Below are 144,179 nucleotides of genomic sequence, written 5' to 3' on the forward strand. Positions count from 1 at the left end.
CCTGCTCCTGAAGGCCCTTGCACCACGCTCTCCCTCAGAGCCCGTATAAAGCTTTCGGACGACCCACCGTCCTTCTTTTACTTGCACCAGTTTTTCTTCTAACTGTGTTACGTCTGTACTGCAATGTTGCAAACGCACTTGAATTTCACGTAAGAAATCTATGTATTTATTCAGCAGCACAGGTCATCAAATGTTGTTGATGGGAAACAGCTCCACGTCGACTGCCGTGCCATCTGGCGGTCGCTTTGTGCTTCTGATCTTGCTACTGACGTCCAGTCTCCATGGTACCTTACAGTCAATGAGAAGCAAGTATCACGGTAACGCTTTCATGCGATTCACTCGGTGGTGTGTCGCCAGTGGTGTTCTGGACACGAACGAACATGGCCTAGTGTGCGGGTCGGCGATAGGTGTCTGGTTCTTGGTGAGACATGCTGGTTCTGATTACCCGTACGACACTTCATCAGATATCTTCTCACCTATTCCTCTTTCTCGGCTCAAGATATTTCACACGTACGGAGATCAACTCCATGACGTGGATATGTGGACACGCAGTTTATTAGTTGTTCGCAGACGGCGAAAAAAATTCCTTGATTTTTGTCACATCCCTAATGAACGCCATTGTACAGTTGTCCATAATCCCAAACACAGACAATTTTTCTCCAAATTTCTTTGTAGCGTCTTCCTTAGCTCGGGTGTCCTGCCATGAGGAATTGATCCCTGCAGCTTCCACTACTAGAACTAGTATATCCTCTTGTTGTCAGAATATTCTTCTCCGAAAAACTATGCGTCCGTAGATGATTACTACACGATTGTTTCTTATCAAATTAGAGGATAGAAGGGCGTTACGTTAATTATTAAATTACAACCAGATCTCGCAATAAGTAACACACATATATGATGTTTTGAGGGGTTGAAATCCTTTTAAATTCCCTTTTAAATCCTCATATTCTTATATTTCATTCTCGTATTACTTCTTATATTAATTATTATATTTATTCGTATGTTTACTCTTCTGGTTCAAATGGTTCAAATGATCTGAGCACTGGGACGTAACATCTGAGGTCATCAGTCCCTTAGAACTTTGAACTACTTAAACCTAACTAACCTAAGGACATCACAAACATCCATGCCCGAGCCAGGATTCGAAAACGCGACCGTAGAGGTCACGCGGTTCCAGACTGAAGCGCCTAGAACCGCTCCGCCACAACGGCAGACTACTTTTCTGCAAGATTTTTTACATTCCCTTCTGTGATACTGAACATTCGAAACACTGATATTCAGAACACCATGAGCATCACGCGAAGGCAGGTTTCCCAATATGTTGGTGGAGATTTGGCGTGTTGGCAGTTATTTCGCGGCAAACCATGCATAACGAATTAATCTACCGAAAACTGGGGCTTCCAGTTGATTTTGAATCGAGATACACTACATGAATTTCACCGAAAACAATTACAAATTATTTTCTCGTTCTTTTTTTAAATTTTTCTTTATTCATCTGACATACGATTAGTAGACGGAAAAGCATGACGTTATGTCACTAACCTATACACTGGAAAACATCAGTCTAGTAATTTTTTAGGAACAAGGACATATACATGAAAAACAAAAATAATAGTAATAATCAGGCATCGAACATGGGGATCAAAATTAAAAAATGACGACGCTAACTACTGTGCCACTATTTCGTCTGGAGACAACGTCCCTCGAAAATACCTCGAAAACTTGGACAGTTTTTTCTTTTGTTTTTTTTTCAGAAACGGTCATGTATCTACGGGTAAGCCGAGTCATGTGTTCGCTTTTTGACCCCTCTTCCACTGAGCGAAGTTTTTGGGAAATCGGGTTATGGCACTAGCGGTGTTCTCCTCGTTAGTGAAGCTAAAATTTATGATAATTTATGAAAAAATACTTTCTAAAATGTTTTAGTCTCGATGTTATAATCAGTAACTAGTAGTTCTGAATGAACAGCAAAAAATTTTTTTAGAAACATTTTAAATTGTTAATTATTGGCACACTTAAAATTTCTATTATTAATTACGCAATACTGCACCAGTTACTATGTTTATTTCTGGAATCATTTATGAAATAATAATCGAAACTAATAATGTAACAGAAAGTGTTAGAAGTTCATTTGTTGACAAAAATTCTAAACCATTTGGAATATGATTATTTCGGAAGTGTGGGAGTCGTAAGCATGCTTCTGGCTTAATCAGAGGTATTTTTGTATTTTGTGCGAACAATGTAATTACGGCTTTGTTAATGTGAAAAATCAAAAGGTTGTATGATTTACTAAAATGTGAAGAAACAAATTTACGTAAATACGAAATTTTCGCAACAACAACCTTCAAATTTATTTAGATGAGTCCAACAGTGACGGCCTAAAAGCTGACATTTTTAGCTTCAAGAAGCAAACCCCTTGACAAGAAGGACTGGAGCCAACTCTATATGAGAAGCTAAGTAAACGAGAAAGTTTACTGTAACCTTCACTCCTCTCAAAGCTTCATAAATGTCTGATGTGGACAATATTTGGGATTAGGAAGATGGAGGGAGATCACACTTCCCATATTCATTCTTGTTATAAATTTGTATGGCTTTTGACAGTGTGTGCTACTGCCGCTTAATCTCTGTCGTGTGGATATACAATACCTGAAAACGCATAAATCTGTCATAAATGGGACATGCGCCCATGGTAAATCACAGGATCTGTATAGTACAGTTGTTTGTTGAATTCCGTGTAACTGCGGCTAGGGTCACATTGCATTACAGGACGCGCTGTCAAACAAATGTGCTTTAAACGCATTTGACAGCATATGAATGAAAACGGAGAAAAATCAACGACAGATCAATATGCTACGACTGAATTTTTTTATTAATCCCTTTGAAAACTCCCCCCTTTACGGGCAACCACCCCAAATCAGCATCACGTGTATATTGCAGTTAACCAAGGGCCGCTGTTTCGAGCTTAACCCAATGCATGGTTAATGACATCCAGTGGTGTACTCATCTGCGTGTCTAAGTACATTTGTGATCTATGTTCCTAACAGTTATTGTGTAAATACTTTCCAAGGCCTCTCCTGACATCCTGCTCCTCTCTGTCCCGGGCTATTAGTGTTACGATGGTCAACAACACGTCTACACATCATCTCACCATCTTTCTTCTCGTCTTGCGCTTCTCGTTTGTTTCTTTTAGAGGTACTTCATCTATTGTTAATTTTGCGACATATAATAGTGTATCTGGATGTGATATTTGACTTAACTGAACTAACGACAAGAAGAGGCAGCGAAATACGAATTTTACTGCTTGCCTCAATTTGCATCTAAGTCTACAATATATTCAAGACTAATCTACATTTCATGGTTAAGTGCTTGTTAGAGGGTTCATAGAACAACTTTCATTTTACTTCTAGACCTTCTCACTGCATAATCGGGTGTGGGAGAAGTGAACACTTCAATCTTTCCGTGCGAGTCCTGATTTCTCTTCCTTGTTACGATAGTTGTTTCACCCCACGTAGATGGGAGTCAACAATATATTTTCACATTCGAGGGGACAAGTTCGTCATTAACTTTTGTGGAAATATCTCACCGCAACGGAGAAAACCTTTGTTGTAACGAATGGCTAGTCAACTCTCTTATAATATCCGTGACACTGAGTCCCCCTTTTCGCCCAATTCAAAATGAGCTCTCCTTCTTTGAACTTATTCGATGTGCTCCTTAAGTCTCATCTAGTAAGAGGATAAACAATTGTATTAGAGAGAGCATCTTCCGTATATTTGTTCATCGTCGAAGTATATTGCCAAAAAATTCTCCCAAATTTCGCCATCCCCGCAACATTTTCTTGTCTGTAGTCTCCCCATAAGGCAATGTATGCACAGCAAACTGTTCAGTTTTAGGCCATTACCTTCGCAAATAGGTCTTTTCGTGTGGCGTTCCATTCTTCCACCATAGCGGCTGATAACTGCATGATGGTCGTTCGTGCAATACGTCTCACCAACGCATCTCAAGGAGGCAATCTAGTCCGTTCAACATATGTCCTCTTTTTCTGAGAGCGTTGTTCGTTGCAGTCACGCTTTGTCGTCCTTGAGTATGTGCTCACGGACGAATGCACCCCTCAAAAGACGCTCGTGTTGAAGAAGTACAGAGCCAGAATGACGCTGACTTTCATATGAGCACACTGTAGAGCATGCATTACTGTCCGTGGGGATGACACATTCTATTAAGAACATTGCCCCGCCGTTTGTAGTGTCCGCGGAAACTACTTGAATTGTGATGGCTTTGGTGTAATTACTGTCTTTCAATAACAGAGTCATTTATAATCGTATCACTTCATATTTTTTAAGCTACTTGTGTACTGTACTGCAGCAGTTAGTTCTATGTATGGTCCTAGTTTCACCTTTCATCGAGGAATGTTACATACCAGTGACGCAACATGCGAAAATTACTTTCGTCCTTACGTTTTGAACAGCGCGGTCTTATAAAATTTGTGCTTCATGCAAATAAGACAGAGAAAGACAGAGATACAGAGAGGGAGGGAGGACGGGAGAGAGGGATGGAGAGGGAGATAGAGAGAGAGAGCGAGAGAGAGAGACAGTAATGGAATTTAATGAAACATTAGCGGAGCTGACATGCGTCATCTCTCTTAGCAGCCAACAGGGTATATTTTAAGACACCTGCAGTGCACACGCTAAGAGACGTCTCTTTTAGTCTCTCTGTATGAGACTCCCTCCCCCCTCCCTCTCCCTCTCTGTCTCTCTCTCTCTCTCTCTCTCTCTCTCTCTCTCTCTCTCTCTCTCTCTCTCTCTCTCACACACACACACACACACACACACACACACACACACACACACACACACGCAGGCCCAAAGGTGTCTCTCTCGAGGTCATGCAGAAAGTGGTTGCATATGTGTAATGAGCTTGGCATTTGAAAACAGACAGACAGAGAAAGAGATGAAATAGACGAGTGTTTGTGTGTTTTCTGCTAACCCTAAAGCTAATGCATCTACAGCGTTTTTCTAGATGAGACATCTCTACACAGTTTTATATTGCTGCACAAATTTATTTTTTTGCATGTATATTGTGTGTGTGTGTGTGTGTGTGTGTGTGTGTGTGTGTGTGTGTAACCAATTCAGAGGCAAAAAGTTCTTTGAACATAGTGTTAAATCAAGTGTAGCTTATGTATTTTTTCCACATAGAAATATGCTGTGTCATTGAATATGATGACTTCCCGTGTAATTCAGACACAAATATCCTTTAACATGACGTTATTCTTAACAATTATAGTGTACAGTACGTAACTTTTCCGAAATACCCGATATCTTTGAACTTGGCGCCATTTTGAAGCACTGCATTCTAATTTTAACACCCGATAAAGTACTAGGCTCTCATTAGCTGTTCCTTTTAATACGCATTAAAATACAGCGCTGCTATTGAGTGGTGAGGGGGAGAGAAGGGGGAAAGGGGGAGGGAAGGGGAGCGGAGGGCTTAGCTTGTCACGTCGTTATGATGACGTCATCGATTACGAGGCATGTAAAGCCACCATCTTTGATTGTAACGTCATGGTCCATGTGCGTAGGCAACCCGCAGTTAAGCAATCAAAACTAAACGATAGGCATGGGACCCTATACTCACATTCTTAAAATCCTTATAGTCTCTTTGTAACATGTGTATTGGAATCCAGCTGCCGTTGCTGCAGTTCGAACTTTGCCTGGTCCACTATCTGTGTCGCAACCACCAGTAGGTCTGAAACGAACTGTTCCACACGGTCGAGCAACCAACTCTTAGCTTACGGGGTGTGGGGAATTACAGAGTGATCGTCGGATGTCAATAACACACTTCGAGAAGGTAGTCTTTCTATTATACAATACACTTCTTCTGTCTGACGTCTTAACCTAGAGCGGTTATACTGCTCCCATTGGCGAATAGTCCGACTTGTCTGTTATTTTTGTCTTTGGCTGCATTTTTCTTCTATGTTGCCAATAGTACATAACACGATAAATATGTAAATTTAAAAACTGTGGCTATATTTACAGAACTGTGTTTTCGTCACGATCAGGAGCAATCAAGACACAATAATATTCACAGAGTTTCAGCATATACTAGTACAATATCTGCATTTACTGGGCTTAGAATGAGCGCGACATCGGTTTCACGCACCGCAGCAGAAGCGGGTGTTGTTACCGACGAGAGGACAAGGCACTGTGAGGACTACGGAGGTGGTTGTGAAGCTAGCAAGGGAGTTCCCCAGGTGGGAAGCCAAGTAAACGCAGGCCATTGTATCCAAAAGGCTGCCGCCAAAGCCATGGCCCTCCCAGGACACAGAGGAATGGGGCGCAAGCAGCTCGGCCCTCTTCAGCAGCAAGTGGAAAGCAACAGATGCTTTTATTGACGCATCAGGTAATACAGAATATGTAACTGTTTACAAAACTGTAACCGAATAATCGGATCTGAAAATGTAAATTTTTTACTGATAACTGTTTGTCACTGTGAAAGTCTTCAGAGTTTCATCAGTCCGGAACCGCGCTAGTGCTACGGTCGCGGGTTCGAATCGTGCCTCGAGCATGGATTTGTGTGATGTCGTTAGGTTTAAGTAGTTCTACGTCTAGCGGACTGATTACCTCAGATGTTAAGTCCAATAGTGGTTAGAGGCATTTGAACCATTTTTCTTCAGAGTTTCGACTATATCAGTATATCTCAGCACAAAAACGGAGTTTAAGGGTCTTTGCACTACAGTAGTTGTTTGGTTGGTTGATTACGAGGGAGGGAACAAAAAAGCGATGTCATTGCTTCCATTGGATTAGGGAAGAAAATGAAAGTACTTCGGCGGTGCCTTTTCAAAGGAATCATCCCGGCATTTGCCTGAAGCGATGTAGTGAAACCATGGAAAAACTAAATAAGGAAGGCCGGACGCAGGTTGGAACCGTCGTCCGACAGTAAAGTAAAAACAACAAATTAAAATTTAGCTCTGGAGATATTTGTTGTGGGCAGGCTCTAGTGAAGAGTACTGTTTCAGACTGAGTGAGGTGGCTCAACTGTTAGCACACGGGACTCGAATTCGGAAGGAAGACTGTTCAAACCCACGTCGGATCATTATGATTTAGGTTTTCCGTGATTTCCCTAGATCGCTTCAGGCAAACGCCGGGATGGTTCCTTTGAAAGGTCACTTCCGATTTCCTTCCCATCCTTCCCTAATCGGATCGGAATGATGACCTCGCTCTTTGGTCCCATCCACGAAATCAACCCCCACCAGTTTCAAACAAGTTTGTGACTAATTAAGTAAAATAGAAAACGATTACATCTTCCGTAAGTACAGAAAAATAACTTCCTTCCACTTCATTTTCCTCTTGGAAATGTGTGGAACAAGATACTTCGAATACGAAGATTATTTTTTGTATTCAAATTCCCATGAACACGCTGTAAATAGCAGTCAAATACGCACCGGCAGTGTAAAGAGCAGTTTCTAAATTTACAGTTACTTTTCCTCTTTATCGTGTGAGAAGTGGCGCTATAAGATGGCTTCCAATGTCATTAAAGAATGACTATGAAATATGTATTGTACGTTCAAGGTCTGTAATGGGAAATGCTAATCTACTTACATCTTCCCGAGCTCAAATTGTTCGTTATAATAAATGATACTGAGACTGTGTCGACTACAGCCCATATAAAATACACGAATTGAATTCACAGTTGTGAATATGGACAGCCATCAGCTGTATAAGACATTTACAACAATGAAAATTTTTGCCGGAAAAACATTTGAACAATTACTTCACGCTTATTGCGAGCGGTCGCCTTGCCATTAGGCAATCCGAGGAGCACCACTCACAGCCACACTCAAAGTTCCATACGTCATCAATCGTATGTCTACAACCCGTACTCGTAGAACCATTATCTATATTCCCGTACAGGTGTGACATTTTACTTGACAGTCGCTTCACAACATATGGAAGTATGGGTGTGGCCGCGAATCATGCTCGGATAGCCTAATGGTCGGCGACTGCTGGCGGTAAGCGGGGAAACCGGACGTGAGTCCCGGTCTGGCACGAATTTTCACTGTCGTTCACTCTGTTACACAGCTCATGGTTTTCTGTAATCGCAGTACGCATTCGTTTCGTATATTTCATTACTGCTTTATCGCCACACTGCATTGTAATGTGAAATAACACAGACACTGCAATATCGTATTTATCCGCCGACAGCGGAAAAGCGATTTTGAAGTAAAATGTCTCACCTGTAGGAGCATATACATCATGGATGTTCGAGTACAGGTTGTCGACATATGATTGACGACATATGCAAGTTTGGGTGTGGCCGTGAGTCTAGCTCCGATAGCTCAATGATAAGGTGACCGCTCATGATAGGCGGAAAATCTGGGTTCAAGTCCCGGTCCGTCACAAATCTTCATTGTGGTCATTCCTTTATATAGCTAACGGTAGTTCATATTCGCCATTGCGGATGGGCATTAACTACACCATTAAGTGATTATACACCTGCAAGTTTGTTAACTAATAGTTGCGACTTATGCCCTATTAAACTGGCTTGTCTAATAGTGTTATCAGGTAATCCCAGGATGAATGAATGACTAGCTAACGACCAAAAGACGTTGAAGACTTTCTTCGTCGTGTACCTACTTCCCGTTACGTACCGTACATCAAAAGCGGAAACTGACACAAGTGGAAATATGCAATAATTTATAGCCTGTTAGAAAAAGTGAAATGCCATACAAAAGGCGACGAGGAAACGAACTGAAATTTCAAAGTTTGAGAGGGTATGTGATATTTCAATGATTATGAAACTGCGTCAAGTAACTTGAAATTCTGGCTGCTGGCTCTGTAACAGGGGTGACGTCCGAGATGGTCTCACACATGTTCCACCATGGACAGATCTGAGGGCGTTGTTGGACACAGGAGTACCTCAGCATTACCCAGGTATTTCATACAGACACGTAACATTTGTGGACAAACATTGTCATTTCCAAACATGCCACCACAGTACCGTGGTATTAGTGGTAGCACACTAGGATGTAGGACGTCAAAGTTCTCTGAATTGTTGTCAGCCATAACCTGAAGTCGTCCCCAATGGCTCCCTACACCATGACGTCAGCTGTGACACCACTGTGCCTCTGTATAACATTGGAAGAATACAAATTCCCCAAGGCAGCCAACATACTCGCCGATGATGGTTATCTGGGTTAGTGCAACCACGCAATTCATCGCTCAATACAATGTAACACCATTATCAGCAGTCCACTCCAAACGCAGCTGTTTGTTTTAGGAAATTAACACTTCATTAGAGCAATATATTAATTTGCAACCAGTTTTTGTCACTGATAGTCATCTGACACCTGAATCAAAACTAGAAAACAGAAATAACAACAAAACCTTTGTGCGCAAAACGTTATAAAGAAACGAAATACAAAAATGTTACGAAATGTCGAGTACCGCATGTCACATGTCATGCTGCACGATAAAATCGTATTAACTCTCAGTTTCGTGAGTAATAATACAGAAAAACAATACTTTTAACATATCAACAGCCTCCCTCATTAGCACACAACAGGAAAGTGGCCATATGTAGTCAGGACGTAGCATGCGAAGCCAAAGCCCTTTTAATCTTAAAGATAATAATAAGAAACTGACTAGTCGATATACACTCCTGGAAATTGAAATAAGAACACCGTGAATTCATTGTCCCAGGAAGGGGAAACTTTATTGACACATTCCTGGGGTCAGATACATCACATGATCACACTGACAGAACCACAGGCACATAGACACAGGCAACAGAGCATGCACAATGTCGGCACTAGAACAGTGTATATCCACCTTTCGCAGCAATGCAGGCTGCTAGTCTCCCATGGAAACGATCGTAGAGATGCTGGATGTAGTCTTGTGGAACGGCTTGCAATGCCATTTCCACCTGGCGCCTCAGTTGGACCAGCGTTCGTGCTGGACGTGCAGACAGCGTGAGACGACGCTTCATCCAGTCCCAAACATGCTCAATGGGGGACAGATCCGGAGATCTTGCTGGCCAGGGTAGTTGACTTACACCTTCTAGAGCACGTTGGGTGGCACGGGATACATGCGGACGTGCATTGTCCTGTTGGAACAGCAAGTTCCCTTGCCGGTCTACGAATGGTAGAACGATGAGTTCGATGACGGTTTGGATGTACCGTGCACTATTCAGTGTCCCCTCGACGATCACCAAAGGTGTACGGCCAGTGTAGGAGATCGCTCCCCACACCATGATGCCGGGTGTTGGCCTTGTGTGCCTCGGTCGTATGCAGTCCTGATTGTGGCGCTCACCTGCACGGCGCCAAACACGCATACGACCATCATTGGCACCAAGGCAGAAGCGACTCTCATCGCTGAAGACGACACGTCTCCATTCGTCCCTCCATTCACCCCTGTCGCGACACCACTGGAGGCGGGCTGCACGATGTTGGGGCGTGAGCGGAAGACGGCCTAACGGTGTGCGGGACCGTAGCCCAGCTTCATGGAGACGGTTGCGAATGGTCCTCGCCGATACCCCAGGAGCAACAGTGTCCCTAATTTGCTGGGAAGTGGCGGTGCGGTCCCCTACGGCACTGCGTAGGATCCTACGGTCTTGGCGTGCATCCGTGCGTCGCTGCGGTCCGGTCCCAGGTCGACGGGCACGTGCACCTTCCGCCGACCACTGGCAACAACATCGATGTACTGTGGAGACCTCACGCCCCACGTGTTGAGCAATTCGGCGGTACGTCCACCCGGCCTCCCGCATGCCCACTATATGCCCTCGCTCAAAGTCCGTCAACTGCACATACGGTTCACGTCCACGCTGTCGCGGCATGCTATCAGTGTTAAAGACTGCAATGGAGCTCCGTATGCCACGGCAAACTGGATGACACTGACGGCGGCGGTGCACAAATGCTGCGCGGCTAGCGCCATTCGACGGCCAACACCGCGGTTCCTGGTGTGTCCGCTGTGCCGTGCGTGTGATCATTGCTTGTACAGCCCTCTCGCAGTGTCCGGAGCAAGTATGGTGGGTCTGACACACCGGTGTCAATGTGTTCATTTTTCCATTTCCAGGAGTGTATTCTGGCATAATTGTAACTCACGATGGGTTCAAAGGTCCCAAATAGTGTCTTGCCACATATCTCCTGGTTTTTACCAACAATGTGCCGTAGATGATGAATATCTCAGTGCTCTGTAATCTCCTTTTGCCAAAGACAGGTGAGAAGGTGAAATAGGCATGAAAATTTAGAGATCATCTTGGTCGGTCTCTGATGACATTTCCAGGAGTGTAAATTGTGACATACAAAGATAGTTTTAAGATAAAACTAGCCGTCATTACAACACCTAACAGTACAGTCACAAGCAAACTACGTAGAAAAATCACAAGCATCAATCATCAAAAACAGCAAGTTTATCCCTCTTCCCCCCCCCCCCCAAGTGATTATTAATTAGTATACAGCAATAACGTAGATAAAGTAACCTATGAGAAAAATTTCTGATACAAAATTTAAGCAAGACTGCCTAGGTACATTGTATAATTCAACGTATGTCGCTACCCAACAGACCGGGACACAGGAAAAAATAATGATGGTTACATCAACATGGAGATATGAAGACTAGGGTTAGACAGTACAAGGTACACAGTGTTACAACTTAGTAACTTAATAAAAGGTGCCTCAGTCGTAGTATGCAAGAGATTGGTCAGTAAAATCATTATTTCATGTCCATATGTATGGCTAAAATAATATACCACTCAAATCTAACTTATAATCTAACAGGAGTTACATGCAGTACATTTCCTCAGAGGGAAATGGCTCTACGATTTATTGGAATAGATTTATATCGGATTCTGCGGTGGATAGTTATTTAAGATTTTTAGTTGGTTCTAGTGTCTGAAAACTGTCTTTATATTTTTGATTCTGTATTGTTTAGTTATTCATTTATTGGTTACAAACTTCATCCCATTCAATACAATGTTTATTTGCCTGCACCTGATGAACCTGACTCTTTCTTAGTTTTCAGTAACATTTGCAACCTCATTAGTTATTTGTATGATGTTCCATATTGATCACACAAATTAGGGTATTGTCTATAGATCCCTCCCACGAAATGTAGTCCACGTAACTCCTGTGTGACTGCTAGTTAGATGTGTGTGGTACATTATTTTAGCAACACAAATGGACATAAAATAACTAATTTATTGACAGAACTTCAGGATACTATCACTAAGGTACCCTTTAGTAAGTTATTGACTTGTAACACTGTGTACCTTGTACTGTCTGACTCTGGTTTTCTGATTTCCACGTTGATGTAGCTTCTCAGTAATATACTGGGAGTCTCAATCGCAACTACTTGTTCCAGTGGAACGTGTCATTTGCTGAATTATACATTGTACTTAGGATTTAGAACTCTCGTTTTAATTTTGTTTCAATGATATTTGTCATAGGTTACTTCATTTACATTATTGTTGTGTAATGCTTACTAAACAGATAAGAAAAATCTAAATGTTTTTCATAAGCAAAGCATATGATTTTTCTAAATTGTTTACTTATGCCACTATTTTAGGTGTTTTAGTGACGGCTGGTTTTATCTTAAAATTATCTCTGTATGTCATGCTCTACAGGGTGGACCATTGATCGTGACCAGGCCAAATATCTCCCGAAATAAGCTTCAAACGAAAAAACTACAATGAACGAGACTTGTCTAGCTTGAAGGGTGGTTGGCCCACTAGATGGCGCTGCCATAGGTCAAACGGATATCAACAGCGTTTTTTTTAAATAGGAACCTCCAGTTTTCATTACATATTCGTGTAGTACGTAAAGAAATATGAACATTTTAGTTGGATCACTTTTTTCGCTATGTGATAGATGGCGCTGTAATAGTCACAAACATATGGCTTACAATTTTAGAGGAACAGTTGGTAACAGGTAGGTTTTTTTTAAAAATTAGAATACAGAACGTAAGGACGTTTGAACATTTTATTTCGGTTGTTCCAATGTGATACATGTACCTTTGTGAACTTATAAATTCTGCTGTTAAAGAGTGATTACCTGTAAATACCACATTAATGCAATAAATGCTCAAATTAATGTCTGTCAACCTCAATGCATTTGGCAACACGTGTAACGACATTCCTCTCAACAGAGAGTAGTTCGCCTTCCTTAATGTTCGCACACGCATTGACAATGCGCTGACGCATACATCTTGCTCACCAGATGGTAGAGTTTTGTCATGACTGGCTCTCCCACGGCCGTCAGCATTTCTAATGGACTGTTGTCTACTCCCGGGGCCTTGTTTCGACTCAGGTCTTTCAGTGCTCTGTCAAACTCTTCACGCAGTATTGTATCTCCCATTTCATCTTCATCTGCATCCTCTTCCATTTCCAGCACATCGCCCTTGTATGAACCTTCTATATACTCCTTCCACCTTTCCGCCTCCCCTTCTTTGCTTAGAACTGGGTTTCCATCTGAGCTCTTGATATTCATACAAGTGGCTCTCTTTTCTCCAAAGGTCTCTTTAATTTTCCTGTAGGCAGTATCTATCTTACCCCTAGTGAGATAAGCCTCTACATCCTTACATTTGTCCACTAGCCATCCCTGCTTAGCCATTTTGCACTTCCTGTCGATCTCATTTTTGAGACGTTTGTATTCCTTTTTGCCTGCTTCATTTACTGCATTTTTATATTTTCTCCTTTCATCAATTAAATTCAATATTTCTTCTGTTACCCCCGGATTTCTATTAGCCCTCGTCTTTTTACCTACTTTATCTTCTGCTGCCTTCACTACTTCATCCCTCAGAGCTACCCATTCTTCTTCTACTGTATTTCTTTCCTCCATTCCTGTCAATTTTTCCCTTATGCTCTCCCTGATACTCCCTACAACCTCTGGTTCTTTCAGTTTATCCAGGTCCCATCTCCTTAAATTAGCACCTTTATGTAGTTTCTTCAGTTTTAATGTACAGTTCATAACCAATAGATTGTGATCAGAGTCCACATCTGCAACTGGAAATGTCTTACAATTTAAAACCTGATTCCTAAATCTCTGTCTTACCATTATATAATCTATCTGATACCTTTTAGTATCTCCAGGATTCTTCCATTTATACAACCTTCTTTTATGATTCTTGAACCAAGTATTAGCTATGATTAAGTTATGCTCTGTGCAAAATTCTACCAGACGGCTTCCTCTTTCATTTCTTCCCCCCAAATCCATATTCACCTACTATGTTTCCTTCTCTCCCTTTTCCTACTGACGAATTCCAGTCACCCATGACTATTAAATTTTCGTCTCCCTTCAACTACCTGAATAATATCTTTTATCTCATCATAGATTTCCTCAATTTCTTCATCATCTGCAGAGCTAGTTGGCATATAAACTTGTACTACTGTAGTAGGCTTGGGCTTTGTGTCTATCTTGGCCACAATAATGCATTCACTATATTGTTTGTAGTAGCTTACCCGCACTCCTATTTTTTATTCATTATTAAACCTACTCCTACATTACCCTTATTTGATTTTGTATTTATAACCCAGTATTCACCTGACCAAAAGTCTTGTTCCTCCTACCACCGAACTTCACTAATTCCCACTATATCTAACTTTAACCTATCCATTTCCCTTTTTAAATTTTCTAACCTACCTGCCCGATTAAGGGATCTGACATTCCACGCTCCGATCCGTAGAACGCCAGTTTTCTTTCTCCTGATAACGACGTCCTCTTGGGTAGTCGCCGCCCGGAGATCCGAATGGGGGACTATTTTACCTCCGGAATATTTTACCAAAGAGGACGACATCGTCATTTAATCATACAGTAAAGCTGCATGCCCTCGGAAAAGATTACGGCTGTAGTTTCCCATTGCTTTCAGCCGTTCGCAGTACCAGCACAGCAAGGCCGTTTTGGTTAATGTTACAAGGCCAGATCAGTCAATCATCCAGACTGTTGCCCCTGCAACTACTGAAAAGGCTGCTGCCCCTCTTCAGGAACCACACGTTTGTCTGGCCTCTCAACAGATACCCCTCCGTTGTGGTTGAACCTACGGTACGGCTATCTGTATCGCTGAGGCACGCAAGCCTCCCCACCAACGGCAAGGTCCATGGTTCATGGGAGGAAGTATACTTCTATGTACATCTCTTTTGAGATGATTGCAGACAGAAAAATTCAGAGAACTGAAATCAGGTGAACTTGGAGTGCATTCAGTTTTCCCTTGCTTGCTTAATTCCAACTTGCTATATGAGCTCACGGTATTTATAGAGCTGCTTCGCTTTTCTCCAAAAGTTTCTATAACTTTTTTACACGTAGTATCGGTCTTCTGCATAGTCGCACAAATTCCTATAGCATTGCATTTTTCCTACAGCCATTCCGTTTCACCAGTTTTCACTTTCAGTTAATATGATATTTAGACGCCAACTTTTCTATTGTTGCATGTTTTTATATTTTATTCTTTCCTCGATTATCTTTGGTATTTCGTGTGTTATCCAAGGATTACTGCTGGTACTAATAGTTTTGTCTGTCTGATGCTTTACTGCCGTAACTATTTCATCTCTCAGAAGGACTCATTCGACTTATATTGTATTCATTTGCTGTTTCAGTTAACCATTACCTAATGTTCCCTCTCTATCCCCCAAGCACGAACGCTTATTTAATTTTATCCAGATCCTGTCCTCTTAATATCCTACTTTTCTGCAGTTTTTCACTTTCAATTTTCAATTCGTAAACAATAAATTATGATGAGGATACAAATCTGCTTCTGAGTCGTTTCTAACGTTTAAAACCTGGTCTAGAAATACCTGTTTTTCTATTATGTAATATTTCTGAACCCTTGCCACGTCTTCAGATCTGTTCTACGTGCACCACCTGCTTTCATGGCTCTTGCTCCAAGCGTTATCAACGATTACATTATGCTCGGAGTAATATTCCACCCAGTGACGCCCCCTTTCATTCCTTTGCCCCAGTCCATTTTGTCCGACTATTTTTCATATCTTCCTTTATCTACAGTCTAATCCATTTGCCTAGCACAGTAAATATTCGTTTTCCTTAACGATTTCAATAATTTCTTTTAACTCCTCATACATTCTTTCAGACAATTCATTATTTGTGGAACTGCTTGGTCAAATCGTGTTAGTGTGGCCACATGTCAAATGCCTGGATGTTTCACCTTCTGCCGCGCAGACGTTGGGGAAGAGAGTCAGTGAGGTTCTGGAAGGTACCGACAGGGAAATAGAGCCATGCCGACTCTAATGCCAGGACGAGCTGTGCCAGGTTCCTCGGTTGAGGATTCATGCTGCAAAGAGCCCGATGTTGGTGGTCCCACAGATTCTCGATTGGGTATAAATCAGATGAGTTTGGTGCTCAGGAAAGTACGGAAAATTCATCCTAGTGCTGTTCGCAATTTGCACGTACCCTGCGAGCTGTCTGACGTTCCATTGTCCTGTTGATAGATGTCATAGTGCCGAGAAGATAAAGAACTGCGTTTAGGGGTGGATATGGTGCACAAGAATAGACGCATACTATTGTGTCTTCCAGTATGACGAGACCACCCAGGGAATGCCACAAAAATATTCTCCCGACCATAATGTTTCCTCCTCCGTTTTGAGCCCTCCCGACGCTTGTTCGAGGGCCGTACACACCAAGGGCCACCTGTCCGATGGAGCATAAATCGTTATTCATCTTTAAAGGTCACCGGTTTCCATTCAGTGGACGTACAGCTGCTGTACTGGTGTGCAAACTCCAGCTTCCGTAGCCAAATAACGGCATGGGTGCATGAACCGAACGGGATAGCGCAGTGTTTAACACACTTGACATTCGGAAGAACGACGCTTCAAACACGCGTCCGGCCATCCTGACTTAGGTTCTTCGTGATTTCTTTAAATCGCTTAAGGCAAAGTCCGAAATTATTGCTTCGAAAGGGCACGGCCGCTTGCCTTCTCCACCCTTTCCTAATATGAGCTTGTGCTCCGCCTCTAATGACCTCGTTGTCGACGGGACGTTGAACACTGATCTCTCCTCCTCTTCCTCTACAATTGTTGAATGAACCAAACGCCTGCTGTAGATACCCATATATAGCAACGTTCACTGAATGGTCGTTACGGATACACTGTTGGTGGCCCCTTGGTTCATGTGTGCGGTCAACTGTGCAAAAGATTCGCCCATACACATATCTGCAGCCGTTGTTCACAACTGACATCTATGGTGCGTGGTGCACCATATTTGCCTCGGCGCTGGTTTTGGATAGCACCATTTTGGCATGCACTGTGTACTTCAACCACTGTGGCACGTGAACTGCTTACAAACTTAACAGTTTCGTAAAGGGCTCCACCCTTGGCCAGAAAGCCAGTGATTATGCCCTTTTGGACGTCAGATAAATCTCTCCATTTCCGCATTGCGACAATGACAACTCTATATTCTGCTTCCCATCGACATGCTTTATATACCCTTCACTATCAGTGCTGCCTCCTGTCCACTGTGAGTGGTTATTGGCCGTTGACGCCGAACATAAGTGTTGGTCAAATTAATGTTACAGGTCCGAGTAATTAGCGTACAAACACACACTCCTCAGATGGATATTGGCTTTTTGTCTCTCTTGGCTACCGTAGCACGTTCGGTATGGAGTTCATAGAAGGTCACTCACATATTTATTTTCTCATTCATTTCTAGACATACTCCTACATTTTGCCTATTTTTTATTTAACATTGATTACCCTGAATTCACCTGACAGGACGTAATGTTCTTCGTTCACATATATCTGTATCTACATATATACTCCGAAAGCCACCATACGGTACGTTGTAGATGTTACCCAATATTCTCCCAATAGACCGAAGTCGACCATTCGCCTTCCCCACTACGGTTCTTACATCTTCATTCCATTTAACATCACTTTGCGACATTACGCATAGATATTTAATCGGCCTGACTGTGTGCAGTGACACACTGCTACTCCTGTATTCCAACACTATGGGATTATTTTCCTTATTCATCTGCATGAACTTAACGTTTTTCTACATTTAGAGCTAACTGCATTTTCATTATACCAACTAGAAAATGTGTTTACGTTATCTTATATTCCCCCCCCCCACACACACACACACATAGTTAATAATGACGCCTTCCCGTACACAACAGCATCATCATAAAACAGCTGCTGATTGGTGCTCACCCTTTCCTTTACATCAAATATGTATATGTGGGATAATAGTGCTCCCATCACATTTTCCTTGGTCACCTCTGAAGATACGCTCTCCTGTGATGAATACTCGCCATCGAGGACAACATAGTAGATCCTATTACTTAAGAAGTCAACAAGCCACTCACATATCTCAGAACCTGTCTGGTATGCTGGTAAATTCCACCATATTTCGCTAGTTCCGACAATATTTAAATTTAGTGTATGCATTCCTGTTCCAAATTATCTAATTTACGCCTAGATTCACTCTCGGAACCGTAGACCACCAAGTAGGGTTTTGGCTAATCTTAATATCCCAGCCCACCGTTCCGAATGGATACTATGTTAATACCGAAGTATTTTATCCAGGAGGATACCATACAGCCGAGATGCAAGTCCTCGGAAAAGATGACGGCTGCAGTTTCCCGTTGCCAACAGCTCTTCGCACTACCAACATAGCAAAGCCATATTGGCTAACGTTACATGGCTACGTCAGTCAATCGTCCAGACTGTTGTTTGTGTAACTTCTGAAAGTGCTGCTGCCCCTGTTTAGGGGCTATATGTTAGTCTGGCCTTTCCACAGATACCTCTTCGATATTGTTGCACCTACAGTGTGGCTGTCAACAGGGTGGTCAGACAGTCTGACAACTTTGTGAAGGTGTTGCTGGGTGAATTTTGCTGATAAATTATTGTTAACAAAAAGTTCGAAAGGTTCCACCGTTTCCGAGTTAATTACCATTGATGTTAGCCAATGAGGTGGCTAGCACGAAAATTCCAGCGGCCTACCAGATTGCTGGGTAGGTTTTGCTGATTAATTATTGTTAAGAACAAAATTCGAGACGTTCCACCGTTTCCGAGTTAATTAGCATTGATGTTAGGCGGTTAGGCGGTTGCGCACGCATATTCCAGCGGCCTAAAATGTGTGTCAATTGTTTTAATAGCGTGGACGGTAGCGCACGGGACTGTTCAGCCTTTAGCTCGGGTTCGATCTGTATTTACTTGGGAAACAAATGAAAAACACTTTTGGCCACACCATTTCTGGCAAGCCACATTAGTTTGTACGCGAAGCGACTTAATTGGCTAACTTCTAAGCTTATTAACTCGGAAGCGGTACAATGAGTCGAATTTTTTTCTCAAAAATTTTCTCTCAACACAACTTGCTCTTCCACACACTTACAAGCTTTTCAGACTATTTCTGACCGTTCTGTATATCGTTAATATTTCAGATGGCTCTGAGCACTATGGGACTTAACTGCTGTGGTCATCAGTCCCCTAGAACTTATAACTACTTAAACATAACTAAGTACATCACACACATCCATGCCCGAGGCAGGATTCGAACCTGCGACCGTAGTGGTCACGCAGTGCCAGACCGTAGCTATATCGTTAACGTACGCAAGACATTCCACTGCGTCAAGTTACATGGTTGCCGGGAGACTATCGTCATATAATGGAAAGATATCAAGTATCAAAATGTGGGCGGTCAAAATCTATTGAGAAAATATGGTTTTCTGCGTTTATTTCTTAGCCCCAATATAAATTCTGCGAAGAATACGACCGATCGAATAGTGGAGCAAGATCATTAAAATTCAGTGCAGAGCACTATAAACAGAAAACGGGGAGCTTAAATTTATTACGCAAATGCGCAACTAAGTTTCTTTATAATACACTGCCACATCGCAATATGAGGAACCCCAGTGTCACTAACAACGTATTGATGGCTGTAAAATCACGAAGTCGAGTGGGTGCAGGGAATTTAGGCTACATTAGCAGTCAAGAATCAAGACTCTCTGAATTACATAGAGAATACAGTTGCGGAGTCACATATTCAGATTTCACTAATCAACTGAATCGTATGCTCCCTGTACTATCACTGAAAAATTACTACTAGCAGCAAACTTCACGAAATAGTCAATTGGCCTATATCGACGTATTGTGACTGCAACTATGAAAGAAGCGTGTATTTTAGAATTTATGGTTTGAAAAACAGGAAAGGTGGCGTTTGCCTCAAGAAAAAGTGCTCATTATAGGTACAACAGTAAAAAATATATTCTCCTCAAAAAATGTTTTACCCCAGATGAGACGTTCTTACCAAAATTTAAGCACCATGGATACAACTGTTTGCTAGCCAGCTATAAGTATTAGGTCGCTAGCATAAGAGCATAAATGGCACTGGAGGTTAGCTGGCTGTATTTACTAATAAATCACAGTTAACTCATGTAACATCTGAAACGTAAAACGCTATACGCAAATTTCTTAATACTAACAAGGACTTATTAAACAGAATACGCAAACTAAACTCCAGGTTGTTAAAATTAGATAAAACGCAGTTCAAAGGCTGAGATTCAAGAACTTTGAAAGAACGCTGATTTACAAGAGCAATAAAACTCGAGAAAAATGGTCATATTCGATTATACGTTAGATTTTACAGTTTTCTTTCCATTAATAAAGTGTGGCCTTCCCGCCAATGGACACCACCGGAGCTCGTGCGCTGAGACAGTTTCCGATGGATGGTGCATTGAAGTTCGCCGCCAACCACAAGCGCGGCTCCATCAGCAATCTCCGCGCCGCCGCCAATGAGATGGACCTCCGCGTTATGATGAGCTGCGGCCACAGGCTGCTACGAATTCATGTTTGGCGTTGGCGTATGACAGTTCTAGTACTGCCTCCAAAGTTGCTGTTTCTAACTACAGTGCGTAGTGGAGAGACTTACGCTACAAGTGGAGTCGCCTATAGCCTTCGCATAATGACAAGTGTTTACTACAGTGACTGACAGTGTGGCACCCAGGACGGTCATAGTCTTGTTGACATTGTATTCAGTAACGCACGCATTGACTAGCCACTGCTTACATGTATCTATCCGCAAGCACATCCAACGAGTAGCTATAAAACTTCAGTTAAGTACTGGAGAACAATAAAGTTTGTATTTGTGTGTCACTAATTTCCTTGCACTGTCACAGTCCTCCGTCCGACTTGGAGCACCTAAACATAATACTAAGTGTGAGAGCCGCTCTACACAGACGACCCGTACACATGATAAAGCGTTACTAAGAATGTGAATGAATAAAAACTCAGTTCCTTAAGTTAACACGTTGTTAAAATCGCAGCATATCCGAGAATATTTATGTTTTTGGTAACAATATAAAAATAAACTACAGAAAAAATAAGTAGAATAGCCTGTAACCTTAGCAGTGAACAGACGATTCTCTACATTTTCTACCTAGCTACGTCGAAAGGGGCACCTACAAGCTATATTCCAGTCTTATACAAGACCTCTGCAGCCTTTTAAAGAAGTCGCAACGCTGTGCTTGGGGGGTTTATTTTCCTCTAAAGGTGTTAACATAATACGGAATACCGAAGTTAGTAACTAATACAACTAACGCAAAACACATCAACAGGTTGTGCGTAAATCACCTCACAATTCGCTGCACTGCTAGACAGAAGCTGACTTATAATTATCCTGCACGGCAGTTAAAACGTTCTACTGGGAATACCCGCTTCCCAAACTACAAGCGCATCTCGACATTTTTATTTTATTTTTTTTATAGGCAGACGTCAAAGGGTCCGTATTCTGGAGAGATGGCTGTTTTAGCTGTCGGCTCCAAAGTCATCGTAGCTTCGATGGATTGTTCACTTTTTCAACAAAGCCGCGAACGGCGAGACACATAATAACTTATGTAATCGTAAGTATTCAAACACTCTCCATTCAGTACCCCATAAATCAGAAGGTGAGAAATTTACGAAATGGCACCGTGGACTTTTTAATATATTATTATTTTTCAAATGAGTTGACATTACTTGAAGTCTTTTACAGTTTATTGATTATTGTACGGTACTGAATCCTTTAGTGATTTCGATTCCTTGTGTGATTACTCCCGATTTCCATAAATTATAATTATGAAATCCTACAATGAGACAAAACTGCTTGTAGACACATTCCACGACGAGTTCTTAATGCGTAATGTTATTTCACGACACTTTGGGCTGCTCAATATTGGGAATAGTTTTTATTTTAATAAAATAAACTTAACACTTCAGCAAGATAAGTTTGTACTACATCTCTGTTTCTATGGTGTTTACGTTAGAGGCGTTATCCCATAATTTTATTGAATACAGCAGATAATGTATTCATTGACAATGTATTTTATCACTCTATCCGCAACAATATGCCAGAGATTAGGTAGCTTTCCAATTCTACAAATGTAGAGATCGGATAAACTGCAGCTACAGTAGTCGCCACCGAGCGAGGTGGTGCAGTGGTTAGCACACTGGACTCGCATTCGGGAGGACGACGGTTCAAACCCGCGTCCGGTCATCCTGATTTAGGTTTTCCGTGATTTCCCTAAATCGCTTCAGGCAAATGCTGGGATGGTTTCTTTGAAGGGGCATGGCCGACTTCCTTCCCCATTCTTCCCTAATCCGATGGGACAGATGAACTCGCTGTTTGGCCCCTTCCACTAATCAACCAACCAACCAACAGTAGTCGTATAAAGTAAACACTTAAAGCCACAGTGTCACTTATTTGCAAGACAGTTATACAGTTTTCTGATGAATTTCCTGATGAAACCCAACGTTTCATCCCATCTGCGAAGCACGTCAATGGTGATTGTTCAAAGGTCCAGAGCACACCCTGGCTCGGTACTGACTAAAATAACATTCCATATCCGCTTGTTCGGGCGCGAAGCTGTGATAGTAATAATTTTGAAAACTCTAACAGAGATGGCTGTTGTCGATTCCCGTAATCCTGTATTACTAGCCCTGGAGGAACATTGGTACACATCTTCTTCAACACAGGGATACCATTCAGTTTCACATCTTTCTTCTTGCGATTAAAATTTATCGAGGCATTTGGTAATTTCTGTGTCCTTGTCCTATGGCCTTTCAGAGTTTACGTTTTCGGATTCCAGTGCCTAATCGAATTCAGTGGCCTCCTAACTGCGCACTGCCCGCCACACCTGATCTGTCTTTTCCTCCACTTCTACAGCTACGCTTTGGCTCCACTAGTCGTTTCTCGATTGTTCTTTTAGTATTTCCCACGTATACGTCTTAGCAATTACACAATATCCTGCAAATGTCTACCTTTACCAATGATTTGTGAGCATGCTTGACTGACACTACGTGTATCTACCTGGTGGGTTTGTAGATTACAGGAATATCCCGTTCTGTAAAAATCTTGCCTTTGTAATAATTAACGCCATTAACGAACGGTAGGAAAAGTTTACTCTTTGCAGACCGCTGTACATCGCTGTGGTCATTTTATGGCTGTCTTAACACGCTTTTATTTCAGCGGATGAATATCCATTTTTCAACAACGCATTGGTTGAATATCCTAATTCACAGGTTCACAGACGTTGGTCTCTCTATCCACTAACGTTTTAACAACTCGCGATTGTCGTGGGTGTATATCACTAGTCTCCCGTGACACAAACTGATGTTACCCTCTGAGAGGATTTGAGAAGTTTGACCGTGCGTGTGACTAATGGATAAAGGTATCGGACTGTAATTTTGCATATACTGGAATTAACGGTAAAACTAAACCGGCTTTAACTTTGGGCATCGCGAAAGTAGTGGAATTCATATACGAATGAAACAATAAACGATCGCCAGGCCAATTAGGCACATGATTTTGGAAATATATGTTTAAGAAAATTTAATGTTAGTTATTGAAGTTAATTTGATTAATATGTCCATTTGCATAGTATAATGGATACTAGGGGACAAAGGGCACTCTAAACTGTGTGGCAGCAGTTACCAATAATGCACAAACTAGTAATCATAGAAAGCAAAAATTGTATCAAACTTGTACCAATAACAGCTACACTCAAAATCATTACTTGAACCAGTACAGGAAAATTAATGCATGACGTGCAGGGCTAAAGATGGACCTGATGGGCCTCTGTCTTAACTGGTATATAAAAACGATAAATAACGATAAGTGGTAGCACAATTACACTGTTAATATCCCTCTGCTTTATATCTGTTTTCTTAGCAGCAATAATATTCCGGTTATCTTTCTAATATGAGAAGAATTTGGTGGAGACCCATAAACTGGTATAGTATCATTGGTCATACTCTATGATTATTTCAGTTGAAAATTTTAATTTAAACAAAGTCACTTCTTAACTTCAATTGAGATAGTTTATATTTTTCTTTTCAAGGCAAATTATTCAACACTGAGCTCAATTAACTTCAAAAATATCATTCATGATAGTAATCAAGGCTAAATTATGTTTCAAAGGAGTTTTCCGGCTGTGGTGGCCGTGCGGTTCTGACGCTGCTGTCCGGAACCGCGGGGCTGCTACGGTCGCAGGTTCGAATTCTGCCTCGGGCATGGGTATGTGTGATGTCCTTAGGTTAGTTAGATTTAAGTAGTTTTAAGTTCTAGGGGACTTATGACCTAAGATGTTGAGTCACATAGTGCTCAGAGCCATTTAAACCATTTCATTATTCAAAGGAGTTTAACGTATTTGCCTTTCTTACCACCTGTGAAGTGAGTATTTCAGACGGTAACATATACACAATCTGGCAGTTCTTTTGGAAAACTATACTTTGCAATAAGATGAGAGTACTTTAGCAAGCTTCTAACTAAGTTCCGTTTTTTTGATTGTTGCATATTTGACAAAAAATGTAAATAACTAGTTCATTTGAAACAGGATACTTCTATCGAAGGTACGGTCCCAAACACAGGTTTATAACATTTGGATTATTATTGTAATCGCTCACCCCAATTAACTGGTCCATTCTGTGATACATATCTGTATGCATGAAGGTGGTCGAGCACTGGCGAAGTTTTGGTGGCAAACGATGTGGCGGCTAACTGTACTAATGGCTCTTGATGTTTGAATGCTCGATAAAATTTCTTCTTGGCCATGGTTATTCAACTTATTAGAGCCATTAATTTATGCTGAGAGTACCAAGCACCAGCCAAATCCATATCCTAGGAAACATTCCATTAGAATCTGCCCCCAACTGCCTCCCTTGGCACCGTCGATGTGTACCGTGCAAGGGCTAACCACTGACTGCGTACCGTTCACACCAAGGAGCCGCCCAATTCGACCGCCAAAACTACCTTTTACGTCGCGCCATCCCCCTTCCGTTGTGGAGGGACTTCACTACATCTTTTACATTTTGCAATAGAATTGCTATAAGCATGAACCACATTGCAGTACACATTGTTTACCTTATAAAATTACACATATTATAAAATTTCAATTGTTTAAAAATTATTTATCTTTTTCCATATATACATCATAAACTTTAAATTTTCTGTCACAAATCAATGACCTTATTAAAAAAGAATAAACACTTCATAATTACAGATACAAAGTTACATAGTATAAAACTCCTTCTAATCGATATAAGTGTTACAGGTAGTGACCGGAATACCGGTCTCAGACGCAAGCCACCGTCTTCTGTCGTGAAGACTAGCACGTCAGCGAAGTGCAATCTTCTGCCCACCACATTGTCTGTAGTGAATTGAATCATCAGATTAACCCCACTGAAGTGTTAATAAGAATTGACTAATTCCTCTCTGTCACGTCCCTACAACAGACTATTGTATGATATTGTGGAGAATCGTCTGGTAACAACGTGTAATAGACAGAGGAAGAGGTTTGATAATTTGCAGCCAAATTACATGATTTGGCATTTAGATGTTTCCCTCACTGTTATGAATTTATCTGTACGTTCAGTATCCGACGGTGAGAGATCTCTGCTTGCTAAGGGCGTAAATTTTACTTCACTCTCCGAGTGTGGTAGCAGGCGTAGGGTGGTTGCTGTAACAGATGAAGAAATCGTTATAGGAGTAAAAGTGTTTGCACACACGAAGCCTCCAAGAAGTAATCTGCAAGAAAGCAGCCACTGGCAGCCGCAAACGGTTGCTTTGAATCGGACGAAGGATGTTGTGAAACTGCATGGTAACTGGATTCCTGTGCTGAAAATGATGTGTACAAGTCTTCCATCATGGGGTGATTGCAACAGTGGACGAAAGTAGTTGGCAACGGGCAACTACGCTCAAGTTTACAAAACATGTAATGTCACACGTCTGGGCAGAGATACACGGAGACGTAATTTTACTTCAGTCAATAGCGTGCTAGACGGGGCGGCTGACCTCCGAAACAGCAACGACCCCCTAGAAGAAGTCCTCCGCAGACGGGGACGAAGCGATGGGTTTCAAAAAGAAATTCATCCGACAACGGTGCAATAGCCCGGAGTATTTCAACAAATGTAATCTAAAGGAGTCGTCAGTCCAAGTCTATAGTGAAACTTTGCACTGAAAGAAATTGTCTTAAGATCTGTTCGATAGAGAGCGAAGAACGGCGCAATGTCAGGAAAATAAATGCGGGGAGTAATGGTCTCCTAACCAAACTGCTGGAAAGCTTGTTTTGTCAAACCAGCAGCGCAGGAGGGGGGGGGGGGGGGGGGTGGGAGAGGTATCGTGGTATAGGTGCAGTTGACACAAGAGAACACTTGATCTCCATTTCCTAATAACATAACAACACGCACTAACTTTAAATATGCGGCATTTAATTCGTAACCGCCAGAACAATATTAGATGTTCAAATAAAAAATTGTGATTGATAATATACTCATAGCAACTTACGTAACACAATGCCAAACAAAAACATATTAACATACGCACCGAGGTAAATTTTACCCATGTTTCCTAATGATTCTCACGCTGTATAAGTTCCATAAGGAATTTTCCCATTGCTAATGTAACTGCCTGGTGCTAAATCATGCTACCATTTTCATTTCCATAAATATACATAACTTCACACACCCAAAACCACAGGCCATGAACAACCTTCATAGCTTATGTTAGGTTACTTGTGATTCACTCTTCCGCAGACACAGCATTGAATGAGTTTAAGTGGTTTTTTGGTATAAATCAGGAAAAATTACATTGTAGATATTAAGCACGAGAGTTTTCATAATATTATTGCCAAACATTATGAAACGAAAAGATTTTACAATTATTATTTACAAAGATCCTATTAATGCGCCGATGTTGTGCTGAAGATAAATGTTAAAGCTAACGCGCAGTTACTGTACTTGCTAATGTTAGTATGTTTAGATTTGATATTTCAACAAAGAAAGAAGAAATTCATCGATATAATACAAGAAGTCTGTCTTAGAAAACAGGTCCTTCTCTAGTAGTAATTCAGTTTTTATTAATTAACTGTTGAATTTGTTTGCTACGAAATGGTTAAGTTTTCATATATATATTCTTTTTAATTCCTAGCAATAATAATGTAAATGAAACAGTTGGTTAGAGAAAAGTTACAAAAAATCCGATTCAACTCACCTGTTTTCTTAAGATATTTTCTGAACGGCCTAAGATAAAGTAATTCTGTTTTCACCCGAACTGATTGTTCAGAAGTGCCTACTAACGTATAGCCTCTTACGACACCACGTCCATTACAGGGATATCGGAATCCACTTCGCCTTCTTTTCAAATAGAACTACAGCTACTTCTGTTGTTTGTACACTCCTGGAAATTGAAATAAGAACACCGTGAATTCATTGTCCCAGGAAGGGGAAACTTTATTGACACATTCCTGGGGTCAGATACATCACATGATCACACTGACAGAACCACAGGCACATAGACACAGGCAACAGAGCATGCACAATGTCGGCACTAGTACAGTGTATATCCACCTTTCGTAGCAATGCAGGCTGCTATTCTCCCATGGAGACGATCGTAGAGATGCTGGATGTAGTCCTGTGGAACGGCTTGCCATGCCATTTCCACCTGGCGCCTCAGTTGGACCAGCGTTCGTGCTGGACGTGCAGACCGCGTGAGACGACGCTTCATCCAGTCCCAAACATGCTCAATGGGGGACAGATCCGGAGATCTTGCTGGCCAGGGTAGTTGACTTACACCTTCTAGAGCACGCTGGGTGGCACGGGATACATGCGGATGTGCAATGTCCTGTTGGAACAGCAAGTTCCCTTGCCGGTCTAGGAATGGTAGAACGATGGGTTCGATGACGGTTTGGATGTACCGTGCACTATTCAGTGTCCCCTCGACGATCACCAGAGGTGTACGGCCAGTGTAGGAGATCGCTCCCCACACCATGATGGCGGGTGTTGGCCCTGTGTGCCTCGCTCGTATGCAGTCCTAATTGTGGCGCTCACCTGCACGGCGCCAAACACGCATACGACCATCATTGGCACCAAGGCAGAAGCGACTCTCATCGCTGAAGACGACACGTCTCCATTCGTCCCGCCATTCACGCCTGTCGCGACACTACTGGAGGCGGGCTGCACGGTTTTGGGGCGTGAGCGGAAGACGGCCTAACGGTGTGCGGGACCGTAGCCCAGCTTCGTGGAGACTGTTGCGAATGGTTCTCGCCGATACCCCAGGAGCAACAGTGTCCCTAATTTGCTGGGAGGCGGCGGTGCGGTCCCCTATGGCACTGTGTAGGATCCTACGGTCTTGGCGTGCATCCGTGCGTCGCTGCGGTCCGGTCCCAGGTCGACGGGCACGTGCACCTTCCGCCGACCACTGGCGAAAACATCGATGTACTGTGGAGACGTCACGCCCCATATGTTGAGCAATTCGGCGGTACGTCCACCCGGCCTCCCGCATGCCCACTATACGCCCTCGCTCAAAGTCCGTCAACTGCACATACGGTTCACGTCCACGCTGTTGCGGCATGCTACCAGTGTTAAAGACTGCGATGGAGCTCCGTATGCCACGGCAAACTGGCTGACACTGACGGCGGCGGTGCACAAATGCTGCGCAGCTAGCGCCATTCGACGGACAACACCGCGGTTCCTGGTGTGTCCGCTGTGTCGTGCGTGTGATCATTGCTTGTACAGCCCTCTCGCAGTGTCCGGAGCAAGTATGGTGGGTCTGACACACCGGTGTCAATGTGTTCTTTTTTCCATTTCCAGGAGTGTATATTGTTTCTACAAGAGACAGATTCAATTGTCTTTCATTCTTGAAACTCTGGTTGGTAGTTTCGAGTAAACTACAATACTTACAGCTTAGATGTCACCCGTTTTGAACACGACTTCGATTGCTTATGCTGAAGTAAGTGGTGTTGTAAGGAATAGTAGGCCAGGCTGATGGTGCTATCCTGCTCGACGCAGTTAAGAGATTTTACATTTCGTAAGAAGTGGAGAAAAGTTTAATTTTAAACTGTGACACACCAAATGGAAGGAAAGAACGTGGCACCTACGAATGATTCCATAGTGAATTACGGTAACAGTTCTGCTCTTGTTCCTGCTAGGCCTCGAAAGCAAGGTGGATATAAGACACTGAATAGACTCTTAAAACAGGGAATTCAGGTATAAATATTATAAATAATAGCTTCACCGCCTGAATTTAATGTCAATATTCATGGTTACACTGCAGAGTTACATCAGCAGCAGCAACAACTAGTAAATCACAAAAGATGGTGGTCATAATCACTTACTTAAAATTCTATGTATGTCATCAAGTAGAAGAAAATTCACACTTTATTCTGCACTAAGTGTTTGCAGTCGCTGGTACAAGGACTTCTGGACAAACTGAAAAGATTAATTTGATATCATTGCAGACGCTGCAACAAAGTACTATTTTAACTACACATGGGTCGACGGAACCTTACATACATTTCGTCTTTGACTTTATTCCCGAGAAAAAAGATCAATTTTGTCGAAACAGGCGAACGTGAAAGCCATCTTAAGTAAGTCTTTGTACGTATCATGTTGCCATTAACGGTTTTTCAGTGAATTAAAGACCTATCACGTACTCTTCAATAATTCTGCAACATACGTTCACACTCCACTGCCTCAAATGTCAGCTCCTTTGCACGAGCCAGTGTGGATTTTCAACGACCTAATAATGCTTATTTCTACCATACAGCTTTGCATGATTTGGGGAGATAAATGTGTGAAATCTTATTGGACTTAACTGCTAAGGTCATCAGTCCCTAAGCTTACACACTACTTAACCTAAATTATGTAAGGACAAACACACACACCCATGCCCGAGGGAGGACTCGAACCTCCACCAGGACCAGCCACACAATCCATGACTGTAGCGCTTTAGACCGCTCGGCTTTTGTGGAGGTAGTTTCATAGATAAATAATGACTATCTTCCGCTGCTGAGTGGTCAGGAGGGATATCACATGGAGAATGGAAGTTGGATTTCCACTACTGACAAGGATATTTACCGTAGTGAGAGAACTAGTATCGGATGCACTCAGCTTCGTGATGCCAACTGAGGAGCTACTGGAATCAGAAGTAGCGGCTCCACGGTTTGGAAAGTCAAGAGCACCCTCTAGAGGGCGGTGTACTGAACACATCCCCTACCACTCCACATCCGTATGATGTCGTAAGAAGTCGGTGACACGGTGGCCGATGAACATCCCTTGGTCCTTCTAAGCCTGAATGAGCGGACAAATTTTTTTTTTAAATCTGAAAATGACGCATCAGGACCTGTAAGGACACGACTCATCTCTGCTCTGTTTGTAATTATGGTGCCCTTTCATCATTATTTGTGACAAGTTGCTGATAGACAAGGCAAAACCCTGTGACCTTACTATAACCTTGAATCGCTTTTGTTGCGCATTGCAACTGACTCACAAAGAGCAATAAAATTTACACGTTGAGAACTTTTTAGGCCTACACTACAGTCTATTACAAATGTGAACTGCCTGTAAACCTGTCTGAATATTAGTCAGACTATCATACTTGTTCCTGAACGTTTACTCAAAACCTAAGAGGTCGTTATATGCAGAAACCAATATTAACAATTTCATTCCTTACTTACAGTTACAGTTTTGGTAATTAATGTTTCCACTAAAACACAGTGGTGATATTTACAACTTAGCCAGGAACAAATAACAAACTCTTCTTGGGAGCTTCACTTCTAAAAATATATATTAATGTCTTTCATCTCCAGTCGCCAATCCTGAGGGGACATATTTTGAAAATAATGCTGTTCATCAACCTTGAAACAGTTAATGAATTTATCTCAAAATAAATATACGCTTAGCTTTCAGTACCAGAATGAAACTCATTAGACCCTTAATGACTAGCTTTCCGAACAATAACGTCGTAAAACTTTCGTTATATTAATCTAGTTTGTTATCGTTTCAAGTCTGTGTTTATTTCAGTATTCAGAAATTAAGCAAATAATTTTAATCAGATCCTGTTACAATACGTCCCATGAAATGTCTGTCTCCGCTTAATACGCAAATAAACCACATAATCGCAGAATGAAATGTAATTATTTGGCATCTTAACAAATAATTGATTTAAGATAGGATTTAAGCAACGTTAATAGGACGTACTTGAAAAAAGAAGATACCACTTTTGCTGTGTTCATCTAAAAGCTCAGTCAGCAGAGTTTCCATTAGCAAAAGTCGGACTACCCTGTTGCATTAATAAATATGAAATAAAATGTCAACAACTTGCCCTGTCAAAAGTAGTGCAGTTGAGAATATGAGGCTAAATTGCTTGTACAGCATCTTAACTCCGCATATTGTTTGGATAGACCAAACACGGAATATTGTCTACACTTGCAACTATTCTTGAAATGACATGCTACAATACTTGCAGCAGCATCAATTTGCCTGGAAATAAATTGCATCCATGGCTACAGCTTACAGGAGACGACTGATTACTGCCGAAGTAGTAATTATAACCTTAGTCCATAACACGCCCCAATGTTAGCACAAAATACCAAGTCTCGAAGAGTGCACCAATACGTGACCTTAGTTACGCACTGCTACTGCCTACTGCCGTCAGTTCAGCGTATCTACCATACTCCTCGTTACAAAGAAGTGGTGTTCCAAAATCGTAGAAGACAAAGCCATCTGACACCCCTATTCCGACGCTGTCCTATGTGTCAGTCTAGTGCTCGGACCTGTCATAAAAAAAGGTGTTCCAGAAACGGAGACGACCAGACAAAAAGCTTTGCATTTCACAGGCCTAGTGGCTTCTCAGTCTTGTTACCTGGAAGCAACTCTTCCTCAGGAAGCGAGCATATTTCACAATTATGATTGTTCTAAATAAATAAGTATACATTAAAAGGAAATGACTGATTGGTAATCATAATATACTTTTACAATTACTTTATAACATTCGTTTCGAAAGATTCACACTGAAATCATTATCAATAATTTTATTAGAGACTGACAACACACTACGGGCGGAACGACAGAATTCCATGCGTCTTCTGCGATTCCACTGGTTAATCTGCTGGTGAAGTGACACATGACCCCGGTGAAAGCTGTCTGCACGCTAAATGCGAACAACGTTGGGCTAACTAATGCCAGAGGCAGTCACAGTTTCTGCGGATGATGTGCTATAGCTCTCATAACATCTGCTCCGTTTACTACGTTTGTTGCAGGCCCCCTTCTCTCTCTGTGTGTAGTGTATTCTAGCACCCTTTCAATAACAACATTTTACAAATTCGTTGAATCGTCATTCTTGCTGGACACCATATGCTGGATACCTTCGTGCGTATAATTAAAAAGTTCTCTTCGTAATGTATCACCTTTTGGCTTCTCTCTCGGCATATTCACTCGAAGTTTGTTTAAAGATTTTTCCTAATGTTTTGCCAGCACGTGTGGATGGCATTGTCAAAGTGTCACTCTTCATTGCTGGTGGCGAGCAGGAATGGAGCCTGTGATCGTATGTTACACGAGGGCGTGCCGAAAAGATATGTCTCCGAATTTTGTGTGTGAAAATTCTTAAAGATTTTTAAATAAAATAAACCTTATTAATATTCTAGATCTTTATTGGTGATGTCTACACATCTACAGCCCCTGTCGGTAGAGGACTCCAAACTGTAGCGTGTAACATGATGGTGTCTAACGTAATCATGTCGGTGCGTGAGAAACAGGTCGTTGTAATCGAGTTTCGTATTCGAAGAATTCGTCCACACATGGAGGGCACCCTTCTTCAGTATGACAATGCCAGAGAACACACGAGGGCTGCGACATTTTCGACAACACTACGCCTTGGGATCACTGTCATCCGTCATCCTTCACACAGTCCCGACTTGGTTCCATCCGATTTTCACCTGTTTCCAAAACACCTTCTAATAATTCACTGTGATAGTAATGAACCTCTCCAGGCAGAGGTGGGGTTGGGGTTCCGTCAGCAAACTCAAACGATCTACAAGGACAGTAGCAACACACTAGACTCTCGTGAAAAATTCGTTCCACGCCTGGGTGAATATATGAAGAAATAAATATGTAGATGTGAAGACAAATACGTAGAATGCAAATATCGTTATTTAAAACCCGTAAGGGTTTTCACATAAAAAGAGGAAGCCATTACTTTTTAGATCACCCATGTACGTAAGCATCGTTAGAGGGCTTCTCTCTGGTCATTATCGAAATGGCTCTGAGCACTATGAGACTTAACTTCTGAGGTCATCAGTCCCCTAGAACGTAGAACTACTTAAACCTAACAAACCTAAAGACACCACACACATTCATGCCCGAGGCAGGATTCGAACCTGCAACCGTAGCTGTCACGCGGTTCCAGACTGTTGCGCCTAAAACCGCTCGGCCACCTCGGCCGGCGTCATTATCGATGTGGTTCGTTTTCGCTACGTGCAACGGTCGTTCGATAGAGTACAGGAAACGAAGAATCATTTACCTTGAAGCTATCTTCTTTGTTATTGAAACTACTATCGTGGTTGTGATTTCCTGTGAATTTTCTTAACAAGCGGATATGACAGGTCTTCTACACATGAAGAACCTCCGTGATGGCCAATTTTATTATGTGATCAGTCTAATGCAGCGTCTGCTCCGTCACGGCCGATTTATCTCTCTGTTCCAGAGGGAAACAACACCTGGTGTTGAGTCGTCCACTCAGTCCAAGACAAACTTTTCCACAGGTATACGGTAAGCTGTATATTGCCAACTTACAGTTTTCAACAAATGTGTGTTTTTCCTAATTTTGTGCGTTATTTTCTGTGTACAGCAGCTATGATTATTTAATTGCTTATCCAGTACGCCTAGAATTAACAATTGTAGCTTATGCACCTAGTGGCAATCTTGCCCTAGATTCCTCGGCCTTGTGCCCGAATTTTTACATTGTGCGATTGTTGTAATCTCTCGTAAAAGATAGAGGCAATCGGTGTCCCTTGCACGTGGAACCTCAACCATTCCATCCATCTAACCTGACAAAAAGATCCTTGGTAGGTGCAGAGCCAATCGTTGCGCGCGGTTATGCACTCTTTGTAGCACATGTAAATGCATTTGGTCGGCATGGCCCCACAGGACACAGCGTATTCCAGCAAAGGTCTTAGCAGCGCCCTGAATAATGTGATACTAAGTTTCGGCGGTAGGGCGAAAAATTTTATTCAGCAATAGATACTGCATGCTGAGGTGACCGTTGGGTTTAATTTTAATGTCTCGGATGTGGAGGCGCCACCTTAGAGGGCGGCCTAGATTGACACCAAGATAATCGCACAGTGTCACTCGGCGTGAAAGGTCTACCTGCAATGTTGATGGGTGGCAATGCGCACAGTGACAAGAACCCAGTGCTATATTCAGTCTACGTCCTTCCAACATACACGCTATCTACCCTGTTGTTGATGACCTAAATTGTGGGCTTAGGGTATCTTTGGTTATCGGCTACGTTTTTGGTGTTAGTATCAAGGACTTCGACTTCCCACACGGAAATGTAGCAATCACAGCGCTCATTATTTGGGTAACCTCAACTAGCCAAAATTTTGTGTTGTGCATCGAACTCTTAGTTCATTCCGAATGCGTGACTAAAGCTTTTGTTGAAATAAAGGGGACGGGAGCACCGTTCGAACAAGCTCTGAGTGCGCCAATGACTTCCGGCCGAAGTAGTGGAGTATGTGTATGGCGGGTGGATATTGGGAACAACGTGTGGAGCGTGTGGGGAGCATCGATTGGCTGCGAGTCGCTGCGCGTCAGGAGCAGCACTCGAAGCGATTTGTCGGCGGTGGCGGCTGCATTGTTCCAGCGTCACCTGCAGGATGCGACGAGAGCACAAAGAGCGCCGGCGCGCTGAGAGGCGCGTTTAATTAACGGTGCCATTGCTGCTGCCCCCGCACTCATCCTATGTGCGGACAGCCGCACACAGTTGCCGCCTGCTTCTGAGCTCGAGCACTCCTTCTCAGCTGCGCCAACGATTTGATGAAGTGACATGTGGCGTGTGTTCTACGAAGCGATGTAGTTGTGCGAATAGTTCCTCAACGCGGACGGTATTAGCACTCCAAATAAAAGCTGTAAAATACGTAACGGCACCTACCGGAAATAACTACTCGCTTCCGTATCGACAGATTCCTACGTAGACTGCGGAACTTGAATGTGCATGCTTAACCCTTGCGGAAGATATTTTGAAGTTTCTTTACACAACAGTGTAGAAGATTTGAAATTCTTACCTGTCTTTACTATCAGACGGCCATTGTCCAATAGCAGGAAATATATATGTAGCGCCGAAGTATGTTGTCTTTTTCATGTTTTCATGCAAATGGAGGCTGATGTACTTCCTCAGTACGGGACGGTGGTAGTGGCGTTAGGAAACCGCTTCGATATGAAAGTACCTACTAGGACGAGATTATAGAAGTTGTATGAATCAGATCACCGTCATAGAGGAGCCTCAGTCCCCAGAAAAATATATTATGGTAACATAGTACTTACATTTAAGACATCTAAGTCCTTGAATGGTATTAATCTGTCAACTGTAGTGGCTGATTTCTACATATATACAGGGTGGTCCATTGATCGCGACCGGGCCAAATATCTCACGAAATAAACGTCAAACGAAAAACTATAAAGAACGAAACTCGTCTAGCTTGAAGAGGGAAACCATTTGGCGCTATGGTTGGCCCGCCAGATGGCGCTTCCATAGGTCAAACTAATATCAACTACTTTTTTTTAAACATTAACCCCATTTTTATTCCATGTTCGTGTAGTAAGTAAAGAAATATGAATGTTTTAGTTGGAAAACTTTTTTCGCTTTGTGATAGATGGCGCTGTAATAGTCACAAATACATGGCTCACAATTTAAGACGAACAGTTGGTAACACGTAGATTTTTTAAATTAAAATACAGAAGGTAGATAAGTTTGAACATTTTATTTCAGTTGTTGCAATGTGATACATGTACCTATGTGAACTTATTTCTTGCAACGCATGTTGTTACAGCGTGATTACCTGTAAATACCACATTAATGCAATAAATGCTCAAAATGATGTCCGTCAACCTCAATGCGTTTGGCAATACGAGTAACGACATTCCTCTGAACAGTGAGTAGTTTGCTCTCCGTAATATTCACACTTGCATTGGCAATGTGCTGACGCATATTGTCGGCGTTGTCGGTGGACCACGATGGCAACTTTCCCCACAGAAAGAAATCAGGGGACGTCAGATCCGGTGAAAGTGCGTGCCATGTTAAGGTGCTTCGACGACCAATCCACCTGTCATGAAATATGCTATTCAGTACCGCTTAAACCGCACGCGAGCTATGTGCCGGACATCCATCATGTTGTACGGGTGCAACCGATGCTGATGTACAATTGTCAACACCAACGTTTTTTGTATTCTCGATTCTTGTGTGGAGTAGCCGCGACAGCAGCTGAACCACCTATTTGGGCATCATCATTTCTTGCAGATCGTGGTTGGCAATTCGCATGTAGCTGAACACTTTAGGTTTCCTTAAATAACGTAACTGTCCGCCGAACGGTCCGGACACTTGGATGTCGTCGTCCAGGATGACGAACAGCATACATAGCACACGCCCATTGGGCATTTTGATCACAATAGCTATACATCATCACGATATCGATCTTTTCCGCAATTGGTAAACGGTCCATTTCAACAAGAGTAATGTATCACGAAGCAAATACTGTCCGCACCTGGCGGAATGTTCCGTGATACCAAGTACTTATACGTTTGTGACTATTACAGCGCCATCTATCACAAAGCGAAAAGTGGTCCAACAAAAACGTTCATATTTCTTTACGCGCTACACGAATATGTAATAAAAAATGGGGGTTCCTATAAAAAAAACCGCAGATGATATCCGTTTGACTTATGGCAGCGGCATCTAGCGGGCCAACCATAGCACCATCTGGTTTCCCCGTTCAAGCCAGACGAGTTTCGTTCTTTGTAGGTTTTTCATTTGATGCTTATTTCGTGAGATATTTGGCAAGGTCACTATCAATGGACACCCTGAATAATTTGAGGAACTGTTTCATTTAAATAAGTCGTAGAGTAGAAGTGGCACAATCAATTTATTTGAAGATGAATGAGTGCGCATGGCAGCGACAAGATACAGTGCATAAAAATTAAGCGAGCTTGGTGAGGTCAAAAAATATTCGAGTACAGTCTATGACAAGAAAACGTCCAGCCAGACAAAAACAGTACAACAAGCTAACTACACTGCTGTCACTGCCATTGACTATTTATTTGAGAGCGTTTCGTACCAATATTATTCGCACTGTAATGTTCACAACGTGCATCCTGTTCGACGGTGGGTTAGCGGGATAAAATATAACTCATCAGGGAAAACTATTATAGAAATTCTCGAAAATGGAGGAATAGAGAGAAAAATGTGGACAGTACAGATACAATCTGCTGGTGAGGGATGAGCAGTGTATCCTATTGCAACAGGCGTATAACTTAAATTGATAGTGTTCAGGGTGCTGTAATGTGGGCTGTATACATCATAGAACGCTGAAAAATTGTAACTACATTCAATAATTGGTGCGCTCGCAAGTATGAATAAATTAATAGTTCCACATTCTGCCACCAGGTGTAGTGTGGTGCTGTAAGCACCAAAAATATGGTGCAGGGGCGTGAAAAGAGGAGGATCAATCAAACACATGATAACCGTGGTTCTGGCACGTTTATTAGGATATGGTAACTAGTTTTCAATACGGTGGTGGTGGTGGTTGTTAGTGTTTAACGTCCCGTCGACAACGAGGTCATTAGAGACGGAGCGCAAGCACTGGTTAGAGAAGGATTGGGAAGGAAATCGGCCGTGCCCTTTCAAAGGAACCATCCCCGGCATTTGCCTGAAACGATTTAGGGAAAGCACGGAAAACCTTAATCAGGATGGCTGGAGACAGGATTGAACTGTCGTCCTCCCGAATGCGAGTCCTGTGTGCTAACCACTGCGCCATCTCGCTCGGTTTTCAGTACGGTCTGCCTATTCAGCAATATGCAGCATCCATTACATGTAATGGTATACAGCTGCTCGCAGCATATCCGGTGTAATTAGAGTGTTATATCGTCATATGCTATCATAGGGTGAGGTCGGATTCGTCTCTGATAGACACAATCTTTAACTTATACTCACAACCAGAAGTCACATTTATTTATGTCAGAGGATCTGGAAGGTCAGACTTCTTGAAATTTCCTAGAGATGATGCACTCGCTACCGACGGTTTCCCGAAGTATTTCTTTCGCCTACTAAGTGACATGTAGTTTCGCCACATCTTGCACGAAAGTAGTGGAGTGGGCAAAGATGCATTCTTGCAAATCTGGAATCACGTGTTGCACAAGGAACATGTAACGTATATACGTCACTGTATAGCTAACAGCCTCTCGAAGTGTCATCTCAGAGAAACACGGACCGAGAATGTAAGAGCCTTTGAAGCCACACCACACAGTCTCATAATCTGAGTGAAGTAGCTGCTCCTGCACACCAACTGGCGGAATAGAACCCCATATGCGACATTCATGGCACTGTGTAGAGTAAAATGTACCTCATATATCCAACTAATATTCCCCAGCCACATGTCATCCATTTCCGCTCTTCCCAAAAGACGAAAGGCAAAGTCACGGCATTTTTGGAATTTATTTGGTGCACATTCTGAACCGTGTAGGGATACCAGTGTAACATGCACCGCAAAATCTTTTGAACAGTTGACATGGGGAGAGACAACTCCCGTGACACAGATAGAGCAATGTCGGCTGTAGCTACAGCAAATTCATCAAGAGCTGCGATGGGAATGGGCCATGTCCCTCTCCTTGCTACAATTTCACCACTTTCCTCATATTTATTGATCATATTCTTTAGCTTATTTATTGACGTGATGCATTTTCGCAGCTGTTTCCGTTGGAGATATTCCCGCAACAGAGCGCTGATGTTGCTGCTGTTCTGGTAAAATAACTTTAAAAACAGTGCACCGTGTTTCTTCTTTATAGCCATTGCGTTTCGTCAACGGTCACTTCACAAAAGAAATCAGCAGCGTACGTACGTCAAAACTCGAAGCATTTCACATTATGACTGTTCACAGCACAATATTTTCACCTGGAGGCGGAAAGTGGAGCTATTTTTTTTCAGCATACTCCACGACCGCACCTAATAATAAACATAGCTAGGATGTTGCAGCGTCCTACGACATATGCAGCCCCAACTGGAGCACTCTGAACGCAGTCACATTAATTATAAACACCTGTTACTTGTTAACCACTCTAACTTGGAATATCATTCTATTGTCCATGATCAGAGTCGCCCATTTCGCATTGACGTTTTTAACCAATGTTGTCTGAATTCATGTACCCATCATCCGTTAAATCGTTGTCCTGGTCTTCTCTGATCTCTGAGAATATCCTCGTTCCATCCTCAATCCATGCGATTAGTTACATCTGCCATCCTTATCTGCTCCACTTTCATTACTGTCGTAATGGTATGTTTTGCAGCAATTCCTCAAATCTGGTAGTACACACTGTTCTCAACGTAGCGTATACTTAGGATAGGAAATCATTTCTTCTTTACCGAACGCCCGTAGCGTACCCTTAAAAAGTTGTAGAACGACCTACTAATTTACGGATGGTTCAGGAAACCCAAATAAAACACCATAATTTATTCAAGCAGAGGACAAATAGACATATTCAAACTGCCAGAAAGTATTTCTTTGTAATTAATCTAGCTTGCAGCATTTTTAATGTGTTCAGACAACAGCATTCTCAAGTTATATGTTTACTAGTGCCTCGCAATTTATCATCATTGTTTTCCTATAAATGCTTATGAAAATACCTGGAAGACTTGGCGTTGGAATATCGGACAGTTCCCATTCTCTGTTCTGGGATGCTACATCCTCTAGGAACACCCAAACCACCTTCAGCACCACATAGACTACCTCATTTTATGCAAACTGTTGGGCTTATAAAAATCGCTGCTTACCAGACTTCAGTATAGTTTCTAGGGTGTGAATTACTATTATAGAAATAAAATGAATAGGCTGCATGCGTTGTGTGACTGGAAACGCCAGCAAGGTAAGATTTTGTCACAAGACAATCGGTATGCTACAATTTCCAAACCACGTAAGTCGTAATGATATGGAACTGAAAACAAATATTTATGGGCTGTTCAAAATGTTGCGATGAATGTCTGTAGTTATTAAAGTACCTTGAAAGTTGATTCAAGCCATGTAGTGATATTGCTTGATGTGGAGACGTGAGTTGTGTAGGACAGCGTGGTTGACTGGACGATGACACTCTCGTCTTCCGCCTGCCGTTGTGAAAAGCTCTCTTCGCCTGCTGCCGTAAATGTAGCTACTTGTAAAGAATATGAACCCCCTCCCACCCCTCATGTGATACTGAGATTGATGTATCAAAGATACATCATCAAGGAATTTGATGAGGTGGTTGCTTGCACACGCTATAATAGCGTAATTACACGGTCCAGTCACCGTCTACGTTCGACGTTGACGTTCAGTAACCGTTAACAGACGGCAAGAGACAGCACTACCAGTGGCGGGTGTACGCATTGAGTGACAGAAGTCATAGGGTAACGATATGCCCCTATAAAGGTGACGGTAGTACCGCGTCCACAAGTTATAAAAGAACGGGAAATGCATTGGAGTCGCTGTCATTTGTATTAAGGTGATTCATATAAAAATGTTTCCGACGTCATTATGGCCGCACTACGGGAATCAACAGACTCTGAACGCGGAATGGCGGATGGAGTTACGCATATGGGACATTCTGTTTCAGAAACTGTTAGGGACATCAGTATTCCGAGATCCACAGTGTGAAGAGGGTGCCAGGAATACCAGATTTCGGGCATTACCTCTCATCACAGACAGCACAATGGTCGATGGCGTTCACCTGATGACCGAGGGTCGTGGCATTAGCGTAGGGTTGTCACTGCTAAAGACAACCAACACTACGTGAAATAACCGCAGAAATCAATACGGAACGTACAACGAACGTATCGGTTAGCACAGTACGGTGCAGTCTGTCATTAATGGGCTATGGCAGCACACGACCGACACGAATACTTTTGCTAACAGCCCTACATCACCTGCAGCGCCTCTCCTAGGTTCATGAACATATCGATTGGACCCTAGACGACAGGAAAATCGTGGCCTGGTTAGATGAGTCCCGATTTCAGTTGGTAAAAGCTAATGGTAGGGTTCGAGTGTGGCCGCAGACCCCACGATGCCATGCACTAAAGTCGTCAACAAGGCACTGTGCAAGCTGATGGTGGCTTCATAATGTTGTGGGCTGTGTTTACAAGGAGTGAACTGGGTCCTCTGGTCCAACTGAACAGATAATTGACTGGAAATTGTTATGTTCGGCTACTTGTTACCAAACAGCGAAGTTCCTTTTATGGATGACAATGAGCCATGTCAACAGACCACAATAGTTCTCTATTCGTTTGAAGAACATTCTGCACAATTCGAGGGAATATTTTGGCCATCCAGATCGCACAATGTGAGTCTCATTGAATATTAATGTGAAATAATCGAGAGGTCAGTTCGTGCACAAAATTCTGCACCTGAAACATTTTCGCAGTTATGGATGGCAGTTATGGATGGCTGCTGACTTAACAATTCTCCAGATGACTTACAACGACTAGTTGAGTCCATGCTACGTCGAACTGCTGCACTAAGCCGGAAACAAGGTGGCTCGACACGATACTGGGTGGTATCCCATTACTTTTGTCATCTCACAGTAAAATGTGTCTGGGTGAAGTTAGAAACGGCACAGTCATTGGTGTATTGCGGAAATAGAGCGATTTATCTGACGCCCAGGTGAGCATGATCATTTGCTTTGGGTTAAGAGTGGAAGCATTTACTATACATCTATGCTTGTATACTATTAGAGTGCCGCTGTCCATAATTAAAGTTCCAATTTCAAAACTCTCTAAAAAGAAAACCATTGCTCAGAATGACGTCAAATTTTGGTGTTCATAACTAAAAATCCAGTTTCAAAAGCCTGTAAAATGATAACCACTGCTCAGAATAACGTCAAATTTGAACAGCACATTATTGATGAGGGGGGAAACATGGAACGCAAAAAAACTAAATTTGTACCAGCAGCGTCTTAACGTAAATGTGGTCGACTACAAAAGATAGCTGAACCGCAATATGACCACTATCATTTGAATTGAACATTACACTATCGTTACCGTTCAGTGCGTATGACGCACAAGTTCGGCAGTCAACAGTTAGGGACCTGTTATTTTGGTAAGCCCATCTACCACGGCAAGATCGTTGCGTATTGGATGAGAAAATTGGCTTCTAATTGTCCTCAGGCCAAAAAACCATATAAAGTTCAAAATGTCATCGGTTGTCCATTGCACTGGTACCAAAAGCCATGTAAAAAGCCAAATGGCATTTGTTTTTAATTGTTCTGGGACTGAAAACCGCTTAAAAATCAAAACGACACCGATTTCTAAGTGTCGTGATACTGGCACAAGACATGCTCAGTATGCCTTCCACCGTTTTCTATCGCAAGTTGAAATTGAGAAATAGCATGCTCCACTTCAGATCTGACTGTTTCTGAGGTCACATTCAGAATGCATTGAGCAATGCGTGCCTCCATTTCAGCTACGTGCGTAACTGGAGCACCGAACACCATATCTTCCAGATAACCTCACAGCCAGAAGTTACACGGGTTAAGATCAGGTGATGTGGATAGCCAGGCTGTAGGGAAATGACGGTTGATAATTCTAGCATTTTCGAAATGTCTCTGCCGCTTCACTGGCTGTGCAACGTGCGGAGGAGCGCTATCTTGCAGAAAATAATCCTACCCACACAGCTATGCTATTGAGGGGTGGGAATGACGTTGGTGAGCAAAATATTCTCTAAGCGTAACGAGGGACGGTAAAAGTAACAGGACCTAAGGACTCACATTTTCGAAAAATTACAGCTTTACGATAAACTAAGTCGTCAAGTAGCATCACACAGTCACCACTGCAAGAATGAAGTTTCGCTGGTTGATGTGCGTGCGGATATTCCGTTGCCCATATCCTGAAACTCTGCGTATTGACATGTCTGTGAAGATGGAAATGGGCTTCGTCTGTCCACAGAATGTTCCATGGCCATTCATTGTCCACTTCCATGCGAGCTAGAAACTGCTGGCAGGTCAGAAACAAAAAATGGCTGTGAGCAGTATGGGACTTAACATCAGAGGTCATCAGTCCCCTAGAACTCATAACTACTTAAAGCTGACTAACCTAAGGACGTCACACACATCCATGCCCAACGCAGGATTCGAACCTGCAACCGTAGCGGTCGCGCGGTTCCAGACTGTAGCGCCTAGAACCGCTCGGCCACGCTGGCCGGCCAGGTCATAAACAAACAACTCCTTAAGATGGGTGATTCTGTAGGTATGTTTCGTACGATTTTATGCACCATGCTCTGTAGTCATGTCCAACGTGCGGGGAATTCCCCATGCACTGCACTTTTACGCACAACCTCTCGACGCGGGTTGCAATATTGTGGCCACATCGTCAAAAGACGTCAGTTCAACTGCTTTTCTCTTTTGCTACATTACGCTACAAAATAATGTGTCTTTTCGTAGTTTGTATTCGTTTCCTCCAGTCCCTTCGCGGACTTCGCGTTACTGCCTTTTTTTCATGTGACCGGGACTACTGCAGGTCTCCTGGCGCTAAGTCACCGTTCTTGTAAAAGCTCTTTAGCAGCAGTACGCTACCTTTAATGGTGACATTCATGTTCGGAGTCTCGAACGCAAAATGGAAAATAGCAGTGGGCCGTGCGTCTGTTGATGTGCCTATTCAGACGCCTCTAGTGTCTCCTAGTGGTCAAATATTCTTCTTTTTCTTTCTTTGTTCGATGAAGTTTCCCCCACGTCAGTAATTTGCTGTTCGAATTTAACTTCATTCTAAGCAGTGGTTCGATCCCACAGGAACTATTATTATTGAAAACGGGTATACACCGTGGATGGTCAAATAACGCTATGCAAAATCGGTGCCGAGGTTACATTGGTGCACTACGCATGGATGACTGGGGAGAACGAGGACTGCGGAGATGTGTACGGGTGAATAGACAAGTGTTGAGCAACTGAGCGCTCAGATTAACTAAGGGGCTACCCACAATGTCTTCTCAACGACCGTCCAGCAAATATTGCTGCACATGGGCCTCCGGAGCAGGCGCCTGGTTGATGCATCCATGCTGACTGCTGTTCGTTGGCTCCGAAGGCTGGAATTTGCACAACAGTATCATAAGTGGACGTCCACTGAATAGCGACATATGGCCTTTTCAGATGAAACGCGTTTTACGTTCCATAGTGTTGAAAGCAAACACCGTGCAATAATCGACCAAAGGGTTCAGGCAGGTGGAGGGAGGGTTACGGTGTTGCTGAGTGATCTCGGCATTCTGGAAAGCACAACTGATCGACCAAGGTATGCCTTTATCCTTGGAACTGTGTCCACACCCACTTGCACTTTGTTTTTCCTCGACACGATGGCAAGTACCAGTAGGAGAAATAACCTGTCACACAGCTCGCAGTGCACGTGCGTTGTTCGAAGAGCACAAGGATGAGTTTCCCTATCCCCTGGCTACCAAACTCCCCGCGTTCAGAGTCAATCGAGAATCGTGGGACCGCCCCGACCGAGCTGTTCCCGCATGGATCCTCAGCCGAGAAATGTAGTGCAGCTGGCCACGACATTGGAGCTGACGTGGTTCCACATCGCTCTCGGTACGTTCTAGAACAACATTGCCTTTCTTCCTACTAGACTCACAGCAGTCCGCGGTGCCAAAGGAAATTATTCAAGTTTTTAACAGGTGGTCACATTAATGTGACTGGACAGAATGTATTATACGTAATTTTAAGGTTTATTTACACAAGGTACTTTGCACTTATGTTTCACGTGAATAATGTTAGTTCCTAGTTCAAATTCGCGTATTGCCTAGCACACGTGGGAATCAACATGTAATTTGTTTTCGGTCATCCGAGCATACAAATCTCTTATCCCATCTGCTCAGTCATTAAATAACTTTAAAGGCTAGGTTTATTTTTTGTCTGTTGTAAATGTGTGATTCTGTAAAGGCAAGTGATCAGTTAAAAGACATTTACAGGTGTTATTCATGAGACTTTGTATCAATTTTCTGAACGATTTAACTACGACAGCTCAGCTTTTTTATAATTTAGATATCTTATGGTATTATTTTCTCTCTATGCTCATTATTATACAATCTACACATGTTCTTACTTAAACCTCGTCGCTGGAAGATCCACAATGAAGAGTAGTATATTGAAACACAAGAGCACATGAACTGTCTTAGGCAGAGATAATATTTTTCGTTTTAAATAGGACTTCAACTAACAAGATAATTGTGGGTTGTAGTTGATTTTCAAGATACATGCTCTGTAGCGAAAAAACAGCTGAGACTTTGTTATTAATTGTGTGATTTCCAATTTTTTTAGAAGTAGTGTAACAATGTACTACCTGGCCAATTTTGCTTACATTGAGCCTGCTGCCTCATCGAGGTCACTGACCGAGTGACATCATCATCCTTCCCGCGGATGTCAGCAGCGACATCATCATTGTTACCAGAGGCATCATCAAACTTTTCAGTTAGCAGCGATTCTCCTTTCCCCAATCCCTGACCTCTCCTATCCCCAGCCAATAATGACACAGTATAAAATAATCCAAAATGACGAAAATAGTCCAGTTTCGTTAGTGGAATACTGAAAACCATATCCTCTAACCAATCACAGTGCAGTACTCCTTATCTCCAGCCAACCATAGTGGGAAAACAAAAATACGGCATAAATAGTGCAAGTGTATTAATAGAAAATTTTAAATCTTCGCCTCCTTATAAGAAAATAGGCCAGTTGTGTAGTCTGTACCCCCTCCTCCTTCCCCTTTTTTCCATCCATTCACAGCATAGTATTAGAAACGGGCGCCCTATAAGTAGTAGAAATTACGTAACCGCAATTTCAATGGCTCTATTTCCGTGAATGACAAAAATCTGCATTATTTCTGACGTAAACATGGTGACAAGTTCCATTATTTACGTACGCATACCTATCTGTAACCTAATGTGAAAGTGATGTAAGTGTAGAAGTTATGCGTTATTACCCACACATAAATCACTTCTTATGCTCCATCGCTCTGAAAGCAAACACTGTGCAACAATAGTCGGAAAGGTCCACGTCGGAGAGGTGAGCGTTATGATCTGGGGAATATTTTCGTGGACTTCCCCAGGAGATCTCCTCATTCTGGAAGGGCAAATTGGTCTCTGTTATTCCATTTCCCACAACATTAATAAAAACCTCTACTTGTATTGTGTCAAGTTCAGAAAAAGTGTGAGATTTCTACGTGTCACCTATCCTATTAAAATGCTGCACGTCTGAGAGACTTAGCTACCTGCTAAGATTGTGTGGAAAGAGACTATACAGGAAGGAAAATTGAAACTGAAACAATATCCTGCATATAAAGTTACTGATAAAAGAGTTTTTTCTTCCAATAGTAGTGAAATTCAATGTATTCTCATATATATACATTTGTAGAATATTCACATTATATTTTTATATTATCACATTTTTCAATAAAATCAAATCACGATGCATCATTACAGTTTTTCCTCGGGCAAAGGTAGTATTCACTTAAAATTACAATTTACTGCTATTTACATTTTACACGTTTTCTCACTATTTTCAATTACTGTCTTTTTGATACGGTATTGACCCTAAGGCACTATACTAAACTTTCAGGATGTATCAAACTATTATCGTCTTGTGCAGATAGAGCAGGTTTTTAGTGTGTAATAGTAGAAACAAGACTATGCTACTACTTCGTTAAGTACTGCTCAGTCGACTTTTCAGTGTCATTTAACAAAAATTGCCAGTTATCGTAGGTGGTAAGTTATTTTGCCGAAATTCATATACATAAGCCATATAATATAGCTCTCTAAGTGCACTGTAGTTATAGTGACGAGCACTGAGAGCTTCAGCTGTACCGAGGTGCAGATTGCATGGAGTGATTTACGAATCAGCTGCATCAGATTGCTGAGCGAGTAAAACATTATCTGCGGTAGAGCAAGCGGATGATTATTAACGTCGAAGGGGAAGAAGCGTTTCAGTTTGCAGAAATTTGTCACATCTGAAAAGAATGCTTCAGAAATGTAGATGTGAAACACAGACATCACTGCCATTATACTGCAGACTTCATGGTGCAGCGTATGAGGACTGTAATATATATTATAGACCTAATTTTAATGCACCTGTCGTGTTTCACGATCTAACAAATTATGTTGCACAGTTCATAATCACGAACATCTGCAAAAGAGTGAAGGAAACAGCTAAAATAAATCCAGGTCAAGTTTCTGTGACTGCAGAGAATATGGAAAAATTCGTCTCATATTTAAAAGGCGAGTTTTTGAAAATAAGAAGAGAGCACTTCCCCAGCTGTGAGCAGTTCAATGTAAGCAACGAGAAAGGTGTCTTTCCATTCGAGCACGTAACTGACGAATTCATTTTGATGGAGAAGAGTTACCACCCACTGAAGTCTTCAGAAGCTTGTAGCTTGCTGAGCTGTGAACCATCGATCAAACAGTAGGATTACCATAGAGCATGCTAGGTATGTAACTTATCTGATTGCAAGACTCTACATAATTACTCAGACTTTTATCTAGAAAGCAACGTTTCGCTTCTGGACGATGTGTCTCCACTTCCGCACACTCTGTCTTAAAACATATAAATTTCATGCTGTAAACCTCTTAAGAAAACTTGCAACTTATTACCAATGCTGAGGAATGGCAATTCGTTGAGTGTGGCATCAGAGGTGGTATTGTTCACAGCTCTTGCAGACATGCGCTTGCAAACAACGGATACATGCCTGGCTGTGATGAAAACTGAAATGAATCGTATATTTTTATTTCGATATTAACAATCTTCACAGCTGGGCCATGATGCAGCATCTACGCCATTGAGTTTTCATGGATGCCTGTTCAGGATTTTGATTTAATGACCGTAACAGATGATTTAAATGTGTGGTACATCCTAGAAGTAGATCTAAAATATCCTAGAATTTAGCTGATTCCCACCCTCATCTATCTCTATGTCCGGAGATAATTGTACCACCACCTAGCATCAACAAGCCAAGATATCTAAAATACCTCATTCACACATTGTACAAAAAAGAAATATTACTTAATTAACAACAGAACAACAATGCAGTGTCTTAAGAATGAACCTGTTCTCCACCAAATTTACTGCGTATATTTATTTGGTCCATCGGGCTGGACGAAACCGAAACTAGCTATTAATGCTGAGATGCATTTGAATTCGAGGAATGATTTGGCAAAACAAATTCTTCAAATTGGTGAAGAATAGCGTTTTGAAATGGTTCAAATGGCTCTGAGCACCATGGGGCTTAACTTCTGAGGTCATCAGTCCCCTAGAACTTAGAACTACTTAAACCTAACTAACCTAAGGACATCACTCATATCCATGCCCGACGTTGGATTCGAACCTGCGACCGTAGCGGTCGCTCGGCTCCAGACCGTAGCGCCTAGAACCGCTTTGCTACTACGGCGGGCGAGCGTTTTCAACTAAAGCATTCAAAATGTATGGGAAATGAAAGACGTGAAACCGGCAACGTATTGGAAGGGGAGATACGAATCTGGTACTCTGATCGTAAAATCTAAATCTAAATGCAGCAACGTATGTAATGAAAACTTGATTGTGATCGAAATGAAGAGACCCAATATTGTTTCGAAAATCTTATAGTCTTAAGGATGACTGTTCTAGATGTTTCCAGGACACTTCTTTTAGATTTTGAAGATGATTATATGTTTAAGAAAATCGACCCAAAGCTTGTTAAAAGATGTTACACTAATATAGATAGCTTAAAATGTCACATCAGCACATAAAATATTTTTGATATCATTAAAAAAAAGATTTGTGCAGCTTAGATCCGAGTCGAAGTTAACGAACTGTTTTCCCTGCTAGAGGTATTATACTTCTTACTGTATTGAACTGTGAACAGTCAACTAAAGCCACTGCCAACTTCTGTTTAAAATGGAAGCATGTTCACATCCTTCAATTGAATGTTGATTAACGGTGATAATATTACATGCTGGTCTCCAAAGGTTTTTAATGTAACTGAAATGGTATATTTCTGTGTCTGCAGCAGGCAGCAATATGAGATTCATATGCTTCTCGAGTTTATGTTTCGACATATGCGATGGAACAACTTCTAACTTTTTTCGTACTTGTTCCTCTTCCGCTCCTCTTATAACCAAAAACTCGCAGCCATAACACTGTATACCATATATATTAAGTGATACGTGTACAATGTTTTTCTCAAATATTCGCACTTGATTCAGTTTAACGACTAGTTAAATATTTTCAAAGCTTAATCTCTTTCAATGTTTCCATCTGAAGCAGGCATTATCCTTTGACTTAATATTCATTATTTCATGTTTACGTGCTGTTACCTTAGGACGTTTTACGTCTACTCTGGCATAAAATTCTGTATTTACATAAACATTAATGATCTGCTTTAACATCTACCAAGAATGGCAAGCTTGGAAACTTCTGTGACACAGGTATAATACAATTCACTGATGTCATCAGAGACCGACCGAGATGATCTCTAAATTTTCATGTCTATTTCACCTTCTCACCTGTCTTTGGCAAAAGGAGATTACAGAGCACTGAGATATTCATCATCTACGGCACACTGTTGGTAAAAACCAGGAGATATGTGGCAAGACACTATCTGGGACCTTTGAACCCATTGTGAGTTACAATTATGCCAGAATACATTCAGTTTTTAAGAACTGAATCCACACAAACCCATTCTACACTGGTATCACTGATAAAATGTGGATGGCTCTGCCACCAGTTATAACTATATGTAAAGTCTACTTTACTTGACCTCAAGCTGATGACAATGAGGGCGATGTCTACAAAGCTCAGTTAGTTTTCACCCACTTCTGCTGCTTGATCAGACTGCTGTTCGATCAGGAGAACAACAAAAAATGGTTCAAATGGCTCTGAGCATATACGACTTAACTTTTGAGGTCATCAGTCGCCTAAAACGTAGAACTAATTAAACCTGTCTAACCTAAGGACATCACACACATCCATGCCCGAGGCAGGATTCGAACCTGCCTCCTCCGGCCGGCGGAGAACCAAAGAGTCTGTAGAATTACATGAGAAAAAACATATATTGAAGGAGATGGCAACAACACGTATTCACAGTTGTGACAAACAAAATGTTTTAATGATCAATTGGATAAGCAAAAGAATCTTACACTTCTTTATGTCGTATTTCTGAGTGTTACACTCAGTTCACAATTTATCCCAAGTTAACTACCACGAACGCTTCATCATTAACTGATAGCAGGGTGCTTACCCTGCTTTTACACCCAAACTTCCCTATTGAATACGTAAAGATTTCTTGTTCAGTGTACTGAATGAGCAACCGACCAATCACATTCCCAGAAACTCCAGCTTCCCAAAGACACCAAGTGTGTGGAAACAGATAGATTAAGCTGAGACTTGTTCCCACAAGTTTATAGTACGGCTTATCTCCCAAATGCAAATGATTCCCACCTCTCACTCTCTCTCTATCTCTCTCTCTCTACAAACCGAAGAGGTGTTCTGGGTTAAATTAAAAACAACGGTCCAAACCCATTTTTTATAGCGTTGACATTCATTTGCATATACTGAACACAATGAAATCCATGCCCACAAAAAGAATTACAGAGAAAGGTTGACAGCATCAAGATATCATTAAATTTCATAGCTCTTGTTTCCTTCTTGCGTTAAAAAATCCTCTTTTTTAATACACGTTTTAATACGTAGACACAGCATACACACTAGGGCACATTAGCCATGCTGGTGTGTCCTTGTGAGAGAATGAGGTAACACGGGCCCATCTTGAAGATATCTCTGTCTCTGTCGTATATACACCAGACGAGTCAGTGCATTTGCGAAATGTCTCGTAAAACTGTTCAATAGATGTTATCGTCTGTCACTTTCAATTGGTTCACCCTATAGCAATACAGAAAAATTAGAATGTACGAAAATTTTTGCAGCAAAGTTTGCAGGTATAAAAAGCGGAAGTGCATCTCAGAAAAAGGCATTCCTGAAGAAGCTTCAGAGGTAGGTAGATATGGGGGCAGGAGCATTAACTGCCAAATTTTTAAACGAGGATTATTTTTTAAAGAAAATTTTATGGCCATCGAGCTCAATAGACTTAAAGAAATCCATTTTAGTGAGAATGGTGATTTTAAATATTTCAAAAACATTTATCATTTTCGACTATTGGTTCCGGACCTCCCTACGTCAGCCAAATCTGAGAAGGTGCAGGGAATCGAACCTGAATCGTTCCACACCGCAGGCAATGTCCGAAACATTCGAGAGTGGAGGTGGCCGATTTTATTCTGCATTTAAAAATCATGCTAAATGCTGTCTCTCAGTAATGCCTGCTTTAATCCGGCAATCGCTCTTTACTGAGGAGAGAGGCGGTAGAGAGTGAACACGCTTCCAGTTGCTTTTCCACTGTAGGAGATACAATTGGTAATAATTCTCAGTGTACTTTAGATCAGAGATTACACACACACATAAGAATCAGACCCATTTGAAGGGCAGAGGGTCTTTTTACCTTCATTCCCAGACTTAGAGGATCTAATGAGCAAGGAGTAATAATGACAATACATCGCTCTGAGTGACGGAGGTTAAAACACGTATGCTCTCTAGTACGGTAGTGATTTTTGCATGTAGTGTAGGAGTTAGAGGCAGAGAGGTTGCGTTTGTCATGCAAGATATATTTAAAGAAACGGTGGATTGTCCCTTACTAGATCTCCTAAAAACGTCACAATAATTTCCCTAGAAATGAATGTGAAGGTAGGATTTCTTTGAGATTATTTGAAAGAAGAATGACCAAATTTGTTTAGAAAGACTGTACAATCGTTCTAGTATCACCACGGTACGAGAATGTAGCACATGTCTATGCAGTCACGTCCAGAAATCGCCCTCACACCAGTTCTGTGTAGTGCAAGGGGGGTGATACCCATTGATGCCACTAGTAGAGAATAACGCAGCAGTCGGTGATCTCTCCGCAAGAATTGACTGTACTGGCGAGTTTTATATCAAGAATGTTTTTGTTAATTCCTTTTTGATGGACTGCAATACTGCATATCTTTTACCTTTAGGTCCGTCTTTATAAATGTTACGCAAGAGGTATGTGCACACAACTTTGCGTAATAGATGTTAGGAGCTGTGCATTCTAGAACAGTCGTTAAGCATTTAGCGTTACTGGATCTTTACCAGTATTCTGACACCAGATAAATGTCAATTAGAGTTACTAAATGGGGAAAAATTGTATATTATAACGTTCTTGCTTGGGGGCGTAATGTGTCATGCATTAGCTATTAAGTGTTCAATATTACTGGGTCTTCCATAGTATTCTGACACCGGATGGAAGTCAGTTACTGGATGGGAGAAAAGTCTATATCATATTTTTGTGATGTTTAAAGCTTTCCCGGCGTACTGATTGTTCCATACAAACACGGTAGAACTGCAGGATGTCAGTAACGTCCTGCCACGATACTTATATTGTTGTTGGGTGGAGGCAATATGAATTAGCAGCTACGCATCATGCATTACTGTTTCTAAAACAGTATTCTAATACCAAATGGATGTAAGTTACTGGAGGGGGAGGGGTCCCTCTGTAATGTGGTGTAACATTATGGCTGAGATTGTTATGTATTAGACATTATGCTATAATTAAAACTGTAGGCAGGCAGGGCTTTCGTTGGTCATGATCGGAAAGTGGACATCTACACTAACAAAGTCCTGTGTGTTCTCATTACTGTAGAGTGACAGTGATAAACGGTGATCAATGGAGTTTAGACATCAAGTACGGTTCCAGAATCAGATTTTCACTCTGCAGTGCAGTGTGCGCTGATTTGAAACTTCCTGGCAGATCAAAGCTGTGTGCCCGACCGAGACTCGAAATCAGGACCTTTGCCTTTCGCGGGCAAAGTTCTGCAAGGTTCGCTGGAGAGCTTCTGTAACGTTTCGAAGGTAGGAGACGAGATACTGGTAGAAGTAAAGCTGTGAGGACGGGGCGTGAGTCGTCCCTGGGTAGTTCATTTGGTAGAGCACTTGCCCGCGAAAGGCAAAGGTCCCGAGTTCGAGTCTCGGTCCGGCACACAGTTTTAATCTGCCAGGAAGTTTCATATCAGCGCACACTCCGCTGCAGAGTGAAAAATCTCATTCTGGAAACATCCTCCAGGCTGTGACTAAGCCATGTCTCCGCAATATCCTTCCTTTTAGGAGTGCTAGTTTGGAAGGTAGTGCTAGTTTGGAAGGTAGGAGACGAGATACTGGTAGAGGTAAAGCTGTGAGGACGGACCGTGAGTCGTGCTTGGGTCGCTCAGTTGGTAGAGCACTTGCCCGCGAAAGGCAAAGGTACCGAGGTCGAGTCTCGATCAGGCACAAAGTTTTAATCTATCAGGAAGTGTCATCAATTACAGTTAGTGATCAGTGATGGTCAGTGATCAGTGATGGTCAGTGATTAGTGATGGTCTGTAGTCAATGATGGTCAGTGAACAAGAGTGGTCAGTGACCAAAGATGGTCATCGATAAAAGGTTGTCAGTGACCAGTGACGTTTAGTGATCCCTGATGGTCTGTGACCAACAGGTATTACCTATTAGGCATTCACCGTTCAGCTTTTAGCGTTAAGCGTTTAACATTTTACTGTGTAGAGTTTCCTAAAAGGGGAATGTGAGGTATAAAACACAAAACTGGTCCATTTCTGTCAATTTAGATTTTAAATACTGAACTGGAATTATTCACACAATTGGTATGTACGTAAATAAATTAGCTTGTTGCCATTTTCGTGCCAAAAATAATGAATGTCTTTGACTTTCAAGGAAATAATTAGATTTTCAAGTGAAATATCTTTGATTTTCAGAGAAATAATGAAGATCTTTGCCTTTCAAGAGGAGGTTATAGCACTCAACTGGACTGTTTGTATCATCGTTATTGGTAGGAGACATGGAGGAGGAGTGGTGTGACTTTAAATGCATGTCAGAAATAATGTAATTTGCCTCCATTCTACTACTACACTCTGATTGGTTGGAGAAAGCCAGGTGGGTAGGGGAAGATGTAATCAGGAAATAATGTAATTTTAAGCCATTTATATACTACACTCTGATTGGTTGGAGATAGAGAGGAGGGTATATTGCGTACAAGGCACACAATTCTTTTGTTTCCATCACCTTAGACTTTATCATTGAATGGGGTCCGGCCCCAGTAGCTGAGTGGTCAGCGCGACAGAATGTCAATCCTAAGGTCCCGGGTTAAATTCCCGGCTGGGTCGGAGATTTTCTCCTCTCAGGGACTGGGTGTTGTGTTGTCCTAATGACCATCATTTCATCCCCATCGACGCGCAAGTCGCCAAAGTGGCGTCAAATCGAAAGACTTGCACCAGGCGAACGGTCTACCAGACGGGAGGCCCTAGCCACACGACATTTCATTTATCATTGGATGGCTCATTTTTATACTGCGCTATAATCAGTTGGATAGAGGGAGGAGGAGAGGGTGGGGAAACGGTTTTTTTCCATTTCGTGGGCTTTTTTCGAATACTAAACTCTGATTGACTCGAAAGAGAAGAGAGGGACAAGGAGATACATCACACAGATGGGCAGTACGTAAATAATGTAACTTGACACCACCTTTTCTTATGCCGAAAGTAATGCACATCTTCGGCTATCAAGGAAATAATGACATTTTCATGTTGAGATTACGTAATTCTTACAACATATCTGGCATCATTTTCTAATACTACTTCCTAACTGGTAAAAAAAGATAAGAAGGAGGACAGGGATATAGAGGACATAATTGGTCTGTTTCCATGTCAAGAGGAGTGCACCAAATTTTCCATCTACACAACTGCTCTATTTCTACATTTTGGACTTATTTCGCAGAGTGAGTGGCGAGACACAAGGAGTACTGAAGTATGACTGGTTAAAGGACATGGTTCATTATTTTCCATTAACGCATTCGCGTTGCTACCACCATCTTGGAATTTTTTAGTACTGGGTTATGATTGAGATAAGGCAAAGGGAGGGGTGGGGTAAAGAGGCGTGGCTTACCACTGATAAGGATAATGGTAATGATAACAGTGGTGACTTTACTGATGACACTGATGAGCATATATTGTTAATAGGTCAATGACTTCGGTGTATCAGAATGTCGAACTTAGACAAAGTGGGCCGGATAGTACATAGCTTTACCACTGTTAGGTTTTGTAGAGTACAGCGTGTGGTTACATCTCCATGACACGAACCGCTTCTAACAGGAGTGATTCACCAACGCTTATAGGCTGTGCTAGCTCAGCTGCTAAGATGACAAGTTCAATTTATCTTGATAAATGCCCCTTTAATTAATCCGTTTCACCAGAGGGAAAGCAGGTTTAGTAGAGCATATTCACTAAAAGTATTAAGATCTCGTTATTTATGGGTCATATTTCTTTTAAAGAAGGATGTTGCATGGTTTTAAAACTGGTGTCATTAAGTCTTATGTACTCACAAGTAAAGATTTAAATGTAATGACGGTTCTCAACTGGTAATAGTATATATTCTTTCTGTTATCATCTGATTACGCAGCTGATGCCCGTTATACAATTCAGCTCTAGTAGTAATTATTCTGACCTCAATTGTGTAAGTAGTATATTCAACAGGAGTGATACTACTAAAATTATTAATCCTCCTAGCAGTGAAATTTCTCTTGGTGTATTTTAAGTATAGATTTGATTACCTGCGAAAATTTCACAGTGATTTTAAAATTTTTATAATTTTACAAGTGAAATTTTGTAAGAATAATGTATGCAGCCAAGAGCTTCACTGCGAAGTATGGCTATTCATGGGCACAGAATTTAATTTAAATTTCACTGCCGGTAACATAATGCCTTTCTGTGTGCTTTTAATTTTTTTTTTTGGGATTATAATGTCCAGTTTCAGTGGCAGTTGTCACTGTTTTTTGTGTAATTTTATCGGGTGAATTCTTCTTTTCATCCAGTTACTGCTAACCTTTATGGTTATAACTATTAACTAGGGTGTTTTTGCTTTATTAATTGAATGATCTTGATAATATACAGTGAATTATAATCAACGTATTACAGTCAATTCATATTATGTTATTGCGGTTAGATGTTGAGAGGAAATTGCGGTGCTTGTTGAGGGATTATTATCATTCAGTATTATAGGAACAGAAACTTTTCTGTGTACTAGCAAAGTGTTAGGGCTAGATTAATAGTGCTGCATCTCATAGGATTTCTCTGTGAATTGTTGAATATAAATTTCATTTGTATGCTACAACAGTCTGATTTCTGCATCAGTACTATGCAAGTACTGTGATTTGTGACTTCACAACTGATACATTTTATTTCTTATTCTGGCTTAATTTCTTGAACTAATATTTGAATGAGTAAAATTTTCTTGATGATGCATTGTGACTTGAGTACTAAATGATCGTACCCTGATTCTTGATCATTTTTAGTTTCTTTAGTAAAGAAAGGGGTACTTGCCTTTGGCTGCTTTTGAACATTCCGTTCCTATTCAACTGCTGAATTAGTGGACTCATATCAGAGAAACCATGTCATTTTGAAAGGCATTGTTTGTAAGTTTGTTTTCTCCTTGTGAATGATATGATATGCTACAGGTACAGTATATAATCAGTGGACTGGTATAGGAGACACTGGGTTTCATCTTCAACACTCTGAGTAAAAACTTTGGGTTAGGTGTGCTAGTATGTCAGTGGCAAATGTTACCACTATTTGCGACTGTCAGAGATTTTTAGTAATGAAGTTATGGTGGGATAAGGTTACATATGTGCGTTTATTGCTTCATTCTATTGAAGTACTGAGGGTTCACAAGTTTCATGTGTTTTTACTAACGAATGAGGAAATATTAGTGTTGTCTTTCTTGAAGGGTTAAGTGCAGTCTTAAAGCTTACGTGCATTCTCATGTTGAAGTCAATTTTCTAGTTCACTATGGTTTCAAGGTGGAATTTAATGGTTTTATGAAGGAGGAATAATTGGATTGTTAAATATCATTGAGGATTTATTAAGACTGTGTAGTTTATATGTTGAATGAGTACTCTGACTGGCCGGCCGGTCTGGCCGAGCGGCTCTAGGAGCTACAGTCTGGTTCAAAATGGCCCTGAGCACTATGGGCCTTAACATCTCAGGTCATCAATACCCTAGAACTTAGAATTACTTAAACCTAACTAACCTAATGACATCAGAAACATACATGCCCGAGGCAGGATTCGAACCTGCGACCGTAGCGGTCTCGCGGTTCCAGACTGAAGCGCCTAGAACCGCTCGGCCACCAGCGGCCGACCGCTACAGTCTGGAACCGCGGGACCGCTAGGGTCGCAGGTTCGAATCCTGCCTCGTTTATGGATGGGTGTGTTATCCTTAGGTTAGTTAGGGGACTGATGACCTCAGATGTTAAGTTCTATAGTGCTCAGAGCCTTTTGAACCATTTGAACTCTGACAGATTGACTATCATTCCGCAAGATAGACTATTCTTTTAAGGATTCAGGGGGAAGGTGACAACATTGGCCAACAGTGTAGACTGTATATCAGTTTAATTTTGCAATGCATTATTACCTTACTCTCTTAATAAGGATGTGATGTTATTGAAGTTGTTGATTGTAAATCGGTATCTGTATTGCACATTGAATGTGCCTGTATACATCGTATTTCCTCTTGAAATTACGAGCTATTACAATGAAATTAATCTACATCTCTGTATGATAGCTATATCTGAAAAGTTCATTAAAATTAATTAGAACTGTGAATATTCAAATGATTTTTGTCGTGGTTAGGCAATGTATGTGCCTCCAATGGGCAGTATGACTCTGTCGCATGTATTTCATTTCTTTTGTTCTTGGACCTCACCACAGCAAATTGCTCTGTGACAGTCGATTAGTAGAGGAGATTTTATATTTCAGAACACAGTTGTGATTGGCAGTGGAGTGAAACAGGTGGTTTTGACACATACTACAGTGATCAACATTCGTCCTCCACCAGGCCTCTCCTGTGTGTTGTTCTTGGGCGATAGTTTTCTACAATGCACTGTTAAACCAGTTCCATATATTTCTTGGAAATGCAGTAAATTGAAATTAATGTTTTTTGATGATTGTCCCTGATTTATTTACTTTTTGAGGAAAGTGTGGCGCAAGGAAACATTTAGTGATTTAATACAGTGTGAGGTATTCTTGGGTCTTGACCTTTGATTTTTGGGTGTTATTTCTCATAATTGCTGACGGTATATAGCTTCTGATTAGTATCTGTGGTTTGCTGATTTCCTCTTTTATTTTTCTTGTGTGAATTTGTCGTGAAGCACAGTTATATTTATTTTGGATTGCGAAAATGGAGTGGGTTCAATCAGAAGTTTATCACAGTACCTCAGATATGTCTCCAAAACGTGGTAGTCTCAGGTTATATGAGTTCCAGCTAGAATTGCCTGGAAAAATAAGTACTAGTGTCAAAGAGCAGATGTGGACTAGTACATATAACTTAGTAAAGGTGTTAAGGGCTAGTATTGGGGAAAAAGTGCTCATACAGAGCAAATGGAAGCCTATTATAAGATGGCAGAAGAGAAATGTTTCAAAGACCAGAAAAAACCGCCCATGCCATCCTAGAATATCCTTTGACCCCTAAACTATGATGGCTGCATGCATCGTCATCTTCCCAAAAGTGAGGTCAGTACGCTACTGAAAATTCCTTGACTTCAAAATAGCAACTAGGTTTAAAATTTAAAATGTAGTCATGTTCTCTTGTGCAGATTAATATATATTAGTTTTCTTCGTCAGATGAATGTCAGGCACTGCTGACCTCACTTCTTGTGTTGGTATCAAGCCTAATGCAGTTCTAATATATTCAGGAGCTAGCGAATTTAAGGTAAGATGCCTTTAACATATATTGCTTCATGGTTCAGTTCATGAGGTACTACAGATAAGTGATATGGAAGCCAACTGGAAGAAAAGTAGATATTAGTGTAACGATTTACTGATTGAGGGAAGGGCACACTTCAGTACGAGAAAGTATTTGCCAAGTTTTCTGATATTACTGTGCCTGTTGCGAGATATTCGGTATTTATGACTGTGTATTAGCTAATAGTTTTCTTATGTAGCCAGGCATCCTCCAAGGTTTGAGTTCGGTATAAATTTTCTGACGATAACTTGTTTTCTGTGCATGAGGCCTCTGTCACGTGTTTTAGACAACTTTTTCTGTATGGATGGCCCTGATAACTGCAAGAAAATTTACAAGCTTTACTCTGTGTGTGATAGAGAAGTTTGAAGTCGTCTTACATAGGTATGGCTGTTGAGGAATGGGAATAGCAGTATAGTTAGGTAGTAACCAAATGTCATGGGTCTAGGTCAGATATCTTATTCGGTTAATTTTCTAACAGTTGCTTTAGACATTACGGAGGTAATTTTCTGTGTGTCTGAAGCAGTTTATTTTGAGTGTCATGGATTATATAAAAAATAGTAAGTGCTATTCCGTTTGTTGCCTATGGTGTTGATAAAATGGCCACAGATGTTTTCTCATGGGCTCCCTTATGAATATCTTTGATATGTTGACACTGGATTCACTTTGACATTCTGTAATTGTGACACATGTTGGAGTATACATTTATTAAGTTGAATTTTAGATTCTGACTGGGTGCATACGCAGCTTTTAGATAGTTATTCTGTTTGTGGGATCCTGTTAACTTAAATTGGACTTTTGAAAATTGTTGTCCGTTGGTTTGAGAGATCTGATCATATGATGACAATGATGGTTTCATAATTCTATAATCATTTGTTCAGTAAGATTAAACTGTGAGAAAGAACGTTATTCTGACATGAAGTAAGGATACTTTTTAACCCTGAGCATTATGTATGGACTGTGCATATCATGCATGTGGCAACCCTAAAGTTGCTATCTGTTTGCAATACTTATTCAGTTTTACAATTTTCACTGCTGGTATACCCTTTCTTTCTACCCAGTGTCTAAGCGTAAATCTCTTGCTGGGACTTAACATCTAAGGTCATCAGTCCCCTAGACTTAGAACTACTTAAGCCTAACTAACCTAAGGGCGTCACACACATCCATGCCCGAGGCAGGATTCGAACCTGCAACCGTAGCAGCAGCGCAGTTCCGGACTGAAGATTCTGGAACTGCTCGGCCACAGCGGCTGGCTGTGATTCAGGTTTTGAAATTCATAATGAAGTATATTATGGAAGTGATAAAGTGTGAACATCTAGTGATACATTTTCCGTAACAATGAAATTCCATTATGTTATATGACTCAGTAGTTCCTCCAAGCTGTGGTGGTGGATCGAGGCCATGGTGCGCCACTGTACGAGGAAATACACCTGCAGCAGTTTAATCTTGTTGGAACAATAAAGAGCTTACATGTAAGCTGTCGTTTTGCTGCAGCCACTGAACGAACCTCCGACGGACGCCTACAGACCTTGCAAACCCATTGAACCAGAAATGCCCAGGTGTAAGAACCAAGCACCATACTGACCGCTCGATGAATAGCTCTTCCACCCCTCTATAGCGCATGTCGGTCACTACACGTCATGCTTCTACAGAATGCTGTATTTTGTGTCCTCTATATTTCAGCTATTGTTAGTTATTTTAGCGGTAAAATACCGGAAACTATTTACTACCTGTAATGCCTAAATTCCAAATTAAACTCCGTTAGCATCGCCTGATTTATTTCAACCACAGTCTATTACCATTATTTTACTTTTTTGTGTTTGTCGTTGGTCACACACATTTTTCCCTAAGACGAGCAGTAATAAATGCTCAGGATTCTAAGTGTTGCCTTCCATTCTTACGTCACAGTACACTAGGTACGAGGCTGAGCGTTTGACGGTCCTACCATTTGCCTAGATGACTTCCGCCTTCGGGACTGCTACCTGTCTGGTCTGTTTACGCAGTAACTCTGAACCGGAGATCTGGTAACCACTGACGAAAAACCTAGGTGACTTCTATCTCCGATTTTCTGAGCCGAACTGATAGTGTTTGATGCACTGTCCATCCTTCGCAGGCACGTTAAATGCTGCTGCCCTCCAATTATAACTGTAATCAGTCATGTACTTTCCTGACCTATCTTGGTGGGAGAGCTATGCTGTTGCTCATCTCTGTACCACGCAGAGCTGCGTACAAATTAGGCGAGCGCACCCCTTTGACGTCTGGTAAAAACGCAGTCTCCATCGTGGGCTGCGAGGCCCGTTTGATGGCCTAAGCCAAACGCCAGTGCACTTTGCCGCCCGCCCGAAACTGTGGTTACGTGAACCGGATGACGCGAGGAGACGTCTGCCAAAAACTGCTGAGACAACATCGGCAATTTCTGAGGCCATGCGCTGCACCGCCGCTGGCCTGGGTGTCAACAGAGACACGAATGAGCTATTGTAAATGTTTATGAAATTAATTCTTGTTCAGTTAATGTTTTATCATTAGCACTCAGCGCGCAGACCTGTATGTTCCCCCCCACTCCACGACCCATCATACCGACATAGTAGGATCGGAACCCAGGATCCGAAAGGACTCCTACTTTCATTACCTCTCAAAAGTAGGCAATCAGCTCACTCTTCTACGGTGTATATAAATTATCTGTGATAAATATGAGTTATTTCTGGTTGTTCAAAGCAGAAAAACATCGGAAGAGTTATTATAAGTTAAGTGAAAACATTTTAAAGGCTTTGCACGTTAAGCCACAATATTCGGAAGCGGCAGCTGTAGAACAAGAAAAGCCGGAACGTATGTGACATGTGTCACGTTTTTTCCCAACGTGAGAAGTCCCATGACCAGAGGAGTCTGCGCAGCAGCAGTAAGCACTTCGGCAGATCAAAGACCAAGCAGACGGGCAATGCTATCAAAGAGACCAATGACCAGCCCTGTCCGCACACCAGTGGTCAATGCTCCAGGAACTGTAAGCATACTGAACTCACATGCGAGACGTATCTGGCGACGTGGAGGCAGACGACAAGACACTGCCCGACCACGCCCGCATAGAGGTAAAACAATGGAAAGCCGTCACGTGTGTCGACATTGGTCATGTTTCTCCTAACGTGAGAAGCATAGATCAACGATCGAAGAGTCAATCGCCGCCCTAGAAACTTCGTGACATTTGCAAAACACCGAATAAATACCTCCGACACACGGGCGTGATGTCGTCTTTTGAGGAGGTTCTTCGAGGGGAGAAAGAAGACACGAAGAAACATCGCCTGGGAGGAGGAACCGTTGCTTAGTCAGCGGACGTCATACAACGGAGCCGCTACGCTGCTCGACAGAGGGTGATGTAGGTACCGCGCCAATAGGTCAACGCAGAAGATGCCATCCCATTTGTTACCAGAAAGTAGTTGGTGTAATACTTACCCAAATGGCTGGTGAGGACGAAGGGACTACGGACTCACGAAAAGGTCACCTGTGAACGTAGAGGCTGATGAACTCCGCCAGAAGTTCCATGCGACTTTTCGCAGATTATGCTGTAGTATACAGAGAAGTTGCAGCATTAGAAAATTGCAGCGAAATGCAGGAAGATCTGCAGCGGATAGGCACTTGGTGCAGGGAGTGGCAACTGATACTTAACATAGACAAATGTAATGTATTGCGAATACGTAGAAAGAAGGATCCTTTATTGTATGATTATATGATAACGGAACAAACACTGGTAGCAGTTACTTGTAAAATATCTGGGAGTATGCGTGCGGGACGATCATATATAATTAATTGTTCGTAAGGCGGGTGCCACGTTCAGATTCATTGGGAGAGTCCTTAGAAAATGTAGTCCATCAACAAAGGAGGTAGCTTACAAAACACTCGTTCGACCTATACTTGAGTATAACTCGTCAGTGTAGGATCCGTACCAGATCGGGTTGACGGAGGAGATAGAGAAGATCCAAAGAAGAGCGGCGCGTTTCGTCACAGGGTTATTTGGTAAGCGAGGAGATCACGAATGTAAAATTAGACAGAGTCGAGCGTGCATGGAGGCTTTCCGGCAGTCCTTCTTCCCGCGAACCATACACGACTGGAACAGGAAAGCGAGGTAATGACAGTGGCACGTAAAGTGCCCTCCACCGCACACCGTTGGGTGGCTTGCGGAGTATAAATGTAGATGTAGATGTAAAAGACGCTGAAATTCAGTGTTGCTGGTTCGATTTCGGTACGGAGCACTCCGTGCCATGCCGTAGCCGCTTGTCAATAACGGAACGAGCGAATTCACATGGAGAAGACCACGCCGACGCCACAGTAAATGGGTCACGGTCACGGTACAGAGGGAAGAGTTCGACGCCTGGCTTGCCGCTGCAACACGAGCCTTCGCCGATCAGCAGCGGTCACTTCAATCTGCACGCTACGACTCCCCCGCTCCGCAGCCGCGAGGAATTGAGCGAGCTAAAACACGTTGTATTACTCGGTTAGTTGAAAGTGTCTTATGTCTCAATAAACGACTGTTAGTGGAACCACCAATGTTTCACACACGCCTCCCACTCTCTGTGCTCCCCTCTGTCACTGGCGCTCAATGCCTAGTGTCACTAAACCGCGACCTGCTACACTATGAATTTATATAAAAAAACCACTCATTTTCAAACACATTTAACTATTATGTATGGCTGTGGAAAATCATAACAACGACGTGACAGACAATGTCCGATCAGGGCAGGCAGTGGTGGATCTGAGACCTAAAAGCAGAGGCTGACAGGTTCTCAAGCCAAAATGACATTCTCATTTGAAAGAGTCTATGGTGGCAATACTGATGGTTGCCGCATTTGTACTTAAGCCAATCTATGTTCCTGCACAAAACTTTTAGTGACTTTCCTTGCTATTCCAACCATAACACAAGCGGAGATATTAAAGAACAGAATTACACAATGTTCCCAATTTTTAGGCTCAAAGTTATATAAATAGTATTTTATATAAAAGTGAAGACTTTTACATAGTAAAATAACAAGCAGAATTCAGTATTTCGGTTTTCTTATTGCCAAATAGATCTTACACCCAACAGTAACAACTTCACCTCGTGTCAGTGGTTCAATGAGAAAAAATTTAACTGCCTGCACTACAATGGCGCATAAAACTGTGCCGTAAATTCGAAATTTCACTTGTGTCATTTGTACAAAGATCCTACTAACCAGTTTATTTTCAGTTACTACTAGGGTTTCAAACACAACTTAACTTTTATGAAACAACTTAAGCTCATTACAGCCGTTAGTGGTGGCGACCACGAATGTCATGGCAGCCATTACGGCTGTGCATAATACGAGGGTGTGCTGGAACGAAATACCTCCGAAATTTATATTCTGTTCTTCGTATCTTTTGACGTCATGCATATTACTTGGTCGACGTTTCTGCTTCGCTGACACAAGTTGGAACCCAGTGCCGCTGGAGCGTTCCGAATTGTAGTTAGCGTGTAATGTACCGGTGTGTAATGTAATTACGTCAGTGAGATAGACCCACAGAAAACTGAAAACAGGAATTCGAAGAGTTCGTTCACACATGTAGCCCTTCTCCTTCAGCATGACAACGCCATCCCACACACGAGTGGTTCGACATCTGCCAAAAACTGACATCTTGCGTTCACTGTCGTTGATCACCATCCATACAGTCCTCACTTCGCCCCACCCGATTTTCTTCTGTTTTCTAGGAAGTAAAGGGTTGCTTCTAAGACTAGACTTTGATAGTGATGAAGTTGTGGAAGCAGAGGTGAGGTAATATCTCCGTTAACAGAGTGAAGCATCCTACAGTGACGATATCAACAAACTGGTTTCTCAAAAAATGGTTCAAATGGCTCTGAGCACTATTGGACATAACTTCTAAGGTCATTAGTCCTCTAGAACGTAGAACTACTTAAACCTAACTAATCTAAGGACATCACACACATTCCTTTCTATACGGGGTGTTACAAAAAGGTACGGCCAAACTTTCGGGAAACATTCCTCACACACAAAGAAAGAAAGTATGTTATGTGGACATGTGTCCAGAAACGCTTACGTTCCATGTTAGAGCTCATATTATTACTTCTCTTCAAATCACATTAGTCATGGAATGGAAACAAACAGCAACAGAACGTACCAGTGTGACTTCTAACACTTTTGTTACAGGAAATGTTCAAAATGTCCTCCGTTACCGAGGATACATGCATCCACCCTCCGTCGCATGGAATCCCTGTGGCGCTGATGCAGCCCAGGAAAATGGCGTATTGCATCACAGCCGTCCACAATATGAGCACGAAGGGGCTCTACATTTCGTACCAGGGTTGCGTAGACAAGAGGTTTCAAATGTCCCCATAAATGAAAGTCGAGAGGTTTGAGGTAAGGAGAGCGTGGAGGCCATGGAATTGGTCCGCCTCTACCAATCCATCGGTCACCGAATCTGTTGTTGAGAAGCGTACGAACACTTCGACTGAAATGTGCAGGAGCTCCATCGTGCGTAAACCACATGCTGAGTCGTACTTGTAAAGGTACATGTTCTACCAGCACAGGCAGAGTATCCCGTATGAAATCATCATAACGTGCTCCATTGAGCGTAGGTGGAAGAACATGGGGCCCAATCAAGACATCACCAACAATGCCTGCCCAAATGTTCACAGAAAATCTGTGTTGATGACGTGATTGCACAATTGCATGCGGAATCTGATCAGCCCACACATGTTGATTGTGAAAATTTACAATTTGATCACGTTGGAATAAAGCCTCATCCGTAAAGAGAACATTTGCACTGAAATGAGGATTGACACAATGTTGGATGAACCATTCGCTGAAGTGTACCCGTGGAGGCCAATCAGCTGCTGATAGTGCCTGCACACGCTGTACATGGCACGGAAACAACTGGTTCTCCCGTAGCACTCTCCATACAGTGACGTGGTCAACCTTACCTTGTGCAGCAGCAACTTCTCTGACGCTGACATTAGGGTTATCGTCAACTGCACCAAGAATTGCCTAGTCCATTGCAGGTGTCCTCGTCGTTCTAGGTCTTACCCAGCCGCGAGTCATAGGTTCGAATGTTCCGTGCTCCCTAAGACGCCGATCAATTGCTCCGAACGTCTTCCTATCGGGACACCTTCGTTCTGGAAATCTGTCTCGATACAAACGTACCGCGCCACGGCTATTGCCCCTTGCTAATCCATACATCAAATGGGCATCTGCCAACTCCGCATTTGTAAACATTGCACTGACTGCAAAACCACGTTCGTGATGAACACTAACCTGTTGATGTTAAGTATAGATGTGCTTGATGCTAGTACTGTAGAGCAATGAGTCGCATGTCAACACAAGCACCAAAGTCAACATTACCTTCCTTCAATTGGGCCAACGGGCGGTGAATCAAGAAAGTACAGTACAAAATGACGAAACTAAAATGAGCTCTAATATGGAAATTAAGCGTTTCCGGACACATGTCCACATTACATCTTTTCTTTATTTGTGTGTGAGGAATGTTTCCTGAAAATTTGACCGTACCTTTTTGTAACACCCTGTATATACATTCTGTTGTATGGTGTTACGGCCTGCCTCACCATAAAATAAATTCATGATAGCACGCTGTCTAGTTTACACAATCAGTCACTAACTGTCACTAACCGCACAAAGACTGCTTGCTGGCGTTCCAAGTTAGAGAATGGAAATATGATATGGCAGTCAGTTGGTTTTAGGAAACATAAGCAGTTTATGTAAATATGTACCACACAAACAATCCATTGCACTCTGAAATGTTCATTTCCAGTCATTGGTGCCGTATCTCAGAGAACTCACTTTGCGATTCTCTACAGCCTCTGCAACTTTTACTCTAAAAGTTTGGGACACAATGTAAGTTATACATATTCGCTCGCTACCCTAAACATAAAAGAAGGGCTCCACAAATGTGGAACGCCTTTGTGAGAGACGTCCAAATTTCTGTGAACTGTCTACAAATTTTGACGTTGATTACGACAGGGCATGGAGGCAAACAGATAATTTATAATACGGACAGCCTGGCATCCTAGGTAAACTAATCTTCTGCCTAGTACAATAGTTAGAGGATGCTACAGCGTCTGAAACTTCAAACAGCATACGAGTTATACTGTAAGTAGATAACGATCATGAATTTACGGAAGAGACTGGAAAAATTAAATCTAGACTATTGTTGGCTGAAAACAGTAAGTCTAAAGCGATGAGCCACGTTTTCTGTATTATAAGACTCATGAACAGAAGCGGGTCCCACATTAGAGCTCGCACACATGGCTATAGAGGTGTTGCTGGGAAGACAAAATGTGTTAGCGACATAATATCTACTCACTTCAGCAATCTGGATACAGGTTCGTACATTCGCAGTGACAGTTTCAATACTTTTCCGATATCCGGTGTTGCTTCTCAAGGGGTCACGGAAAGCACCTGGCATAGGAAGGATCTTTACCTTCAGCGCACCGATTCTCAAAGAAAACGGTCACCCAGCATCTGGACAACATTTCTGACAAGGAACTCAGCGTGAATATGTATTCCAGTTTATCATGATTCAGATAATGTTCATCAATATTGATTTGAGCTCACCATACTTGCAGTCGTAACATTCACTATCACCTGTATCTTAGGCAGTCGTCTTGCTACCGATCTTGATCAAGAAGACAATTTCTAAGAACATTAGCTTGGCAAAAACATATAAATTGTTTTCTATTTACTAATCTTTCGTACAAAGAAAGCGCGTTAACTTACGATTTATAATTTTGTTCCGTGATGTAACCAGAAATTATTCACTAGTTAACATATGACTGCCTAATTGTTAAAACCTTTATGACTTTATGCAAAATTTAGTCACATGTTTGAAAAATGCAGTTTAGTAAAGCAGACTCTTCCGAATAAAATACTTTGGACGCGTTTGGTGTTATTCTGATGTAATTTTAGTTTTTTACCATCGCAAGTACGATTTGCTTACTTTTTAAATATCAGTAGTGCACTTCGTTTATACTTTTCCTCTTTTTGTAATTACTGGAACTTAAATATGTAAATTAATTTTATGCAGTTGGTTATAAATACCATCTCCGTCGTACTTGACGTGTGTCAAAATGATAAAGTATGTTACATTGTACTGAAGGTATTTTCCTTCTGTCGTTCGAACTACAAGAAAATGCCTGGTTTGTTTACCAGACACGTTTCGCTTCATTGAGGCAAAGCATAATTACAGGTAGTGATTTCCACCTGGTATGAAGCCTACATTGGGAAATGGCGTCTGCTGGCACATCTTTGGTGTTTTTCTTCATTAGACACTGATACCTGTAGTCTAATTTTTAGTTGCTCTGTAGAACTATGCATTTCTTACGCTGTACAAAGCGCGCTTTTTTTCTAAAACACAAGCCACAATACATACGTAGGAGTATAAAAATAAACAGAAAACAGTGATGTACAAAAATGTGTGTTGTGTAAAATGTAAGAAATGCTTAGTTCTGAAGAGCAACTAAACATTAGACGACAAGTATCAGTGTCAAACGAAGAAAAACGACAAAGATGCACTAGCAGACGGCGTTTCCTGACGTACACGAGAAGCGGAATGGAAATCACTGGAAAACACGCATTTTCTTGTAGTTGCAACGACGGAAAGAAAATACCTTCAGGAAATGTAAAGGAGTTACGGACATTATGGCCACACAAATGAAGAATTAAATGTTACGCCAAGAGTTTTCGTCATACGCTCTTCGCTATGCGTTTACTTCTAGATTTTACAGCCGTGGATGTACATTGTGAAAAGGCTTTGTTTTTGGCATTGGCAGAAACGCCCTTGTGACTGTGTAGTCTCATTTGCTATGAGAACAGCCTAAGAACAAGAATTTTCCTGAATACAACGACTACCACAAATGGATATAACAGACGATTATTTTATTTTCTATTTTGAAATGGTGTTCTCCAGCGTATTAACAAATGCTCAGAAACTTAGTTGCTACTCTAAGAAAGCGCATCAACTTAAATGATTTTAAACAGCTGATGGAGGCCCATTATAATACTCTGCAATCAAACCCAACCGTCCGCGGCGGAAGATCCTTACCTAAAAACTGGAAAGTTTCACAGATCATACCAAAATTGAGAAAAGAAAATAGAATTAATTTGCTGAATTGCAGACATATATGACTAACGTCGATTTGCAGTAAAATTTTGAAACGTATGCTGTATTCGAACAACACGAAGAATCTCGAGGAAAGTTATCTTTTGGCACAAAATCAACATGGTTTCAAATTATTTCGTTCGTGTTAAACACAACTTCCTCTTTATTGATACGAAGTAATAAGTGGTGTCGGCAGGGAATCTTAAATTGATGACATATTTCTATATTCCCAGAAGACTTTTGACACCGTTCCTCACATGAGACTTCTACTGAAATTGCGTGGCTAAGGAGTATCGTCTTAGCTGTGCGACTGGATTCCTGGTTTCCTGTCAGAAAATTCTCAGTTCGTAGTAACTGACGGAAATTGGCAGTTAATTCTATATAATAGAAAGTGTGAGGTCTTTCACGTGGCTATTAAAAGAAACCGTTGAAGTTACATGAAAAATCACACAAATCTAAAGCCTGGCAATTCAACCAAATACCTAAGAATTAAAATTACGAACAAATAAAGTTTCAACGGTCACACAGATGTTTCTGGGAAGGCAAACCAAAGACTGCATTTTACAGGCAGAACAATCATAGGTGCAACATAGTTACTAAAGAGGCTGCCTAAACTAAGCTTGTCCCTCCTCTTCCAGAGTAGTACTGGGCGGTGTGGGATCCTTAACATACAGGAATGAAATCGAGGAAGTCCAAATAAGGGCAGCACGATTTTACACTTCGTTGCACTTCTTACCTATAATTATCCTTTTGCTAAGTAACATGTCCCACAAAAACCCAGTCTCAGTATTTACCAATGAGCCATGCACTGAGTCATCTTGGGAACTTTCCTCTTCGGCTTTCTAACACAGATCGCCAGTCTCGATGAGACGAGATTTAGAAGTAATTCCGTTCATCACACTGAGAATTGTTAATGAATTTATTTTCACATAAACGTAATTTTTGCTTTCAGTACAGGATGAAGCAAAAATCTTCTTCAGCAACTTCCTTGTCAATCATTCCATTATGATACTTGCAAAGAAAAACTGAGTTATTTTTTTGAAATCGGACTGAATTTATTTTACTCTTGAGAAATTAAGGCAGTGAATTTAAGTAAGTCCTTCCCGAATGCGACCCATCGAATTACTGTATCCCGGCAATACTGCATATATTAACCACAGAAACATTTAATTAAAAGCAATTACATTTCCATTTACCAAATAATAACAATTAGGTAGGATTCCAATAACGTAGCCGGCCGCGGTGGTGTAGCGGTTCTAGGCGCTCAGTCAGGAACCGCATGCCTGCTGCGGTCGCAGGTTCGAATCCTGCCTTGGGCATGGATGTGTGTGATGTCCTTAGGTTAGTTTGGTTTAAGTAGTTCTAAGTTCTAGGGGACTTATGGCCACAGATATTGAGTCCCATAGTGCTCAGAGCCATTTGAACCATTTTTGAACCAACAACGTAAATAGGATGTAATTGAAATAAGAAGGTAACACTTCTGAGAATTAACTGTTAGATTGTTAATCTAGTTGCACTGTCACCCTAGTTTATTTTATCACAAATCTGGCTTCCTTTAGGTGTATTATTACGAAACAGCGTCAGTAGTTTCCCTTACAAGATGCAGTGCAGTTAAGAATATGACGCTAAAGTGCTTCCATAGTGCCTTCATATCTCACATTCTTTTTACAGATCAACGACTCCATGATGTCTACCTTTAGGAAGCATTGTTGATGGAGAATGGTGTAATTCTTTCTACACCATACATTTTTCTGGCTATTTCTTGTCTCCACGGTTTCAATTTACATGAGATAGCTTATTGCTGCAGAAGCACAAGTTACCCCCTTCTTCGACAACCTTGGCAGTGCACCATAACGTGATCTCACTTAACCACTCCTAGCTGGCTGCTACCTTCGTTTCAGTCCGACTGCGACAGATGTCATTCCAAAGAAAAGGCAATCCAGAATCGTAAATGACAAAGCCCACCCTATACCGTCAATGACTACTGAGTCAGCATACTGCGTATTTTCCCTCGCACAAAACGCTTTCCAGAAACGGTACGGTAAGGGAAAGAACTTAGCAGTTCTCAGGCCAAACGCTTTCCCAATTTCGTTAGCTCAGTACTATTCTTTTTATTATTGTAAGGTATCCTTCTTCATAAAGAGGCGAGCCTTTACACATATTGTTGATTTAAATACATAAGTACATAACGGTGAAATAAATAATATACGTTTACAATCGTTTTACAAAATCTCTCCCCCCATATTCATGTTTATATAATCATTAATTAAATGTACTATATATTTTACAAAACACTTCGTAAATGTTAAAGAAAGGCTGTTTCGTTTCACGCTGAGTATTGAAAACAATTATGACTTCGCTTTCTGGAGGTTGACTCTAGCTTGGAATTCAGTGTGAACGCGTGTGATTGATTGAAAAGGATGTGCCCTTGTTCATTCGTACTGACGTGAGCTCACGTCACTAGCAGTCGATACGTTAGCTCTCGGCCATCGACAGGCCGTCGACCTTATTTTCTCGAGGCTACGTCGATAACGGCAGTGGTCTGCTTAGTCTGCAATTGGCTACGATACAAAAGGGAGCAACTCAACAATCTGCGTATAATTTTCGTACACTCTCAAGAGCATTACACACATTCGTCAGATACTCTTCCTCTATATCGACTCGAATTCATGGTATGACAATTTTTTCACCAATGAGCGATGTGCGAAGTAACAGCCGTCGTATGACTAAGGAGGTACTTACCGTTGGGAGGTGAATGTAAGAGTTAAATTCTCCAAATATTGTGTTGATTTTACATTAGCTTCTGTTCAGACACCTCGAAGTAGATAATGTCTGCAACGGTAAGCAACATACAGGAGCATACATGAAAGATTCGCCACTGGATATTAATCAAATATATTCTTCATTCCGTCCCTATAATATCTACGGGGTCTGTCGTTCGTAAAAGAGAAATAGATTGGTAGGTATAGCAAATATCTCGTCACGATACCAGGCCGGTGTGGCCGAGTGCTTTTAGGCACTTCAGTCTGGAACCGCGCGACCGCTACGGTCGCAAGTTCGAATCCTGCCACGGGCGTGGACGTGTGTGATGTCCTTAGGTAAGTTAGGTTTAAGTAGTTCTAAGTTCTAGGGAACTGATGACCTTAGATGTAAAGTCCCATAGTGCTCAGAGCCATTTGAACCATTCTTTTTTTTTCATCACGATACCGAGTTTCTCAGCACTATGTTTCAAGACTATAGGATAGAGAGTCTTTCCGCAACGAGCGTCGGAATCTGTGAGTTCTCTCATTTAACTGCAAATCATGCATTCCTTCCGTTATCGCGACGTACAGTTTCTCTAGTACGCTCTGCAAACCTGCGATCAGATCTTGAAGGCTACGGGATTGACGACTGACAGCCGTGTCATCCCAAACCATTCATCATTGAATGCTGTATAGAGCGGCATGTGGTCAGCACATCGCTCTCACGGTGGTCGGTCACGCTGAGACCTTGGAGCTACTACCTCTATGTCAGGTGCTCTTCCCTTCGCATCATAAGGCGAACCCGATCCACCCCTTCTATCAAGCGTCTGTGGTTTGCTTTCTGCTTTAATATGGTTTTCTTCTATACTGCATCTTCTGTGAATTTTGATGTTTCCACCAACCCAACAAAGAATTTCATTAGGTCACCGAACAGGGCCTCAGACAGTGTGCCATCAGCACCCGGTGCAGTGACTCTGTAAATAGTAGCCATGCAGTGACTCTGTAAATAGTAGCCACACAAGTTAGCGGCTTGCTTCAGGTATATTCTTCACGTAAGGACAACCTTCTTTTTGTCGACAGCAGGATGCTGCATTGACAACTGTCGACCAGCTTCATATGGCTGCTGCAAATTTCGCCAGTGACTGTGTGGCAGGGTTGCTTACCACATACTCTGTTAGCTGTCGTGATCCGCAGAGAACCGATTTGTGACTTGTTTGTGGCTGGTAAGTTGCGCAGAGGTATAGAGCTGTTATACGTGTAATGTTATATATGTAGCTGATGGCTACAACGCTAGTCGTACATCTCATAGTGCATAGTTCCAAACTATTGCAGTGAGACAAAGCGTTACTTCTCCACAGACTGAGTGGTTCAAAAACTGGTTCAAAGCGCTCTGAGCACTATGGGACTTAACATCTGAGGTCATCAGTCCCCTAGAAGTTAGAGCTGCTCAAACCTAACTCACCTAAGGACATTACACACATCCATGCCCGAGGCAGGATTCGAACCTGCGGCCCTAGCTGTCTCGCGGTTTCAGACTGAAGCGCCTAGACCGGCTAGAGTGGCCGTGCGGTTCTAGGCGCTACAGTCTGGAACCGAGCGACCGCTCCGGTCGCAGGTTCGAATCCTGCCTCGGGCATGGATGTGTGTAATGTCCTTTGGTTAGTTAGGTTTAATTAGTTCTAAGTTCTAGGCGACTGATGACCTCAGATGTTAAGTCCCATAGTGCTCAGAGCCATTTGAACCATTTTTGAAGCGCCTAGAACCGCTCGGCCACTCCGGCCAGCAGACCGAGTGGTCTTTACTCTGTCCTGGTTAGGGTACCAATAGAGACAAAAGAATGGGCTGATAGCGTTGTTTCATGTAGCAGCTTCTCACCCAAACTGTCTCACAAAATATTTCATGATTTTGAAATCCACGTTGTCAAGATTGTGTCGATAATATGACATTTTAGGCACTACCTTCCACCACAGACAACGTAGTGCCCTGAAGCTGTGACTGCGTAGCTTCTGGTGCTAGCAGGCAAGCAACACTGCTTGAAATAATCGCACAAATCAATGTGGCACTTACGACGAACGTATCCGTTGAGACAGTGTTGGGATATTTGGCTTTAATGGGCTATGGCAGCAGACGAGCGATGCCAGTGTCTTTACTACAGCATGACACCGTCTGCTGCGCCTCTTTAGGGCTCGTGACCATGTCATTTGGAACCTAGACGACTGAAAAACCTTTATTTCATCACATGAGTCCCCATTTCAATTGCTACATTGTGCAAGAAAAATATTTTAGGTTAACAGATTACACATTCGATGCGTACTCCTACCGCGGCATGGACTAAAATGTGGCGAGACACATCAGACACGAACTTTTCCATGAGAGAACACTCCAAACGGCTACACGCTACACACTACACACAACAGAAGTACATAAAGATGACAACAGACATCCAAGATACGGTCAAGCCCATCAAGAGCTGGACCATGAGACAGTCGTTAAACACAACACACCACACTTAACAGAAGTATATAACAACAACAACACAGGCCCGAGATACGGTCAAGCCCTACCATAACAGGATAATGGCACAGGCATAACAACAGTAAATCTGGACTCATAGAAACAACATAAACGTAAATTAATTCTTCCTTGGCCAGATGATAGGTTATCGAATAATGTAACATGAATGCACAAAAAGCTCACATTGAGAAACCACAACAATCTTCAAATCACAACAGCACATTACCAAAAACGGCAAACTATATGAAGAGACGAACGCCACGAGCCAGTACATCACACAAAATTACAAAACCGTGAAGTAAGAAACAAAACAGGCTACGATGACATCGAATAGAACTTGCGCCTAAGGCGACTGGGAAAGAAAGGAGTTTTTCAAATCGCACTAAGACTGGAAACAAGACTGAATCGCCGGCCGCGGTGGTCTCGCGGTTCTAGGCGCGCAGTCCGGAACCGTGCGACTGCTACGTTCGCAGGTTCGAATCCTGCCTCGAGCATGGATGTGTGTGACGTCCTTAGGTTAGTTAGGTTTAAGTAGTTCTAAGTTCTAGGGGACTAATGACCACAGCAGTTGAGTCCCATTGTGCTCAGAGCCATTTGAACCATTTTTGAAGACTGAATCACTCATTGGGCGACACTGTGTGCTATCCACGACTGAACATACAGACAGAATGATTCTACGATCTGGAAACCTACCAACAGGTAAACCCGAAGTCTGTAATCGTTTAAGTAAGTCATGTGACCGGAGATATGAATACCTTAACCTTGACCATGTCTCTAAGGTTCTGGTAATGGCGCGTGGACCCGTGTGCCTCGATTGTACCCAGAGCGGGCCGAAGTTCTTTGTTTTCACTAAATTTCGATAGAGAAAGTTTTGCAGCTAAACTGTATGGGTAGCACGACGGTGGCTGCAGAGCTTGGTAGGCTGTTGAACGAGGTATGGGCGGACATATTGTTTCTGCAAAAACCGTACACACGAGATCAAAGAATTCCAGGCCTCCTGAGACGGTACATGTAAATCACAGGCATGAACAAGGCCAAGGCTGCAATAATTGTAGTAAGCAGCAACATTACTGGAACAAAAATAACGCAATTATGCACACGACTTATGGTTACAATCGAAATAACTTTAGACAGAGAATCTTCGATTATCTCATCGATCTACGACCAGTACTCATATGATATAGAGCCTTTTGGTGAAGTATTTCTCGATTTGCAAATGACAGACGGCTACTTATCTTAACAGACATAAATGCTAGGTCAACCCTCTGGCACTCTGACACAACAGACGCCAGAGGACTAACAATAATCGATGATATAAACGAATGCAATCCTTTCGTTTTAAAGAAACTTGGCCAGCCGCCAACTTACCACGGAAATAGTACAGTAGACAGCAACACAGACACTCCTTTGGCAAACAACGATTCATTAATACAGGTACTTGCTCGATAAGAGAATACTCGCTGATCGTAACGCAATAATTATATACATTAAAAGCCGGCCGCGGTGGTCTCGCGGTTAAGGCTCTCAGTCCGGAACCGCGTGACTGCTACGGTCGCAGGTTAGAATCCTGCCTCGGGCATGGACGTTTGTGATGTCCTTAGGTTAGTTAGGTTTAAGTAGTTCTACGTTCTAGGGGACTGATGACCACAGATGTTAAGTCCCATAGTGCTCAGAGCCATTTTATACATTAAAACAAACACAGACACAGACAGATTACAACACCCAAAGTTGCTGCTACGCAAAGCAGACTGACGAAAACCAAGGCACAGGATTAATGAGTTTTCTTCAAGTTTCACCCAAGGAAGCATAGATTACAGAGATCACGTCCTTACAGACGTATTACTGAGAGCACTAGGTACAGCAATACCTGCAGCACGCTACTAACCCTACCAAATGGCACCAAGGTCAGCACTATTAACATGCCTGAGAAAAGACACTCGCGGTATACGACTATATTACCAAAAATCAAAGACAGCACAGAAAAGATAAATTAGATTTCAACATTATCGTGACGCTAAAACAAAGACGAAATACATAAGACCAGGAATGACCACTGGGAAGCATATGTTAGGAGAAACGTACGGAGCAACAGCTGGGGGGAGCCGTTTAAACTGCAGACTGACCGTCTAAAGACTTCTACAGCATTATCAACAGTGAAGAAAACAGGCGGTACTACCACAAGAGGCTAGAGATGCATAGCACAGTATATCCTCAACAAACTGGTTCCTGATGATGACCACACTCAAGACAACGTACTTCTCACCGCCCTTCGCAGATTACTTTACGACAAATACGAAGAAGAAGGTATTACCATACCCTTCTCTGGAGCTGAGGTTGCACTGACAATACACGAAATGAAGAACAAAACGGCCCCGGGCCCTGATGGCATCCACCCCGAAACTAAGAACTAGCTGCTTCATTTATTGTACCATACCTAGCAAACTTACTGAATGAAAGCGGAGGAAAAGGACCGATTGACCTTAAGAGATGCAGACCAATATGCCTCATTAACTTTCTGGCAGAATTACAGAGGAGATTGACGTGTGAAAGACTTCAGTCGCAGCCCCAGCTGTTCGGCCTTACCCCTCGTCAGTTTACTTTCCGACCACATAAATCCGTCGATGACGCAGTAAATACGGCCATAGAAAGACATAGACAATACATGACAAATACATAGTTGTTGTTGTTGTTGTCTTCAGTCCTGAGACTGGTTTGATGCAGCTCTCCATGCGACTCTATCCTGTGCAAGCTTCTTCATCTCCCAGTATCTACTGCAACCTACATCTTTCTGAATCTGCTTAGTGTATTCAACTCTCGGTCTCCCTCTACGATTTTCACCCTCCATGCTGCCCTCCAGTGTTCAGTTTGTGATCCCTTGATGCCTCAGAACATATACTACCAACCGATCCCTCCTTCTTGTCAAGTTGTGCCACAAACTCCTCTTCTCCCCAATTTCATTCAATACCACCTCGTTAGTTATGTGATCTAACCAACTAATCTTCAGCATTCTTCTGTAGCACCAGTTTTCGAAAGCTTCTATTTTCTTCTTGTCCAAACTATTTATCGTCCATGTTTCACTTCCATACATGGCTACGCTCCATACAAATATTTTCAGAAACGACTTCCTGACACTTAAATCTATACTCGATGTTATCAAATTTCTTTTCTTCAGAAACGCTTTCTATGTCATTGCTAGTCTACACTCAATATCCTCTCTACTTCGACCATCATCAGTTAATTTCCTCCCCAAATAGTAAAACTCATGTACTACTTTAAGTGTGTCATTTCCGAATCTAATTCCCTCAGCATCAACCAACTTAATTCAACTACATTCCATTATCGTCCTTTTGCTTTTGTTGATGTTCATTTTATATCCTCCTTTCAAGACACTGTCCATTCCGTTCAACTGCTCTTCCAAGTACTTTGCTGTCTCTGACAAAATTACACTGCCATCGGCGACCCTCAAAGTTTTTATTTCTTCTCCGTGGATTTTAATTAGTAGACCGAATATTTCTTTTGTTTCCTTTACTGTTTGCTCAATATGCAGATTGAATAACATCGGGGAGAGGCTGCAACCCTGTCTCACTCCCTTCCCAACCACTGCTTCAATTTCATAGCCCTCGACCCTTATAACTGCCATCTGGTTTCTGTACAAATTGTAAATAGCCTTTCGCTCCCTGTATTTTATCCTTGCCACCTTTAGAATTTGAAAGAGAGTATTCCAGTCAACATTGTCAAAAGCTTTCTCTAAGTCTACAAATGCTAGGAACGTAGGTTGGGCTTTCCTTAACCTTTCTTCTAGGATAAGTCGTAAGGTCAGTATTGCCTCACGTGTTCCAACATTTCTACGGAATCCAAACTGATCTTCCCCGAGGTCAGCTTCTACCAGTTTTTCCATTCATCTGTAAAGAATTCGCGTTACTATTTTGCAGCTGCGACTTATTAAACCGATAGGTCATTTTCACATTTGTCAACACCTGCTTTCTTTGGGATTGGAATTATTATCTTCTTCTTGAAGTCTGAGGATATTTCGCCTGTCTCATACATCTTCTTCACCAGATGGTAGAGTTTTGTCAGGACTGGCTCTCCCAAGGCCGTCACTAGTTCTAATAGAATGTTGTCTACTCCGGGGGCCTTGTTTCGACTCAGGTCTTTCAGTGCTCTGTCAGACTCTTCACGCAGTATCGTATCTCCCATTTCATCTTCCTCTACATCCTCTTCCATTTCCATAATAATGTCCTCAAGTACATCGCCCTTGTATAGACTCTCTACATACTCCTTCCACCTTTCAGCTTTCCCTTCTTTGCTTAGAACTGGTTTTCCATCTGAGCTCTGGATATTCATACAAGTGGCTCTCTTTTCTCCAAAGGTCTCTTTAATTTTCCTGTAGGCAGTATCTATCTTACCCGTAGTGAGATAAGACTCTACAGCCATACATTTGTCCTCTAGCCATCCCTGCTTAGCCATTTTGCACTTACTGTCGATCTCATTTTTGAGACTTTGTATTCCTTTTTGCCTGCTTCATTTACTGCATTTTTATATTTTCTCCTTTCGTAAATTAAATTCAATACTTCTTCCGTTACCTACGGATTTATTCTAGCCCTCGTCTTTTTACCTCCTTTATCCTCTGCTGCCTTCACTACTTCATCCCTCAGAGCTACCCATTCTTCTTCTACTGTATTTCTTTCCCCCATTCCTGTCAATTGTTCCCTCCCTTATGCTCTCCATGAAACTCTCTACAACCACTGGTTTTGTCAGTTTATCCAGGTCCCATCTCTTTAAATTCCCACCTTTTTGCAGTTTCTTCAGTTTTAATCTACAGTTCATAACCAATAAATTGTGGTCAGAGTCCACATCTGCCTCAGGAAATGTCTTACAATTTAAATCCTGGTTCCTAAATCTCTGTCTTACCATTATATAATCTATCTGATACCTTCTAGTATCTCCAGGAGTCTTCCACGTATACATAGTAGCAGTCCTAATTGACATAGCTGGTGCTTTCGACAAACTTTGGTGACCGGTGGTGTTTGCAAGACTTAAAGATGAATCTTCCTGTGGTTCAATACAACAGCCTTAGAGATTACTGTGAGAACAGGATAGTGGATTGGAAGACTGGTCGCCAAAATAGGGTAACTAAGGATTGTCCGCAAGGATCCACATTCCGACCGATTTTCTGGGACATAGCCATAGTACTACTAGTAAATTCACTAGAAGACAACGACATGGCTAACGGGCTGCTTGCGTACGCTAATAACCTTATGGTCATGGTACTTGCCAACTCCAGGTCCCAATCAGAGAGTAAAGCCACGCGGCTCATCGCGTTCATCGGTGAATGGTGCAGCAACAACAGACTCACTATAGCAACAAACAAAACTGTTTACCTACTTCTAAGAGGCACACTGAAAGAAATCCAATTACAAAGTTAAACAACATATCAATGAAAAGGAAAGCTATAACAAGATAATGGTTCAAATGGCTCTGAGCACTATGGGACTTAACATCTATGGTCATCAGTCTCCTAGAACTTAGAACTACTTAAACCTAACTAACCTAAGGACGTCACACAACACCCATCCATCACGAGGCAGAGAAAATTCCTGACCCCGCCGGAAATCGAACCCGGGAACCCGGGCGTGGGAAGCGAGAACGCTACCGCACGACAACGAGATGCGGGCTATAACAAGATACCTTCGCATTAAATTGACGAACATTTACACTTTAGTGAACATGCCAGACTGACAATTAAAAAAGGGACGAAACTCATGCATAAACTTGCAAGACTGAACACCATAAGATACGGACTACCCCTTCGGACAATAAGAACATATTAAGCAGCACTCTTTTAGTCAATAACGTGTTGTGAGGCTAGTGCTCGGGCACCTTGATTATGCTTAGATAGGCATAAAACCTTTGTGAGGCGCGGCGACAGGACTGTTTTGCTCAGAATCTCGGAGACTTTCGGCACGACCTCGATTGAGGCAGTGTGCGTGGTACTGGGCGTTTTTCCTATAGATATTGTAATCCGCCACAGAGTAGCTGCCTACTAGCTGAAGAGGGAAGACGCGACAAAATAAGAGAAGTAACTGGACAAGACATAACCGATAAAAGGTAATTAAACAGGTGGAGAATTGATACACGGCAGGCAGAATAGGTTACAACAGATAAGGGAAGACGAGTCTACTGTTTCTTCCGCAATATACGGGAGCGGATGAATTTAAAGTAGACACAACCAATACGAGGTATGCTGCACTGTCTCACGGGCCACGGCCTGTATCCTGTGCATCTCCATAGGTTTGGCCTAAAACAGAGTGACAGTTGTACCTGTGGTGAGAATGCCACACCAGAACACATAGTGCTCATCTGCAATGCCCTAGGACATATAAGACCGAGTTAAGGTGGTGGTGGTGATTAGTGTTTAACGTCCCGTCGACAACGAGGTCATTAGAGACGGAGCGCAAGCTCGGGTTACGGAAGGATTGCGAAGGAAATGGGCCGCGCCCTTTCAAAGGAACCATCCCGGCATTTGCCTGAAATTATTTAGGGAAATCACGGAAAACCTATATCAGGATGGCCGGAGACGGGACTGAACCGTCGTCCTCCCGAATGCGAGTCCAGTGTGCTAACCACTGCGCCACCTCGCTCGGTACTGAGTTAAGGGAATCAGGAGGTGGCATAGTTAATACGCACCAAGACGACTGCAACTCTGTAAATAACATCACAGACGAGGTATCGTAAGCACTTTATGCGACATACAAACAGGAGAGACCATACGCTAGAATAAGACAGACTCCACGTCGGACAGATCAGCAGTACATAGTAAACGACACAGACACAAACACAGACACAGAATCGGATGCTGTATCTCACACAGGAAGTGAAGACGAGATAAGCATATAAACACAGCAAAAGTAAGCGAAGGTTCTACAACACAAAATCTAATCAGTATGAAAATGTGACACTCTGTGTAGCTCTTTGCTATAGTATTTAATAGAGTGTAACACTTTCCGAAGATATGACACTTTTTCTTGTTTCACTGCATCAGACGTGACTCGCTCGAAGTTTTAATGAGCAATCGCACCTGATGCAGCTGACTATGACCTTTTACATCAACTCTCAATCTCCGCTGATATCTTAAGTTCGGAAACAGATTATAACCTAACTAACCAGTACATTAAATTAAGTATTACCATTGTCAAGACAACATATGTAACACATGTAACCATACACGCAGAAATTATAAAGGGAAGAAGTGTCACATCATGTCTAATTGAAACTGCCATCACTTACTTCTTCCATTAAATACACTTTTAATTAAAAATTTAAAATGCATCCACACCCTATTGTGTATCTAATTTATTATCTTTATCTAAACTAGCAACAAGTTTAAACAAAATTGTATATATGCACTTGTACATTTGTTATTTTTTTTCAATTTATCCCTTTGTAAATTTTTCAACAACAAAATACACTAGTAATAAAACTGAATTTGTATCATACAACGTGTAAAATTACCCAATGTACGACCAGCATGTCTTTACATAGGGAATAAATAAAAAATACATAAATAATGTTAAGAGCTGATGGTAGGGTTCGAGCATGACGCAGAAACCACGAAGGCATGGACTCAGGTTGTGAAGAAGGCAAGGTGCTAGTTGGTGGTAGCTCTGTAATGATGTGGACTGTGTTTATATGGAATGGTCAGGGTCCTCTGGTCCTACTGAACAGGTGATCGACAGCGAATGTTTATTTTTGGATACTGGCAGACCATTTCCTGCCATTCATGTTACCAAATAACGATAGCATCTTTATGGATATCAATATGCCACGTCACAACATTCTCGAGAGTTCTAGCGAATAACTTGGCCACCTAGACCGCCCGACATGAATCCCATCGAATATCTGTGAGACCTAATCGAGAGGTCAGTTCGTGCACAAAACCTGCACCGGCAACACTTCCGCAATTACGAGCAGCTATAAGAGTCAGCATGAGTCAGTAGTTCTGCAGGCGACTTCCAATGACTGGTTGAGCCTACTTCATGTCGAGTAGCTGCACTACGCAGGGCAGTAAGAGGTCAGACACAGTATTAGCAAGTATCGCATCACTGTTGTCACCTGAGTGTATTTCTGTTCTTATCTTTCATTAATTTCAGATATTCTTCTTTCTTCTATGGCGTATTTTTAGCAGGGAGTTTCATTTGGATACAACTATATTCTGTTAACTATTGCCTACAACGATAAAGTCCGTTTGGAATGTCCTGCACATATATGGACGGGCTCAGATTAAAATAAGTGATCATATTCAATAAATGGCCGTCAAAATACTGGACTAGTTTCAACACAGCTTTAGAGTATTACACACGTATATGGCTTGGGATATAAAACTGAGATCAATGGGTTTAATCAAACATTTTCTGCTGAGAGAGGCAGAGAGACTGTCAGCATTCACTGCAACAATGTTGCCACGGCTTACGTATATCCTAATGGAAAAATTATTCTCTTAGCTACATTCTTTGGTACGTTAAAACATTTGCCACATAGATATATTAGGATACTATGTCCGCATTTCCCAGTTCCTACTCTTTCTTCTTCGTTTCGCTTCCTCTTGCGGTGTGTGTGGACTGCAGTATGTGTGCTCACGATTATTTCGTTGTAGTTGGCAGCGATGATGTGTTCTACGTTACACCTACGCTCCATGTCTAACGTTTACATGTGGGAGACCTTATTTGTGTCTCTGGCAGACAAGGGCATGACACCCGGCAACCCTGCCTCAGTGAACTATTGAATCCAAAACCCCTTCATAAATCACGTTTAAGAACTTTATTCTTGATGTCCCGTTTCTTGTGTTCTACATATCATGTTGATAAACCGCACTGAAAAGCCTACTGCTCTCATTAGCTCTGAAAACTATTGATGGTTACCCAATTAGAAAGCCTTTCCGAAATATAGTGACATGATTGCACATCTAAGTAAGTGCATGAAAGCCTGCCCGGTTAGCAGTGAGGTCTAACGCACTAACGCACTACTTTCCTTGCGGGAAGACCTGTCCCGGTCCCCGGCACGAATCCGCCCCGTTCCCCGGCACGAATCCGCTCAGCGGGTTAGTGTCGAGGTCCAGTGTGCTGGTCAGTCTGTGGAAGGTTTTTAAGGCGATTTTCTATGTGCCTCGGCAATACAGGCTGATTCCACTTATTCCGCCTCAGTTACACTATATCGGCGATTGCTGAGCAAACCCTTTCTTCACGTACGCGTACGCCATAATTACTCTACCATGCAAACATTGGACTTACACTCCTCTAATGTGAGACGTTACTGGGAGTGGGGAGGGGGGGGGGGGGATCCATTGGGGGCCGAAACCCACAATAGCCCTTGCTTCAGTGTGAGGCGGCAGTGGTGTGGGTGTACTGCTGTAAGTAGTGGGGATAGGAGAGAGCGGCACCACTCTCCATTGTTGCCAGATGTATTCAGGATGGCGGTGATGATATCATCAAAGATGGTGGTGTGTAGACTTGGCAACAGTGCATGATGTCATCCAAGATGGTAGCCATGACACCACTGATGACCCAAGCGCCACACACCCCTGCCATGCTCCCCTAGTGGGAAGTTTGAATTCTGGTGGGAAGATATCTGATGAGACAGCAAGTATTGGTGAAAGAAAAAGTATTTAGAAGCAGACCACGCCAAATCTTCTCGCAGTGAACCAACAGTCCCACAAATGCAAACCATTTGGGCACTATTGTTCTGAGGGGACATTCACCTGGCGTTCCATGGGGCCTGTGGTAGCTATGGAAGGGACCATTTCAGTTTAGGACTATGTAAACATTTTTACGAGAGACCTGCATCTCATCACCCTTGACGGCTTCGCCAATGGCCATGACATCTCAGAGCAATGTAACTCTCCATGTCACAAGGCTACAATCATGTTCCAGTGGTTTGAGGAGCACAACAGCCGAGTTTCCCTTTAATGTCTTGGTTTGATACAAGACCAATGGAACACATTTAGACGCTGCTGGGCCTTCGCAATTTAGGGAACTGCATCATCGGCATTAGCCATCTGGTGCCTCAAACTTCCAAAAACCTACTAAATATTTGTTGAATCCATGTCACTTATTGTATTGTGAACCTATACACAATATTAGGCAAAACATTATAATGTTTTGGCTCGTCAGTGCTTATTGCAATGCTCATTTATACCTTACTTTGCATATCACTCTCGACGTCACCTTCTTGTTCCAAGTTTCCACACAGACTCGCTTTTCCTCTCAAGCTATAGAGTTCAGTAGCTGCTTAATAAACCTCATACTTCAATTACTATCTCTTCGTGTTTCTTCTTGTACTGTTGTCTTCCTTGGCTATGTAGTTATTAATTAACAATGTAGGCCGCCTAGCGACAGGGAGAGGAAACGAGATTCATTTAGTATTTATAGACAATCGATTCAGTAGCATATGGAAGCCTTCTTAAGTAAATACACTCCTGGAAATGTAAAAAAGAACACATTGACACCGGTGTGTCACCGGTGTGTCAGACCCACCATACTTGCTCCGGACACTGCGAGAGGGCTGTACAAGCAATGATCACACGCACGGCACAGTGGACACACCAGGAATCGCGGTGTTGGCCGTCGAATGGCGCTAGCTGCGCAGCATTTGTGCACTGCCGCCGTCAGTGTCAGCCAGTTTTCCGTGGCATACGGAGCTCCATCGCAGTCTTTAACACTGGTAGCATGCCGCGACAGCGTGGACGTGAACCGTATGTGCAGTTGACGGACTTTGAGCGAGGGCGTATAGTGGGCATGCGGGAGGCCGGGTGGATGTACCGTTGAATTGCTCAACACGTGGGGCGTGAGGTCTCCACAGTACATCGATGTTGTCGCCAGTGGTCGGCGGAAGGTGCACGTGCCCGTCGACCTGGGACCGGACCGCAGCGACGCACGGATGCACACCAAGACCGTAGGATCCTACGCAGTGCCGTAGGGGACCGCACCGCCACTTCCCAGTAAATTAGGGACACTGTTGCTCCTGGGGCATCGGCGAGGACCTTTTCGCAACCGTCTCCATGAAGCTGGGCTACGGTCCCGCACACCGTTAGGCCGTCTTCCGCTCACGCCCCAACATCGTGCAGCCCGCCTCCAGTGGTGTCGCGACAGGAGTGAATGGAGGGACGAATGGAGACGTGTCGTCTTCAGCGATAAGAGTCGCTTCTGCCTTGGTGCCAATGATGGTCGTATGCGTGTTTGGCGCCGTGCAGGTGAGCGCCACAATCAGGACTGCATACGACCGAGGCACACAGGGCCAACACGCGGCATCATGGGGTGGGGAGCGATCTCCTACACTGGCCGTACACCTCTGGTGATCGTCGAGGGGACACTGAATAGTGCACGGTACATCCAAACCGTCATCGAACCCATCGTTCTACCATTCCTAGACCAGCAAGGGAACTTGCTGTTCCAACAGGACAATGCACGTCCGCATGTATCCCGTGCCACCCAACGTGCTCTAGAAGGTGTAAGTCAACTACCATGGCCAGCAAGATCTCCGGATCTGTCCCCCATTGAGCATGTTTGGGACTGGATGAAGCGTCGTCTCACGCGGTCTGCACGTCCAGCACGAACGCTGGTCCAACTGAGGCGCCAGGTGGAAATGGCATGGCAAGCCGTTCCACAGGACTACATCCAGCATCTCTACGATCGTCTCCATGGGAGGATAGCAGCCTGCATTGCTGCGAAAGGTGGATATACACTGTACTAGTGCCGACATTGTGCATGCTCTGTTGCCTGTGTCTATGTGCCTGTGGTTCTGTCAGTGTGATCATGTGATGTATCTGACCCCAGGAATGTGTCAATAAAGTTTCCCCTTCCTGGGACAATGAATTCACGGTGTTCTTATTTTAATTTCCAGGAGTGTACGTTACTGTGACATATGTAGCCAGATTCTAGGGCGATTTGAAAATGTATTGATATATTGCGCAGCATTTTCTTGGATACACAGTCATGTGCATACAATGAAGTAATATGTTATTTACCGAGAGGAAGTGAAACGGACCGTTGCTGTTCATATAGTGGGTGTCTCTCTCAACAGTCGTCAGATGCATTACTATGGTGCTACTGCAGACATTAAGAATTTCATTTTTGCAGTGGGTAGTCGGATTCAGCCCACACAAATACAGCTCGTTACGTCTTTGAAGCCGTGTCCAGTGACGACGGAAAGTGATTTTTTAAGCGGAAATTTAGGTACTCTATCGACAAAGCAGACTTAAATTAGTCTAGTGCGACATTTGTTTTATCGATATGTGTTAGCAAGCACAGTGAGACACGAGGAACCCTAGGAGGGACAATAGTTACAGCGCCGCCATGGACTGGACTGATTGCTACCGCCATGCAGCTGCGCTTCTCAGTCGCTGCTGGAGTATTAGTTACTCTTCGTATTTTACTGTCTCTTTTAACACATATAGATAAAACAAATGTCGTACTGTACCATCTGGAATCACATGTAAAATTGCTTTTTAGGAATAATTTTGTTTGTACCGTGGAACAAATCGGCGATTTTGCCGACAATGAGCGCCTCATGAAAAATGTGATAAGCACTATTTGTCTTAGCCAGTTCGAGCTACACACTGCAAAAACGAAATTGCAGATATATGCAGAAACATCAGAGATAATGCGCCAGACCAACTCTCTGGAGGAACACCCAGTGTAGTATATCGGGTTTTCACATAGAATAGATTTAGCTATGACGAATGTTTGTTAGGTAAAACTGCAGTAACCTCCCGTTCCGTCAAAATATAAACGTTATACAATCACTAGGAAATAGTTCATAATAAATAAAGATCCGAAGATCGGCACTTCAAGGAAAAGGAAAGCGTAGTATCCTTCTACTAGATGATTAATGACTTGGAACACATCACATCGTCAAATATTCTATAGTATCAATGTGTAGCGGACCGATCACTTGTGATCACTTGTAGATAAAACATATGAAACGTTACGTACCCTTTGATGGCTAACGGAAAGCTGCAATTTTTGTCCGAAAGAAACTGCATACAAACACCTGCACGGCTTATAAAGGGATACTGAACAAGTGTATTACACCGGGATGAGGTCGTACTATCTGGGACATCGAGAGTAAAACAGAGACGAGCTGCGAAATATCATAAGTATACCTTTGTGGTGATAGAGTGTAACAGAAATGTTAAAACATCTTAACTGGAGAACACTCGAAGAGACAGGCAGTAAGTATTTGGAAACGTTGAAACGCGTGTTTTAGGGCGTACACTACGAATATTCTTTATGTATCTACGTACCTGTCCGTCAAAATACGAACCTTATACAATCACTAGGAAATAGTTCATAATAAAGAAAGATCCGAAGATCGGCACTTCAAGGAAAAGGAAAGCGTAGTATCCTTCTACTAGATGATTAATGACTTGCAACACATCACATCGTACAAATATCATGGAAATAAAATTTAGCGAACAGAAACACGAACAGACGCATAAAGAGCAGTTCGTCTAGCTTTATTCAACTCTTAAAATGAACGAGAGTAAATTTTAATATGTGATACTTTAAAAAAGTCCTCTAACGTGCGCTTTCCTGTGATGCACTAAGTATAGATGTATATATTGCAACGTACGGGGTATAACGAATATGAAACTTCTTGTTTCATTAGTGCTATCTGACCTCGGCTCAGTTTAAATGCGTAAATATACCCCAGTACCGTTTGCATCGAATTAATATGATAGTTTATTTTATTAGTAGAACTCTTATTCTGTCAGTAGTTGGCTATGTACGGAAGTGATAATGCTTTGATTATGGTCTGCTATTACATCTTACATTTATTCATTGAAAAACAGGATGAGCAATGTTCCTAACCTAAAACATTACAATCAAATTAATTCCCTAAACTAACTATCCTACCATTGACACAATGGAGACTTTATACTTAATCGTCCCATTCCCTTACTTACTTAGGTTAATACTGAAGTTCCACCAAGACGGACACAGAATCAGAGAGCTCAAGCAATGAGCCAATGGAACGAGCACGCACTTTCAATTACAGTGCCCTACTTTGCTGTAATATCATCATAACTCCTCACGTAGATTACGACAGTCTTCCCAGGCACCAGCGTGATGTCGCCTTTCCCTTGTGAGATCTGTTGCGCAGCATACCCTCAGCGTCTGCCTCGCACCACCGCCAATACCAGAGTCCCGATTAGGGGTGGGCAGGAAATCGCGTATCTGTTAGAAATCACAGCGAATGAGAAGTCACAGATATCACAATAACAGCTTTACATAATCTAACTGCGATTTCGGTCACAATCAGCAGCCGCAAGTAGCATTTCACATTCAACGACGTGAGCCATCTGTTGGCCAAATTTCGCACTGCTTTCTGTGATTTCAGTGACAAGTCGTAAGTGGCAACTAAAAAGCGCAGTTAACATTCTTTGCTTAGTGCTATATGTTGACCGACGTTCGTACTTCGTTATAAGAACTTTGTGCCTCACGAGATCGATGTACTGTGTCTGCATATAATATGACGACATGCACATTCAGCACCAGTTATGATTCGTCCAACACCGCCGTGACCCTGAATGTATTATATCAATAAGAAACAACATTGCCTTTTCCTCCAGAAAATATCGTTTAGAGACAAGAAACCTAAAACATGTATTTGATTCTGCTTTCAATATGACAGTGGTGGTTAACACTCCATATGCCTACAGGACTTGGCAATGTTAGCACATTAGAACTCAGACATCTGCATAAGTGTAATGAAATGAAAACAATATTATTGAGTCGTATGAATGCCTCACTTATGTTACGACACAGTTCAAGACTCTGGAGAAAATTTTTACACCTGGTGTTGTACATGGCAACTGCACACACAAGAACTTTTTGCCGACTCTACAACCACCTACATAAATTATCTCTCCTGCGTTACCTTCAAGAACTGCACTTATACGATTCCTGATTTAACTGGAAGAGCTGTACTTCCCACTTTCATCATATCAACAGCCTCAAAATACATACTCTAGACCTCTGGCTATGTCACAGGTCAGTGTCACACCAAGGTTGTGGAGAAAGATGTGGGCGGGGGAGGGGGGGGGGGGGGCACGTCACTCTCCAACAAGTCTTTACCAATAATAAAATGACGGAAAATTTACGGGTATAGGACGGGGGGTGAGGATGGGATGAGAAGTTCCGCCTTATGCAAGACACCTTTTGTCTTTTGTTTCACCCATACATGTTTCAGCACTTTTATGCTATCGTCAGTGGCTTCTGTTTTTATTTTTAACTGTAAATTTGTTGTTAACATATTAACATTTGCGTCGTTTACAACAGTACGTAAAAGTTGCACTTATAACTTAATTGGCGAAAAGTGGGTGTAATCATAAGTAACATACCTTACATTATGTTAGTGTCCACTTGTTTTGGTAGCTGTTCTGCTACACAATATACAACTTGTCATCTGCAAACAGCAAAACGTAATTTATTTTTTATTTGTTATGCATTTATGAACGGAAATAAGACTGTATCACGTTTTCTTTCTGTAACCTACAGTTTCGAAGCTGTGGTAAGTTTTCCTGTGTTGTTGGCGAAGCAAACAGGCTCACTTCTTTTCCTGTGTTCGAGTGGCAATAAAGTTCTTCCGATTAGTCAAAACATAGGTAGAGCATTCTCTGCCATTACGTGTTGTTGTGGCTGTGTGGCGTTTATTTGTTTCGTAGCGTGTTCTGCTGGGTGAGGCGCACGAGTTTGAATTGTATTTGGTGTTAGTGGTGTTGGTTTGTGTGGGTTTGCGTGTGTGTGATGAGTACTGTGGCAGAGAGAGAGAGAGAGACAGAGAGAGAGAGAGGATGTGTTTCTTTGTTTGTTTGATTGTGTGTGTGTGTCACTTGTGTCGTTCCTCTATTGTGGCGAAGAGGGTTTTGTTGCACAGTGATGTGTATTCGTTGAGTACTTTCTTTCCTTGGGCTATTGATTTTTGGATGTGGTAGTTTTCTTCTACAGTTAATTTTTGGTATAGACTACTGCTAGTGTTTAGGATGTGAAGGTCAGTTTCAATGTCTGCTGTGTGGTGGTTGTGTGCTACCAGGTGGTCTGCAAATGTCGAGTGTGTGCTATTGCTTTTCAGTGCTCTGAGGTGTTCATTATATCTGGTTCTGAAGGTCCTACATGTTTTGCCCACATATACAGATTGACAGCAGTTGCAAGTAAGTTGGTAGATGCCAGACTGGCTGTATTTGTCAGTGTTGGTGTTATTTCTTCCGAGTCTGCTCTGTATTGTGTTGTTGGTTCTGTAGGCTATGTTGAATACTTGTTTCTTTAGTATATTACCCATCCTGTGTGTGACTTTTTTGTTGTAAGTCATTATGTGCCATTTGTTGCTTGCTGTCTACTGATTTGTTGTCTGATGAGTTGTGTTTGTATGTGTGTGTGTTTCATGGTTATGTGCTGTTTGTTTTTGTATTTTGTAGTTTATTTTGTCCACTCTCTTTGCGTCATATCCATTCTCCGGTGCCATTTCTTTTATTGTGTTCAGTTCTTGTGAGTAATCATGCTTGTCATGGGTATTTTGTTCAGCCTGTGAAGTAAATATCTGAAGATGGCTTCTTTGTGAGTTATGGGGTGATTGGATTGGTTATGAACAATGGTGCTGGTGAGTGTAGGTTTCCTGTAGATTGTGAACTCATGTTTGTTGTTTCTGTTGTGTATAGTGAGATCTAAGAAATTAAGTTTTTCATCTGTCTGTGTTTCTATGGTGAATTGTATTTGGGGGTGTATGTAGTTTATGGTATCATGAAGTTCTTTTATGCGAAGCAGTGCTTCATCTATTAAGCAAATTATATCATCTACGTATCAGTACCAATATATTATTTTGTGCTGTTTTGGTTTTACTGTTTTGTCAAAGATTTGTTTTTCTATCTGATTGAGGAAAATGTCAGCTAGGAGGCCACTGATTGGGGATCCCATGGGTAGTCCATCTTGTTGAGAGTAAAATCCGTTGTTGAATGTGAAGTAGTTCTGTTCTGTGATGAGCCTGAGTATGGCTAATATTTCTTGTATGTTTGTTGTGGGTATGTTTCCTTGGTGTTTTCGGTTTCTTTCTATTATGTTGATGATTTCTAGTGTTGGGATGTGTGTGTACATTGAAATTATATCAACTGAAACCAAAGTTGCTGTGTTTGGTATGTTTTCATTTTTTATATTTTCTATTAAGTCACTTGAGTTCTTTAGACTTATGTTGTGAGTGTATTTGTATATTGTCTGTATCAGAGTGTGTGTGTGTGTGTTTGGCTAAGTGGTATGTTAGTGCTTTGGTGAAGTTTATTAATGGACGTTTCGGTATTCAGGGTTTGTGAACTTTAGGTAATGATTTTAGGGTGGGGGCCTTGGGATTTTTCTGTATAATTTTTTAACCTATGTTTCCGTGAAAATTTTTTCTATGTTTCTCAGGGTTTTCTGCAACTTACTTTGGCATCGGTGTGCTGGGTCACTTGTTAATTCTGTGATGTTGTTTCTTTGGAAGAATTCTAATGTTTGTGATGGTATTCCTGTTTTTTTATGACTACTATTGAATTACCTTTGTCAGATTTTGTGATTATGGCATTTTCTTGTGTTAATTTATTCTGTAGTTTTCTGTAGGTTTTCCCTTCAGGAGTCCTAGTGTTTTCTTTTATGGTGGTTTTGTTCTCTTTGATTATGTTTCTTATTTCCTCAGCAACTAGTTCTCTTGTTAGGTTTGCAAGAAATTCAGGTGACTTTAGTTTCTCTTGTTGCTTTATGATGTTTTCCGTTTCTGGACGGCTTAACACGTGGAAAATGAGATTTTCATTATTCACTCACTGTATTTAACATTTATCACTCCCTTAAAATCACATAACAACTTCAACTAAACACAGTTCAGTCACTCCTTTTGCACACTTATTTCATGACTATGGCACTTTTAAACTGCAAATCCTCTAAGAGCTGTCTAGAATCTTAGCGATTCTCTCTCAAGAGCCTTGATGTGGATAGATACGTACAGCAACCAGTAATCAGAGTCGGAACTGCGTCTGCAATATCACAAGGATTATTAAACATTTTTGCTGTAAAATTGACAGAGTAGGATTATTAATATTTGCTGTAATGAAAGCCACTCAATGGCGGATGTTTCACATTTGCAAGAACGATCTCATTTAAGTAAGTTCATCGAAACACTTAGAAATTAACCTCTCGTCTGACGAAGACAGTCTAAAGACACAATGGTAATTTCTTCAGATCTACTGACAATGATATTTTGAATTATTGCTTTACTGAGTGACTGATATGTAGTTCAGGTACCTATAAACATAACAATATGTTATAATTCGTTTTCTAAACACGATCTATTACGGTATTGTATGGCTACTTACATATTAATTACGCTATTAATATTTTCACAACTGTTTCTTTAATACAAAAGGAAAACCAACGGATGAACAAACGTAAAACATACTTATTAACGACAGCTTTGTTGAGATGCAATTTTCTGTGTGAACAAGTGTAACATTTTCATATGGTGGTAAGTCGTAGAAACCGCAAAAGTCGCAGAAGTAACAGAAGTCGCACAAATTGCAGTGGTAGAGTGCGGAGGGATACAAGAGCTGGATTCCTTAACTGCGATTCTTAACTGCGACAGATAACTGTTATGAATAACAAATACTGAAAAGTAGCATTCACAGAAATCACTGATAACGGAAAATCGCAGTTTAGCCCATCACTAGTCCCGATCTTGTTGCCGTCAAACTTTGCCGTTCCTCGCACATCTATCCATACGCGGTTTTTGGTCAATCAGGACTCAGAATTTTCGCAAGGTTCTTGTTGCCACCAAACTTTGTCGTTCCTCTCACATGCATCCCTACGCTTTTCGGCCAATCAGGACTCTAAAATTTCGCACTGGTCTCCCACCTTCAATGGGCGCGCCGTATTTTTGTCCCGTTAGCCGCAACGGCGGGAAACAGTCTCTCTCTGTTTCGCACGTTCGCCCTCTCTCTCGTCTTCCACCTGTGAGGTCTCAGGCTCCCCCAATACCCCTGTGGTCACAAGTGCCACTCAACTAACAAAGCAGCCGCCTTGTGAAGCACCGGCCTGCTGCCGGCCACCTCGATGGTTCGGCATCACAAACAACTCTTTTCTGTGTCCGTCCAAACCACCTTCCCAATGATAATATCCACGGTTCTAAAATATTACGTACCAGTGTTAACCTTGATATGTTGATACTAGTATCGTTCAAATGGCTCTGAGCACTATGCGACTTAACATCTATGGTCATCAGTCCCTTAGAACTTCGAACTACTTAAACCTAACTAACCTATGGACATCACACAACACCCACCCATCACGAAGCAGAGAAAATCCCTGACCCCGCCGGGAATCGAACCCGGGAACCCGGGCGTAGGAAGCGAGAACGCTACCGCACGACCACGAGATGCGGGCTGCTAGCATCGTTCTGTCAAATTGCTATCTCTGTCCGCGTGGTACTTGTCATATATTATTTTCTGAATAAATACAATGTAAGGTGCTAAAATATGCCACCTTTCAATATAGGTGAAGTAATTTTAAGAAATAGCTCAAGAAATAGTATCCAGTTATCAGTACTCGCTTTGCTTGCGAGGGGAAGAGGAAAGGAGACGACTAGTAGTAGCACAGGGTGCCCTCCGCCACGCTGCGTACCGTGGCTTGCGGACTGCACTACACAGTCAGCGATAGTTAACTGTCGCCGGAGAAATGGATACATCCCAGAAGTGAGTTATGAGTACGTCGTGACCTGGTGGAGCTACGAGGGCGTGCTGAAAAGTAATGTATCCGAACATTTTATGTGAAATCTCTTGAAGGTTTTTAAATAAAACAAAAGTTATTGGCATTATACATCCTTCTTCTTTGTGCTTATATATTTTATACTCTCTGGTTTGAGAGGGCTCCAAATTGTAATGTGTAACATGAAGGTATGGAACGTAAGTATGTCGGTCCTTGAGACACATCATGCTGTACGCGAGTTTCGAATTCGAGGAGTTCGTCCATACACGGAGCACCTTCTCCTTCACCATGCAATGCCAGACCACACGCGGGTGCTGTGACATCTCCAACAATCCGACGCCTAGGGTTCACGGTCACTGATCACTTTCCGTACAGTACCAACGTAATGCGTCAGGATTGGCCAGGAGGGGAAAGCAGTAGGCACCCGCTGAGGTGAGGAATAAAACGTACTTTAAATTGTATGAAGTTTTAATGCCGTAAAGAAGGGCAGTTTTGGAGAAGCCTCCGAGACTGAATGGGCTGCCTTCCGGTGTGGCCGAGCGGTTCTAGGCGCTTCAGTCTGCAACCGAGTGACCGCTACTGTCGCAGGTTCGAATCCTGCCTCGGGCAGTGCGATGTCCTTAGGTTAGTTAGGTGTAAGTAGTTCTAAGTTCTATGGGACTGTTGACCTCAGATGTTAAGTCCCATAGTGCTCAGAGCCATTTGAACCATTTGTATGGGCTGCTGCCCAAGAGAGCAGGTGAGGAGGGCGTCTGATCAGTTTGGAAGCTGCCAGCAGAAGAGAGCGAACGGTGTGTCCGCTCCCGGCCGCCAGCCGCAGTTCCACCCCCAGTTGACCACCCCCAAGCCTCCATATTCATCGGTCAGATCTTAAGACTCGTAGTTCGGTAGCGTTACCTCGTCAGCAACACGTGAGTTTAGCTGCTTATTGTTCAACACGTGAGTTTCAGGGTGGTTCTATCCAGTTTTGGGCAACGAGACTGAGACCCTGCCAGGGAGAAGCCACGGGCGAACATCAAGTGAAACATAAAAATAAGTGGCTCGAATGGCTCTGAGTACTATGGGACTTAACTTCTGAGGTCATCAGTCCCCTAGAACTTACAACCACTTAAACCTAACTAACCTAAGGACATCACAAACGTCCATGCCCGAGGCAGGATTCGAACCTGTGACCGTAGCGGTCGCGTGGTTCCAGACTGAAGCGCCTAGAGCCGCTCGGCCACACGGGCCGGCAATAAAAATAAAATTTTGATTCTAGCAGCCCATTTAGCAGCGCCCCCCTGCACACCCTTCTCCCCTCTGCAGGAGTGAAGCATGGGGGAATGGTAAATTGACAGTTATTAAGGGGCTCGTGCGAAGGACGGCCTTACATTATTTTAGTAATACATCTTAATTATTTGTGTTTTCGTGTTAAATTTGTGTTAAAATGACAATAATTAGGTGATGAATGCTTACTTAAGAAAATTTGGACGACGGCGGATGGTGCGGCGGTGGTGTGGGACGCTTCGAGTAGCGCGGTGGTTGCGGCGATGAGGTGTTGGCGGTGGCAGCGGCGGAGGTCGCTGACGACTGCAGGCAGCAGCGTGCTGTGACGCACTGCAACTTCCGCCCGAGAGTATAAGCGGGGGGTTCCGGAAGGGGTGATGCACAAATCACAAGCGAGGTGGGGGAAGAGGTTTGACACTTTTGAATCACTTCACATGCATATTTTGTTACTTACATCTAAAGGAGGCCATGCCTTTCCTTTTGGGTAGATTTTACTTATTTACTATTATTTTCTACCCACTAATATCATTTGCTGACTACTACAGTACGGGGACAGCAAGGAACACTCTTTCTACCATTTTTGCTTAAACATGGTATTCCCCAGGAGGTTGCTGTTGAGGGACAGTAGGACGGAGCGACCGAAGTCATCCAATAAGTCCTTATCTAAACGCTAGCCTTAGCGATGAACCAATAAAGATAATTAATTAGTGAAGGGGTACATACAGAACTAGGAGATGCGTGCAAGCACCTCCTCAGGGACGGTAGTAATATCACAGGGATAACTATTAAATAGTAAACCGCTAATGTTAAGTAGCACCCGGTAGGATTGGGTTGCTCGGAAGTATTCCTAACATGAAATAGTTGCTGTTAGTTAAAACTTGTACAAAACATGACGGATAAATGACAGGAAAATTAGAACTGAATACGGCAGACAAGGCGAAGAATAGGGAGGAAGTGGTAGCGTTCGGGCCGCGACTGGCTTATCTCAAGGCGAAAGCTGTGCCAGTCCGCGTGTTTGTCCCATGCACTGCTAATAGTAAGCGTTCACTAGCAGCATAACAGGAATTTTAAACGTCTCCAAAACTTTGTATCAACTGGAAACTCGGTGCATGGGAAAGTGAATCATGGCCAACGGTTTTACTCTGACCTCGGGGTGACAGCATAAAACAGACCATTTTGCATCATCTACAACAACACACACAGGGACTCATATCTGTTCACAAATCAACTTACAGGGGTAAAACAAATCAATTCTCTTTCATCATCAACGACACTAACTCTGCGGGTTAACAGCCGGAAGTCGTCATGTCCTCTCTTATACACTTACAGGGGTAGAACCGATCAATTCTGTTTCACAGAGACATGCATTGAGTTAACCAATCAAGGAACTACCACTTACGAGAAACAGAAGGCATGGACAGAAAACGAATAAATAGTTGGGGAAGATTCCAAAGAACTACGGGTGTAGACGTTAGTAACAACGGGATAGTGGAGGGCTGAGAGGGGTATGATCGTGCTTACACGTCATCTAGCTCGGAAAGGGTGCGAGAATGAGGGGCTGCATTAATAAATGCCTGCAATCAATGCCTACGTGGAATTCGCTGTATGCAGTGGTTTCATAAGTGATTCGCTGAATCGGAAGCTTTAGTACTGGATGTTGGGGTTTAGGAAGAAAAGGTATTTTACCAAGGGGAAAAATAATGTCGTGTTTAACGCGGAGTTTGTTCTGGGTCTATTCGTGTACAGCCGTCCGCGATCGCAACGTCAGGGTAGCCCAACTTGTTAACTATTTATGCCGTGTAGCCCACTCACGCCGAACCGGGAGGGTGCTCACGTTAGAGAATAAGGAATTGGGTATAATGGTGAACGAGTTCAGGTATCAGATTTCAGAGTAAAAATTGATTCAGCGGTGATAAAAGAGAGCCGGCCGCGGTGGCCGTGCGGTTCTGGCGCTGCAGTCCGGAGCCGCGGGACTGCTACGGTCGCAGGTTCGAATCCTGCCTCGGGCATGGATGTTTGTGATGTCATTAGGTTAGTTAGGTTTAAGTAGTTCTACGTTCTAGGGGACTTATGACCTAAGATGTTGAGTCCCATAGTGCTCAGAGCCATTTGAACCATTTGATAAAAGAGAAATTCCGCCTGTAGTAGTCGTATTGGAATACGAAAGGCTTCCTTCCCCCTCACTCTTGGGGGGGAAGGGGTGATTCAATGACGCACAGATGAAAGAGATAGGTATGCGATCGCTTTACAAAACAGAAAACTGAAAGAATAAACCGATCTGCTGGGCGCTCTGGGGGCGCTAACCGCAACGTGTAAGGTACACGGCCCTGGAGGAGGAAGGTAGAAACTAATCGTTGAGGTGGAAACGAGCAACTCACAGCAACTCGGTGGGATGCATGGGCGAGGAGGACATAGGGTGAATACATGTCGAAGTGTTAATTACTACAAAATTCCTAAAATCCCCAAAGTAATAGGGTGAACTACAAAAAATTGGAGCGCGAACTACCGCAATAATGCATGATAAACTACTATAGTGTAGTAGTACAATAACCAACAAGATAGCGCGTTACCACGCTTGGGCGATAACGTCACGTCAAGGTCTCGCTTACCGTTCTACAGCGAGAGGGTAGCGTAATTGTTCTCAACTACAGGGGCGCATTAAACTCATCTCCTTCGGGTATTTATTGTAACTGGGGTGCCTCACTCACTTGTAAACATACCAGTCCGGGTCTGGGCAAGAACATGGCGCATAATAGGATTCCGGAATCGTTATCTCACAAAATCGGATAACACGACTGTACGGGGAGTCTTACAATGGTAGTTCCCGAGCTCCAATAGGTATTCTTTAACCCACGGTTCCAAAAACTGTCACAGAGTTGCTATCTCAGTCGGAATTCCTTTGTTAAATTCGTGTTCGCTGAAGGCTCTGGTCCCGTCGGAATAGTCGTAAGTTTTTCTCCCGTCAGAAAATGGGAAGGTGTGAGTGCATCACAATCATCTCTTGGTGTGATGGGCCTGGAGTTAACCGAGGCTTCGATACTGATAAAGGTGGTGTTCAGTTGTTCCTCAGTGAGCTTTGTGAGTCCCAATACCTTCCGTAGGCAATGCTCTGCAGTGCCCACCATTCTTTCCCACCATACTCCTCACCAAGCCACCCGGGAGACAATTAATTTCCAAGAAATACCGTGGTGGACGAGGAACTGATAAGTTTTTGTAGTGGTTAATGCCTTCCAAAGTTGGGCTAGTTCCATATTCGTGCTATGGAATGTCTTCGCGTTATCTGTATACATCGTGTGGGGTAGTCCGCCTCTTCGGCGAATCGCTCAAGTGCCATAAGAAACTTGTCCATTGACTACTCTGTACAGAGTTCAATGTGTGCAGCTCGTGTGGTAGCACATGTGAAAAGAGTGATATATGTCTTGTGCGTTTCTTTCCCCACTTTGATGAATAGTGGGCCAGCAAAGTCTATTCCGGTTACAACAAATGGTTTGGGGGGGGGGGGGGGGGGCGAAACTCGTTCAGGTGGCAGAGGTGCTTCGATCTGATGCCCTACTGGATTCTTCAAGATCTTGCATGCGAGGCATGAGTGCAGCGTTCTTTTGATGGCCTGACGAGCTCTAAGGATCCAAAGTTCGGTTCGCAGTGGGTCTTTACATACTGTGGTTAGCAATATACAGTACATAAGATACAATAAAATGGCATAAATTATAAAAATACATGTATGAAATAACATATGGAAAATAGGAAGAGTGTTGCTGCGCAGGAAAATGATGATGAAAGCCGGCCGCGGTGTTCTCGCGGTTCTAGGCGCGCAGTCCGGAGCCGTGCGACTGCTACGGTCGCAGGTTCGAATCCCGCCTCGGGCATTGATGTGTGTGATGTCTTTAGGTTAATAAGGTTTAAGTAGTTCTAAGTTCTAGGGGACTAATGACCACAGCAGTTGAGTCCCATAGTGCTCAGAGCCATTTTTTTTTTTTTGATGAAGGATGGTTTAAACTTAACATAAAGCCATAAGGAGAGAGAGAAAAAAAGAAAAATACAAATTATTGGTACCAATTATTAACTAGCTATCGACTGGAAATGCATAGTGGGTCGGACGTCGCTCAAGACTACTAAGCATACGAAAGGCATAATATACCTCAGAGTGGTGAAACAATTTATCAGACTCATTACAGGGGAAACAGGTAGCGTTATGAAGCTGGCAGGAGACAAAGGCGACAGAAGCAGGAGACAGAAGCAGGAGACAGAGGCGACAGAAGCAGGTTTCAAATTAGTGCTGAGGTCGCATCGCTGTCAGCGCGGAGGGCGGGAGGGTGGTACTATTCCTCGGGGGAGGCTCGGAACCGCAAAGCGCCAGCAAACTAAATGTCGATGTGCTGGAAGACACTTCTTTAACGGCCCGCTTCGTTATTGTGGTGTGTTTCCGCTTCCCGATCTATCAGCTGGTTGTTGCTTGCCACTAAACTTCCCACGGAGGTATAGCCTGATTACCGGACATGAGAGTGAGAAACTGGAAATCATTTTTAATCTTAGGCAGCAGGAACGAAAACAGGGAAATAAATGCTTCTAAAACGACGTCAACATCTCAAAAGAAGTGGATCAATGGAGTATTACTTGAAAAAATTTGATGAAAATTCGAAATATCACAATCTATTGAACGAGTGAAGACAAACAGAACGGACAACGCAAGGAGGGGCTCCACATCCTAGATTTGAAAACAAAACGAAATGTTCAACGACGTAGGATTGTAAAAAGTAACATTTCAGAAAAATGTTGTCGAAAGGGAGATCTAAAAGTGAAATACAGTACAGTACAATAATTCGGCAGAAAAGCTGAATATAAGGCAAATATCTTAATACACCACATCACAGTTCTCTCCCGATCAGATTTTCATGTGTTTATAAGACTTAAATAAAACTCTCATGGACTTCATTTCCATAGAAATGAAGCGATGCAGACTGAGGTGATGTTATGGCTCCGTCAACAAAGTCTAACATTCTACAGTGACGCTGTCAAAAAAAAAAAAAAAAAAAAAAAAAAAAAAAAAAAAAAAAAAAAAGGGCTCCCTATGAGAAAAATACGTTGGACACTTGGGAGACTATGCTGTGAAATAGGTATGTTGACAAGAATAATAAGGATGTAGAATGTTAATAAAAGAGCTTTAGATGATTTCACGTAAAAAATTCTCAGGAATTACTTTTCAGCACGCTCTCGTATAGGTCGCGTATAGATAGTGTTTGCTGCATGGAATAGCGGCAATGGAACATTTAGACAGAACGCTCAGACGAAAAGTTCCTAAGGACCCATGCAAGTAACACCCAGTGCAAGCAGTCATTTTAATGACTCACAGGTACTATACTGAACGGCTGCGGTGGAACGTTCTGAAGAAGAGAAAACGTTGCATATGCTTGAGTATCACCCTGACCGCGCCGAGATATCTGTACACGGTTGACTTCGAGGCGGAACTATGCCAGTGAGAGTTGCAAGGCACTACTGTTACTGATTTGTTCAAAATTACTGAATTTTTGCAGCAAGAAGAATATTATGCAATAAAAACTGATTAGTTCTCATTACTACTCGAACTCACGTTGAATGGTGACAACCTGCTTCCCTATACATGAAACCTACTCTATTAAAATGTAACAGGGTCCTGGTTGTGGCATATTATTTTCTTATAGGTAAGAATCAGTAACGTGGTTATTTTAGTACGATAACGACAGATCATCCCTACTAGACACCGAGGGACCTAGCTGAATCTACCAGTGGCTTAGATTTTATCTTCTTAGTGGTCTGCATGTTGCATTCCGTGATTACTTTTGGTAGAGGCGTGTGATCATAAGAATGTGAGTTGATGTATGTCGACAGGTGTTTTATTTTTTGAAGGGAAAAGGAACCTGAGCATAGGGCTAACAAGGAGGGTAGTTACCTTGTGAGGAGACGGCGCTGGCCGTTAGTACACGTTACACTCCAGTCAATCGGGTCTGTAATTATTAGCAGAGTAGTTGTGGCGCGGCGCCTTCCGCACTGATTGGTAATTCTAGCCGGTCCTCTCGGGTGCTCAAGCTACCTGTTACGTGTCACGTTACCTTTCAGCCTAACGAGGTAACGCAGCGTGGGACTACTTCACGCCCCGATGCCTGAACGGGAACCCCAGCGGGTATTTCGAGGGAGTGGGAACAAACAGTAAAACGAAGAGGTGCTCCAGTGCCTGATCGTATGCTTAAAATAGAAAACATTAATGGTGCTTGCTTGTTAGTTCCCAGCACTCCACTTCACTTTTAAGTGTGATTACACATATTCGGAACAACCTGAATTCAGAATTCGTGTACATGTTAATTTCATGTGAACTTTTGACCTTCCCGATTAATGCTCATTTTGACTATCATCGTAGAGTGATTATTGTTGTGGTCTTCCGTACGAAAACTGGTGTAATGCATCTCTCCACAAAAGTCTATAGTGTGTAAACTCATCATCTTTTAATACCTACAGCAAACCACATCCATTTGAACCATCTTACTCTATTCATGCCTCGGTGACTGTCTACAATTTTTACCGCTCCTACAGTTCCCTCCTTTACCGAATTGTTGATTTCTTCATATACAATGGGTGACAAGTGTAACATCCGTACACAGGGGATGTGAAATGCCACCTTCCCAAGCCATTCGGTGTTGTTCTGAATGTAACACCTTCAGTTGAAAAAGAAATGACATGTGCAACATACATATTGGATTCTGAATGCAATATTCGCTCTCAATTTTCTATTTCAGCTGGAGGCAGTTTGATTATATATTATCTTGTGAAGATAACTCGTTGTCTTCGTACAGATTATCTCTTCTCCACTGGTCGCAAACTGTAAGGTGCATTCAGAAAACTGTTAATAATGGTATGGCAAATGGGAAAGTCTCCATATTATTAAAATTAGAAATGCGATGTACTAGAATGCAACGTGATTTTACTTTATTCATAAAATCTGAAAAATTTTTTCTAGAGCCAATCTAACAAGAATGTTCACAGCGAAGGTCCTGAATGTTAATCAAACTTCTCGATCGCCGCAAAATGTCACACAAAATATTTCTCACAACCTTAAGATTAACTCTAGATCGTGCATGTATGTTTTCAGAGACTACTTCAACAATCCGTCTAACATTCTGCGTGGTGTCTGTTTGTTCTAAATCGTGTCTCACTACCAATTTCGCGCAACGACGCTCTGAGCGTGTTTTTTTTTTTTTTTGTTTTTAGAGAATTGACTAGTTTGAACCTGGGACCTGTTGCTGGTAAGGAGACGGCAGACCACACATGACATGTAGAATTCAGAAGAGTTCAGTGAGACTAGCGATGATATAACCAAATACCTACTGATATCAGCGTCAGCTCCACTGCACTCCCTGTAAAAGAATCTTAATACTAACTAAATTTAGTGGAAGGGGTACACGGCTTTCCTAGTTTTAGTTAGCTGGTAAAATAACGTCGAAAAAGCAGTTAAGTTTATCATTGAGAATTTTATTCTACTCACAAAACGTTGTTTATGAATTGCACTATTGATAAAAGGAAATGTTTGAATACAGGATGATAAAAACCAACTGCGTTCAACAAAAATGTGAACAAATATTCCGTGAAAGGGTTTCCAAGTTCTACAATGGATCGAAAGATGACCTATGCCATATCACATTTATAATCTAGGTTTAAATTAAGTTTCACAAAAGATAAAACTACCAAAATGGTCTACAGTGACCCTCAGTTATCTTAAATACTTATCTAACTTGTCGTAAATTACAGTGGCTGATGTGGCTTCTCAATAGTTATATAACAGAAAAATCGTCGGGTTTCTGATTTTAACTTACATAGCAAATGTGAATACCATGTGCTTCAATTGACGATCGACGCTAGTATTAGGTAAAAAGGGGATGTAACAGATGAGTCTTCTGTAGTTCTGAGTGAAGCCTTATGCGCTCAAAAATGTGGCATCGTGTACTTCCATTACCTTGTCGGTGTTCGTCAGGGGGCGGCGTACAGCACAGCTCCGCTCACCTCACCGTCTCGGAAGCAACTCCTTTCTAACTTCTCCTTACTACAATTTACCTGAAGTTGGTTAAAAAAGAACTATCTGGCTGCGTTTTCATGTGACCAATTAGGGTCTCATTGTTAACCTTAAGCTCCGCCTACAAAAATTCTGTCTATCCAATGAGAAACGTTATACTTTTCGTGGTGGGGCAATGTTTTTAAAGTTTGCAACGTGACAGAGCCACGAAAAAGTTTCACGCTAAAACTTGCAGCTGGTGTGGCCCTTTTAGTGTTATTGTAAGATCTATACTGTTCTTCTGGAGGGCTCTATCTTTTAACATGGACTGGAGGGTTGTCCTGTCGGTTACGTTTCGTGGTGGGGCAATGTTTTTAATGTTTGCAACGTAACAGAGATGCGAAAAAGTCTCACGCAAAACTTGCGGCTGGTGTGGTCCTTTTAGTGTTATCGTAAGATCTATACTGTTCTTCTGGAGGGCTCTAGCTTTTAACATGGGCTGGGGGTGGTCCTGTCGGTTAGCTCGCGACGTGGGTGTGGTTGCGATCGATTGATTCTACCCACCAATGGTTATCAACGTTAACTGAAGTCTGTAATCTGTTTCAGAGTGTGAATTCTGAGATCTTTAAATTATTGTTAACGAATTATCAGTACGTCTAACATCATCAGCGCAGCTGGAGTAGTATCCCAGTATTCAAATAGCAAGTCTAAGTAATAAAAGACAAGTTTCTTGGCGCCAAGCCTCCTAGGGGAATCACCGCTCTCTCTGAAGGTTCCAGCACGGTTTCGCTCCTGCTCACCTCATCGTTCAAACCATAGCTCTGAGACAGATTGTCGCTTAGTGCCGATGTGGAGCCCATAACTAGTCCTGAACCACAACATTTTTTCCAAACTACGCAAAATGCATGTCTTTGTCAAAGTCTGAATTTACCCGTAGCAACATTTTCACTACAGATTTGCCCTTCATGTACCAGAAGTGTTCAGGAGAATTAATACAACCTCTTTAAGCCATGAAATTCACGAAAGCAGGCAATAGGCGATTTATCGCTCTTTTCTGAAGTTTGCGTGAAAAACGATATGTAGAACAAACACATGTTCCTCAACATTACTATACCATCGAGAAATGTAGGTAACTGTGTTATAAACTCTAAAATTAAGTATCTTTTGTAGCAAGTTACCTTCACAAAAAAATACTGGCATTTCTTCAAGGATTAAACAATTTAATTTTGCGTATCTCACGGGAATTATGAATCTGTACATTCTACGTACTTCACCTAAATACGACACCGAGAAACACACCAAAAGAAACCTTTTCTTTTAAGAAAAAAATATCATCTTGAGGCTCTATAATCGATCGCTTCTTGTATTTTATGCATTCTGCCTACAGAATTTCAAATATTGTATTCTAGTAGACACGTCAAATATTTTCTCTATAGCCTAAATTTTTGTAATAGTAGGTTTGCCTTTCTTTAGGCTACCTTCTCAGATACGTCATAGAGTCAGGATACCTTCAAGTGTTCGTACATATTTCTGGAACCCAAACCGATTAACCACAGTGTTGACGTCATCTAGTTTTTCCAGTTTTCCGTAAATAATTCGTGTCGGTATTTTAAATGATAACTTATATTCTGATGCTTTGGGACTTTTCACACCTTTCAGCCTCTGCCTTCTTAGGAATCACGACTTTTACATCGTTCTAGAAATCTAAAGGTACCTTCCTGATATATTTTGCACATAAGATGGAATAGTTTTGTCATAACTGGTTATTAAAAGGTACAAATGGCTCTGAGCACTATGGGACTTAACTCTTGAGGTCATCAGTCCCCTAGAACTAAGAACTAATTAAACCTAACTAACCTAAGGACATCACACACATCCATGCCCGAGGCAGGATTCGAACCTGCGACCGTAGCAGTCGCGCGGTCCCAGACTGTAGCGCCTAGAACCGCTCGGCCATTCCGGCCAGCTAACTGGTTATTAAAGGTAACTCAGTAATTGTGGGGGAATTTCGTCTACACCAGGGGCCTTGTTTCGGCTTAGGTCTTTCAGTGTCCTGTAAATTACTTCTCGTAGTATTCTAGCTCCCGTTTCATTTTCATTTACTTAATCTTCCCTGTATATTACATAGCCTAAAAGTCATTTCCCTTGTATAACCATTCAATAAATTCACTCTTGCTTTTAGCTTCCCCGTCTGTTTATTACTGGTCGGGTATAGCTGCTTAGTAACTGTTTTGTTCAACTAACGGCTTCGATGACATGATTATCGAAAGCGTATGTTGTAATATTATACGACACAGAATTAGCTGAATATATTCTCGTATAAAACGTTAAATTTAATACAGTAGAAGTAACCACACTATCTTTTCAAGGATATCAGGGGACCTATTAGTGGAAATTAATACTGAGTGTGTATTACCTTCACTCTTACGATGGCTTGGTCCCTGCTACGGACACTTTCAGTGAGGCGTCTGAATGTCTGTGGAGGCATGGCACCCCGTTCTTCCTCGTGAGCCAAAACATAAGACAGTATTGATGTCTCGAATCTGAAGCGAAGTCGACGTTCTAGCAAATCTCAAAGGAGTTCCATTGGGAAGAGCTCGCGACTCGGGATAGGAGAGTCCATTTCAGGAGTCTTATTGGCCACACATCCTTGCCTCGCAGATGGTTCTTTATGAGAGGGTGCATTTCCTTGCGGGTACAAGCAACCGTCGTCTCAGAACTATTCGTCTACTGCACGCAGGACAATAAGCTGTAAAATGTGTCGATATCCTTCTGCATTTCGCGTTTCCTTAATCGCAATAAAGGGACCGCACAATAACACCCCTGTGGCATACCGTCACCTACTCCATACTACATTGTTCACATATCTCATGCTGTCAGGTAACGTTCTCGAGGCATTAGCAAAACCCAAATATTTCCAGCAGACTGTCACATGGTATAGAGTGATTCATCACACCAAATCAATCGCTTCCAGTCATCCACTGTCCAGCAGCGTTGCTGTTTGCGTCACCTACAGCTTCGCTTATTGTTGCCTGCAGATGTATGTGGATTATTAGCCGCCTTTCGGCCATTGTATCGTATTCATTTAACTTCCTACGCTCAGTCAATGGGCGGATCGTCAGTAGCACTTCGGAACTAACGAGTGATTTCTGTCGCTGATTTCATGCGACTTTTTGCAACCACGCTCCTCAGTGTTCGACGTTCTCTGTCGGTAAATGGATGAAGTCTCCCTGTACTTGATTTAACTGTAGTCAGTCCTTTACCTTTTCCACTTCAAAACCACTTTACGAACTGCCTACTTTTGCAGCTTTAGATGGTTTAAAATGTTCCTGGTGGATATGTTACTCAGGTGACATGCAATGACGTGTCCACATTCCAAGTCACTGGACACTCCTGTCTGTCGCATTCTGCTGTTACTGCTTCTCTACTGACAACACAATACTTCCCGCCTCCATTTACAGTGTTCGGTCCCCCTCTAGTGATATCCATTGGTCAGTTCCGCGTTGCATCAGTGTAATATTGCTAAATTTAAAAGTCAAGAATTAAGCAGCTAATTGTTACAGTTGAATCAGGTTTGATGCGTCATATGAGAATTTATTGGTCCATCTGACGTTACGCACTGTTGCAGCAACATAAAACACTGTTCCAACATCTCAGTGAATAGAATATGATAATTTGACGTGTATTTGAAGCCACAGATAATACACCGTGTTTCACACACGCAAGCGCCGTGAATGGCTTCTGGCGTGGAACAATATGGGGGAAACAAGCTGACATCTTCACATGGAAATGCGAGCTTCAACGCCCTTTCTTTCAATGCTTCAAACTGTAATGTATACCTTTCACAAACTAAATCAATCCCGGTACACATTTAACAGTTTAATAAAGTTAAATTTCAGTAACAGCCACTTCATTGTCACACCACAAATAAACTTTCTGTATCCTCTGAAAGCTATTGAATATAACACTACTCTCGCAAAATATAAAGAAAGAAACATGCAGCACTATGGAGAATCGTATTTCCAAACCCCCTCGCTGCTCTGCCATACGGGTATGTTTCCTCGTATGCATATGGCATCCACCGATTCTTGCCTTCCGTTCAATCTTTCATCGCATCGGTAATTTAGCTTCTCCTACCCTGGATGTTCCAGCTACGCGGGGGGTCTTGAAAAGCACTCCACATTAAGTTAAGAAATACTGTCGGTATTCTGGATTGCTCACGATCTTGAGAAGCCGTTCCTGTAAAAAAAATTCAAAAGTCCATCAATTCTTTGGGCCATCTCTCAACAAATAGAGCCTCGTCTCAGCTCGAAACCAAGTTAAGTGGCTTGTTCAAATGGCTCTGAGCACTAAGGGGCTTAACTTCTGAGGTCATAAGTCGCCTAGAACTTAGAACTACTTAAACCTAACTAACCTAAGGACATCACACACATCCATGCCCGAGGCAGGTTTCGAACCTGCGACTGAAGCGGTCGCGCGGTTCCAGACTGTAGCGCCTAGAACCGCTCGGTCACTCCGGCCGGCCATTCGAAGAAAGAAATAAATTATTTGAGTCACCAAACGCCATACTTCTGCCGAGGGCCGCATATGAGGCGGTGTCCATCGTTGTCCAGAGTTTGGCACTGAGGGCACAGGTGTGAATACTGTCATATGAATCGCATGGAGTCTGGATCGGGTAACATTTTTACCATTAACTGTTAGGTACCAAACCCAAGTGTCTCTCTGTCTAAGGACACATGGTGTATCAATCGCCATATTACATGCCAATTGATAGGAGGGTGTTTCCTCTTGATAGGGTTACTACGTCGTCGCCGCGCGGGGTAGCCGCGCTGCCTCAGATATCTTGTCACGGTCCGCGCTGCTACCCCCGTCGAAGGTTCAAGTGCTGCCTCCGGCATGGGTGTGTGTGTCGTCCTTAGCGTAAGTTAGTTTAAGTTACATTAAATAATTTGTAAGCTAAGGGACCGATGGCCTCAGCAGTTTGGTCCCATAAGACCTGACCACAAAGTTCCAAAAAACTACGTCGTCCGGTCTTCAGTATCCAATAAATGTCACAAGCCGTTGCACGCCTGGTTTCCGGCAGAGGTATCCGAACGTGGCTGTACCTCCTAAAAATGCGCGAATATGGTGAAGTGACAGAGAAATGTGCTGGACTGCCACCGGCGCCATTCAAAAAACTGGAGCTAGTTATTCTATTAAGATTGCTTTCCGACAAGTCTGATGTCGTATAGCGCCGCAATCGATCCTGAACATGCGCAAGAACTAGTTCACTACTACTAAGAGGGACGGCAAGGGCATCTTATCTTACTTTAAATAGTAGACTTGCACTCACAAGGGAATCGAACGCCGCCAGTATTCGTCCTGCTGTCATCACCAGCGAAGGGAGAACTTGAGCAAAGTGTGCAATTTGCGAAGCCATGTACGTGTTAACATACGTAACCCTCTGGATCACGTCTAACTCCCGTGTGACGTTGCCTTTGACGCCCGTCCGGACTGGCTGTAGTAGTCTCTTATAGTTACACGCTGCTGTGTGACGTATGTCGTTGGTAAAAACAGTCCCTAGGCATATCAAGGTATCCATTAGCCGCAAAGGTGCTACACAGTCTTCCGTTAGTCCAACACCATTATTCATAGCTACAGACTTGTACACATTTGTACGGCTGCATGTGGCATTTCCATGTTTGCGTATCCAGTCTAAAGCCACACGCATATTGCTTTCATTCCGCACTCAGCACCACCTCATCCACATATGACTTGCACGTAAATTTGTATCCTCGCAAAGTCACTCCTAGCAAGCGGTGCAGTAGGCCGCAACGCAACGTGCCGAGGGCCAGTGCATATAATATTGTATATAAGGGACATCCTTGCCTCACCGATCTCGCTACGATGAGAGACTGTTATACGTCTATTGACGAGAATTTTGGAGAAGGCGCTGCTGAGTAGCTGCAGTGATAAATGGTCGTGCGAACCGCATGTGCGCCAGGACTTCTACAAGGTAGATATGGCTTGCTCTATCAAATACTTGATCAAAATCTATCGACGCTAGTGCTGCACGGAGGCGGCACGTCTTTGCTGGGGAAATCAAATCGCGATATTCAACAAGTGCCATCTGGATGTTGTTATCTCCACCGAGCAAAGTTTAATCGAGTGATATCACTTAGCGCAAAACTCTTCCGTGGGCTGTTGCTAATAATCTGGTGAATCTTTCAAAGTTGCAGTAGCCGGCCGCGGTGGTCTCGCGTTTCTAGGCGCTCAGTCCGGAACCGCGCGACTGCTACGGTCGCAGGTTCGAATCCTGCCTCGGGCATGGATGTGTGTGATGTCCTTAGGTTAGTTAGGTTTAATTAGTTCTAAGTTCTAGGCGACTGATGACCACAGATGTTAAGTCGCATAGTGCTCAGAGCCATTTTGAAAGTTGCAGTTAAGGAGCGTCAGGGGTTGGTAACCTCGTATCGATGTACGTCCAGAGTGTTTGTGTACCAGGATAATCAGCCCCGCCAGAAACGCCAGCGGTAAGGACACATCAGGAGATAATAATGTGTGGCAGATAGTAATCCACCGTGGTGCTATCGTGTAGCTAATGGTCTTACACAATTCCGGAGGAGGCCATCTGCTCCCAGCGATTTGTTCACCGCTCCCCTACCAGTGACCCCCATCACTTACTCCTCGGTAATCTCCTCCATCAGTTATACCTACTTTAATTTCTTCATATATAAATAGTTCGACTTAAAATGCCTTCGATCGTGCACTTCCATTATTAAAGCTGATGTTGATGTTAGGCTGTCGGTACGAATGAGCCATTCTAGTTCGAAAGTGCAAGCACTAGTGAAGGTAAACACGAAGTAACAACCGTGTGCGCGCGAAGCTCCGCGGCAACGTCGTAAACAGATGTCCCAATTGCACGACTGCGAAAAGCTGATTGAACTTTGGCCATCCATTCACGCCTGCAGCAGCGACCCAAACTTCCATATGTCGCCGTAAGTTTACGTCCCGTACTCGAACAATTATTGTGATTCTCCCACAGGGAGAGACTTATGATGATTGTCGCATTCTTCTCATGGTACGAAATACTATATTTCAGAACGTAGACACAATATGACATATGGAAATTTTGGTCAGTCCTGGAGGCGTACTCGCGTGGCTAAGGCGGTTAAGGTGACCGCTTGCGTAAAGGGGAAATTCGGGTTCGCATTTTCACTGTCACAACATAAATTGTGCATTTTGAGTCTTATAATATTCGCAACTGCGAAGACATTTCTTGCATTTCATACAGCTACCGATCGCAGCAGTGCCTTTTCCTTCAGGTATGCATGCATGAGGCAACGCTTGCATTGTACGTGAAACACTTTGTAATACTATATACGTCTGCCAAATGATCATGTGATAGTAATCGCTAGTGTGTTAAAATACTTAATTCGTGCGTGTGGTGGAAAAAAATGAAATATGTATGAATGACTTTACAGTGATCATATTCTGAAGACCAGGCGGGAAGACTTATTATTCAGTACATGCATTTTATGATCGCTCAAGACCAATCCGTAAATCATATCATCAAAAACATCGTTACGAACTCTCTTTTGAGTTATACAATTTTATTTTGTATTAGACATCTGTAACGGGATAAAAACCGTCACATGTGCAGAATTGCGTCTTAAGTGATAATTTTTCTATTGGAAAGGACCTTTATTGCCTGATGGCTGAGCAAAAAAGGAGAGAGAGTGCGTTCCATGATTATCAATAACGTTAGGTATGGAGATATAGCGCACCTGGTCACGAATTGCGGAGAAATTAATGACGCAGTTGCCGAAGGAACCCATTTACCTGATCCGATTCGGTTATAACTGCCAATTTTTGGCAGTAAGTCAACCTTATGGAAGATTAATGTGGGCTGCACGTACGCGACACAAGTGGTTTACAATAGCGTTACACTAACAATTACTTTGCCATCATTTCTACCTTACGTTAATCGACAGAAGTATTGGGTTTCTGAGCTCAATTTGCAAGGGAGTCCAGTCAGTTTTTATTGCTCTTCTACTACACAGTTAATTATGTACTGTTTGCATTCATAGTGAAGTATTGGAAATACGTTGACAGTTGCACACTAATATATAAGTGGACAATGATTGTGTCGTGAAGCTCGATCCTGTGAGGTGATTTCTAGAAGTTGAAGGAAACGTGCCACCAGTATTCGTTCAGAAAGAGAAGGAAGAGCGGTGGCATATAGTACATCGTTATCCGAGGGCGTACCACTATCTCGGTTCAAAAACATATCTATAGCGTCTCGTGTATTGAGAGTATGTGAATCAAGTACTAAACATATAAAATACTGATGGTTATCCATTCATCTAACTAGGATATTAACATCGATTGTCCATTTTTCTTATTGGACCAAATTTAAAAGAATACAGCATGATCAACTAAAATATTATTTTAAATACGAGGAGTAGGAAATAAGTTTTCGCTGTCGACTCTGAGCAGAATTGTGTGATATGGGCGAAAGACGACACGGCAGGTGAGCGCGCACGTGCAAGACACCGATACACTATTGGGTAGAAGTCGACCGCGATCAAGCAGATGGCGCTGTCACAGTGCCTGCGCAAAGCGGAGACCAGCCGCTCGGTCTTTTCCCGGAGCTATGGAGAGAAGGTGCGTTTTGGAGTCGTGGTGAAAAACGAAAGTGAGAGCTGCTATCCGCTGAATGGGCACGTGGAGCATCAGGCACAGAAATTCGTAACCGCCTTGTTGAGGTGTATGGGTCAAGCGTGATGTCGAGGCAAATGGTACGGAGGTGGTGTCAGCCATTCAGTGATGGACGTCAGCAAGTGCAGGACATACCGAGACCTGGACGGACGCTCACGGCCACTACAGATGCAAATGAGGAAGGTGGATGACATGATTAAAAGCTAACCGGCGTATTACCATCGATGGAGTAGCGACAGAACTTAGAATCGGACATGAGTGAGCTCACAAGATCATCCGCGACATTCTTCGACACAGGGGGGTTCCAGCAAGATGGGTGCCCTGCCAACTGACCCAGACACACATGGAACAACGCATGGCGTTCAGCCTGGAACACCTCGTGCGTTACCATTAATCTGGCAATGACCATCTCTTTCGGATTGTGACGGGGATGAAACGTGGGTCCACCATTACACGCCCGAATCGAAGGCCGCATCCATGTAGTGGAAACCTCCGTCATCACACGTCTGAAAGAAGTTCAAAAGCGCTCCGCCTGCAGGTAAAGTGCTACTCACCGTTTTCTGGGCCGCCAAAGGAGTTTTGCTGCTGGAATTTCTGGAGGATGCAACAGTCAATGCTGCGCTGTACTGCGCCACTCTCTCAAAATTGAAAGAGGTGATTAGGAAAAAGCGGCCTGGCCTTTTCTGGCGTTCTGCTGTTGGATGACAATTTTGAGACCACACACGGCAACCACAACGCAAAACCGTATTGCTGCTCTTGGTTGGGAGCGCCTACACCATCCGTCTTACAGTCCGGATCTCGCACCTAGTGACTTCCATCTGTTTCCTGCTTTGAAGGAGACTCTCGGCGGAAGACGCTTTGACAGCAATGCTGACGTCAAACAAGCCGTTCAACGCTTCTTCCGTATCCAACGCCCTGATTTTTTCCTGGAAGGGTTTTTAAGCGTATAAAGTGGTATGACAAATGTCTCAATGTACATGGAAATTATGTAGAAAAATAGAGACATGTCTTATCTTTAATTTCTCATTCTCTTTTTTCCCCCCCTTTCACACACAACTCTGACCACAGTCGACAGAGGCAACTTATTTTCCTACTCCCCCACGCATTATTCATGGTTTATAGTGGTGGGGGATCAGTTGGTAGGACATGTTCTGAGACATCGAGAGATCACCAATTTTGTATTGGAGGGCAGCGTGGAGGGTAAAAATCGTAGAGGGCGACCAAGAGATGAATACACTAAACAGATTCAGAAGGATTTAGGTTCCAGTAGGTACTGCGAGATGAAGAAGCTTGCACAGGATAGAGTAGCATGGAGAGCTGCATGAAACCAATCTCAGGACTGAAGACCACAACAACAACAGTGGTTGGGAGGTAATTAACAGCTTACAACTTACCTCCAACAAATTCCATCATACTTCTAGACAGAAATTTTGTTTCAACTGCTTCATCCTGGCTTTCTTCACATTTGGAGCTCAGCTGGTTATTGTCAGAATAATGTCGCTGTTCTCTGTGACAATTGATTGAAAATCAAAATTGGAAGGTTCGGAACAAGTGTGAGCAGAGTTTCGTCCTTATTGTAGCTTAATTTTTTTAATGATTCCTGCAATTCACACGGTGGCAAAATCTTCCCTTTCCATGAAAACGCTAATTCAGAGACAGCACGTGATTTGTGTCGTGGAATTAGTTGTTGTCAACTGAAATCACCCTGGCAGCATTTCCTGTACGATGCATTATATATCATAAGGCGATAGAGCCACCTCGCATTGTTTTAGTAATTTTCTATATTTATACAGGGTGAAGTTATATTTCGTAATTGGCTTTAAAATTGGTCTATTATTCTGATTAAGGAGAGGTGCGAAAGTACCTCGCGAGTGTTTGTGAGATGTAATCATCAATTTACATAGGGAAAAAATGTGGTTGGTATCTCGTACTGTTACTATACCACATTCAAAGTAAGGATTTTCTCGAACGTGTACTCCGTGATGATGATATCATGCAAATTATGGAACTTATAAATACAATGACTGGAAAAAATTCAGCATCAAGAAGGAGTTGTGTGACATAATCGAAAGTTAGTAGGCCTGTTTCTACATCTGAAAGATGGCATCCAATCAAATTTCGCGTCAGTCGCATATGTGTGGTGCTAACAGCGTCACTATGAGGACACGAATTAGGTTTGCTTTAAAACACTTTGTAACAGTCATGAGCAGTATTTACCTTTGGGGCAGGACGTGATGTTAGTCAAGAAAGCCTGCAAGATTGGGTTCCGTACCTCTACCTGGCACAACCAAGAGGAAGGACTATCGTGTTCGGTGTATGGTTCTAGCGCATCATACTGCATCTTCAGCAGCAATCTGAGCAGCAGTTGGCACCATAGTGGCACAACTAACGATTACGAATTGTTATTTCAAGGACAGCTCCGAACCAGGTGCCCTATAGCGTGCATTCCAGTGAACCGAAGCCATCGCCAATTACGGCTTTAAGTGGAGTTAAGCGGCAGCTCATGGGAGATCAGAGTGGAGGTCAGTTGTGTTTTCTGATGCAAGCAGGTTCTGCCACGGCGCTAGCGATACCCGTGTGTTGGTTAGAAGTAGGCCGGTTGAGAGCCTGCGAGTACAACCAACGTGTTTGCATGCTACACTCATGGGTCCTACTCCTGGAGTTACGGTCTGGGGTGCTATTTCGGATGACAGCAGGAGCTCTCTCGTGATTATCCCACGCTCCCTGACTTCAAATTTGTGCATCAATCTGGTGACTGATCTTTTGTGTTGCCATTCATGAACAGCATTCTAGGGAGTGTTTTCCAACAGGATAACGCTCGTCCATGTGCTGCTGTTGTAACTCAAAACGATCTACAGGGTGTCGATATGTTGCTTTGGCCTCCTCAACTGTCTGGTCTATCTCTAATCGAGCACATATGGGACACCATCGGATAACAGCTGTTGAATCATCTACAGCCAGCATTAACACTCTCTGTATAGAGTGAGTTAGTGCAACAGGCATGAAACTCCCTCCCACAAATCGACACCCTGCACCTGTAAAAAACAATGCATGCACGTTTGCATGCTTGTATTCAACATTCTGGAGGTTACACCGACTATTATTGCACCACCATTTCACATTTGCAACTTCTTATTTCGCACTTACATTAACCTGTGATCCTGCAGGTAGTATTAATCACTTAAATATGTAACCTACACAAATGAATACCCGAAATTTGATTAATATATATTAATTATTTTTAGGTGCTGTTATATTTTCGTAAGTTAAAATTATCTGCCATAGTAGTTTGGAAACAGGGCTTTGCGGAAATTTTTGGCTTTATTTTTCCACAATAACGCTATTTAGTGCAGATGGATCTTTGATATTCGTCTTTCCATTGCTGTCTTGCACTTCCGCATAAAGCAGTCTTCAGGTCTGATGTCGTAGTAAGCTGTGGGCGATGGATGCACTACTGACTGGCTCGCTGGCTAGCTGCCTCTCTGAGATGCTCTTCCACATTCCTCCACACACTGGTAGCGGTTACGTATAGCATTAATCTGTTTACTAAAAGACTATGGTCACTCAGTTGCATCTGAGGGTAGCCTATCTAATGGCCTCAAGGATAAACGAAAATCGCTTTCAGAGTTTCATGTAATTTTAGCGTCACCACCTCGTCTTGAGCATTGAACTGCCTGGTGTATGTTAACGAGCATTCCGCTCTCTTTTAAGTATGTGGCGGAAAGAGTCACCCTTCATGAATTGTGAAACGAACCCTGTCGTCTAGGACCATGTGCCACAAAGAGCGCAGATTCGTCATGAGATGGGAAATGCACAGGCGTTTATTGTGAGGAATGAGGCCTAAGCGCTGTAGTGTGTGAGTGAGACAGACGAAAACCACGTCATAGGGAAACCCCGTGGGAGCTGTTTATGGCCAGGGAGACGCAGCAGTGTTAAATATGGCGGATGTAAGATCGGACATAAAGGGTAAGATTTACAGAAACTATTTACTTCTGTAGTAATTCAGGGAATGAAGCCATAGTAATTTTAATCTACCATCCTTGATAAATATTTATTGTGACCCCAATAAAACTTGGATAATGATCATATCTATAATGGCTTAGGATTTACTGTTAAAGTGAAATTAACAAGTTTTGTAACAAAGACCTGAATGCTAAAATCTGAACACTTTGTAAGTAGGCTGTTTGGGTTCTTTTATTGGTAACGCCACATAGCGCTCTGTATGAAAAATCACTGGCTGTGCTGTGTGCAGTCAGTGGCTGGTTGGCTTTGTTGTAAAACTCGCCATTGTAGTGTTGGGCGGCTGGATGTTAGCGGCGCGTAGCGTTGCGCAGTTGGAGGTGAGCCGCCAGCAGTGGTGGATGTGGGGAGAGAGATGGCGGAGTTATTAAATTTGTAAGACTGGATGTCATGAACTGCTTTATATATTATGACTATTAAGGTAAATACATTGTTTGTTTTCTATTAAAATCTTTCATTAACTAACTATGCCTATCAGTAGTTAGTGCCTTCAGTAGTTTGAATATTTTATTTAGTTGGCAGTAGTGGCGCTCGCTGTATTGCAGTAGTTCGAGTAACGAAGATTTTTAGTGAGGTAAGTGATTTGTGAAACGTATAGGTTAATGTTAGTCAGGGTCATTCTTTGTAGGGATTTTTGAAAGTCAGATTGCGTTGCGCTAAAAATATTGTGAGTCAGTTTAAGCACAGTTTTGTATAATTTTTCTAAGGCGACGTTTCAACTTTGGTCCATCTTAATGATCGACATTTCATATGGAAGCTCGTAGTTTAAACAGCAAATGTAAATATCAAATCAGCAATTTTATTTGTGTAAAAGATATAGTGATTTAAGTTATCATTATTTTCAGGTAAGCATGAGAACATCATTTCCTCCACACAAAACACATTGAACAATGACAGCATGACACCTCATTGAATCATTAGGTAACCATGATTTGTTGTAAAGTTTAGTGCATAATAGTTACTTTTGTTCATTATTTATTTATCAGAAAGCACATTGGTGCAAGGCTATTGGCCGTGACATTCAAAGTTAAGAAGGAAATTGTAATGGTTTTATGTAAAAGAATTTAACGTTTATTGTGTAATGTATATTATTGTTACTTTATTTAGAATGTGAATGTGGTCAAGTTTTGATTATTTAAATATGTTAAAATGTAAAATTATGTAGAATAAACTTAGCCAGTAAGATTGACGGCTTCAGGAAAAGAAACTGCACTAGTAAGTTGAGCGAGGATGTTCGGCGCGCGGGAAATGCGGCCGGAGAGGTGCAGAGCGACAAGTGAAACGACTTAAAAAATTTCGCGTTGTGTGGTATCGCAGGACTAGGTATCTGAGCGGTGAACAGCCGCGCTCCTGGAGTGAACTCTTAACTTTTCACGTAGTTAACGAGGTGGAGTATTGGACTTGTAACTCGCAATGAGACTGTGAATGATCGAACTATGTCAAATGGATATGCGCTCCAGTGTAATAGTAATTCTAAATACGACCACCTTCACTATTAGTTTGCTTCCTGATTAAATATTGTTCTAACCAAATCGCAACTGTGTGGCCTCAATTATTTTTATGGGTCGTTAATTCAGTTACCGATTCTATTATTATTGTTGTTATATGTTATATTAACGTTGTATGTTTCATTTAATTTCGCACAATTGCCATCAGCCAGATAATTTAACCAAAGGGTCACAAGTATCTAATTTAGGGCGGCTAAGAGGAACGACATCTGAGCCTGAACATCTTTGGGATGTTAGCTCGCACAGGTCAAAAAAGATGAAAGCGACCTCATTGGGAGCAAGGTGCCATCATTATGGTGATCACGCACTATGAAGCACAAGACATACACAGATAGTCAGACTACTTTTTCAGTGCACCAACGCTGCAAAATAAACCCAGTACTGCTTCTGAAAACTGAGGTTGAGACGCCCTTAAGCTAAAACATGGCATCCAGAACAGATGACTGTACGAGTAATGCAGTCCAAGTGAAGGCACTATTGATTCTCGGTGGTGATCGATGTGCTAACCTTTTTTGAGAGGAAAACACTAGCCTGCCTGGTTCAGATAAATGTCACTTGAATCAGATCCTCTCTCTCAGCCTGGTCAGACGTCCTCAGACAGTGTCCAAATATGTACCCGATACCGAGCTTCGACGTTAGTGCCAGTGTCTGCTTTTGGAGATGAAGACCGTTAGCACTATGTGGTGATAGATACAGTCACTTACTCTGGACTCAGGCTACAGGTATACACCTGAGCAGAAGATTGTATTAGTAGTGAAACAAGGAGAGTTCTATCACCATGCGTCCATTGTTCTCCTCATGTAGAAAAACTGGCCACTTGGCCTAGACTCCTCATGTAAACAAATAGCTCTTTACTCGACTACTACTTTACTTAATTAACAACATTTCCAACTGAAATGTAAGCAAACTATGTATGTATGTTTTTAAGTTATGTTATTGCCAAAATGCCCAAAATCTCTCCCACTATCCGAGTAGCCAAATTATACTCTTATCCTATCGTAAACAACCTGGTGATTTGGGTTCTTAAGTAATATTTATGCAAGTCTAATTTATTACCAAGGTCATTTAGCCTAACATAATTACTTAATTTATGACACAAAAATGCCCTCCTTCACCCTCATACATGTTCCTCCCGCACATGTTCAGGCCATTATCTTTTTGGTGGCATTTAACTTCACCACCAATCCCTTCCCTACCACTACCTTTTGTATGGTAGTCATCAACATGAGAGGTTCGTGCTGTGTATGTCTGTTGATCACGATGAATCAGCTGAGATCAGCTGCCACCTACAGATAGATAATTATAAAAAGGAGACTGTCAGATTCGAATATTGATGTTATTAATCTTTCCATCTCTTTGATTGCTCATTATTATGTATTTTTTCATTTGGTTTTTCGCCCACAGAACAATGAATCCCTGATGAAGCATTGGAGAAGCAGCTGCCTACGCCACTGCACTACTAGCACACAGTCAACCTACCTTATATTTGGGATAAGGGGATGTGCAGCAACAGTTTGAATTTCCATTGCCTATGCAAACACAGCAGTGCACTGATGGCGTACCGGTTTCGGTCATATAACTGCTCATCGTGTGTTAACGATGAAATGGTTCCCCTATTAAAATGATGTTATTCTCGATGTGAGTGGGAGTTAACACATGGTAGTGTGCACGTCCTCTAATTATTAGTTAAAGATGGTGGCTGTGCTTCAATATTTCCGAATCAGTGGCATGGAAATAATACTTTCAGGCTATTTTGGAAATTTGTGGTAAGGGGTTATGGGACCAAACTGCTGTGGTCATCGGTCCATAAGCTTACTAACTACTTAATCTAACTTAAACTAACTTACGCTAGTGACAACAGACACCCACACACACACACACACACACAGGCCGAGGGAGGACTCGAACCTCCAATGGGGGATTCCGTGCGAACCTCGACAAGACGACTGAGACCAATCGGCTACACCGCGCGGATTTCAGGTTATGAACGGTACGAAATGTGTCAGCATTCTGTAACGATAACCGTATTGTTCAACACCCAAATAGCTCTGGTGCTGCAGGATTGTCATACTATGTGTGTGTTGTGCCTATCCAAGAGCTATTAAGTTACACACTCCCTGCCGCCGTTGGATAAGCAACTGCCAGCAGCAAGTCGTATACTCTTAGTTCACTTAATTGTAACATAGTTTAATTCTTAATTTCCTTGCGTGTTTTTGGGTACTTTCATTGCTTAATTCAAAAATTTCGGGCGTATTATAGTACTTGAGAGTTGTACCATCGCGCTTTAGTACTTGAATAGTGTAAATTCGCGTAGTCGTCTTCTGTTTTTGTTTTGAACGGCGAGTGTCGGTTGGTCACAGCCAGTGTGCTCCCTGTCGTCGTTGGATATGAAACTGCCAGTTGCAAGTCGTATACTCTTAGCTAACTTATTTGTTACATAGTGTAATTCTTAACTTCTTTGCGTGTTTTTGGGTAGTTGCATTGTTTAATTAATAAATTCCGGGCGAATTATATTATTTGTGACTTGTAGCATCGTGTATTAGTACCTGAATAGTGAAAAATCGCGTAGTCTCCTGTCGCAGGGCTGTGTGTCAGCAATGTGCAAGTAGAGCATTACTGCATTTACTCGGCAATTTTGTATTTTAATAACCGTTTAAATTTTGTGTCGAATTGTTTGTGCTCTCTGTAGATTAGTTCAGACGTTCTTTGCACAACAGTATTTAGCATGGATAGCGACTGTGACTGCAGTGTTCGGATGCGGGCTGAGTTGTCATCCCTTCGCTACCAGCCTCAGGCAGTGTTGGCTTCGGTCATACAATTTGAGGCTGTAACCAATGGGCATCAGTGTAAGGGTCCGGATGGGGGTTTGTCGGGGACGGCCAGCTCATCCCACGCAACCCCCGATCGGACTACGGCTATGGCTGCCCGGGATACTGCCCACATTGAGGCTGACCCCTCACCTGTGGTAGAGTAAGAGGTCGTCTCGAGGTGTGGCACGCGGAGAAAGACATTCCGGAGGGCTGAACGGAAGGCCCCTCCAATTTGACTGACAAACCGGTTTCAGGCTCTGTCTCCGGCTGATACTGAAATTCGGCCGGACATGGCTGCTTGTCCTGTTCCAGAGGTTGCTCCTCAGTCTGCAAGATCCGGACAGTCTCAGAGGGAGGGCTTACTGGTAGTTGGGAGCTCCAACGTAAGGCGCGTAATGGGGCCCCTTCGGGATATTGCAGCAAGAGAAGGGAAGAAACCCAATGTGCACTCCGTGTGCATTCCGGGGGGGGGAGTCATTCCAGATGTGGAAAGGGTCCTTCCAGATGCTGTGAAGGGTACAGAGTGCACCCACCTGCAGGTGGTCGCTCATGTCGGCACCAAAGATGTGTGTCGCTATGGATCGGAGGAAATCCTCTTTGGCTTCCGGCGGCTATCTGATTTGGTGAAGACTGTCAGTCTCGCTAGCGGGATGAAAGCAGAGCTCACCATCTGCAGCATCGTCGACAGGACTGACTGTGAACCTTTGGTACAGAGCCGAGTGGAGGGTCTGAATCAGAGGTTGAGACGGTTCTACGACATTGAGGGCTGCAGATTCCTCGACTTGCGCCATAGGATAGTGGGGTTTCGGGTTCCGCTGGATAGATTAGGAATCCACTACACACAGCAGGCGGCTACACGGGTAACAGGGGTTGTGTGGCGTGCACTGGGCGGTTTTTTAGGTTAGATGGCATCGGGCAAGTACAGAAAGGGCAACAGCCTCAATGGGTGCGGGGCAAAGTCAGGACATGCGGGGACCAAGCAGCAATCGGTATTGCAATTGTAAACTATCGCAGCTGCGTTGGTAAAGTACTGGAACTTGAAACGCTGATAGAAAGCACCGAAGCTGAAATCGTTATAGGTATAGAAAGCTGGCTGAAGCCAGAGATAAATTTTGCTGAAATTTTTACAAAGGCACAGACGGTGTTTGGAAAGAATAGATTGCATGCAACCGATGGTGGAATGTTTGTAGTAGTAGCTTATCCTGTAGTGAGTTAGAAGTGGATAGTTCCTGTGAATTATTATGGTTGGAGGTTACACTCAACAACCGAGCTATGTTAATAATTGGCTGCTTTTACCGACCTCCCAACTCAGCAGCATTGGTGACAGAACAAGTGAGAGAAAATCTGGAATACATTTCACATAGATTTTCTCAGCATGTTATAGTCTTTGGTGAAGTTTTCAATTTACCAGATATAGACTGGGACACTCAGATGTTTAGGACAGGTGGTAGGGAGAGAGCATTGAGTGACATTATACTGAGTGCACTATCCGAAAATTACCTCGAGCAATTAGACAGAGAACCTACTGATAAAAAACAGACCCGAACTTTTCGTCTCTGTAAGCGCAGAACAGGGAAACAGTGATCATAAGGCCGTTGCAGCATCCCTGAATATAGAAGTAAATAGGAATATAAAAAAGGGGGGAAGGTTTATCTGTTTAGCAAGAGTAATAGAAGGCAGATTTCAGACTACCTAACAGATCAAAACGATAATTTCTGTTCCGACAGTGACAATGTTGAGTGCTTATGGAAAAAGTTCAAGGCAATCGTAAAATGCATTTTAGACAGGTACGTGCCGAGTAAAATCGTGAGGGACGGGAAACACCCACCGTAGTTCTACAACAAAGTTAGGAAACTACTGCGAAAGGAAAGAGAACTTCACTGCAAGTTTAAAGGCAGCCAAGACCTCTCAGACAAACAGAAGCTAAACGATGTCAAAGTAGCGTAAGGAGGGCTATGCGTGGAGCGTTAAGTGATTTCGAAAGTAAAATTCTATATACCGATTTGACAGAAAATCCTAGGAAGTTCTGGTTTTACGTTAAAACAGTAAGTGGCTCGAAACAGCATATCAAGTGGTTCAAATGGCTCTGAGCACTATGGGACTTAAGATCTATGGTCATCAGTCCCCTAGAACTTAGAACTACTTAAACCTAACTAACCTAAGGACAGCACACAACACCCAGTCATCACAAGGCAGAGAAACAGGGGAACCCGGGCGTGGGAAGCGAGAACGCTACCGCACGACCACGAGCTGCGGACCACAGCATATCCAGACACTCTGGGATGATGATGGCATTGAAACACAGGATGATACGCGTAAATCTGAAATACTAAACACCTTTTTCCAAAGCTGTTTCACAGGGGAAGACCGCACTGCAGTTCCTTCTCTATATCCTCGCACAAACGAAAAAATGACTGACATCGCAATAAGTGTCCAAGGAATAGAAAAGCAACTGAAATCACTCAACAGAGGAATTCCACTGGATCTGACGGGATACCAATTCGATACTACACAGAGTACGCGAAAGAGCTTGGCCCCCTTCTAACAGCAGTGTACCGCAAGTCTCTAGAGGGACGGAATGTTCCAAATGATTGGAAAAGAGCACAGGTAGTCCCAGTCTTCTAGATGGGTCGTCGAGCAGATGCCCAAAAATACAGACCTATATCTCTGACACCGATCTGTTGTAGGATTTTAGAACATGTTTATTGCTCGAGTATCATGTCGTTTCTGGAAACGTAGAATCTACTTTGTAGATAAACAAGGTAAGAGCCTACGGAATATTAGACTAGCTGTGTGTATGGAGTGAAGAGTTTTTAGCAAACAGAACACAGCATGTTGTTCTCAATGGAGAGATGTCTACAGACGTTAAAGTAACCTATGGAGTGCCACAGGGGAGTGTTATGGGACCATTGTTTTTCACTATATATGTATAAATGACCTAGTAGATAGTGTCGGAAGTTCGATGCGGCTTTTCGCGGATGATGCTGTAGTATACAGAGAAGTTGCAGCATAAGATAATCGCAGTGAAATGCAGGAAGATCTGCAGCGGAAAGTCACTTGCTGCAGGGAGTGGCAACTGACCCTTAACATAGACAAATTTAATGTATTGCGAATACATAGAGAGAATGATCCTTTATTGTATGATTATCTGATAGCGGAACAGACACTGGTAGCAGTTACTTGTAAAATATCTGGGAGTATGCGTGCGGGACGATCATATATAACTAATTGTTGGTAAGGCGGGTACCAGGTTCAGATTCATTGGGAGAGTCCATAGAAAATATAGTCCATCAACATAGGAGGTGGCTTACAAAACACTCGTTCGACCTATACTTGAGTATTATCCATCAGTGTGGGATCCGTACCAGATCGGGTTGACGGAGGAGATAGAGAAGATCCAAAGAAGAGCGGCGCGTTTCGTCACAGGGTTATTTGGTAATCGTGATAGCGTTACGGAGATGTTTAGCAAACTCAAGTGGCAGACTCTGCAAGAGAGAGGCTCTGCATCGCGGTGTAGCTTGCTATCCAGGTTTCGAGAGGGTGCGTTTCTGGATGAGGTATCGAATATATTGCTTCCCCCTACTTATACCTCCCGAGGAGATCACGAATGTAAAATTAGGGAGAGTGGAGCGTTCACGGAGGCTTTCCGGCAGTCGTTCTTCCTGCGAACCATACGCGACTGGAACAGGAAAGCGAGGCAATGACAGTGGCACGTAAAGTGCCCTCCGCGACACACCGTTGGGTGGCTTGCGGAGTATAAATGTAGATGTAGATGTAGATGTAGATAACCACACAGTTCACTCAATTTAACTGTTTCCATATCAAAAGCTTCCTCTACGTCTAACAATACTGAATCCGCCTGTTACCCTTCGTCCATGGTTCACAGGAAGGTATATGAGGAAAGAAAAATCTGAGGTTAGCACGAGTGATGGTTTATGTAAATGAGCTGATTTGCAAACGGCACCTCCTTAGTCGCAGAGAAATATGTTCAGGAATTTTGAAGTATACCGATTTCCACATCAGGATCGCTGACCACTATCTCTATTCTGACCATCGATCAGACCATGCTTGCTTGAAGCTACAAAGTATTTTTCAGGTCGGTTCTTTTAAGCTTTTTATATACAGGAATCCCCTGAGCTTCTTTCCAGTTGCTTCAGACTTTGCGCTGTGTGACAGACTCAAGTTGAATGTAAGCTAAGTAAGGGGCCAGTGCAGCAGAGTACTTTCTCTAAAACCGAAATAGGACTCCATCTGAAACTGGCGACTTATCTGTTTTCAACACTTCCAGTTACTTCACTGCACCACTTATGGCACTTACTATGTCCTCCTTACGGTAATCTCCACTAGGGTCATACGACGGTATGTTTGTACGATAGTTCTACATGAATAACTTCTTCAATCTGTGATTTAAGATTCCTTTTGATGTCTGCTATTGCCATACCTGATTGGTAAAGGAATTACAGGATAGAAGCTTTCTATTTGCTTCGCGATTTTGTGTAGTACCAAAGCTTCCTTGGGTTCACGGCAAGATCTTTTGCAAAGGTACAGATTTGGTAGCAATTTTATGGTTCACACGTCGATCTTTTTACAGACCCAGGCTATGCTACTAACTTTTGCCTGTTATCATTTTCAATTTCTTTGATCAGCACAATCAGAGAATGATTCAAGATCCGTTTAAACTTTGCCCAATAATTCCTCTAAATCGATCATTCTGGAACTAAATGGTGTCCACTCATTTTCTAAGTGGGATGCTAACAGCCGCTCATGTGCTATTTCTAGCAAAAACACTCTCCCAGTGCTCTTAAGTCATTTATTACATTTAGTAAACAACACCGCTGTCACATCAAGATCACTAATCACTATCTCCAGTCTTACACCATGGATAAGATCAGGCTTGTTTGAAGTTAAAAGGTCTAAAATATTTCCATTTACTGTACGCTGTCGAGCTAGCCGCTCAAGATAGTTTTAGAAAATTTGTTCAGAAGTAGTTCACAAGACTGCCCGTCCATCTCAGTCTACACTTGGTAGTTTAAAGTTGCTTTCAACTAGCATTGCATGAGTGGGGTATTTCGGTAATTTCTTCATATGATTGTAAATCTGTCACGACGGAATCGAGTGGCCGGTAAAAATCATTTGATAATTAATCGGAGTTCACTAGTCCTGTTACAAGCCTCCAGGTAACTTCATAGTCTAACTCAATTTCGACACTGAGAGCCACAATAATTTTGCCGACTGCAATGGACACTTTGCTTCCTATGGCGTCTATCCTGTCTTTTCGATTTGCTTTCCACGCCTCACTAAATACGTCAGAGCTATTTATTTCAGGTTACTCCAGCTCCGAATATAATTTGAAGGCGACAACTTTCCGTACAATTTACCTGTCTATTTTGCAATAATCTAAATGTACGTCAGTCTAGTTGAAATGGAACACAGATAAATAGTATAACAATTCAGGAACACCACAGTCATTTGATGTAAAGCGTCGAATAGTGCAGTTACGTTTGCCGAATTCTGTCATTAGTGATATCAACCATAGCTTGAAAGCTATATTTTCATGCCACTAATTTGGGCATTCTGAAACAGCACCACTACGCTGATTCACCATTAGAGTTCATGCACACAATTACCTCTCACATTTAGATTGTACGTTACAGAGTATAACAACACTTTAATAGGGGAGCTACGTCACGGTAACCACCTGACGAGCTGTGCCAGTAATGGTGACAACCAGGGCTCACAGTCCGGTGTGAAGTATTCTTACATGTCCTGCAACGATATATCATCGGTGTGCTGCTATTGCTATGATGCATAATCAGAGCCGGCCGATAAATTATGTACGCCATCAGGGCACTGCTGGGGTTTTATAGACAACTGAAACACAAACATTAGCTGCTTTTTGTGACACCTTACATCTGGTAGGTCGATACCGTTCTCCAGTGTCATCAGTGGTTCATTGCACTCTATAACAAATACTAAATGAAAACACAAATACGCTCCTGGAAATGGAAAAAAGAACACATTGACACCGGTGTGTCAGACCCACCATACTTACTCCGGACACTGCGAGAGGACTGTACAAGCAATGATCACACGCACGGCACAGCGGACACACCAGGAACCGCGGTGTTGGCCGTCAAATGGCGATAGCTGCACAGCATTTGTGCACCGCCGCCGTCAGTGTCAGCCAGTTTGCCTTGGCATACGGAGCTCCATCGCAGTCTTTCACACTGGTAGCATGCCGCGACAGCGTGGACGTGAACCGTATGTGCAGCTGACGGACTTTGAGCGAGGGCGTATAGTGGGCATGCGGGAGGCCGGGTGGACGTACCGCCGAATTGCTCAACACGTGGGGCGTGAGGTCTCTACAGTACATCGATGTTGTCGCCAGTGGTCGGCGGAAGGTGCACGTGCCCGTCAACCTGGGACCGGACCGCAGCGACGCACGGATGCACACCAAGACCGTAGGATCCTACGCAGTGCCGTAAGGGACCGCACCGCCACTTCCCAGCAAATTAGGGACACTGTTGCTCCTGGGGTATCGGCGAGGACCATTCGCAACCGTCTCCATGAAGCTGGGCTACGGTCCCGCACACCGTTAGGCCGTCTTCCGCTCACGCCCCAACATCGTGCAGCCCGCCTCCAGTGGTGTCGCGACAGGCGTGAATGGAGGGACGAATGGACACGTGTCGTCTTTAGCGATGAGAGTCGCTTCTGCCTTGGTGCCAATGATGGTCGTATGCGTGTTTGGCGCCGTGCAGGTGAGCGCTACAACCAGGACTGCATACGACCGAGGCACACAGGGCCAACACCCGGCATCATGGTGTGGGGACCGATCTCCTACACTGGCCGTACACCTCTGGTGATCGTCGAGGGGACAATGAATAGTGCACGGTACATCCAAACCGTCATCGAACCTATCGTTCTACCATTCTTAGACCGGCAAGGGAACTTGCTGTTCCAACAGTACAATGCATGTCCGCATGACCCCGTGCCACCCAACGTGCTCTAGAAGGTGTAAGTCAACTACCCTGGCCAGCAAGATCTCCGGATCTGTCCCCCATTGAGCATGTTTGGGACTGGATGAAGCGTCGTCTCACGCGGTCTGCACGTCCAGTACGAACGCTGGTCCAACTGAGGCGCCAGGTGGAAATGGCATGGCAAGCCGTTCCACAGGACTACATCCAGCATCTCTACGATCGTCTCCATGAGAGAATAGCAGCCTGCATTGCTGCGAAAGGTGGATATACACTGTACAAGTGCCGACATTGTGCATGCTCTGTTGCCTGTGTCTATGTGCCTGTGGTTCTGTCAGTGTGATCATGTGATATATCTGACCCCAGGAATGTGTCAATAAAATTTCCCCTTCCTGGGACAATGCATTCAAGGTGTTCTTATTTCATTTTCCAGGAGTGTAATAATGAGGAGTGAGAGAGATGGAAGGATTAATAACACTTACTCTCGAATGTGACCGTCAGCCTGCCCACATGTTGCCAAAGTTGTCTCGAGTTTGCTGTAGAACTTCCCCTGGGATATCCTTATACGTCCTTCATTCAGACCCGATGTCTCTCCATATTTTTTTTTCGTATTTCCGGAGTCCTGAAGAAAGACACTTGTGGCTGTCGATTTACTTTGGACGACGAGGTGCATTCCTGGGTACAATCATGGTTCCATAGCAAACACCAGTTTATATTTCATGAAGACACTGACCGTCTTGGCTCATAGTTGGATAACATTATCAACAGCTACAGTAATTACTTTTGAGATGATAAAAAGTTTACTTACTCATTTCCTTCTGCCATGTTTTCATTTTACTGCCCCTTATAAATACCATACACAATTTGTCAAAGGGTTTGCTGAAATCGCTAAGCCGTTGTTTAAAACAAGGTGTGAAATTCCAGGGGATGACCGACTGCCAGACTGTGTTCGAGAAACTGAATGAGGCCTTAACAACTAGTCCAGTATTAATATTTTCTAATCACGATGCCAAATGCAACATATTCTGTGATGAAAGTAACCAGGAGATTTTATGTATTCAGAATGAGGTTGTAAATGGCACGGAACACCCAGCAGCATATGCATCAAGGTAGCTGAATAAAGTCAAAGGTGATTACTCATCCATGGAGACAATGTTGTGAATAATATACGGTATTATCTATTTCCGTTGTTACCTGTACAGCAGGAAATACCCTGCCCAACAAAAAATCTGTAATATCAACGAAAAGTGTAGTCTTCGATACTAGAGGTCTCATTGCCCTGGGCACTTCATGCATTATCCAGTTAGGGCCCATATACTAGGCAGCGTTTGCTACCGGCATGCTTTGTGGCCGTTTGTCAGTCATGTAAACATTCTGCTGCCGCACCGACACGCTGCGAGCCGTCCAATATCAACAACAGCTTCATTCAGTTTGTGTTCAGCGCTGCAGTAACAAGGCACATAGAGGTATACAACACTTTGACAGAGTCAGGATAGTGCCTTTACTTTCAGCATGTCATGTACAGAAATATACTGCCGGCTGGTTACACTTCTATCAAAGTAGGGGGCCTAAGGCGTGGATAAAGTAAACAGAGGTGGGAAGTGTGAACGATAGACCTAACAGTGGTTGGAGGATCGTTTCCTCCAGGTGTCGGTTCTCAGGCGCTCAACGTAAATTGCCAGAATTCTCCAAATGACTTCTCCTGGGCCGTAGAGAATCACCTCTCATACTAAACAGTGTGTGGAAGGCTGCATCAGGATGGTCTTCATTCTAGATGACCAATGAGAAGTTTTACACTGAACCAACGGAACCGATGCAGTCGAACGACCTGGGCTCTCGCATATTGTCATTGGACTGCAGCAGCCGGCCTGGGTGGCCGAGTGGCTCTAGGCGCTACAGTCTGGAACTGCGCGACCGCTACGGTCGCAGGTTCGAATCCTGCCTCGGGCATGGATGTGTGTAATGTCCTTAGGTTAGTTAGGTTTAAGTAATTCTAAGTTTTAGGGAACTGATGACCTTAGAAGTTAAGTCCCATAGTGTCCAGATCCATTTGAACCATTTGGACTGTAGTAGAATGGAGTAATGTCATGTTTACTGACGAGACCAGCATTGTTAAAACCGGGACTTCGTTTTGTAATGATGTTCTGTACCTAATCAAAACTATTCTTCTTTCCAGAAGGCATTATGTTTGTTTTGTTAATAAGGTATTGTACAATCCGCAACGGGTGTAGTATAAGGAGTCACTATGATAAACTATGATATCGCAACCTTATTTGGTGTGTATAAAAATATTATGAATCATAGATTATTGAAGTGGTTATTAAGAGTGAAGGGTGATACGAGCAGATTAACTTGATGGCCATTAGGGTCGAGTACATCTGATTATGAGGTAGTGCGCAAACCTGGCAGGAAACTTAGCAATGAGCTGAAAGTCGGATCATATGAAGGCTTTTTAGAGGGTGGAAAAAAAGAGCGCCAGTTCTGAAATACTATTTTCACAGAAAACACAAATACATAAACATGTTCATCTAACCTATCCATATCATTTATGAAAAATGTGAAGCATAGGACGTCCTCGACTGCGCTGGCATGCAAGCACTCACGAAATGAAATTCACTGTGACTACATGACGAGTTTGCACATACATTTGGCTGACAACTCCTCAGATTTCCTCCTTCAAATGATGGATGTTCGAGGTTTATTGGCATACACCATCAGCTTAAGATGAGGCGAAAGAAAAAAATTCGCATGGCGTAAGTCATATTACCTTCGTGGCCATTCATGATCAGTACTGCGCGAAATGAGGCGATGTGGGTACCTGTCGTGGAACAACTGAATTGTTTCGTGGACGTATGGTAGGTGCCACCATCTTGATTAAAAAATCTCTGCAATGTCCATTCCATCCAAATGAGACTATGCAAACCCCCTAATAATCGTATGGTAACGATCTCCATTGACTGTCAAAGCTTATCTTGCCTCATCTTAAAAAAAGAACAAAAAAAAAAAAGAATTAGGACCAATGATACCACCCAGCCAAAACTCACACCAGACTGTCACTCGTTTAGGATGTGTTTCCTTTTCTTGGATGATCCCAGGATTTTCTTACCCACAGATACAGAAGTTCTGCTTATTCACGATACCATTTAAGTGGAAATGTGTTTCATCACTGAAGATGAGTTTGTTTGTGGTGCTTTCATCGACCCACCATCCTCTCAGAACCTAGTGAACAAATTGTCACCTCTTCTGGTGACCCTTCACTTTCAGCTACTGCGTCAACTGAATTTTATTTAGGTGGTAATGGAGATCATAACATAGAATTCACTGTACTGAATAACAGCTAAAGCCGAATAGTTGGGAATGGTGGAAAACTCATTTCATTAGGCTAAGAGCCACAATGTCACGAAACATGTTCTGCTCATTTCAGCCAGAACTACATTGCTGTAGCGACACCACCGATTAGGATAGGGAAAGTTAGTTTTTTACAATATTCTGAGCACAAGTTACAGGCAGGTGTGGGCCGGATTGCTGTGAGTTACGCATACCAACAGTTGTGAACTAATATAGAGACCACAGGCCCATCAAATTGCTGAAAGAGTATACGTAGTCGTTTTTCATGCCGCAAGTAAGAGGCAGAAGGGGCCCACTGGCCAACGTAACCAGTACATGATACAAAGCAGCGCTTATGGCAAACCAGAGGCAAATAGAAGCGTATAAATAGGTGCGGGTTTCTAACTCTATGCATTCAAGTGTGGCAGCTCTCCTGGATGGCGGGGCATGCCACACCACCAGCTACACACAGCAGCAGATGGGGTGCCAGCATTCCACTCCATGGTGGGTCGCTGGTTCGACCGTCTGAGGCCAAAGTGGAGGCCATAGCCAGCCAGTGGTGGACCACGCAATGGCTCGCTACCGTGGGCAGTCGTCCTGGCTTCCAACAAACGCTGGAGGCATCCCGAGTCGAGGGTAGCAGATTCTGACGCCGGGTCACAGGCGCTTGTTGTCACCGCGACCTCAGCCACGCCAGCAAGACGCACGCAGCTGGCCACCTGCAGCTCACTCCGAGCGTCACTCAGTTGGCTGAGTCACAGACCTCTGAGTCGACTGCTGGCATCTTGAAGATGCCGCAACTCCGCTGGCGTACAAGGCCGACACGCAGTGTGTGCACAGGTCACTGAGTCAGCTATTCCACGCCAAGCCGTTTCGCGCACAGCGAAGTGGTGTCCTTAGCATTGTGGGGCCTGGTGACGCTGACCGAGAGGAACACTTCACTGTAGTTGGAAACAATAAATTATTTAGAAATCTCAGACGATTCTTAATACGGAGCCTTCTACCTTTTCCCACTACATATGGTGTCAGAATAGCAGATGTTGTCTGTACAGTGGGACGTTCAAGCCCACATTCACAAGATGCGGTGAGTTTTGACCAGTTTTCTTATGAGTATTGGACGTTTTCTGGCCTTTGTGTTTTTAAGTATGGCTCATAGCATATTATTTTCTTTTTTTGTCAGATTAAGTGTTAGTGTATTTGGGGCAGTAAGAATTTTTTTCGTGACATTTCATTATTTTTGTATTGGTTTGAGTATGATGTTTACGAGTATGAGGATACTGAGGCGAAGGGAGTCGGGTTGTTCTTGTACTTAAATGTTTTGTTTCGGGTCTAACTGGGAACGAAAGCAACACAATGGCAGAGTCAGGGACACGAGGTGTGTCCGAACCAGAAGCTCAAATGGCTCTGAGCACTATGGGACTTGACTTCTGAGGTCATCAGTCCACTATAACTTAGAACTACTTAAACCCAACTAACCTAAGGACATCACACACATCCTTGACCAAGGCAGGATTCGAAACTGCTACCGTAGCGGTCGCGCGGTTCCAGAATGAAGCGCCTAGAACCCCTCGGCCATTCCGGGCTTCGGAAACAGAAGCAATACTGATTTTGTTGGAAAAAGTAGCAGAATTGACAGCACACAGCACGCAGTTGAGACATGAATTAACACCTAGGAGTGAGTGGGAAACCGCATCTGATAAATCGTTGTTGTCTAGGGAGCAGGAGATGGGTCCAGCTGCTGTGAGTTTGATTATTCCATTTTCTGGCAAGGCATCTGTGGATGTGGGTTCGTTTGTGGATGACTTGGAGACTTCAGCGGTGATGAATGGTTGGTCTGATGAGCAGTTGTTACATATAGATAAGATCAGATTAACGGGTGAAGCGAAAACATATGTAAGGTGTTCTGAGGCTTTAAGGAAGGCAGAACAGTTTAAGCAGTTGAAGGAAGGGATTTTACAGAGGTACAAAAACAGAATAGCATTCGGTACTTTAGAGAGAGTTTGCGTACTATGTCAAAGAGGCAAGGGAAGACGGTGGAGAAATTTGCGGACAGGATAAGGGGAATTAATGAGTATACGTAAGAGTTGGGTCAGAGTGAGGAAGCGATTAGTGTTCTGTTACAGGAGGCCGAGCAAATGGCACTTGATGTATATTTCAGAGGATTACTGGTTCATAAGTCACGGAAAGTGCTTGAAGGGGCTCCGAAAGATCTGTATTCAGCCATTCAGCTGGCAGTTCAATGTGAGGAAATAGACGTGGCAACAGGGATACGAGAGATGCAAACAGTATTTACAGCGGGTCTGAAATGTTGTAAGTGTGGTCGTATGGGACATTTGCTGAGGCAATGTACCCAGCCACAGATGTATAAAAGGAAGGGGTGGAAATCGACATCGGAGAGGATGAAGTGGAGATAGGAGAGGTGGACAAGCGTTAAACGGCAGAGGGGGCTCAAAACCCACCTAAGGAAGCTCCCATTTCATTACAGTGCTACCAATACGTATGCAGAGGTGGAATGTTCAGTGGTAGGATACATAGAAACTAAAAGGTTTAATATTTTGTTGGACACAGGGGCACAAGTGTCAGTGGTTACTAGGAATATAATGGGACGAATGTAGCTAGACCCCCCACGTTATAGGTTGCGTGGAGTGGGGGATAAAGAGGTCACGCCTTTGGGGACAGTAACAGTTGACTTTTGAATAGAGAAGGTCCGATTTAATGCTTGCGTGGAGGCAGTAACATAGGTAAGTGAGTGCTACGACATGATCCTAGGAGTAGATTTCTTGCATCAACATCATGCCAAAATTGACCTTGGACAGCGAACTGCATAACTTGGTGGAACGTTATTTTAACCAGGGAAAACTGTTGTCAACGTAGAGCTGTCGCGAAGGGCGTTCAACATTATGAACAAACAAATTGAACAGCGTACATTATCATTAAGTCTTAATTCGCATGAGTTTGTCTAGTGGCACAGAGAAGTCGCTTTGGGGAAGTGTGGAGTCAAAATGGTTAAAATGGCTCTGAGCACGATGGGACAACATCTGAGGTCTTCAGTCCCCTAGAGCTTAGAACTAATTAAACCTAACTAACCTAAGGACATCGCACACATCAATGCCCGAGGCAGGATTCGAACCTGCGACCGTAGCTGTCGCGCGGTTCCAAACTGAAGCGCTTAGAACAGCTCGGCCACACCGGCCGGCAAGTGTGGAGTCAAATCTACCTGTGTGTACAGTATGTATTGTTGAACCATTGGAGGATAGTGATGTTTTGGGTCCATTGGGCTCCTTTGTGAAACGTAGTGTTGCACGCGTACAGGATGGGAACGGCGGGCAAGTAGTTCCCTTGAACATGGATAATGTTAGCACTGCAAACGCGAATTTGAGGAAAGGAGCTTTAGTAGCAAATATGGATGTGCCAGATGACGAAGACTGGTCTTCGAGAGATAGGCGAAGCGATCAATCACTAACTGTCGATAGAACTGGATTGTGTGACAAAATTAAGCATGTGAAAGGAGAAGAACGAGAGCATATGGAGGAATTATTTGTGGGAATTTAAGGACTTGTTTTTTCCGCAAAGGACGTTACCTGTAACTCCATTAGTTCAACATACGATACCAACAGGGAATGAACCACCTGTTTACCGTAAACCATTCAGAATACCGAGGTATTTGCAGCCGATGGTCGAGGATTTCATTGATAAGCAGCTTGCGGACGGTACTATAGAGCATAGTAACAGTTGCTGGGGAGCAGGCATTGTCGTTGTGCCTATAAAATCCGTGGATGGAACTAAGAAATACAGGTTCTGTTGTGAATACCGATACCTCAATAATAAGACAGTAACGAACGCATAGCCCATTCCAAACATATCAGAGATTTTGGATCACTAAGGACAGTGCCAGTACTTTTCTACGATGGATTTGACAAGTGGTTTGACAGTTAGATGTGGCTCCAGAGGATCGTCTAAAAACTGCTTTCTCAGCTCCTGGAGGCCATTACCAGTACATTAGAATGCCATTCGGTTTGAAAACCTCTCCGGTAACGTTTCAGAGGTTGCTAGACAGTGTCTTGCGGGGTCTGAAACCACAGCAGTGTCTGGTCTATTTGGACGACATTATAGTGTTTTCAAGTAGTATGGAGCTACATAGAAAGCGGTTAAGGGAGGTCTTTATGAGATTAAGAGAAGCTCGTTTGGCGTTGGGCCTGGAGAAGTGTCACTTTGCATTAGAAGAAGTAAAATGTTTGGGTCATATTAACACAAAGAACGGAGTCCGAACCGATCCGAGGTTGGTACTGGCTGTAGGGATTTTAGGGACCCGAAAACAGTTAAGGAAGTGCAGTCATTCACCGGAATTTTCCATTTCTATCGAAAATTCGTGAAGGGTTTTGCTGGTTTAGGACAGCCATTGACGCGATTGCTACGGAAGGGTGTGAAATTTGAGTAGTCGGAAGAGTGTCAGAAGGCTTTTGACAAACTGAAAGAAGTGTTAACTTCAAGTCTGGTTCTTATGTTTCCAGATTTTGAAAAGGAGTTTATACTAGCTTGCAATGCATCGAATCATTCAACATAACACCTGTGCGAAACGGTTCCATGTTAATGGTCTTAGTTAACTTTTCATTCGATGTAGTGCCAACTGCAATCCTAAATCAACTAGTGAGAACTGTGGCACAGGGCAAAGTAAACAACAGGATTCAACAGCTTGGCATTCCTGACACAATAATTACAGATTATGGCTCCAAGTTTATGTACAAGCTAATTAAGCATTTGTGTTATCTTTTGTCAATCCTGAAGCTAAGAGCTAAAACGTCCATTCCTACCACATAAAATGGCCTTGATACCTCATGCAATCTTCTTTGCATTTTATGATGGTTGACAGAGGCACAATTTCCACACGGTGCTCAAATCCTACCATATTAGTCAATGTTCTGTCTCCTAAACCTCCATCAGTGTTGCTTAGCTTTCGATGAACAGTTGTCATGTGTCGTATGTGAACCACTAACACATGACCATGAGTTCCATCCAACACTCGGTATTTCAATGCTGCATGTACCGCAACGTAATAACCACATTCCTTCAACCTACACAAGGGTCTGTTGTGCATCACGAAGTGTAGCTATGTCCTAATCAAATAGCAGTCTCCATCACCAGTCTGTGACACTTGTGACTCTGCGAGAAAGTTTGTGTAAGTGAAATCTAAAGAGGTATTGCTGATCGCGGCAACTAGAAACCGGTACGGCGAGATGGCAGGGGAGGAATTGTGAAGCTGCCCTAGAGGAAAGGTAATGATACGTCCAGCCAGGGTCATAAGTATCAATCCGGACACATGCGCGGTGCAGTTATTTTTAGCCAGGGGGAAAGAAATCGTGCAACCAAAATTGAGATTGCAACTGGTCGGGATGCCTTGGCTCTTCTCCATCTGCAAGAATTCGGTAGTAGTAGAAAGTTGTTTTGAGCGGAGAGTATTTGCACAAGCGAAGCATATAGAGCTCGATGGGAGCGGAATTTTAATCAATGAAACTAAGTGTAACATAAAAGGACCAGCCTTTCACCTGCCAACTCAACAGACAGAAATTGTCGCGCAAGCATTAGTAAACAACAAGGTTTTGAAGTTTGGTGTACCGGAGACAATAATTACTGAACCAGGGACCAACTTCATGTCGGATTTAATGAAGGAACAGTGTGAATTGTTGAATGTAAAGAAGTTGAGTACGAGCGTGTTGCATCCACAGGCCAATGGCAGGACAGAATGGGTACACAGAACAATCTGGAAGATGCTGAGTTTTTAAGTGGATTCTCATCACCATCAGTGGGACGAGTATTTGAAGCGTATTGTATGGCCATATAATGCAAAAGTCCATACAAATACTGGTTGGTCTCCTTATGAAGTAGTGTACGGGTGAAAAACGGCGTCACTGTTCAGATTTGGCGAGGCTACAGAAAGGAAGAACCGGGGCATCTGTACGCCAATTCGCAAGGACAATTCGGGATGTTTGGAAACGGGTAAAAGAGGCAAATACAAAGGCTTTGGAAAGACAGGTAGACGCAGTAAAGTGGAAGGAAGTTCACCGCAGTATATAGTGGGGCAATGAGTAGTGCTGTTCACCCCTATATGCAAACAGGGAAAACAAAGAAGTTCCTTACGAGGTATCAAGGGCCATACCAAGTTGTTGGAACCATATCCTCCGTTAATGTTAAGCTTCAGCTGCCAACTAGAATAAGGATAGTACTCATTGAGTGGTTACGGCCTTTTAAGGGTTGCCCGGATTTGATTCCAGGCATGTCACAGTAAGGAAAGAGGAAGAAAGAAAGAGTGAAGAGAGGTGCTTAGCACAGAGAAAACCAGGAAGATAGAGTACAGCATGACGTGCTGCATGCTCTGCGATCCAGAAAGTACTAGAGTATTTGTAGGTTTATTTGTTTTAGTGTCGTGTAGCACTGGGTTTGTGTAGAATAATTAGGCATTGTATTTTCATATGTTGTATGTATTTGGGAATATAGACTGCTGCGGGCAGCAGTCCTTTTGAAGAGGGAGGAAGAGTGATGGTCTCGCAGTGGTTCACATAGGACACATGACAACTGTTCATCGAATACTGAGCAACGCTGATGGAGTTTAGGAGACAGAACATTGACCAGTATGGTAGGATTTGTGCACCGTGTGGAAATTGTGTCGCTGTCAATCATCACATAATGCAAAGAAGATTGCATGAGGTATTAAGGCCATTTTATATGGCAGGAATGGACGTTTTAGTCCATTTACCATCATACCTGTGTGAAACGGTTCCATGTTAGTGGTCTTAGTTAAGTTTTCATTCGATGTAGTAACAGCTGCAATCTGAAATCAACAAGTGCGAACCGTGGCACAGGGTACAGTATACAACTGGATTCAACAGTTTTGCGTTCCTGACACTATAATTACAGATTATGGCTCCAAGTTCATGTACAAGCTAATTAAGCAGTTGTGCTATCTGTTGTCAATCCTGAAGCTAAGAGCTAGTAGCTGACACCGTCACTCAAACAGAAGAAGGGAATGTATCTATTGTATTGTTATTAAAATGCCAAGTTGTTATAGCAACAGGCATTACATTGATTTGTCATAGCTGTGTACAGTTCTAAACTCCATAACTACGTTAGTCTTTCACTGTATTAGGTAGCATATAGTAGAGGAATGCTGTTGAAGCATTTACGCCTGAAGTTAGAAAAAACTGTCAGTCACTGAAGATGTTTGCTAAGATATTATAGGAGATATGTAAATGGAAAAAACAGCAAATACCTTCAAGTGCTGAGAGCAAGTGAGATAATGTGTTGTTAAAATACCTGAGTAAGGATTTTGTCACTGTGCTACGCTGATAAATCACTACACACCGAATGGTGAAACGAAAAAGTTCCGTACATGTGCCAGTGCCATTCCAAATCATAAAAATAACATCACTCATGAACATGGATTTACAGTTACCAACAAGCACTCCCACTAGGCCTTTCAATGATATCGTAGACACTTAGCTGCAACTGCAGTGTCGTTACGACAAGGAAAGTTAAAGCTAAGAAGGCAAAGTAGGATATGAAAATTGATAAGTGGAGGGTAAGCCGAGTGTCTTACGTACTCAGATATTGCGAAAAGAGGGGATGGGAGATATGAAGTAGTTTTGAGAGGAAAATATGTGACAGTAGTATCAGTGTCTCACTGTAGTAAGGTTATATTGCGTTTTTTAAAGCTTTTGGGATTAATTTTTAGTTTCTAAGTGAGCCGAAATGTGAAATTGAAGTTGATATTGAAGTACTAGTGATTCATGTACTCTTGGGCATTAGAGAGGATCAAGAAGAGAGATGCTAATTGCTTTGCTCCACATGGCGTAACTACCAAGAATATTCAGAATGAGTGTGTTAATTCCGATGATTCAGCATATTTTAGTCAATGGAACGATGTTTGATGGTGGTACAGCTTTCTTTCTCCCAGGTGCCGCTACTACAACAAGAATAATAAACAGGACACAAAACTCATTGCATTGGCCAGAGAGACCATTACACGTGTTGACAGTCCTTCTACATCAACATCTACATGACTACTCTGCAATTCACACCTAAGTGCCTCGCAGTGGGTTCTTCGAACTAACATTAAACTATTTCTCTACCGTTCCACTCCCTAACAGGATGTGTGTCAAATGAACAATTAAAATATCTGTATAAGCTTTGATTTCTTTTGTTTTATTATAATGAATTTTTCTCCCTATATAGGATGGAGACAGTAAAATATTTTCACATTGGTGCTTGAAATTTCGTGAAAAGATTTTGCCGTTGCCAAAAACGCATTTGTTTTAATGATTGCTATTGCAACTCACTTACCATATCAGTGAGACCCTCACTCCTAATTCTAAGTCATTTTGCAAGTTGGTTTAGTTCTTCTGATGATTTTACTTCACTTTAAATGAGAGAATCATCTGGAAATAATCTAAGAACGCTGCTCAGATTGTCTCCTAAATCATTTCTCTAGATCAGGAAGAGTAGAAGGTCTGTCGCGCTTCCTCGGGGAACCCTGGATGTCAGTTATGCTTAGCTCAATATTTTTCTGTCTATTAACACGTACTGTGAGCTCTCTTACAGGACATTACGTATCCAGCCTCACAACTGAAGCGATACTCCATAGGCTCCATAGGCACACCATTTGATTACAAGTCTCTTGTTAGGAACGATATCAAAGGACTTTTGAAAACCTTTAAAAATGAAATCAGATTGATATCCATGTCGGTATCACTCGTTACTACGTGTTGGCAAAGAGCCTGTTGCGTATCGCAAGAACGATACTTTCTGCGTGCATGTTCATCATATGTCAGTAGATCGTTATCTTCGAGATAATTCATTATGTTCGAACACATTGTTTGTTCCAAAATCCTGATCAAAATGGACGGATCTGTATTCAACGGATTATTCTGATTCTCTTACTTGACTGCTGATGTGACACATGCAACTTTCCAGTGTTTTTGCACGCATCTTTCGTCAAGCGAGCTGTTGTATATGACTGCTAAGTATGGGACTATTGTATCAGCATGTTTCGAAAGGTACTTTATTGGTCTGCTGTCTGGACTGGAAGACTTGTTTTTATTATAAGTAAGTGCTTTAAATTGCTTCGCTACGCTGGAGATATCGAGTCCCAAGTTAATCACGTTGGCAGTTGTTCTCTATTCAAATTCCGGATTACTTACTTTGTCTTATTTGGTGAAAGAATTTCGGAAAACTGTGTTTAATAACTCTGCTTTATGGTCGCTATCATCGGTTATGTAACCAGTGGAGTAGTACAGCTAAGGTATGTTTCAAATGGCTCTGAGCACTATGGGACTCAACTGCTGTGGTCATTAGTCCCCTAGAACTTAGGACTACTTAAACCTAACTAACCTAAGGACATCACACACATCCATGCCCGAGGCAGGATTCAAACCTGCGACCGTAGCAGTCGCACAGTTCCGGACTGCGCGCCTAGAACCGCGAGACCACCGCGGCCGGCTACAGCTAAGGTATTGATTCTGTCTTGTGAGTGATGTACTATACGTACCACCCGAATCTGTTTAAGTTTTTTTGTCAGACTTCCAGACAGAGTTTCTTTGTGGAATCTATTAGAACCATCTCGCACTGATGTCTGCGCTAGGTTTCGAGGTTCTGTAAAACACAATCAATCATGATGGTTTTGAATTATTTTAAATTTTGTATGCTTTCTTCGTTGCTCGTGTAACAATGTTCTTTGTACTATAGTGGTTCCGTATCAGCTTTTATTAATTTATTTGGTATAAATCTTTCAAATGGTCCAGATATTATTTCTTTGATTTTAAATAACATCTCATCTACACCTGTACACATTGCCGGGAAAAAAACAGAACACCAGGAAATAACTAATGCAGAGTAATGAAATTTCGTTAATGCATTTGTCTAGGTATCACTGTAAGATCACATTTTAATGTAAGGGAGAGAAAAGTCACTGCAAATGCCAAAAGCTGGTACATTAATAACCGTCACAATGCTGAATGCAAACATGCAAACGTTCATGCATTGTGTTGTACAGGTGCCGAATGTCAGATAGTGGCACAGAGTTCTATGCCTCTTGCACTTGGTCGGTTAATACAGGGTCCGTTAGTGCTGACTGTGGATGACGCCAGAGTTTTCGTCCGATGATGTCCCATATGTACTCGACTGGATACAGACCTAGTGATCTAGCAGACCAAGCCAACATGTCGACACTCTGCAGAACATTTTGGGCTACAACAGTGGTACATCGGCGAGCGTTATCCTGTTGGAAGACACCCCCTAGAATACTCTCCATGAGTGGTAGCACAAGGGGTCGAATCACGTGAATGCACGAGAGTGCGTGGCATTAATACGCTGGAGCACTTGCTGTAATGCGAAAACAAACCCCAGATCATAATTCCCGTGCAGATCTTGTGTGTCTAGAACGTAGACAGGTTCGTTGCAGGTCCTCAATTAGCCTCCTTCTAATAAACATACGGCCAACACTGCCACTGAGGCAGTACCAACTTTCATCTGCCTCCGTCCTGCCTCCTAATGAGCTTACGCTTGAAACCACTGAAATCGCAAATGGCGTTGGTTTGCGTACAGTGGAATGCACGCTACAGAGTGTGAGGCACGGAGGTGTCCTTGAAGTAACCGATTTGTAACGCTTCGTTGCGTCAAATGGCTCTGAGCAGTATGGGACTTAACATCTGAGGTCATCAGTCCCCTAGCACCTAGAACTACTTAAACCTAACTAACCTAAGCACATCACACACATCCATGCCCGAGGCAGGATTCGAACCTGCGACCGTAGCGGTCGCGCGGTTCCCAACTGAAGCGCCTAGAACCGCTCGGCCACTAACTTAGGATAGGCATCATCTTTCGGATGTAAAAACACGCCAATCAGCTTTTGTTTATATAGCACAATTCCTCGATGTTTTTCCCGGCAGTGTAGTTCTAGTTAGTTGGGTGTGATTTTTTTTTCCTATCAGTGTAAGACTCTAGACATCCTCCTTCACCCTCCCGCCCCCCCTTCCCGTGAACCACAGACCGTGACATCGGTGGGGTGGCTTGCGTATCACGCCGATGACAGTTATATCATAGATGTAACTACAGTGGCTCAGGGACGGAGGAGGGGGGGGGGGAGTGTCTATGGACAGTCGACAGATACGTGTTGTCCCTGAAGAGGAGCAGCAGCTTTTTCAGTAGTTGCGGGGGCAAAGGTCTGGATGATTGATTGATCTGCCCTTGTAACACCAACCAAAACGACGTTGCCGTGCTTGTACTGCGAACAGCTGAAAGCAAGGGGACACTACAGCCGTGATTTTTCCCAAGGGCATACAGCTCTAACCTAACGTTAAATGATGATGGCATCCTCTTGGGTGAAACATTGTGAAGGTGAAATAGCCCCATTTCGAATGTCCAGGTGAGGAATAGGCGGTGGGATGCCGCCATAAGAAAGAAAAAAAACTGGCGTTCTTCGGATCGGAGAGTGGAATGTTTCCTTTGATCGGGCAGTTACATTAGAAAATTGAAAAAGGAAAATGGATAGGTTGTGGTTAGATATAGTGGGAATTAGTGAAGTTCCGTACCAGGAGGAACAGGAATACAGGTTTACAAATACACGGTCAAATAGGGGTAATGCAGGAGTGGGTTCAATAAATGATAAGAAAATAGGAATCCGTGTGAGCTACTATTAACAGCGTAGTGAACGCATTATCGTGGGTAATATAGACACTATAGCCACACCTACCACGGTAGTAGAAGTTTGTACGCCAAGTAGCTAAGCAGATAATGAAGATTTTGAAGATATGTAAAATGAGGTAAAAGAAACTATTTAGACAGGTAAGGAAGACGAATATTTAACTGTGATGGGGGACTGGAATTTGACAGTCGGAAAAGGAATAGAAGGAAAAGTCGTAGATGAATATGGGCTAGGGGAATGGAATGAAAGACTAAGATGACTAGCATAATTTAATTCTAGCTGATACTTGGTTTAAGAATCTTGAAAGTAGTCTGTATACGTGGAAGAGACCTGGAGACATCGGAAGGTTTCAAAGTGATTGTATAAGGGTAAGACAAAGATTTCAGGGTCAGATTTTAAATTGTGAGATATTTCGAGGGGTAGGTGAAGACTCTGACCACAATTTATTATTTATGAAGTGTACATTAAAGCCGAAGAAAATGTAAAATAGTAGAAAATTAACGAGATGGGGCCTGGATACCTTGAAAGAGTAGTAGGTTGTTGAGAGTGTAACAGGTAGCATTACGTAACAGTTCACTAGAACGGGGGAAGGAAATATGGTAGAAGACGAATGTGTAGGTTTAAAACACAAAACAATGAAGGCAGCAAAAGATAGTTAAAAAGCCAAGACCTAGTAGAAAACGTTGGATAAAACAGGAGACATTGAATGTAAATGAGGAAAGGAGAAAATATAAAAAAACAGCAAAAGAAGCTTGCGAAAGGGAATACAAACGTCTAAAAACTAAGACTGACAGGAAATGCAAAATTGCCAAACGTAAATTGCTAGAGAACGAATGCATGGATTTAGAAGCGTATTTCACTAAGGGAAAAATAGATACTGTATACAGGAAAACTAAAGATGCTATTGAAAAAAGATAAGCTGCTGCATGTATATCAAGACCTCAAATGGAAAACCAGTTCCAAGCAAAGAAAGAAAAGCTGAAAGGTGGAAGAGTATATCTGTGGTCTATACAAGGAAAATGAACTTCAAGAGAAATGGAAGAGGATGTAGATGAAGATGGGACGGGAGATATGATACTGCAATAAGAATTTTACATAGCACTGAAAGACGTAAGTCGAAACAAGACCCCAGGTGTAGACGAGATTCCGTCAGAACTACTGAAAGCCTACTGAGAGCCACGACAAAACTCCACCAACTGATGCAGAAGAAGTATGAGACCGGAGAAATACCCTCAGACTTCAAGAAAAATGTAATAATTCCTGTTCCAAAGAAAGAACTTGAGGATAGTTGTGAAATTTACCGAGCTGTCAGTTTAATAAGTCATGGTTGCAAAATACTAACACCAATTCTATATAGAGTAATGAAAAGACGGGAAGTAGCTGACCTAAAGGAAG

The sequence above is a fragment of the Schistocerca gregaria genome, chromosome X (genome assembly GCF_023897955.1).
Source record: "Schistocerca gregaria isolate iqSchGreg1 chromosome X, iqSchGreg1.2, whole genome shotgun sequence".
Lineage (NCBI taxonomy): Eukaryota > Metazoa > Arthropoda > Insecta > Orthoptera > Acrididae > Schistocerca > Schistocerca gregaria.